The sequence below is a fragment of the Ranitomeya variabilis genome, chromosome 4 (genome assembly GCF_051348905.1).
Source record: "Ranitomeya variabilis isolate aRanVar5 chromosome 4, aRanVar5.hap1, whole genome shotgun sequence".
NCBI classification, from domain to species: Eukaryota; Metazoa; Chordata; class Amphibia; order Anura; family Dendrobatidae; genus Ranitomeya; species Ranitomeya variabilis.
The window spans coordinates 727,966,901-728,087,874 of NC_135235.1; the positions used below are offsets into that span (position 1 = coordinate 727,966,901).

The 120,974-nt window shown below is 45.6% G+C and overlaps 1 protein-coding gene across 6 annotated transcripts; it reads right to left on the minus strand.

Annotated features, from left to right (window-relative positions):
• Positions 1–6,242: 6,242 nt before the first annotated feature.
• Positions 6,243–73,692, minus strand: LOC143767960 (uncharacterized). Of its 6 annotated transcripts, none has more exons than XM_077256532.1 (8): positions 73,631–73,692; positions 51,317–51,466; positions 51,008–51,187; positions 50,802–50,925; positions 50,621–50,718; positions 50,332–50,422; positions 10,666–11,604; positions 6,243–10,584 (listed from the first exon to the last, which is right to left on the minus strand). In XM_077256532.1, coding segments are annotated over exons 1-8 (1,611 nt in total). In that variant the 5' UTR covers positions 73,658–73,692; the 3' UTR covers positions 6,243–10,582. The 6 variants fall into 6 exon arrangements, with proteins under 6 accessions (XP_077112647.1, XP_077112644.1, XP_077112642.1 ...); XM_077256529.1 differs by adding an exon at positions 51,759–52,064 and having other exon boundaries at positions 6,245–11,604; positions 73,631–73,671; XM_077256527.1 differs by adding an exon at positions 51,759–52,064 and having other exon boundaries at positions 6,245–11,607; positions 73,631–73,671.
• Positions 73,693–120,974: the final 47,282 nt, after the last annotated feature.

Sequence of the window (120,974 nt, forward strand, 5' to 3'; positions counted from 1 at the left end):
AGGACAATTCTAGACCTCATGTGGCTGGAGTGTCAGCAGTTCCTGCAGGATGAAGGCATTGAAGCTATGGACTGGCCCGCCGTTCCCCAGACCTGAATCCGATTAAACACATCTGTGACATCATATTTTGCTTCATCCACCGTCACGTTGCACCACAGACTGTCCAGGAGTTGGCGGATGCTTTAGTCCAGGTCTGGGAGGAGATCCCGCAGAAGGCCATCTGCCGCCTCATCAGGAGCATGCCCAGGCATTGTAGGGAGGTCATACAGCCACGTTGGAGGTCACACACACTACTGAGCATCATTTCCTTGTCTTGAGGCATTTCCACTGAAGTTGGATCAGCCTGCTATTTGATTTTCCACTTTGATTTTAAAGGAAAGGTGCCGCATTTTATTTTTTGTATTAAAAATGATTGTTTATATAAGCAATTATTTTTAATACAAATTTACATTTTTTAACTTTAACTTTTTTTTATTATTTTTTTTTCAGCTACTGGGCGCCGCCATTTTGCTTTGCAGGAGTGTAAGTGTAGTTGCACGACACACTCTGCAAATACGGCAGCCCTGGGCATAGAGATCTGCGGTCAGCTCCCGACCCCATACCTAGCATTATAAGCTGCTCCATGCTGTGATGTGGCCACGCCCCCTGAGCCGTCCACATCACAGCAGAGGCAGGAGATCAGCGCCATCTTCCTGGAGCTCAGTGTGCTGTGAGCTCCAGCTTCCCAGGATAATCGCAGGAGCCCTGCAGTTATAGGAGGAGACCAAGGACTGGAGGGAGAAAGGACTCAGCAGGGAGCCATTGAAGTATCAGTGGGGAGGGGGAGAGGCAATCTAATCCTATCCTTTGTGGTGCTGACTCTGAGCAGTTATCTCCTCCCATGTGTGTTACTGTGCTGACTGTGTATCTAATCCTCTCCTGTGTGATACTGTCTGCTTAGCCATGCATCTAATCCTATCCTGTGTGATACTTTGCTGAGCTGTGTATCTACTCTTCTCCTGTGTGATACAGTCTGCTGAGCCATGCATCTAATCCTGTCCTGTGTGATCCTGTCTGCTGAGCCATGTATCTAATCCTACCCTGTGTGATACTGTGCTGAGATGTGTATCTAATCCTCTCCTGTGGGATACTGTGTGCTGAGCCATGTATCTAATCCTATTCAGTGTTACTGTGCTGAGATGTGTATCTAATCCTCCCCTGTGTGATACTGACTGCTGAGCTGTCTATCTAATGCTATCCTTTGTGATACTGACTGCTGAGCCATGTATCTAATCCTATCCTGTATACTGACTGAGCTGTGTATCTAATACTGTCCTGTGTGATACTGACTGCTGAGCTGTGTATATAATCCTCTCCTATGCACTCCTCTCCCCCGTTATGTGTGATCTATATGGCGGTATTATGTGAGATCTATATGGCGTCGTTATGTGAGAAGTATATGGCGGTATTATGTGAGAACACTGGTGGTATTATGTGTGCTCTATATGGCGGTATTTTGTGTGCTCTATATGGCGGTATTATGTGTGCTCTATATATTGGTTTTATGTGAGAACACTATGGCGTCGTTATTTGCGATCTATATGATGGTATTATGTGAGAACTATAGGACAGTATTATGTGTGCTCTATATGGCGATATTATGTGTGATCTATATGACGGTATTATGTGAGATCTATATGTCGATATTATGTGAGAACACTGGCGTCGTTATTTGCAATCTATATGATGGCATTATGTGAGAAATATAGGACAGTATTATGTGTGCTCTATATGGTGGTATTGTGTGCTCTATATAGCAGTATTATGAGTGATCTATATGGCGATATTATGTGTGACCTATATGGCGGTATTATGTGAGATCTATAGGACGGTATTGTGAGAACACTGGCGTCGTTCTTTGCAATCTATATGATGGTATTATGTGAGAACTATAGGACAGTATTCTGTGTGCTCTATATGGCGGTATTATGTGTTCTATATGGCGGTATTATGTGTGCTCTATATATTGGTTTTATGTGAGAACACTATGGCGTCGTTATTTGCGATCTACACTGTGTTCCAAATTATTATGCAAATTGGATTTAAGAGTCATAAAGATTTAATTGTTTTGTTTTTTAAATAAACTCATGGATGGTATTGTGTCTCAGGGCTCAAAGGATCACTGAAATCAATCCTAAACACATGTGATAATTGGTTTTCCAGGTGATTCTAATTAAAGGAAAACTACTTAAAAATGATGTTCCACATTATTAAGCAGGTCACAGTTTTCAAGTAACTTGGGAAAGAAAAAGGATCTCTCTGCTGCTGAAAAGCATCAAATAGTGCAATGCCTTGGTGAAGGGATGAAAACATTAGAAATTTTCCAAAAACATAAGCGTGATCATCTTACGGTTAAGAGATTTGTGGCTGTATCTGAGCACAAATGTGTTTGTGCTGATAAAGGCATAATGAGGAAGATTTCTGCCAGGTAAGTTCATCGGATTAAGTGAGCAGCTGCTAAAAAGCCATTACAAAGCAGCAAACAGATATTTGAAGCTGCTGGTGCCTCTGGAGTCACTCGAACCTCAAGGTGTAGGCTCCTTCAAAGGCTTGCTGTGGTGCATAAACCTACTATTCGGCCACCCATAAACAGTGTTCAAAAGCAGAAATGGTTGTATTGGGCACACACATACATGAAGACTAATTTCCAAACAGTCTTGTTTACTGATAAGTGTTGAGCAACCCTGGATGGTCCAGATGGATGGAGTAGTGGATGGTTGGTGGATGGCCACCATGTCCCAACAAGGCTGCAACATCAGCGAGGAGGTGAAGGAGTCATGTTTTGGGCCAGAATCATGGGAAACAGCTGGTAAGACCCTTTAAGGTTCCTGAAGGTGTGAAAATGACCTCTGCAAAGTATATAGAGTTTCTAACTGACAACTTTCTTCTATGGTCTAAAAAGCAGAAACGTGCCTTCAGGAGCAAAATCATCTTCATGCAGACAATGCCCCATCTCATGCTGCAAAGAAAACCTCTGAGTCATTGGCTGCTATGGGCATAAAAGGAGATAAACTCATGGTGTGGCCACCATCTTCCCCTGACCTCAACCCTATAGAGAACCTTTACAGGATCATCAAGCAAAAGATCTATGAGGGTGGGAGGCAGATCACATCCAAACAGCAGCTCTGGGAGGCTATTCCAACTTCATGCAAAGAAATACAAGCAGAAACTCTCCAAAACCTCACAAGTTCAATGGATGCAAGAATTGTGAAGGTGATATCAAAGAAGGGTCCTATGTTAGCATGTAACTTGGCCTGCTGGGATGTTTTGGCTTTAAATAGCTTTTTTGTTCAGTGAATGTGACCTCCTAATGCTGCAAATTCCACAAATGAGCATTTTCAGTTCTTTAAAACATATCAAATGTATAAAAGTGCTACTGTGCATAATAATTTGGAACAGTGCTTTTTGAGTTTTTATTCATTTTGGAGATTATACTGTTATCATTGTGAGGTTTCTTCAATAAAATTCGATGTATAATCTAATGGGTGATGACTTTTATTAGACTGACTGTCATTTGCACTGACCATTTAGGAAAATCTGATAAAAATGTAATTTGCATAATAATTTGGAACATAGTGTATATGATGGTATTATGTGAGAACTTTAGGACAGTATTATGTGTGCTCTATATGGCGGTATTATGTGTGATCTATATGGCGGTATTATATGAGATCTATATGTCGGTATTATGTGAGAACACTGGCGTCGTTATTTGCAATCTATATGATGGTATTATGTGAAAAATATAGGACAGTATTATGTGTGCTCTATATGGCGGTATTGTGTGCTCTATATGGCGGTATTATGAGTGATCTATATGGCGATATTATGTGTAATCTATATGGCGGTATTATGTGAGATATATATGACGGTATTATGTGATCTTTATGGTGGTATTATGCTTGATCAGTATTGTGAGAATTATATGGTGGTATTGTGTGTGATCTATATGGAAGTATTATGTGAGAACACTGGCGGTATTATGTGTGATCTATATGGTGATATTATGTGAGAACTGTATGACAGTATTGTGTGATCTATTTGATAGTATTGTGTGTGATCTATATGGTGGTATTATGTGTGAGCACTATGGCAGTATTATCTTCAGAAAGCGGATCCATTTTATGGTGGTTCTGGTTGAGCACCTGCACGCGGGTCTGGGGTAATTGAGGGGGCAGCATGACCTCCAGTTAGGTGCAGTCAGGGCTGGTGATGCAGCTAAAGAGAGGGGTCTCATTTTTATTGTTACTATAGGGCTACATTTCCTTCCCAGCGTCACCCCGTACTTCGCCTGTCGTCACGCTTTCACACATCGCCAGGACAGGATGGAGAAGACAGGATCTGAGGAGGGGAATGGGGTCTGCATGCAAAGTCTGGATCAGAACAGGCCATCAATCCGCAGAAATGTTGCCTGGATTTCTGTGGAGCAGACGGTCCATCCACTTGTATAAAAGACAGCGCTCTATGTACAATCCCTGGCTGCTCTGCGCACCGAACAGGGTGCCCCCATAGACCAGCACACTGCTCTCCTGAAATACTCTGTGCTGCTGTCACCCTGCTCCCTCCACCACATATCTCCCAGAATCCTTGCTGCCTGCCATCCTCGGTGACTGTCTACTTGTCAGTATAAGGCTGCCGTCACACTAGCAGTATTTGGTCAGTATTTTACATCAGTATTTGTAAGCCAAAACCAGGAGTGGGTGATAAATGCAGAAGTGGTGCATATGTTTCTATTATACTTTTCCTCTAATTGTTCCACTCCTGGTTTTGGCTACAAATACTGATGTAAAATACTGACCAAATACTGCTAGTGTGACAGCAGCCTTACTCTCCAGTCACCAACAAAATGGCTGCTCACTGGTTTCCTGAATATCATCCTCTCTTATCCCTTAGCAGACACCCAGAAGGGGAGGAGAGGAGACATCACCCACGTCAGCAGACTCCGCCCATAATTACTGCAGTGCTGTAATGTGAGCTAGTTGTACACTAGGTTTTTCTGAAATTTCAGCAGCTGCTCCCCCTAGTGTTTAAAAGTGGAAATGCCAAAACTTTTCAAATTATTTTTCATATTTTACTAAATTATAAACAAATGATAATATTTTTTAAGAAAATGTAAACATTAATTCTTTAAATTTTTACAATTTCTGTAAAAAAAATTTTTTTGATGGCACCTTCCCTTTAAGCATCATTCCAACTCCAGACCTTCATGGGATATTAGCAGTGATTTACATTGATCATTTTTAGGCTTTACTGTTCTCAACACATTCCACTAAATAATGAATAAAGATTTACAACTGGAATATTTCATTCAGTGATATCTAGGATGTGCGATTTTAGTGTTCCCTTTTTTTTGAGCAGTGTATATATTTATTAGATTAGATATTTTATATACAGGATATATATTTATTATACGGGGCTTTCCATGTGGAGTGAGTGTGGCTATATAGAGTGGGAGTGGCTTCACACACACACATACATATATCCATGATTGATTACCACTAGTGATGAGCGAGTATACTCGTTGCTCGAGATTTCTCGAGCATGCTCGGGTGACTTCCGAGTATTTATGACTGCTCGGAGATTTAGTTTTCATCGCGGAAGCTGAATGAGTTACAGCTACTAGCCAGGCTGAGTACATGTGGGGGTTAGCTGGTTGCTAGTGAATCTCCGCATGTACTTAGGCTGGTTACCAGCTATAAATCAAGCAGCTGAGTCAACAAAAACTAAATCTCCAAGCAGTCATAAATACTTGGAGGTCACCAGAGCGTGGTCAGGAAATCTCGAGCAACGAGTACACTCGCTCATCACTAATTACCACTTCTGTCTCTGTAAAAACAATCCCCTTTAACCCCTTTCCAACATCAGGTGTAAATGTTGGCCGATGTCGGACTCCTTCCCTTTCATGTGGGCTCCAGTGCTGAGCCACATCTTTTCTGGCACATGTCAGCAAGCGTGCCGGAAATCCCGCCCATCAGTGACCCCGTCACATGATCGCGGGTCACTGATGGGTTGGCATGACAACCAGAGGTCTATAGCAGAAGTCTATGGTTGTCACTGCTGGATTGCTATGAGCACCGCCCACTAGCTGAAAATGCAGGGACCAGGGATCGTCACCCCAAACTCCTGCTCTCCTTTTAACATGGGCAAAACGCTACACAGGGAGAGGGTAAAACATTGTGGCATAGCTTTATTGAACCACAAAACAAACATAACATATAGAACAGTCCCAGCACATTACCCAAGATGGTGCACATTACAGAATCTCACCCTTCCACTGACTCACCAGGATAATAGCAGCTGTGACTACAGATCTTCCAGGGTCGCTACCTCACCTGTAGCACGCACACAGAGAGGAGGTAACAACAAGTGTAGGAAGATGACAGTCCATACAAAACCAGTTGATCCGAGGATCACAACCTGGCTTCATATTCCAGGGTCGGTTACTCCACCTGTGGCACACACACAGAGAGGAGGTAACGACAACGTAGAAAGATGCCAGTCCACACAAGGCCAGTTGATCCAAGGACCACAACCTGGCTTCATATTCCAGGGTCGGTTACTCCATCTGTGGCACACACACAGAGAGGAGGTAACAACAAGTGTAGGAAGATGACAGTTCATTGTGTCCATACAAGGCCAGTTGATCTGAGGATAACAACCTAGATTTTCCAAACAGATCTGTGGGTTAGCAATGGTCAATGGAGCAGATCTGTATTCTTCCAACCGAGGCTGAAAACCCCTAGGTTATTTCCTATAGAATGATAGATCCGTGTCCCTCGTAATGAAGCCATGATGTAAAATGGCTGCTGTCCAGTCTCTGATTCTTTTGAGATGTATGGATGTCTTGGCAGAATCTCTCTGGCTGTTTCTCTCTCTTAGTCTCTTTATACAGAGGCATGTAACCTACTTTTAGACTTAACAAGTGTCCCTCATTCAGTATTTACATAAAGGGTAAGAATGGCTACGATATCAAGTAGCATTATTTGATTATTTAAACTATTTGCATAGCTATTCCCTCTCTGGTTTAGAAGTCAACAAACTGGCTCAATAACACAATGCATAATTAGCATATCGGCAAACATCACTAGTAATCAAGGATAAGCCACAATAAAAGTCAATATTACCGGCCTACACAAACAAAAGTCTGTTTTCTTGACCAACCAGAAATCAATACTTAATTTGAAAGCCAACATACGGATAACATTCTAGTATTCTATGTTTGCTAAAAATAGTCATCTGGTTAATTAAGATACAATGCTGTAGGTCTTCACAATGCCAAAAGTTAAAAAAAAAATGTTTTAAAACATATTTAAAAATAAATATAAAAGTTCAAATCAACCCCTTTCGCCCCATTCAAAATAAAACAACAACAAAAAAAAAATATCCACATATTTGGTATCGCCGCGTTCAGAATTGCTTGATCTATCAATATAAAAAAAAAAAGAATTAACCCTATCTCGTAGTGAGAAAAAAAAAGTCAAAACGCCACAATTACTTTTTTGGTCACCGCAATATTGCATTAAAATGAGAAATAACGAGCAATCAAGAAAATCGTATCTGCACCTAAATGGTATCATTAAAAACGTCAGCTCGGCACGCAAAACATAACCTTTCACCCAACCAAAGATCATGAAAAATGGAGATGCGACGGGTATCAGAAAATGGCGCAATTCTTTTATACTTTACCTAATAAAGATGAGTTATTTTTACTGATAAATGTTTGTTTTGGGTCATTTATTTTCTGCTGGCATTTGGTTTATCCTATAAAATTCCCATATAATATTCTCACCTTGAACGCACGCATCATGTTTTTCTACAATTTGTCAATAATATATATATTCTCCACGTCTGAGTTATTTTTGAAGGGCAACAAAGAACGATTTTGCTGTAATTCACTTCTCACACTCTAGGTATAATAATGGATTTTTCCTGTGTGTGATTTTTGATGTTTAAAAAGGATTCTAAACTAGATGGACAAGCCCTTCTCATTCCTCATGTTTGGTCCCGTTAAAATAAAAATCCTCATACAAACCTCGCATGGTGGCGCTGTTGCACTGGTGTTGGCGCTTGTGTTCTCGGGGCTCTTTTGAGGATTTTACGTCATGTGAGCCCTGTGCCCAATCAGCGCTGATGTCACGGTCCCCACCTTCGGACAAATCAAGCATCATGAGGCAGTCAGAGAGCAGCCGCAGCCCTGGCTTCCTGTTCAATACGTCCGATGGAATGAACAGTGAAGCTGCCGCTGATCGGGTGCAGGGCTCGTGTGATGTAACAACCTCACATAAGCTCCGGGACAGGGAGTCTTGACATCGCTGAAGTGGAGCCGGCACGCCAGCGGAGAATGAGTGTTTTTTATTTTAATGAGGCCAAACATGAGCAATGAGTTCACTGAGAAAAAAAAAGATATATATACCGTATATTTTGGACTATAAGATGCACATAGGTTTTAGAGGAGGAAATTAGGCAAAAAAATGGAAGCAAAAACCGTGTTCAATTCTGTACTTAATATCCCCTATCTTGATACACATGGCCCCCTCACCCCATCCTGATACACATGGCTCCCTCATCCCCATCCTGGTATGCATGGCCCACTAATCCATATCCTGGCAGGAATGATCGCCCTCATCCCTATCCTAGTATGCAGGGCCCCATTTCATCCTTGTATGCAGGGCCCCATCCCTATTCTGGTATGATTGGCCCCCATCCCGTTCCTGGTATGTGTGGCCCAATCCTTTTAATTGGCCCCACTCCCATCCTGGTATGTATGGCCCCATCAGAAAACATAAAAAAAAAAACAAAAAAAAAAACACATTACACTTACCTACCCGGCGCTCCCTCGCAGCATCCTGCTCTGATGCCAGCAGCTGCTTTATGCTTGTAAGCAGCACATGGCAGGGACATCACAAGCAGAGCACAGCTGCCGGAGTACTCGCCGGGACTGTGTGCACAGAGAGCGGTGAGTATTCATTGCTCTTCAGTAGTGCGCAGTGTCAGTCACCTGCTTCCTGCTGCTGCCGGCGGTCACGTGAGCCGCTACTTAAGAGAAATGAATATTCATTGGATTCATTCATTAGGAGACTATTTAATATTGAACTATATTCAAGCGGTATTAGACAAAGAAAACCCTAAAATCATGTATCATGTTAACCAAAAGTCAGAAGTCATATTGGCAGATCCCAGACCTCAAACTATATACTTCGTATGTTTATAAGCCACTCCAGTATCAAGAATAGATAGTATGTGAAAATACAGTATATACCGCTCAGGGAACACTTAACCTTCAGAGATAATTTCCATATTCATACGAAATAATGGCACAGATCTTCCAGACATTATGATTGCACACATCCCTAGCCTTTATAACGATATTGCACTCATTCCTTGACAGACCGCAGCATGGCCATTAGTTAGAAGCTGCTATTGATCTTTGCAGCAGGTAAGTTTTCCCTGAGTGGTACATATTGGGCCGTCTGAAAACGGAGTTTAGTCTAGGACAATTTGTCTGCACTACTAATTAACAGCTGTTACAATACCAAACTAGGGCAGTCCCTATAGGAGAAAACACACAAGAATGATACTGTATTTTCACATACTATCTATTCCTGACACTGGAGTGGCTTATAAACTTACGAAGTATATAGTTTGAGGTCTGGGATCTGCCAATATGTGTCTAGTTTTCTGACTGTTTCGGATAACATGATACATTATTTTAGGTTTTTTTGTCTAGTCTCCCTTGAATATAGGTCAATATTAAAGAGTCTCCTGATGAGTTGCCTGTGGTGAGGACGATGAAACCCGTAGAAATGAGAGGCTTGGAGAGTGAGTGTGTATATGTCACCTCACCCTATATACTGAACTGTAGGGTACATGTTTTTTCTATTAGGCACCTACTGACTAACCTTCAGGGGGTGAATTATGGGAATAGTTTTACATTTGGAATTAATAAAGTTTAGTTTTATCCTTTTGTCAGCAATCATGAGGAATGACAAGAGACAACCCATTTAAGAAGATTCAATTTAGGTTCAAACTATTCCAACATTATGAACATAAAAAAAGGCTTCTCCCCTATGTGACATCTCTGATGTTTATTAACAGTTGATTTCAAAGCAAAATATTTCCAACATTAAGAAAATGAAAAAGGCTCCTCCTCTGTGTGACTGTTCTGATGTCTAACAAGAAGAGGTTTCCATTTAAAACATTTCCCACATTCTGAACAGGAAAAATGTTTCTCCCCTGTGTGATTTCTCTGGTGACTAACAAGCAGTGATTTACTTGCAAAACATTTCCCACATTCTGAACAGGAAAAAGGCTTCTCCCGTGTGTGAGTTCTCTGGTGACGAACCAAATATGATTTCTCGTTAAAACATTTACCACATTCTTAACACGAAAAAGACTTCTCTCCTGTGTGAGTTCTTTGGTGTGTAACAAGACTCCCTTTCTGCTTAAAACATTTCCCACATTCTGAACAGGAAAAAGGTTTCTCCTCTGTGTGAGTTATTTGGTGTGTAACAAGACTCCTTTTCTGGTTAAAACATTTCCCACATTCTGAACATGAAAAAGGCTGCTCCCTTGTGTGAGATATTTGATGTCTAACAAGATGCCCTTTAGAGGTAAAACATTTCCCGCATTCTGAACAGGAAAAAGGCTTCTCCCCTGTGTGAGTTCTCTGGTGACTAACAAGAAGCGCTTTCCATTTATAACATTTCCCACATTCTGAACATGAAAAAGGCTTCTCCCCTGTGTGAATTCTATGGTGATTAACCAAATCTGATTTCCATGTAAAACATTTCCCACATTCTGAACATGAAAAGGGCTTCTCCCCTGTATGAGTTCTCTGGTGACTAACAAGATGCCATTTCTGGTTAAAACATTTCTCACATTCTGAACAGGAAAAAGGTTTCTCTCCTGTGTGAGTTCTTTGGTGTATAACAAGAAACACTTTCTGTTTAAAACATTTCCCACATTCTGAACATGAAAAAGGCTTCTTTTCTGTGTGAGATATTTGGTGTGTAACAAGCTGCCATTTGGAGGTAAAACATTTCCCACATTCTGAACATGAAAAAGGCTTCTCTCCTGTGTGGGATAATTGGTGTGTAACAAGATTCCCTTTGGAGGTAAAACATTTCCCACATTCTGAACATGAAAAAGGCTTCTCTCCTGTGTGAGTTCTTTGGTGTCTAACAATATGCCATTTCTGGCTAAAACATTTCCCACATTCTGAACATGAAAAAGGCTTCTCCCCTGTGTGAATTCTATGGTGAGTAACAAAATTTGATTTCTTGTTAAAACATTTCCCACATGCTGAACATGAAAATAACTTCTTTGCTTTAGGAGCAGTTTGCTTTTTAATGCCTCTTTTGTTATTTTGATTTTCCTTAATAGTCAGTAATGAATCAGAAGATGGGACCTGTTTTATAGGATCAGATGATAGATATTTGCTGTGAATGGATGATGATATATCTGGAATATCAGCAATCACTTCAGTTGTATCTTGTAGGATATCAAGATCATCAGATTTAAAAATTAAAGATGTCTGCTGTCCCTCTGATCTCCTGGTACAGTCATCTGCTAAGACAAAAAGCAATTTTTTTTAATAAAATATCCTTGAGTTTTATATTTTTGAACATTTCTACTTAAACTGTCCATAAAAATAGCAAGCTATGTAAAAAAAACTAATAGTCTAATAGAAAACCTTGTTGGATGAACCAGTAGTGCGAGGTGTTCAGCTGTTTGTTCATTCATTCATCGAATAAAAAGAAATAGCCGGATTACTTACCGGTAATGCTCTTTTAATGAGTCTATGACAGCACCCACTGGAGAGATAGGGATCCGCCCCAAGGAACAGGAAACCTACAGAGAAATAAAAGGGTCGGTCCCCCTCTTCTCCTCAGTTTAATTTTCAGAATACCCGGAGGACCGCCAGTATTAGTTAAATATTTACAATATATTTTAAACTTATATACTCTATAGAAGTAATTCAACTGAATTTTTAATTTATTAGGGAGGGATGTGACTGGGTGCTGTCATGGACTCATTAAAAGAGCATTACCGGTAAGTAATCCGGCTATTTACCCTTCGCCATGACAGCACCCACTGGAGAGATTTCCAGAGACCAACACCTAGGGGGGACCACCGTGCTGAGGATAGTCCTGCCAAAGTGTAGGTCAGAAGTTGATGAAAGATCAAGCCTGTAGTGATTATAGAAAGTAGAAGGAGCCAACCAAGTTGCTGCCTTACATATGTCCTCAATTGGAAAGTTTCCCCTTTCGGCCCAGGAAGAAGCCAAGGCTCTGGTGGAGTGTGCTTTAATGCCCTCTGGAGGTTCTTTATTTTTCATGGAGTAGGCCAGTTGGATAGCGTCTCTAATCCAACGGGATAATGTGGCTCTTGTAACTCCATATCCCTTCTTTTTGCCCTGGAAGGATATGAACAGAGCCCTACTCTGCCTCCAACTACTAGTTCTTTCAATATATTGTAAAACTATTCTCCTGACATCTAGAGTGTGAAATTTTTGTTCTTCAGGAGTGGATGGGGGTCTTTAAAAAAAGTGGGAAGATGTATCTCTTGTGATCTATGGAATTTCCCTGCAACTTTAGGGAGATATAAGGGATCTGGTTTTAAAATTAATCTGTCCTGAAATGTTAGAAGGAAAGGTGGATCTATGGATGAGGCCTGAATGTCGCTGACTCTTCTAGCCGATGTTAACGATACTAAGAAGGCTGTTTTTAGCGAGAAGTGTTCTAGAGATACTGTATCTATAGGCTCAAATGGAGGTTGTTAAAAAGTCTAGGACTAGGTTTAGATCCCAAGGAGCTACTCTGGGTGTGTGGACAGGAGTAACCCGTTCACAGGCCGTGATGAAGCGGGACACCCATTTATTACCAGCAACATTATGGCCATAGAGGGCACCCAGAGCGGACACCTGGACTTTTTAGTGTATTAACTGACAGACCTAACTCTTTCCCTTTCTGTAGAAATTCTCTGAGGGGTTTGAACCTGTATGGAACTGAAGAAACTTCTTCCATATTTTAGTATAAATCTTTGTAGTAGATGGTTTCCTGGTAAGCAGGAGTGTATCAATTAGACCCTTTGAAAACCCTCTGGAATTTAATATCTGCCTTTCAAATTCAAGGCCATCAAGTGGAGACTGTCCACTTGGGGGTGGAAGAAAGGTCCCTGAGAGAGTAGATCTGGGATTGAGGGAAGGACCCATGGATCTGTCACCGACATTGATTGTAGGCACGAGAACCATGGTCTCTTGGGCCAGAATGGTGCTATCAATATTATCCTGGCCTGTTCTTCCCTGATTTTCCGTATAATTTGTGGAAGCAGAATTATCGGAGGGAAGGCATATGCCAGCTTGAATTGCCAGGGTATTTGAAGAGCATCTAGAATGTCAGGGTGGTCTGCACGGGACCGAGATGCAAATTTCTTCACTTGTCTGTTCTGTTTCGTAGCAAACAGGTCTATCTGGGGCCTGCCCCATAATAATGTTATTTTGTGAAAAATGTGAGGATTTAGACACCATTCTCCTTGATGTAGAGTGTGTCGACTTAGAAAGTCTGCCTGTTGATTGCTCTCTCCTTTGATGTGGACCGCGGAGAGGGATAACAGATGCTTTTCAGCGAGAATCAAGGTATTCTTTGCGGAAGACATTAGAGCGTCTGATCGAGTACCGCCTTGTTTGTTTAAATAAGCCACCATCGTAGTGTTGTCTGAACAGACTCTGACATGATTTCCTCAAAGCTGTGGGATAAATTGACGCAGTGCATAGTTTACTGCATTCAACTCTTTTAAATTAAATGATCCAGCCTAGGTTTTGTAAAGATGAGACAGTGTCAGCTAAACGTTCAGCACACTGAAGGGACGAATTTCCTACAACTAAAAAATCATCCAAATAGGGGAAGATTAAAGTATCCTTTTGGCGAAGGTAGGCCATCACCTCTAACATTACTTTGGTGAAGATTCTTGGTGCTGTGGAAAGACCAAAGGGCATGGCCGTGTACTGGAAATGATGAATCTCCCCATCGAGTTTTACTGCATCTCTGAAGTATTTTTGATATCTGTTATGGATAGGGAGATGGTAGTAGGCATCTTTCAAATCAATGCCGCCCATTTTACAATTTTGATAAAGGAGCTTAATGGTAGATCTAATAGATTCCATTTTAAACGTATAATTTTTAATAAATGTAGAGTTTTTTAACCCCTTCACCCCCAAGGGTGTTTGCACGTTAATGACCAGGCCAATTTTTACAATTCTGACCACTGTCCCTTTATGAGGTTATAACTCTGGAACGCTTCAACGGAACTTGGCGATTCTGACAATATTTTCTCGAGACATATTGTACTTCATGATAGTGGTAAAATTTCTTCGATATAACTTGCGTTTATTTGTGAAAAAAATGGAAATTTGGCAAAAATTTTGAAAATTTCGCAATTTTCCAACTTTGAATTTTTATGCCCTTAAATCACAGAGATGTGTCACACAAAATACTTAATAGGTAACATTTCCCACATGTCTACTTTACATCAGCACAATTTAGGAACCAAAATTTTTTTTTGTTAGGGAGTTATAAGGGTTAAAATTTGACCAGCAATTTCTCATTTTTACAACACCATTTTTTTTTAGGGATCACATCTCATTTGAAGTCATTTTGAGGGGTCTATATGATAGAAAATAACCAAGTGTGACACCATTCTAAAAACTGCACCCCTCAAGGTGCTCAAAACCACATTCAAGAAATTTATTAACCCTTCAGGTGTTTCACAGGAATTTTTGGAATGTTTAAATAAAAATTAACATTTACATTTTTTTTTTTTAATGTATTTATTTATTTTTTTTTTTTACACAAAATTTATTTCAGCTCCAATTTGTTTTATTTTACCAAGGGTAACAGGAGAAAATGGACCCCAAAGGTTGTTGTACAATTTGTCCTGAGTACACCGATACCCCATATGTGGGGGTAAACCACTGTTTGGACGCACCGCAGAGCTCGGAAGGGAAGGAGCGCCATTTGACTTTTCAATGCAAAATTAACTGGAATTGAGACGGAACGCCATGTTGCATTTGGAGAGCCCATGATGTGCCTAAACATTGAAACCCCCCACAAGTGACACCATTTTGGAAAGAAGACCCCTTAATCTAGATGTGTGGTGAGCACTTTGACCCAACAAGTGCTTAACAGAAGTTTATAATGCAGAGCCGTAAAAATTAAAAATCATTTTTTCACAAAAATTATCTTTTCGCCCCCAATTGTTTATTTTTTCAAGGATAAGAGAAGAAATTAGACAACAAAAGTTGTTGGGCAATATGTCTTGAGTACGCTGATACCCCATATGTGGGGGTAAACGACTGTTTGGGCGCATGGCAGAGCTCGGAAGGGAAGGAGCGCCATTTGACTTTTCAATGCAAAATTGACTGGAATTAAGATGGGACGCCATGTCGCGTTTGGAGAGCCCCTGATGTGCCTAAACATTAAACCCCCCCACAAGTGACACCATTTTGGAAAGTAGACCCCCTAAGGAACTTATCTAGATGTGTTTTGAGAGCTTTGATTCCTCAAGTGCTTCACTACAGGTTATAACGCAGAGCCGTGAAAATAATATATATATTTTTTTTTTCACAAAAATTATTTTTTAGCCCCCAGTGTTGTATTTTCACAAGGGTAACAGAATAAATTGGACCCCAAAAGTTGTTGTCCAATTTGTCCTGAGTACGCTGTTGCCCCACATGTGGGGGGGACCACTGTTTGGGCGCATGGCAGAGCTTGGGAGGGAAGGAGTGCCATTTGGAATGCAGACTTAGATGGATTGGTTTGCAGGCGTCACGTTGCATTTGCAGAGCCCCTGATGTACCCAAACAGTAGAAACCCCCCACAAGTGACCCCATATTGGAAACTAGACCTCCCTAGGAACTTATCTAGATGTGTTGTGAGAACTTTGAACCCCCAAGTGTTTCACTACAGTTTATAACGCAGATCCGTGAAAATAAACAATCTTTTTTTTTCCCACAAAAATGATTTTTAGCCCCCAAATTTATATTTTCCCAAGGGTAACAAGAGAACTTGTACCCCAAAAGTTGTTGTCCAATTTGTCCTGAGTACGCTGATGCCCCATATGTTGGGGTAAACCCCTGTTTGGGCGCATGGTAAAGCTCAGAAGGGAAGGAGCACTGTTTTACTTTTTCAATGCAGAATTGGCTGGAATTGAGATCGGAGGCCATGTCGCATTTGGAGAGCCCCTGATGTGCCTAAACAGTGGAAACTCCCCAATTCTAACTGAAACCCTAATCCAAACACACCCCTAACCCTAATCCCAACGGTAACCCTAACCACACCCCGAACCCTGACACACTCCTAACTCTAATCCCAACCCTAATCCCAACCGTAAATGTAATCCAAACCCTAACCCTAACTTTAGCCCCAACCCTATCCCTAACTTTAGCCCCAACCCTAACCCTAACTTTAGCTCCAACCCTAGCCCCAAACCTAACCGCAGCCCTAACCCTAGCCCTAACCCTAATGGGAAAATGGAAATAAATACATTTTTTTTTATTTTATTATTTTTACCTAACTAAGGGGGTGATGAAGGGGGGGTTTGATTTACTTTTATAGCATTTTTTATAGCGGATTTTTATGATTGGCAGCCATCACACACTAAAAGACGCTGTTTATAGCAAAAAAGTTTTTGCGTTACCACTTTTTGAGACCTATAATTTTTCCATATTTTGGTCCACAGAGTCATGTGAGGTCTTGTTTTTGCGGGACGAGTTGACGTTTTTATTGGTAACATTTTCGGACACATGACAGTTTTTGATCGCTTTTTATTCCGATTTTTGCGAGGCAGAATGACCAAAAACCAGCTATTCATGAATTTCTTTTGGGGGAGGCGTTTATACCGTTCCACGTTTGGTAAAACTGATAAAGCAGTTTTATTCTTCGGGTCAGTACGTTTACAGCGATACCTCATTTATATCATTTTTTTATGTTTTGGCGCTTTTATACGATAAAAACTTTTATAAAATAAATAATTATTTTGCCATCGCTTTATTCTGAGGACTATAACTTTTTTTTATTTTTTCTTTGACGCTGTATGGCAGCTCGTTTTTTTGCGGGACAAAATGACGTTTTCAGCGGTACCATGTCTTTTTGATCGCGTGTTATTCCACTTTTTGTTCGGCGGTATGATTTTTCCCCTACAGTGTTCACTGAAGGGGTTAACTAGTGATATAGTTTTATAGGTGGGGTCGTTACGGACGCGGCGATACTAAATATGTGTACTTTTATTGTTTTATTTAGATAAAGAAATTTATTTATGGGAATAATATTTTTTTTCTCTTTATTTAGGAATTTTTTTTTGTTTTATACTTATGTGGAAATTTTTTTTTTTACTTTTTTACTTTGTCCCAGGGGGGGGACATCACAGATCGGTGATCTGACAGTTTGCACAGCACTCTGTCAGATCACCGATCTGCCTCACAGCACTGCAGGCTTACCAAGCGCTTGCTCTGAGCAGGCGCTTGGTAAGTCACCTCCCTCCCTGCAGGACCCGGATGCTGCGGCCATCTTGGATCCGGGCACCTGCAGCGAGGAGGTAAGAGACCCTCGCAGCAACGCGACCGGGGGTCTCAGGGTGTGCCAGGGGTTAATGTACCGGGGGCGGTCCATGACCGCTCCTGGCACATAGTGCCGGATGTCAGCTGTGATAATCAGCTGACACCCGGCCGCGCTCCCCCCGTGAGCACCGCTATCGCGCTGGACGTACTATCCCGTCGGTGGTCATACGGGCCCACCCCACCTCGACGGGATAGTACGTCCAATGTCAGAAAGGGGTTAAGATTTATAATTGTTCGGAATGAACCATCGGGTTTAGGGATTAAAAATAATGGAGAGTAGAACCCACTACCCTCTTGTCCCTTTGGTACTTTAAAATTTTTATTTATGAGACTTTGGATCTCTAGCTCAAGGGCCCTTTGTTGTATTGGTGAGCTAAGGGCTGTTAAAACAAAAAAAATCATGGGGAATTTGTAGGAATTCTATTTTAATTCCTTCTTTAATAATACTTAGAACCCAGGAATTTGACGTAATCTTTTGCCATTGGGGAAAGAAAAATTTTAACCTACCCCCTACTGGGGTGACTGGTGTCTTAATATTTATTGTCTCTACGGAAGGGGGGGCCTTTAAACATAGAACCACTCTGTTTTCCCTCTCTTGTGGCCCACCATGACGGTCTTTCATTTTGCCTACTCTTTCCGAAAGGTCTCCTCCTAAAAGTCTTCCTATAGAAAGGAATTGAGGGGTCAGGGAAGGCTTTTTTTCCTTTCTTTTGCTTTTTTGAGGATCTCATCCAAAGCTTTTCCAAATAGAAACTCACCCTCACACGGAATAGCACAGATCTTGGCCTTTGATTGTGTATCCCCCTTCCAACTCTTCATCCACAACACACGTCTGGCATTATTTACTAGACCTGCCGATCTTGCTGTGAGGCGTAGAGAGTCAGCTGATGCATCGGCCATGAATGCTGCTGCTCCTCTAATTAATGGTATCGCATTCCTCAATCTTTGTCTAGAGACTCCCTGTTCGATCTGTTGATCTAACCAGACAAGCATGGATCTAGCAGTGCACGTACTGCAATTGTTGGTTTAAATATGCCCGTGGAAGCTTCCCATGATCTTTTTAATGACGATTCTGCTTTCCGATCCAGGGGATCAGAGAGTAGGCCTGCATCTTCAACCGGTAAAGCTGATTGTTTTGAAGTGGAGACGACCGCTGCGTCCACTTTAGGAATCTTAGTCCATGATATTAGCTCATCGTCACTAAAGGGGTACTTCCTTTTGGAGGCTGACGGGAGAAAACCTCTCTGGTCTTGTTTTTCCCATTCCCTCTTTATCAATGCCTTAATGGCAGGAATTACTGGAAAGGCTTTTCTTTTTCTCTCTGCTAACCTTGCAAACATGATATCTTGTGCAGTTTGGTCATCTTTTGTATCCTCACAACCTATTGTATTCCTGATGGATTTTACTAGGTTGTCAACCCCATCAAGGGGAAAACAAGACCGACCTTCAATGTCAGACGGTACTGAAGAAGAGGATGACCTATGTGAGGAGTCTGAGTGGATGACGCCTTCATCATCGGACTCAGAGCTGGATAGTACTTTTTCTCTACTGGATTTCTTAGGGGGTGCGCTGGCTTGTGTAATGGCCTGTAACTCTTCCCTGATTATGGCCCATATATCTGTAACAGACATAGATGGACTCTGCATGGTTTCAGTAATACATTGGTTGCAGAGTTTTTTAGGGTAGGAATCTGGGAAAGGTTCATCACACAAAGCACACTGTTTGTGTTTGGATTTCTGTTTCTTTTTGGCCTGGGTGAAGATGTTGTTCTGGAAAAGAGTGTCAGCTTTATAGGCAGAGGGTGTTTACACTCACCCAGTGAAGCTGTACGGTACCGGATCAGGTGGCCGAAGCGCCTTCCTGGATCTTGAATCCGTGGCATCGCTCCCGAGGACCTCCTGCTGGCTGGGTCACCTGCTGGGTCCACCGTCTTGCCTGGGGATGACATGTTGCATCGCCTGTGCGCTTGCAACCATCCCCCTTTTATAGGCTGACATCCGGATTTTTTTTTTCTCAGCGGTGTACTGCGCATGCGCGAAACCGCGCTTTCCCTCACCGCTGTATGAGTGACCTGGAAGTGCTACCAAACACTTCCGGGAGAGTATGGAGATTCTTACACCGCTCTGCGCATGCGCGGCCGCGATCTTACCTCGGCCCGCGCTATGGAGCGGTGTACCGGCTGCTGCTGCTGTGCCACAGATCCCGGACCTTTATATGCCGGTCCGTGTCCAGAGCCTCCTTCCGGGCCGCACACCCGCAGCATTGCTCCGTGAGATCGGGCAGCCTCTTCCGGACCCAGCCATCCCACATGCCGGACACACGAGGGGGGAGCCGTCTAATGGAGTCTTCCCCTGCTTCTGGACCGCATCCCCTGTTGTTCCCGCAGAGACCGCACAGGTGGATGCCCTGGTATGGTTCCTGTATTCGGAGAATCCAGAGATCCTGTCCCCTGGGAACAGAAAACCTAAACTGAGGAGGAGAGGGGGACCGCCCCTTTTATTTCTCTGTAGGTTTCCTGTTCCTTGGGGCGGATCCTTATCTCTCCAGTGGGTGCTGTCATGGCGAAGGGTAAACCAATCAATGTTATGTAGGCGAAAATAATACCAATTCTCATCTCACAAAAATCAAGTCCCCACTCAGGTCCATCATCTGTTAATGGAAAAACAGAGGTTCCCACACTATTAGTAGCTCAAGGGCTCTTGAAAACCAACAGAGTTTCTATAAACCAATCCAGCAAAATCTGCTCTCACTTCTGAGTCTTGCAGTGTGCTCAAATAACATTTAGGATCCCTGTATTTACCAATATTATAGTGAGAAGAATCCACTTAATTTGCGGTGTGTGTCTCCTGGAGCACAATCTGGGCACTATGTGCTGGGTAATAAAATGGCAAATGTGTAATTTTCCCTGAAGAAGGAATCAGTGATTCTGAAACGCATCGGACAAGTGTGGTTCGGTGTGCGCCCTGTAGCCAGTCACGTGACTTATCACGTGACAGTGACGTCACGCAAGGTCCTGTAGCCACGCTACACCTTGCCGGCTCAATCTTAGGACTGAGCCTTAACTGCCAGTGCACGGCAGACTTACTCTATATCCGGGAAGCACACCTGTCACCGGCCGGGACGGCGGCACCCAGATAATTGTCTTCGCCTAATATTATCATTTGTTACCTCTGGCATAAATGGAACACTCAAAAAGGATGAAAGCCACCTGAAGGACCTTTCAAGATGGAGGGGCGACTATTTATATACAGTCTACAAGCCAAAGGTACCCTATCCTTGCACCTATGTTACCACCCACGTAAGGTTAACACGGTGTTATATTTATATGTATTTATGTTTTTACTGAAATTTTAGCGCAAATATATTTTTATATTTTAATATTGTTTATTTTTTGGATGAATTGAGTGGATTTCATCCTTATATTTGCTGCAAAATATTTTCAGGCTCCAGCACCTTCCGGTCTATTGTTTAAATGTGTAATTTTCACTCTCCAACATCCACTTCGTGCTAATTTCCAGAAAGTAGCTGTGGAGTCAAAATATTCATTCCACCTACATACGTGGTTAAAATTGTTGGTACCCCTCGTTTAATTACAGAAAAACCCACAATGGTCACAGAAATTTGAATCTGACAAAAGCAATAATAAATCAAAAATCTATGAAAATGAGCAATGAAAGTCATACATTGCTTTTCAACCATGCTTCCACAGAATTTAAAAAAAAAAACCTCATGAAATAGGCCTGGACAGAAATGATGGTACCCTTAACTTAACCGCCAACAGTAACAGTAACATATTAACAGTTATTAAGGTTGAAGGGAGACTTTAAGTCTATCTAGATCAGTGTTCCCCAAGTCCGGTCCTCAAGAGCCACCAACAGGTCATGTTTTCAGGATTTCCTTAGTAATGCACAGGTCATTGAATGCTTGCCTGTCCAGGTGATGCAATTATCACCTGTGCAATACTAAGGAAATCCTGAAACCAAGACCTGTTGGTGGCTCTTGAGGACCGGACTTGGGGAACACTGATCTAGATCAACCCATAGCCTAACCTAACATGCCCTAACATGTTGATCCAGAGGAAGGCAATAAAAACCCATGTGGCAAAGAGTAAGCTCCACATTGAGGAAAAAAATTCCTTCTCCACATACGGCATACGACTAGTTCCCTGGATCAGCGCCATACCAAGGAATCTAGTGTATATAACCTGTAACATTATACTTTACAAGAAAGGCGTTTTAGTAGGGAATCACTCATTACATCATCATATGGCAGAGCGTTCCATAGTCTCGCTGCTCTTACAGTAAATAATCCGCGTCTGTGATTATGCTTAAACCTTTCCTCCAGATGTAGAGGATGCCCCATTGTCCCTGTCTCAGGTCTATGAGTAAAATGATCACTAGAAAGGTCTTTGTAATGTCGCCTCATATATTTATACATTGTAATAAGATCACCCCTTAGCCTTCGTTTTTCCAAACTAAATAGCCCCATGTGTAATAACCTATCTTGGTATTGCAGACCCCCCAGTCCTCTAATAACCTTGGTTGCTCTTCTCTGCACCCGCTCTAGTTCAGCTATGTCTTTCTTATACACCGGAGACCAGAACTGTACACGGTATTCTAAGTGTGGTCGAACTAGTGACTTGTATAGAGGTAAAATTATGTTCTCCTCATGAGCATCTATGCCTTTTTTAATGCATCCCATTATTTTATTTGCCTTTGTAGCAGCTGCCTGACACTGGCCACTGAATATGAGTTTGTCATCCACCCATACACCCAGGTCTTTTTCATTGACAGTTTTGCCCAGTTTTACAATTAAGCACATAATTATACATCTAATTTGCTCTACACAAGTGCATGACCTTACATTTATCCCCATTAAAGCTCATTTGCCATTTATCAGCCCAAGCTTCGAGTTTACACAAATCCTCCTGTAATATAAAATTGTCCTCCTCTGTATTGATTACTCTGCAGAGTTTAGTGTCAAATGCAAATATTGAAATTCTACTTTGTATGCCCCCTACAAGGTAATTAAAAAATATGCTAAAAAGAAGCGGGCCCAACACCGACCCCTGTGGTACAACCACTGCAAACCACGAAACAAAATAATAATAAAGTTCACCAAACACACCACTTTACAGTTGTGTAGGCCACATTAGCTCATATTAAAATCTAGTCCACACTTTAGAAAATTAGTGTTTCTTATACCTGTTAGGAGCTGTTCAGGAATAAGCACACTAAGCCCTTAGTACTTTTCTGCTCATCTTTATCAGTCAACCAAGATGAAGAAGGCAGGGAGTAAGGCACGTGAGCGTGGGCGTGCAGCAGGGAGAGGTTGTGGGGATTCTGTGCCTGCTGCAGGTACCGGTGACTCATCATCACCCAGTTTCAGCAGGGAACAGTCCTTCATGCGCAGCTTTGTAGGAGATCGCTGTACACCTCTGCTGCGTGAAGAACAAATTGAAGCCGTTGTCGGATGGATGGCAGCTAACGCATCGACTTCAATTAGTGCCACATCCTCTCAGGCACAGAGCAGTGGAGAGCACCCGTCTGTCTCTTCACCACCTGCCAAATTGCCCAGGCAGTCAGAGAGGCCAGGACAGGAGCCATATCTACTTCTGTTCTCTGAATCTCTTGGCTTGGAAAGAGGGGGCCAGCCAAGCAGCATTGGAGAAATGGAAGAAGAGGCAGTATGCAGTTATTCCCAACAGCTTTGTCTCTCTGACTCTGAAGAGACGGGTGGGCCAGTGCCTCCGGTCAGCACACCTCAGTATGCATCTGATGATGAGACTCAGGTGCCACTTTCAGGTGCGTACTGTGCTGCCGAGACTACCCAGGAGAAGCAGTTGGTGGAAGAGGGTAGTATAGATGATGAGGTCCTTGACCCATCATGGTGTGAGGTACAGGAAGGTGGTGGGAGCAGCTCCGAGGAAGAGATTCCCCGAACGGCCCAAAGAGGGAGAGGGAGGGCGAAGACTGCGGAGCCTGTAGCCTCCACTTCGGCACCCGTTAGGAGCATGCCTCTTCTAAAAGCCAAAACGAGCGCTCCCAAGACTTGCAGTGCCTGGTCCTTTTTTGACACAGTTGCAGATGTCATTTGCTTTGTCAAATGCAAGGTGTGTCATCACAAAGTCAAAAGAGGAAGAAATGTCAGCAACCTCAATACAACAAATATGTGGAAACATGTGCGGACCAAGCACGCGGTGGAGTTACAAAAACACACTGAAGACCTAGGCCAACCCACAGCGGTACCTACCACCTCTTCAGCTCGTGTTGTTGCCTCTACCTCCTGCTCGCACACAGCTGGTTCGGCTTCCTCACAGGATCGCCATGGAAGAACCTCTGGCACTGTTGTCCACAGACCCAGTGTAATTCCACCCACAGCACCACGTTCCCAGTCATCCTCACACTCCCAGCCCAGTCTACAGCCATCGGTAGCACAGGCATGGGAGAAAAGGCGGCCATTCTCGGCAAACCACCCCCGAGCACAGGCTCTGAATGCTGGCATTGCAAAACTACTGTCCCTTGAAATGCTGTCATTCAGGCTGGTGGAGACTGACAGCTTCCGTAACTTCATGGCATTGGCAGTCCCACAATACAATGTGCCCAGCCGCTTTTATTTCAGCAGGCAAGACGTCCCTGCCCTGCACAAGCATGTGGTGGGACACATAAAACACGCGCTACTGAACGCCGTCAGTAGCAAGGGCCACCTCACCACCGATGCGTGGACCAGTCATCATGGACAGGGGGCGATACCTTTCCCTCACTGCCCATTGGGTTAATGTTGTTAAGCCGGGTACAGATCGTGCGAGTGGCGCAGGATGTGTTCTTCCAACTGCAAGGATTGCAGGAATCCAGTCTGTACGCATTGACTCCTCCTCATACACAAGTTCCTCAGAATCATCGCTGCAGGAGCCGTCACAGTCCACCTCCACATGGACCCGTGAACGTTTACCTGTTACGACCAACATGAGAACAGCTGTGGCCAAACGTCAACAGGCCCTCTTGAAATTAATTTCTTTGGGGAATCGAAGCCACACAGCGCAGTAGATCTGGAATGCCATCAAGCAGGAGAGCGACGTGTGGTTTGTGCCAGCGAATCTCCAGCCTGGCATGGTAGTGTGTGACAATGGCCGAAATCTGGTGGCAGCTCTTGCCCTAGGCAACCTCACTCACATCCCATGTCTGGCACATGTGCTCAACTTGGTCGTGCAGAGTTTTTTGAGCGACTATCCGGATCTTGATGCACTGCTGCACAAGATTCCGCCTAGAGTGTGCTCACTTGCGGCGTTCCAGCATGGCAAGATCGCGCATTGCAGCTCTGCCGTGCCGATTCCACCTTCCGGAACATCGCATCATATGTGACCTACCCACCAGGTGGAATTCCACGTTACATATGTTGGAGCGGTTGTGTGAGCAGCAGCAAGCAGTAATGGAGTACCAGCTGAATCAGGCGCAAAGAAGTCGCAGTTTGCGCCTTTCAGACTTCACAACCACTGAGTGGGCCACTATGAAGGACGTCTGCCAGGTTTTGCGTTCCTTCGATGATTCCACATGGATGGCGAGTGCAGATGATGCAGTAGTCAGCATGACTGTCCCCCTTTTCTGCCTGCTTCAACAAACGCTGCAAGTGCTAAGGGATGATGTTATGGAAGAAGTGGAGGATGAGGAGTCACCAATTTCATCAGCTTCTGGACAGTCAGTGCTACATGGTTTCTCACAAAGGCTTAGGCAGGGGTCACTTTGTGAGGAGGATGAGGAGGAGTCAATGGGGGAGGAAGACATCGGTCCAGAGGAGGGAGTTACACAATTCTCCAATAGTCAGTGTGTAGAGCGAGGGTGGGGTGATGCAGAGCAGGCAGAGATCACGTCTCAAGCAGGGGACGTTTCTTGGCCAGTTGGCAGTCGGCAGCCCATGGTTGATTACATGCTGCAGTGCCTGAGAAATGACCGCCGCATCGCCCACATTCTCAACACGGCTGATTATTGGGTGTACACCCTTCTAGATCCTCGCTACCGGGACAACTTACAAAGCCTCATAACACCGTTGAACCGGGAGCGTAAAATGCGGGAGTACCAAGACACACTGGTGAATTCCATCATCTTCTCCAGTCCAACTGAGAGCAGTGCTGCTAGTGCTTTACAAAGCAGCTCAGTGAGTCGAGGCAGTGGAGGAAGCTCTGCACACACAGGGAGCAGAAGCAGTGCCTCAGCACAAGGCAAGACCAGTATGGCCCAACTGAGGCACAATTTTGTGTGCCCCCCACAAATGTCTACACCATCACAGGCGGCTCCAGTCAGCAGGAGGCAACGTTTCCGTCAGATAGTGACAGACTACATGTCTTGCCCTCTCATTGTACTCCCAGATGGCTCTTCTCCCTTCAAGTTTTGGGTCTCTAAGCTGGATACATGGCCAGAGCTAAGCCAGTACGCATTGGAGGTGCTGGCTTGCCCTGCTGCTAGTGTATTATCGGAACGCGTCTTTAGTGATGCAGGTGGTGTACTAACAGACCGTCACATGCGACTATCCTCCGATAACGTTGACCGGCTTACTTTTCTGAAAATGAACAAGGCCTGGATCTCGCAGGAATTTGCCACTCCTCTTCCAGATTAAATCAATGGTTGGCTACAGTATCCATGTCTCCTGTTGTGTTCCCGTAGCCTGCGCTGTTTTATGCAACCTTGGCCATGCACAGTTTGCGCTGCCCGTCTTCTGACATCATTTGGTGTCAGGCGGCCTGGGCCTGTGCGGCCGTGCTGCCCGAGATCCTGCCTCGCAGTCTCTTCTGGTTTAATCATACTGCGGGCCTGGGATCCATGGGCATGCGCAGTGCAGCATATCTTCACCTCAGGCTCTCACTCATCTCCCTCCGCCTTCTTCAGACTGTGCGCCGTCAGCTGATCCCTACTAGCATGTCACGGCCGTGATGCCGCACAGTCTGAAGAATCCAAAAGGAGATGAGTGAGAGGCGAAAATATGCACTGCACATGCCCATGGATCCCAGGCCCGCAGTGTGATTACATTAGATGACACTGCGAGGCGGGATCTCTGGCAGCGCGGCCGCACAGGCGCAGCCAAACTGACAACAAATGATGTCAGAAGACGGGCAGCGGTAACTGCAAATGGCCAAGGTTGAACATAAAAGCGCAGGCTCCGGGACAGATTCAAACAATGCTGAGGAGGCAGCGTATGGCGCCAAGGGGGTAGGAATAACGGCTGTGCTGCGTCCCATTGCGAAGGAAAGTCCCACCTCCGGGACGGTTTCACTGTATCAGGGGACATATCAGCTACGAACGCCTGGGGGGGTTAAAGGTTAACTTTCAACTTATGCCAATTAGGCCTCAGCCTACACTCTGCTCCTTCTGCTTTCCCTGGACTTCAACACCGCCAGTTTCTGCCCGGAAGTGCTGTCTCCACAGTCAACACTTGCTGCCGTGTTATTGGGGTTCAGTAACGCCAGCTGCTCCCCTGCTGTGTTGCGGCAATAACTCAAGCCTGCTCCTCCTGCTTTCCCTGGGCTTCAACACCACCAGTTGTTGCACCGAAGTGCTGTCTGCACAGTCAACAGTTGCTCCTCTGTTATTGGGGTTCAGTAATGCCAGCTGTTCCCCTGCTGTGTAGCCAGCAATGTGTCCTGCAAACGCCACGCAGACACAACAGATATTTAACTGCCTCCAGTGCAGGCTTCGGCCTACACTCTGCTCCTCCTGCTGACCCTGGGCTCTAACACCGCCAGTTGGTGCTCGGAAGTGCTGGATGCACAGAGAAAAACACTCGCCACTGTGTCAGTGGGGTTCATTAACGCCAGCTGTTCCCCTGCTGTGTAGCCAGCAATGTGTCCTACAAAAGCCATGCTGACACTACAACACAAATTAAAGGGAACCTGTCCTCCCCCAGGCATTTGTAACTAGAAGAGCCACCTTGTGCATAACTAATGCTGCATTTTTACAAGGTGGCTCATTTAATTATTCTCCTTGCACACGCAGAACTAAACACGTATAAAATGTGTCCCCTGATACCATTAAACCGTCCCTGAGGTGTGACTTTCCTTTCCTGTGCGCCTCCTCCTCTGCGTTGTTTGAATCTGTCCCGGAGCCTGCGCTGTTATGTTCAACCTTGGCCATGCGCAGTTAGCGCTGCCCATCTTCTGACATCATTTGGTGTCAGGCTGGCTGCGCCTGTGCGGCCGCCCTGCCCGAGATAACGCCCCACAGTGTCTTATTTATTCTCACTTCGGGGCTGTGATTCATGGGCATGCGCGGTGCATATATTCGCCTCTCTTTCATCTCCTTCCACCTTCTTCAGACTATGCGGCTTCACGGCCGTGGCATGTGATTAGGGATCAGCTGACGCCGCACAGTCTGAAGCAGGCATAAGGACATGAGTGAGAGGCGAACATATTTACTGCGCAAGGCCATGAATCCCAGCCCCGCAGTGTGAATAAATCACAAGACACTGCGGGGCTGGGATTCATGGGCAGCGCGACTGCACAGGCTGACATCAAATGATGTCAGAAGACTGGCAGCGCTAACAGCGCATGGCCAAGGGATAACATAACAGCGCAGACTCCGGTACACAAAAAAGCAACGCTCAGGAGGCTGGGCCTAGCGCCAAGGGGTTATTTTTATTAGCTGTGCTGCATCTCATTAAGGAAAGTCCCGTCTCCGTGACAGTTTCACGGTATGAGAGGCACAATTTTATAAGTGTTTCGTTCAGCGTGTGCAAGGAGCATAATTAAAAGAGCCACCTTTTCCTTGTGCAGCATTACTGCTGCACAAGGTGGCTCTTCTAGTTACTAACGCCTGGGGGGGTTTAAAGGTTCACTTTCAATTTGCTCCAATTAGGACTCAGCCTACACTCTGCTCCTCCTGCTGACCCTGGGCTCCAACACCGCTAGTTGCTGCCTGGAAGTGCTGTTTGCACAGAGAAAAACACTTGCTCCTGTGTTTTTGGGGTTCAGTAACGTCAGCTGCTCCACTGCTGTGTATCCGGCAATGTGTCCTGCGACCGCCACGCTGACACTCCATCAGATATTAAACTGCCTCCAGTGCAGGCTTAGGCCTACACTCTGCTCCTCCTGCTGACCCTGGGCTCCAACACCGCTAGTTGCTGCCTAGAAGTGCTGTTTACACAGTCAACAGTTGCTCCTCTGTTATTGGGTTTCAGTAATGTCAGCTGATCCCCAGCTGTGTATCCGGCAATTTGTCCTGCAACCGCCACGCTGACACTCCATCAGATATTAAACTGCCTCCAGTGCAGGCTTTGGCATACACTCTGCTCCTCCTGCTGACCCTGGGTTCCAACACCGCCAGTTGCTTCCCGGAAGTGCTGTTTGCACAGAGAAAAACACTTGCTCCTGTATTAGTGGGGTTCAGTAACGTCAGCTGCTCCCCTGCTGTGTATCCGGCAATGTGTCCTGCGACCGCCATGCTGACACTCCATCAGATATTAAACTGCCTCCAGTGCAGGCTTAGGCCTACACTCTACTCCTCCTGCTGACCCTGGGCTCCAACACCGCTAGTTGGGGCTCTAGGAAGACAAGCTTGAATAAATCCCTGTGGTTCCAGTACCATCAGCTGGTTCTGGGCAGAGCCTTTGGCTTAGGTGCCTCCTTCCGGGTATCCGAGTTCCACCAACGTCAGGTGGTCCTTGGTAGTGCTTTCTGGCATGGATACCTCCTGCTTAGTAACCGGGTTCCAGTACCGTCAGCTGGTCCTCGGTAGTTCCATTGGCTCTTGTACCTTCGGCTGCCCATCCGGGCTCCAGTACCGTCAGCTGGTTCTCGGCAGTGTCTTTTGCTCTTGTACCTCCTGATCCCCCATCCTGGTTCCAGTACCGTCAGCTGGTTCCGGGCAGAGCATTTGGCTTAGGTGCCTCCTTCTGGGTATCCGAGTTCCACCAACGTCAGGTGGTCCTTGGTAGTGCTTTCTGGCATGGGTACCTCCTGCTTAGTAACCGGGTTCCAGTACTGTCAGCTGGTCCTCGTTAGTTCCATTGGCTCTTGTACCTTCGGCTACCCATCCGGGTTCCAGTACCGTCAGCTGATTCTCGGCAGTGTCTTTGACTCTTGTACCTTCTGCTCCACATCCTGGTTCCAGTACCGTCAGCTGGTTCCGGGCAGAGCCTTTGGCTTAGGTGCCTCCTTCTGGGTATCCGAGTTCCACCAACGTCAGGTGGTCCTTGGTAGTGCTTTCTGGCACGGGTACCTCCTGCTTAGTAACCGGGTTCCAGTAATGTCAGCTGGTCCTCGGTAGTTCCATTGGCTCTTGGACCTTCGGGTAGCCATCTGGGTTCCAGTTCCATTAGCTGGTTCTCGGCATTTTCTCAGCCTTCTTGTACCTTCTGCTACATTTCCATGTTCAAGACCCTAAAGACGACGACCCTGAAGACCACCCCTAAGATGACGACGACACCAGAGACGACAACCCCTGAGACGACGACCCTGGAGACGACGACCCTGAAGACCACCCCGATGACGACGACGACCCCGGAGACGACGACCCTGGACACGACGACCCGGAAGACCGAGAAGCAGAAGAACAAGAAGCTGCAGAACAAAGAGCAATATTAATAACAATATTATCTAAATTATAAGCAGAAGACGACTAAGCAGTGTATGGGGATGAGTCCGTTCCTCCTCGTGGTGCCCCTGGAAAAAGCTTGCTGCTGCAGGCCTAACAACGCGGACAAATCCTGTTGTAACTCTTTTGTGACAGGCAGAATGGAAGGTGTAACCTTCAAACTTTTATAGATAACAACTACAGGAATGCCTGTCACAAATAAGAATATGATGAAGAAGTAGAATATGAAGAAGAATAATAGTTTAATAAAAAGAATATAAAGAATGTAACAAAAAAAAATAATAGGTAGAAGATGAAGATTAATAAGGTGAAGAAGAAGTTGATGTCAAAGATGCTGCTGCTGAGGATGATGAAGAAGAAAGTGTGGGAGAAGTAAAAAATAAGGTGAAGGGCATGGAATTAGTGAAACATCAATATCTGACGAAATAAAAAAAATCTTAACATAGTCAATATCTTTGTAACTCCGAACATCTTAAAAAAAAAATATTAAAATTCCTGCTATTCTATTTGATTTGGATAAACCTCTATGTCTTTAATGTCTCCGCCACCTCCCCCAATACATCCTACATTATTCTTAGTTGTTTTCCTTAATTTAGAATGAACCTACAAAGAAAGAAAGGGTTTATTTTAATTCCGATATTTTGGTCCCATTGACTTGCATTGGTATTGGTATCGGCGATATCCGATATTTTTGGAATAATGGAGGATCCAATCCGATACCGATACTTTCCGATATCGGAAGGTATCGCTCAACACTAGTTAGGGTTGCTGTTAGGCTAAATTTAGAGTTACTGTTAGGCTAAAGTTAGAGTTAGGGTTTATTTTAAAGTTAGGGTTAGGCTAAAGAATTAGGCTTTTCTCAATTGCCTCCCCAATAATTTGGTCACCTCAGTCACTTCACATCAGTCAGTCACTCAGGTCACTTGAAGACAAAAGAGCACAGTGAGGTCAAAAATACTCTGTTGTAAAAAAAAATACATTATACATTATTTTATACATTAGTTAGGACTGCTCTATAAGGGTATACCTTGACGATTTGGTGGAGCAGCTTAGTATACATTTTTTTGCAAAAAAACGTATCAACTAAATACCCTGTTTTCTTTACATCTTTTGACTAGCACTTGCTGATTACTGTGATTTTTTTTTATAACAGAGTATTTTTGACCTCACTGTGCTCTTTTGTCTTCAAGTTTTCTGGTGGTGTGAACAGGTTCCTATAGACTTGTTCAATGTGCAAGTGGCCCATGTGTTTCTGGTTCTCTAATTGTTCTCTTGTTTCTACAAGACTGGGGAGTCCACCACTCCTCTGTGGGTCATTTGCATTTAAGCTGTTCCATCCTGCATGTCCACATGGATAGTCCTTCTCTGAACCCTGCTTATACAGGTACTATACAGATGATCAGGTTTTAAATATATCAGATAGGGATTTTATACATTAGTTAGGACTGCTCTATAAGGGTATACCTTGACGATTTGGTGGAGCAGCTTAGTATACATTTTTTTGCAAAAAAACGTATCAACTAAATACCCTGTTTTCTTTACATCTTTTGACTAGCATTTGCTGATTACTGTGATTTTTTTTTACAACAGAGTATTTTTGACCTCACTGTGCTCTTTTGTCTTCAAGTTTTCTGGTGGTGTGAACAGGTTCCTATAGACTTGTTCAATGTGCAAGTGGCCCATGTGTTTCTGAGTCACTCAGGTCAGTCAGTCACGTCACGTCAGAGTTTTCTATTTTCTGAAAAAAAAAAAAAAAAAACGAGTAAAATGGCCCATCAGTATTATAGTGTAGAGGAGGATTATGCACTTTTATGTTCTGACAGCGAAGAAAGTGCAGTGCCAGATGGCTATGTGGATTTCGGGGGCTTTAGTAGCAGTGACAGTGAAAGCTCAGAAATGAGCAGTGATTCTGTTCCATCTTCACACACAAGGACCAGCACAACAAGAAAGACAAATAGCGCTTCTGGAGAAATGTCTCCAACTCAGGGAACAATGCCCAGTACTAGCACTGTCTCTAGTGCTCGTGAATTGGTGCACATCAATTTCCAAGGGGCTTTGCCTCTTGATGTAGCATTTCCCAGATGGGAGGTTTCGGATTTGGCTACTCCATTCATCCCTAATTTTAATGCTATTCCTGGTATAAATGTGGAGGTGGAAAATTTTGGACCAGTTAATTTTTTTAATTTGTTTCTGATAGATAGCTTGATAAAGCATATTGTCCTACAAACAAATTTATATGTGTCCCAATTCATCAGCCAGAATCCACGATCCTATTATGCTAGGTCAAATTTATGGACACCAACTAATGTCCTAGAAATGAAAAAAAAAAAAATTAAGACTTACATTCGCTATGTGGCTTGTTAACAAAAATTCGGTCCTATTGGTCCAACTGCCCTGTTCAAGCCACCTTAAAGTTTTCTGTCGTTCTTCCTAGGACCCGTTAAGAAATGCTTATGAGATTTTGGCATTTTAACGACAACAGTCGATGTCTGTGCAGAGATGCCCCAGAACATGACAGACTACTCAAAATGAGACCTATCATCGAAAACTTGACAGAAAAGTTCATAAAGCTTTACACCTCAACATTAAACATTTCCATTGATGAGTCCCTTGTAAAATTCAAAGGACGACTGCACCTCAAGCAATTTATTCCTTCTAAGAGGGCAAGGTTCGGAATAAAGCTCTATAAAATGTGTGAGAGTTCAACTGGATACACATCAACTTTTCGCATTTATGAGGGGAAAGATAGTCAACTAAACCCACCAGGATGCCATACTTATCTGGGAACATCTGGAAAAATCTTTGGGAGCTGATAACTCCATTTTTACAAAAAGGCTACAATCTGTATGTTGACAACTACTAAACCAGCATACCCCTTTTTAAAAATCTGGTTGAACATAACATGGGGGCTTGTGGGACCATTCGCAAAAACCGTCAGGGGTTTCCACAATCATTGGTCAATGAAAAGTTCCAAAAGGGGCAGTCAGGGGCTTTACGCAATGGAGAGATGCTTGCCCTTAAGTATAAGGATAAAAAAGATATTTTTGTGCTGAACTCGATCCACACAGATGCCACAAGGGCCACTGCAGACCAACAGAGATCCACTACTCCAAAACCTGTGTCTGTCATTGACTACAACAAATATATGGGGGGTGCAGACCTTGCAGATCAGGTTCTACAGCCATACCAGGTATCAAGAAAATCATATACCTGGTATAAAAAGTTAGTCATTTATTTGTTTCCGGTGGCCATTTATAATTTTTTTGTGTCATACAAAAAAAAACAGAAATCCAGATACTTTCCTTGATTATCAGGAAAAGGTAATTGAAAATCTTGTTTTTCAAAATTTTGTCCCCCGCCAATCCTTTAGAATCTAAAGATGTCAGAAGACTCACTGAGCGACATTATATTGCACTCATTCCAGCAACTGAAACAAGATAGAACCCTCAGAGAAGATGTCGTGTATGTTCCAAGAGAGGAATGAGGCATGATACCCCTATTATTGCCCACAATGCCCAACATTGCCAGCCTTATGCCTCCATGACTGATTTAAAATCTTCCACACAGAACCACGTTTTTAAACTGTTTTGACAGTCAAGCATTTGGTTTATTTAGTGACAGACACATCTGAGTAGAGCTGACTTAACAATTTCCGGGGGTAGGTGGGGGGATGTCTCCAGAGACACAAGCTGGGCACAATATATTGGGTACTACAATTACATTTTTGCAATTTTTGCTCTAAAACTTCCACTACATGTTTTTGGAAATGATCCATGTAGTGAAAATGGTCACAATATCTATAGATGAATAACCAAAGGAGTGTCATTTCCAAAATGGGGTCACTTCAGGGGGATTCTGTTGTTCTGGCACTTAGCAGCTCTCCAAAGTGCCATAACAGCAGAATCCTCCCTGAAGTGACCTCATTTTGGAAATTACACCCCTCTGCGAATTCATCTATGGGTGTAGTGACATTTACCCATCTACCTACTTTCCAATGTAAATTCTGGGGATAAAACAACATTTTAGTGGTAAAAATGTTATTTTTTCTTCACTGCCCATTGGTATAATTTTCTATGGAACAGCTGTAGTGTCAGTGTGCTCACTGCACCACTAGAAGAATTCATTCAGGGAAGTATTTTGTAAAATGCGCTCACTTTTGGGGGATAATACTGTTCTGGCACCTCAGGGGCTCTGACAATGTGACATGTCACCCACAAACAATTCCAGCAAAATCTGCTCTCCAATATGGCGTTCCTTCCCTTCCGAGCTCTGCCATGTGCCCAAACAGTGGTTCACCCCACATATGGGGTGTCAGCATACAAATTGCACAACTTTTTGGGTCCAATTTCTGCTATTACCCTTTGGAAAAAAATCAGGGTGAAAGGATCATTTTATGTGCAAAAAATATGAATTTTTATTTTCATAGCTTTACGTAATTAACTTATGTGAAGCACTTGGGGGTTCAAAGTGCCCACCACACATCTAGATAAGTTGCTTGGGGCAGTCTAGTTTCCAAAATGGGGTCACCTGTTGCAGGTTTCCACTGTTTAGACACCTCGGGGCCTCTGACAATGTGACGCCACCCAAAAACAATTCAAGCAAAATCTGCTGTCCAATATGGCGCTCCTTCCCTTCCAAGCTCTGCCATGCACCCAAATAGTAGTATTCCCCACATATGGGGTATCAGCATGCTCAGGAGAAATTGGAAAACAAAATGTATAGTCCATTGTCTCCTGTTAAACTTGCGAAAGTAAAAAAATTATTAGGTCTAAATGAAAATTTTTGTGTAAGAAAAGTAAATTTTTATTTTTTCCTTCCACATTCCATTCATTCCTGTGAAGCATCTGAAGGGTTAATAAACTTCCTGAATGAGGTTTTGAGTACCTTGAAGGGTGCAGGTTTTAGAATGGTGTCTCTTTTGGGTATTTTCTGTCATATTGACCCCCCAAACTCACTTCAAATGTGAGGTGGTCCCTAAACAAAATGGTTTTTTAAGTTCTGTTGTAAAAATGAGAAATCGCTGGTCAAATTTTAAAAGTTATAGCGTCCTAACAAAAAAAAAAAAATGTTTCCAAAATTGTGCTGATGTAAAGTAGACATGTGGGAAATGTTAGTTATTAAGTATTTTGTGTGATATGACTGTCTGATTTAAGAGCATAAAAATAAAAATTTTGAAGATTGCTACATTTTCAAATTTTTCACCAAATTTCCATTTTTTTAACAAATGAACGCAAGTTATATCAGGGAAATTTTACTACTATCATAAAGAAAAATATGTCAAAAGAAAACATTCTCAGAATCACCAGGATTCGTTGAAGCTTTAGAGTTATGACCTCATAAAGTGACACTGGTCAGAATTGAAAAAATTGGCAAAAACAGGCTATGGTGCGAAAGGGTTAATATTTTGCTGCACAACCTTTTGAGGCAATCACTGCAATCAAATGATTCCTGTAACTGTCAATGAGACTTCTGCACTTCCCGACAGGTATTTTGGCCACTCCTCAAGAGCAAACTGCTCCAGTTGTCTTGTGTTTGAAGGTTGCCTTTTCCAGACAGCATGTTTCAGCTCTTTCCAAAGATGTTCAATAGGATTTAGGTCAGGGCTCATAGAAGACCACTTCAGAATAGTCCAATGTTTTCCTCTTAGCCATTCTTGGGTGATTTTAGCTGTGTGTTTTGGGTCTCTATCCTGTTGCAAGACCCATGACCTGCGACTGAGACCAAGCTTTCTGACACCGGGCAGCACATTTCTCTCTAGAATCCCCTGATAGTCTTGAGATTTCATTGTACCCTGCACAGATTCTAGACACCCTGTGCCAAATGCAGCAAATCAGCGCCAGAACATAATAGAGCCTTCTCCATGTTTCACAGTAGGGACAGTGTTCTTTTCTTGATATGCTTGACAAGTGTCATATCTTGACATTTTTCCATCTGTGAACATAGAGCTGATGTGCCTTGCCAAAAAGTCCAATTTTTGCCTCATCTGTCCATAGGACATACTCCCAGAAGCTTTGGCAAATACAAATCTGACTTATGACTTTTTTTTTTCAACAATAGTGTCCTCCATGGTCGTTTCCCATGAAGTCCACTTTAGCTCATACAACAACGGATGGTGCGATCTGACACTGATGTTCCTTGAGCTTGAAGTTCACCTTTAATCTGTTTAGAAGTTTTTCTGGGCTCTTTTGTTACCATTCGTATTATCCGTCTCATTGATTTATCATCAATTTTCCTCCTGCAGCCACGTTTAGGAAGGATGGCTACAGTCCCATGGATCTTACATTTCTGAATATGTGCAACTGTAGTCACAGGAACATCAAGCTGCTTGGAGATGGTCTTATAACTTTCACCTTTAACATGTTTGTGTATAATTTTCTTTCTAATCTCCTGAGACAACTCTTTCCTTCTCTTCCTCTGGTCCATGTTGAGTGTGATACACAACATGTCTCCACACAGCACAGTGAGTATCTGTAGCCCTATATACAGGCCACTCACTGATTTCAAGATTGTATCACCTGTGATGCTAGTTAGTGGACATACCGCGATTTAACATGTCCCTTTTGTCACATTATTTTCAGGGGTACCATCATTTCTGTCCAGGCCTATTTCATGAGTTTTATTTTTTATTTTTTTAATACTGTGGAAGAATGGTTGAAAAGCAATGTCTGACTTCCATTTGTTCATTTTCATGGATCTTTTCTTATTACTTTTGTCAGATTCAAGTTATTTCTGTGACCATTGTGGGTTTTTCTGTTGTTAAGCGAGGAGTACCAACAATTTTGACCACATATGTATAAATTATAACCCTCAGTGAATTCATTTGTGAAATGGAATCACTTTATGGGGATTTCGACTATTCTGTTTTTTTTGTCATTTAGTCATATTAGGGTTTCTGTATATGGTGTGTCCAATCTCATCTGGGATCTGTTCCTGCTGTCCAGCTGGAGTAATCTGCTCCCTACTTCAGCCAATTGGAAAGTACCACACCATACTAAAGCTCAAAGCACATCGCCGGAATCTGTCAGAAACAGCGTTCTCCTCTGGTTCAGTCCTCTGTGTTCAGCTTGCGGCTTGTGTATTTCTTTCCTGTTGTGACCGTGGCCCGTTTACTGACTACTCTTGTGTCTTCTGATTCTGTATTCTGTCCTTCTGGTTCTGACCCAGCTACCTGACTATTCTTCTTGCCATCTACTACCACAGAATAGCAGGTAACACCATGGTCCAAGCCTAGGGGTCCCAGTGTAAGTCCAGATCCATGTAATGGTGTTAAAGGCGATGATCAAGGCAATCCTTGGGATATCGAAAGCAGAGAAGATAGTGCCAAGCATGTTCATGGTGGACATCTTTTGAGTTTCCAGTTGACCACGAACAGTGCTCCCAATACATTGTGTCTGCAAACTATTCCAGCTAGATCTGCATTCAAGCAGCTAAATGGTGCTCCTTCCCTTCTGAACACTGCCATGTGCCAAGAGAGTAGTGTACAATCTTATGTAGGGTATTGTGAGAAGTTGGAAAATAATTTCTAAGATCCATTTGTTTTCTATTATCTGTTGTGAAGAATTCCAGTTACAGCTACATAAAGTGACACACGTCAGATTGTAAAAATGGGGCCTGATCAAGAACACAGAACTGGCCGCCGGAAGAGGTTAAATCAGAGTATTTTGGACACTACTGTAATCAAAAACTGTGACTATAGACAATAACATCTACTGAAATGATCAAACTGAACAGTCTCCATCAGTAATACACTGTGTTCCAAATTTTTATGCAAATAATAGTTCCTCATATTTTCTCTAAATTACCTATCTGAATTGCAGTCATTGTTATTTTCCAGTCATCTACTATTCTAGTATAATTGCAATGTTTTGGAACAAACTGCCTATGAAAACAGTATATTTAAAAAAAAAAATAAACACTCATAATGCATGTTCCAATTTATTATGCACAGCAGAGTTTTCAACCTTTTTTTTTATTATTTTGAACAAAAAAATGGTCAATTGTGAAGTTATTAGCATTATCAGCTTATTACAAAATGAAATCAAACAGTTTTCCAGTGAAAACTTTATTCTAGGTGATGTAACATTTGCACATAGGACCCCTTGTTCGAAAGAAGCTTCTGAACTCTCTCGTCCATTGAATTTGTCAGTTTTTGGATGGTTTCTGCTTCAATTGTTTTGCATGTGGACAGAATACCCTCCCAGAGCTGTTGCTTAGATGTGAACTGCCTCCCGCCATCATAGACACTCCTTTTGATGATGCTCCAGAGGTTGTCAATGGGGTTGAGGTCAAGGGAAGATGGTGGCCACACCATAAGATTGTCCTCTTTTATGCCCATAGCAGCCAGAGATGCAGATGTGTTTTTTGCAGCATGAGACGGAGCATTATCATGCATGAAAATGATCTTGCTGCGGAAAGCACAGTTCTTCCTCTTGAACCATGGCATGAAGTGTTGTTTTAGAAACTCCACATGATTATGGAGTTCATCTTTACCCCTTCAGGGATCATAAAGGGGCCGACAATCTCTCCCCATGATTCCAGCCAAAAACAATACTCCACCTCCTCCTTGTTGGCGCCTTAGCCGTGTTTTCATGGGGTGTCCATCAACCAGCCATCCTCCACTCCATCCATCTGGACCATCGAGCATTGCACGGCACTCATCGGTGAACAAAACAGTTTGGAAGTCAGTCTTTATGTATCGTTTGGCCCACTGGAGCCATTTCTGCTTGTGTGCAGTGGATAGAGGTGGTCGACAGGATGGCTTACGCACAGCTGCAAACCTCTGAAGGACCCTGCATCTTGTTGTTCTGGGGACGTTGGAGGCACCAGCAGCTTCAAAAACTTGTCTGCTGCTATGACAAGGCATTTTTGCAGCTGTTCTTTTAAACTTACGCAATTGCCTGTTGGAAAGAGTCCTCAATTTTTCCTTATCAGCACGCACACGTGTGTGCTGGGAATCAGCCACATACTTCTTGATTGTGCGGATCACGATGAAGTGTCTTGGCAATGTTGATTGTAGTCATACCTTGACCTAAATACTCCACAATTTGTTGCTTCTCAGCAGCCGACACATCCTTTTTCTTTCCCATTTTGGCAAAAAATGTAGGCTGCTTAATTATGTGGAACAGCCTTCTTAAGTAGTCTTGCCTTTATTTGGACACACTTGCTAAACTAATTTGCACAGGTATCTGCAATTGCTTTCAGTGATATAAAGAGCCCTGACACACATCACCATCAATGAGTTTAAATGACAAACAAAAAAATTCTAACCTTATCTCTCCTAAACTCTTTGTGCATAATAATTTGGAACACAGTGTAAATGAGTAGCTAGTGGTGAAACCTCTCTGGGGTAATTAGAGCATTGGGCTCGGTGACTTCACAATCTAAACTATCGTAAGCTTCAGTATTTTCTGTCAGATGAGTTTCAAGAAGAAATATTACACATTTAAAGAGAACTGTGTATAATAGTAGAGCGGAGATGTCTTTAACCTACAAACACTGTCAGGTCGGTGCCGTTATACTGATTACAATGATACCTGGTGATGAAATCCGTCTTGTGGTTGCTGTTTAATCTGTATTTGTAGTTTTCAGTTAATAAAATTCTCGTGCTCTGGGACGGGGCTGTGGGCGGGGCTTTATGTGGTGCTCTGATTATACATGCATCTGTATTGGCTTATAACAGGTCATAAGGTCAATGGCGCCGCCCGCTCAGTAGCATCTATAAATAAGAGATAGATGATTCTTGACAGGCGCTACTGGTGTCATTTTGCTGGATGTAATTTTTTTTTCTAAGCCTCCCAATAGCCACAATATTATAAGCATTATCAACAATATCAACACTATTATATGCATTACGTAAAAATGAGGGGCAGGTCAGTGAGGGACAGTGACCTGTCATAAGTCAATACAAATAAATATGTAATCAGAGCAGCAATTAAAGCCCCGCCCACAGCTCCGCCCCACAGCACCACATAAAGCCCCGCCCACAGCACCACAAAGCCCCGACCACAGCTCCGCCCCAGAGCACCACATAAAGGCCTGCTCACAGCCCACCCAAAGCCCCACTCCAGAGCACGAGAATATCATTAACTAAAAACTACAAATATAGATTAAACAACAGTAAACCAGAGTTGCATTCATTTATGGTGGACCATTGGAGCTACTATGAATCCTGACCAGAAGATTACAGAAAATAATATTGCTCCCCATTTCAGGAGAGATTGTGCAGTAATCCGAATTTCTTAGGATCAAAAACAATGTAATTTATGAGGCGGAGTGTATCCAGGGCTCGAGCCAACACATCTCCTGCAGGCGGGAATAAATGTATATTACTGCCATCATCCACGCACAGCTTAGAGATATATCATGGCACAGGTGTAATGTCTTTTATGTAGATTATCACAATCCTCCTTGAAGTTAGTTGGTTTTAATACAAATTGAAAAGTCAGAATAAAGGGAAACTCTGATAGGCTAAGTTCACATTTGCGGTCAGCGCCGCAGCGTCGGGCGCCGCAGCGTCGCCGCATGCGTCATGCGCCCCTATATTTAACATGGGGTCGCATGGACATGCGTCGCACTTGCGTTTTGCGCCGCATGCGTCACTGCGGCGCCCGCGTCCGGGCGCAGAGGACGCAGCAAGTTGCATTTTTGCTGCGTCCAAAATCAATGAAAAAAAGGACGCATGCGGCGCAAAACGCAGCGTTGTGCATGCGTTTAGCTGCGTTTGTTTGCGTTGTGCGTTGCGGCGCCGACGCTGCGGCGCACAACGCAAATGTGAACGTAGCCTTATTGTACAGAAATTCACACTTGGCCTCACTGCACATTTAATGTTGGCGATCATAAAAGAAAAGTTTGTCCAGAAAGACTGGACCTGGTCTTGTAGGGACCATATGATCACATTCAGCAGCACAGAAGGGAGAGAAGGTAGATTCATCCGATAAGATCTCAAGGTTCTAGGAAGCCAACAGCATCATTACCCTCCGCTTTCTCTTACAGGCCCATCATAATATTTTTCTTCAAGCGATTTTCTATCTTGTCAGCACATTCTACGTACGCTGTCATTTGGCTAAACTAAATCTGAACTAATCATCTTTCCTCCATCTCGCATATCTTCCCTACCTGATCTATCTATCAAAATAAATGAATTCACACTTTCCCCTGTCCTCGAAATACGCTGCCTCGGAGTAACCCTTGACTCTGCCCTGTCCTTCAAACCGCACATCCAAGCTCTCGCCACCTCCTGTCGCCTCCAGCTCAAAAATATTTTCAGATTCCATCCTATCCTCAACCCTCACTCTACCAAAATGCTTGTGCAGCGCCCCAGAGTCCTGGTCGTTGCAGTAATGTCGCTCTGCCACTAAGGGGAGTGATGTTACGTCTGACTGCACCAAAGGAGTTCACCTGACCAGGTAACACTCACACCACACTTCACACTCCGGCCACCAGGGGGGGTGGTTCTATCTAATAGGCCACTCCTCACACTCTGGTAAAACTGGGGGTTGGACAGGAAGACAGGGAGAAGTAACTGGGAAGAGCTAGTGAGAGGACCTGTCAGGGATGGAATCCTGGCAGACTCCTAAGAATAGCACAGACCAGTGAGCAACGGGGATACAGCAAAGAGGTGATAGAACCAGAAGGAGTCGCGCTGTAAGATTGAGGCAACATCCTTCTGAGGAGCAAACAGTCGGTGGTCGGAACGCCGAGCAAGTAAGAGACTACAAGCATTACTTCAAACCACGGCCGGACAGCCAATTATAGGTTGGCTGTCTCACTAAAACACCTAAGCAGACAACGGAGGCAGCTGTGGGAGAGGGGCAACTCTAGGGTCCCGGAAGAACTCCAGGCCTACCGCGTCATACGGGTGCGTCCTAGCCATATTATCTGGGGGACGGAGAGAACGAACATCAGAGACAGACATAGCAGTTGTGAGGACTATCCCGGGGTGCTCAGCAGGGAAGGACTACAACACACAGGCACTGGAAGGTAGACACTGATCCCCACCTGGAAAGGGAATTCCTGATGTGCTTTCGGACCGGCCGGTCTCGGACAGCCCGGTTAACAGTGCCCTGGATTGGACCCCTTGAAACCTTCAGTAAAGAGGTAAAGAGACTGCAACCTGGTGTCCTCATTATTTACTGCGACCAGCACTTCATCGCACCATACCACCACATTTCATTGTACGCCCCCTCAGCAGGGTCACGGACCGGGTCTAGCCACCGTGACAACCCCAGAACAGAGACTCAGAGGCCCGGTACCGGGTACCCCTCGGCCCTGCGGCAGTGGGGCGCTACAATCTTGGCGTCACGAACAGGATCTACTTAAGCCTGAAGAATCAGGTCATGTGTGCCTTGGAACTGTGATTTACTGTGCTTGGACTGTACTTTATTGCAAGGACTGTGTATTGCCATTTACCGCCCAAATTTGCCATTGCCGCGCACGGAGGGAAAAGCCTTAGCGTCGTGGGCGGAACCGGCCAAAAGAAGCGCGGAACGGAAAGCGCGGTCAGGCGCCAATCCCGGAAGAGGAACTCCAACCTCCAGCAGGTTAGTGGGAGGAAGGGACAGCCATGTCCGAGTCGGGAGGAGAGGAGGTGGCGGCCGCAGCCGTGGACGCAGGGGCAGCTCCGGTTCCCGCAGCGGGCGAAGCCGCGGCCCTAATACCACCACTGGCGACCCCGGAGCCCGCTGCCCCCATCAGCCAGTCGGACACCACCGCTACCACAAAGGCCATAATGCCCTTCTCTATGCCATACCTGCCCGGAGCGGCCTGGCTCCCGCGATACTCCGGGGAGTCACATACCTTCACTGACTTTAAAGAAGGGCTCTGCAGCCTGCTCGAGTTCTATCCCCTGACCGAGCCTCAGAAGGTTCATATAATAACAAACCAACTCTTTGGAGCGGCTCTGAGAGAAGTGAAGTCCTGGCCCGCCGCGGATAAGGGAACAGCACAGCAGGTTTTTGCAAAGCTTAAAGCCACCTTCGATACCCGTACAGCTACAGAAATTAAATTGACTTTCTATGGATGCAAACAGAGACCGCAGGATAGCTTACGGGACTATGCCCTTAATCTCCAGGAGGCGATGCGGGCCATTAAGCAGAGTGACCCCGACAGCATGCAGGATGAGGATAAACTCCTGAAACAGCGGTTCATTGAGGGGCTCCTGTGCAGTCACCAAAGGGGCCAATTGTACTTCCTGGCCATGCACAATCCAGACTTGACTTTTGCGCAATTCAAGGATAAAGCTATCCAGGCATTGCAGGAGCGACAGCCTAGCCGTGCAGCACCTCCCAGGCGTCCCGCAATCATATACCACCAGGAGGTGGCGTCGGATGTCCCAGTCGCCGCCGAGGCCGATGCCCAGAGTCTAGAAGACGACTCCCCTGCAGGACTCCGCCTCCAGATGCAGGAGCTGACCAAGAGCGTTGCTGCCCTGGCCCGGACGGTGCAGTCCCTACAGGAGGCCCCCAAGGAGAAGATCCAGCTGGCCTCCAGACCGGATGATGTTCCTTGGATGCGACAGAGGAGGACTCCGCCGACCAGAGGCCGGGCCGACGATCGATTCCATCAGGGTGGACGACCCATCTGCCGCTGCTATCATCAGGTGGGCCACCTTGCAAGGTACTGTCCTTTAAACGAGCAACCCCTGGGGCAAAGGGCCAACCCCCGGAGTAGGACGGTCAGGCCCACAGCATTGGAGAGCCAAATACATTGGAGGGCGACCAGTTCTTCCTGTAGTGGTTGACGGCATCCCCCTGAATGCTTTGCTGGACACCGGTTCTCAGGTGACGACCATGCCTTATGTACTCTATAAACGGTATTGGGAGGACACCGATATTACTCGTGGCCCCGATGACGATTTCACCATAATAGCCAGTAATGGTCAGCCATTGCCACAAGTGGGGTATAAAGAGGCCACTATCAAAGTGGGGCGGGTGGAATTGAAAGCCCAAGGAATTGTAATTGTTGATATTGACCACCGAGAATGTAATCCCATGATGACTATCGGTACCAATGTTATAGAAAATTGTCTTGCAGAAGTTATTGTTTTGTTGCAACAGGTAGCAGAAACCGCTGGCCACAGTGAACAACGTGCCCTGCAAAAAGAAATCAGAGCTCTGATGCAGAGACAGCAGGTAGAGCTGACTGGTGGTGAGATTGGTCGTGTCACTGTGAGTGATTCAAACCCCATCGCGGTACCCCCCAGGAGCGAGATGTTAATATGGTGTCGGGCAGCCATAGGCCTCAGGGGTAAAGACTACCAGGCCTTGGTAGAACCCGTGTATTCAGACAATAGGCCTACTATCCTGACAGCTCGGGGGGTGGTCGACGTCCGCCAGGGGAGGAGGCCCGTACGTGTCCTCAACTGTGGGGAGGAAGAGGTTCACCACACCAAGTATGCCACGCTCGCCAAACTGTTCACTGTCAATAATAATGTGATACAGACACCTGAACCCTTGGTCCCGTCAAACGTGGCGGAGGACAACAGTTCTGCAGGGCACTCGAAGGACTGGTGTCAGGAATTGCATGTGGGCACTGACTCTACCCCATCCCATCAGAAGCAAGGGGCCTACAGGGTGGGTATTCAGCAAACACCCCTTAGATTTTGGACAGGTGAAAGGGATCCAACATCACATCCCCATGGGAGATCACCGACCCATAAAAGAAAGATACCGCCGTGTACCCCCAGCTCATTACCAGTGTGCCAAGGACATGTTGCGAGAAATGAAGGAGGCTGGGGTGGTGAGAGACAGTTGTAGCCCCTGGGAAGCTCCATTAGTCCTTGTTAAAAAGAAGGATGGTACAATGAGGATGTGTGTTGATTACAGGCAGTTGAATAGCATTACACATAAGGACGCATACCCACTGCCCAGGGTAGAGGAGTCTCTGGCTGCCTTAAAATCTGCTAACTACTTCTCTACCTTAGATCTCACCAGTGGGTACTGGCAGGTTCCCGTGGCGGAGGCGGACAAAGAGAAGACGGCCTTCACGACACCGATGGGTCTCTGCGAATTCAATTACATGCCCTTCGGATTGTGCAATGCCCCGGGGATGTTCCAGAGGATGATGGAGTGCTGTCTGGGGCACAAGAACTTTGAAACTGTACTGCTGTATTTGGATGATGTCATTGTCTTCTCTAAGACCTACGAAGACCATCTGAAACACCTGGCTGAAGTGTTTGAAGCCCTGTCCAACTTTGGCTTAAAAGTGAAACAGTCCAAATGTCATCTGCTGAAACCTAAAGTGCAGTACCTGGGCCATGTGGTGAGCGCTGAAGGAGTGGCCCCAGACCCCGACAAGGTCACGGTGATTCAGGACTGGCCGAAGCCCAGCAACCTCCACGAAGTCCGGCAATTCCTCGGGCTGGTAGGCTATTACCGGAGGTTCATTAAGGACTTCACCAAGAAGGCCGCGCCCTTGCAAGACCTGTTGGTGGGCCAATTAAAGAAGACCAAGGGGAAGAACACCCCATTTGATTGGAACGAGGGGCTGGAAGGATCCTTCACTTGCTTGAAGTCGGCACTGACGGGAGAAGAGGTACTGGCCTACCCCGAATACGACCAACCGTTTGTGCTGTACACGGATGCCAGCAATGTAGGATTGGGAGCCGTGCTGTCCCAGGTCCAGAAAGGCAAGGAGAGGGTAATCGCTTACGCCAGCAGGAAACTTCGTCCCACGGAAAGGAACCCTGACAACTACAGTTCCTTTAAGCTGGAATTCCTTGCCATCGTCTGGGCCGTGACAGAGAGGTTCAAACATTACCTGGCCTCAGCGAAATTCACTGTCTTCACGGATAACAATCCGTTAACACATCTGGACACCGCCAAGCTCGGGGCCTTGGAACAGCGGTGGATGGCCCGGCTGTCCAACTACAACTTCACCATCAAGTACCGGGCAGGACACAAGAATGCAAATGCTGATGCCTTGTCTCGAATGCCCAATTTGCCGGAAGCAGAGGAAGACCCGGAGGCACTTGAAGAGGTGGAGCTACCTGCATTCCATCACCCTAAAGCCACTCAGAACGCCCATCATGTGAGGAACAGGCACAAAAACCAACCGGATGCCACGCTGAACCCCCTGCCCCACCACGGGTTGGCGGAAACCCAGGATGGTGACCCCGCGGTCCGTCGGGTGAAAGAGCTCTTGATGCAGGCAGGGTTGCATCCCGGCCCAGATGATCCACAGGAGACCCAACAGCTGTGGCAGGGGAGAAGCAAACTGTTTATCCATGATGGCAAGCTGTGCCGGAGGAACATCGACCCACGTACTCATGAATTGGTGTGGCAGATAGTGGTACCGAGGCGGGATGCGCCCATGGTTCTGGGAGCCTACCACGATGGAGCCGGACACTTCGGATGGAGGAAGCTAGAGAGGCTGCTCCGAGGGAGGTTCTATTGGATTGGCATGAAGAGAGCCATTGAGAAGTGGTGTCGGGAGTGCGGTCCGTGTAGCCTACGCAGGAAGGACCGTGACAGCCAACGGGCTCCCCTGCGGCCTATCATCACCAAACGGCTGCTCGAACTGGTCGCGCTGGATCATGTGAAGCTGACACCTAGCCGGTCAGGCTATATCTACGCTCTTACCATTGTAGATCACTACTCCAGATTTTTGGTGGTTGTACCTGTCAAGGACCTAACGGCCAGGACTGCCGCCAAGGCCTTCCAGCAGTACTTTTGTAGGCCTCATGGCTACCCGGAGAAGGTACTGACCGATCAGGGACCAGCCTTCGAAGCAGAAGTGTTCCAAGAGTTCTGCCAACTGTACGGGTGTAAGAAGATCAGAACCACACCGTACCACCCTCAAACCAATGGGATGTGTGAAAAGATGAACCAAGTGGTGATCGACTTATTGAAGACCTTGCCCGTAGAGGAACGGAACCTGTGGCCGACAAAGTTGCCTGACTTGGTGGATATATACAATCACATTCCAGTAAATTCTACCAACTGCACTCCAGCTTACCTGATGCGAGGAAGGTCTAGCCAGTTACCCGTTGATCTGGACATGGGGGTCCTAGTCCCCGAAGATACCTCGCCGGATGCAGATTGGGATGTAGAAAGGCAGCAAAGGTACCGCAAAGTACAGGAGTGCGTAGAAAGAAGTCTCGCCCAGGCTAGGCAAAAACAAGAAAGGGACTACAACCAGCACGCTCCTGCGATTCCCCTGTCACCTGGTGAGCAAGTACTCAAACGAAAGAGGAGACTACACAAGCTCGATGACCAATGGGAAGCGGAACCGTATACCATCCTGCCATCTGATTTCGACAACACGAAGGTCTGTCTCATCAGCAAGGACGGAGGGGAGACCTCGACAGCGATATCAAGGGATCACCTTAAGATCTGCCCTGATAAATTGAGAGAGAGGGAAACGGCTCCAGGAATCTCCCCACCTGTGGAAGAAGAGAAGATGATCCATACTGTCCTTGGTGACTTTCCCCAGTCCTGGACTCAGATAAATCACGCCATCGTGGTACCTGTTCTAACGTTCCAACAGCCGGACCCACCAGAAACAATGGTAGTACCAGACCATCCGGCCCCACAACCTCAACAAGCCCTACCTGAAGATGCTGTGCCGACCGCTGAACTGGCAAATCCTCCCTCTGCTATCGGTGAGCCTGCCATACCCACTGTTGCTAGCAGCAGCCCTGAGAGCTCTAGCCTGCCAGTGCTACCCAGACTCACTAGAAGTGTAGCCAGAAGGCAGTGCACTACACCAGCGGTAGCAAGCATAGCGGGCCCTGTTAGGTCAATAGCGACCCCTGCGCTGCGAAGGTCCACACGCAGCACTCAGAATCAAACTCCCCTCCGCTACAAAACTTGGAGGTATTAATGAGGGCTGCTATTTAGTTGAAAATGTTTGTGTGCATATCTTCTGTTACAGGTTTTAAAAAAATGGACAGCGGAGTAATGGACAGTGAATTGGTCCAAAAACTTCTAAAAGGGGACCCCTTTGTTTACCCGGGGTCCCCGCTGTTTTAACTACTGAACTGAGAGTCATAAACTGTGCATGACCTAACTTTCGCAACGTTCAAGAAGTCCTCACCTCCCATAAAGGGAAGCACTGTTATGTTTAATTGTTTATGATACTTCAAATTGTTGTGTGTTTCCTGTTAACATGTATTGTTGTTCTTGTTTTCCCAGTCCGGGAGTACTGGATTTAACCGGGGGGGGGGGAGTGCAGCGCCCCAGAGTCCTGGTCGTTGCAGTAATGTCGCTCTGCCACTAAGGGGAGTGATGTTACGTCTGACTGCACCAAAGGAGTTCACCTGACCAGGTAACACTCACACCACACTTCACACTCCGGCCACCAGGGGGGGTGGTTCTATCTAATAGGCCACTCCTCACACTCTGGTAAAACTGGGGGTTGGACAGGAAGACAGGGAGAAGTAACTGGGAAGAGCTAGTGAGAGGACCTGTCAGGGATGGGATCCTGGCAGACTCCTAAGAATAGCACAGACCAGTGAGCAACGGGGATACAGCAAAGAGGTGATAGAACCAGAAGGAGTCGCGCTGTAAGATCGAGGCAACATCCTTCTGAGGAGCAAACAGTCGGTGGTCGGAACGCCAAGTAAGAGACTACAAGCATTACTTCAAACCACGGCCGGACAGCCAATTATAGGTTGGCTGTCTCACTAAAACACCTACGCAGACAACGGAGGCAGCTGTGGGAGAGGGGCAACTCTAGGGTCCCGGAAGAACTCCAGGCCTAACCCGTCATACGGGTGCGTCCTAGCCATATTATCTGGGGGACGGAGAGAACGAACATCAGAGACAGACATAGCAGTTGTGAGGACTATCCCGGGGTGCTCAGCAGGGAAGGACTACAACACACAGGCACTGGAAGGTAGACACTGATCCCCACCTGGAAAGGGAATTCCTGATGTGCTTTCGGACCGGCCGGTCTCGGACAGCCCGGTTAACAGTGCCCTGGATTGGACCCCTTGAAACCTTCAGTAAAGAGGTAAAGAGACTGCAACCTGGTGTCCTCATTATTTACTGCGACCAGCACTTCATCGCACCATACCACCACATTTCATTGTACGCCCCCTCAGCAGGGTCACGGACCGGGTCTAGCCACCGTGACAACCCCAGAACAGAGACTCAGAGGCCCGGTACCCCTCGGCCCTGCGGCAGTGGGGTGCTACACTTGTGCATGCCCTAATCATCTCCCGCCTCGACTATTGCAAAATCCTACTCTGTGGCCTACCATCTAACACTCTCGCATCTCTCCAGTCTGTCCTAAACTCTGCTGCCTGACTAATCTCTCTCCTCGCTACACTCCTGCTTCCCCTCTTTGCAAATCCCTTCACTGGCTCCCAATTTCCCACCGTATCCAGTTTCAACTACTAACACCAACCTACAAAGCCATCCATAACCTTTCTCCTCCAAACTAATCTCTCAATGTCTTCCCTCACGTAATCTCCGCTCCTCCCAACACCTCCTTCTCTCCTTCACACTTATTCGCTCCTCACCCAATCACCTCCAAGACTTCTCCCGAATATCCTCCATCATCTGGAATTCTGTGCCCCAACACATCCGGTTATCCACCACATTTGGATCCTTCAAAAGGAACCTGAAAACCCACCACTTCAGGAAATCTTACAACCTGTAATGACCACATGGCCACCTCAACACCATCGGAGCCACTGCAACCCTCAACCTATTGTCTCCATTCCCACCATCCTGTAGAATATAAGCCTGCAAGGGCAGGGTCCTCTCCCCTCTGAATCAGTCTGCCATTGTTAGTTTGTTTACTGTAAGTGATATCTGTATTTTGATGGAACCCCGTCTAATGTACAGCACCGTGGAATTAATGGTGCTATATAAATAAATAATAATAATAATTTGGCTTTGTAGTTTACAGATCTAGGCAGGTAACAGCGTGTCCTAAACCCAGGGGGTAGGTGGATGTACCATATTGTACGTTCTATAGAAAAGGGCTTTCAAAGAACAAAGTTATTTGAACAGTTTTGGGTGGAGGAGATTGTTGTGGTCTAGAGGCAAAATGGTGATCATGGTAATACGGCCGGACTACACCACCGATAAAGCAGTCAAAGCCGGGGACTGAGAAGAATCTGTGACTTCTCTGCATTTAGTGGTTACTACTCACCTGGGTAGTCATATGTGGGAATCTCCTCTTTACACCACTCATCACCCCTCACATATGTCTCTGTAGTATTAATATGGGTCAGATCTTCACCCTGAAACAAATATTGTAAAAGTCACAGACAGATGGAGAAGTCACATCTATGATCAGCTCTAATCCTGCCATCTCCACCGTTCTCATTACACAAGTATAAATCATATAATACTGGTGGATAAAACAACACTGAACACAAGACCTTCACTGGTGTCTACACATCATAGGGGAGATCTCCCGACACCTTCTCTCCATCTACCTGATGGTCCTGAGGAGCATCAGGATCTTCCTGCTTGCAGTCTTGTGGAAGAAGAGGACCAGGACATCTCTCTGGTGTTGTCCTCTTACTGGATAGATCTGGAGGAAACACATACAGGGAGTGAATTAATTTTTTACATACAGATAATTATAGGCCGTGTGTATTTAGTCCTGTCTATTACCTGAAGATGTGAGGGGCTGGGGAACCTCCATCATGACGTTCTTGTACAGATCTCTATGTCCTTCTAAATACTCCCACTCCTCCATGGAGAAATAGACAGCGACATCCTGACACCTTATAGGAGCCTGACACATACAATGATATCATCATCCCCCGATCCCTTCATAGCGTTACTGTATAATGTCCCAGCATTCCCAGCAGTGTCACCTCTCCAGACAGCAGTTCAATCATCTTGTAGGTGAGTTCTAGGATCTTCTGGTCATTGATGTCCTCATGGATCAGGGGGTGAGGTGGAGGCCCTGTGATTGGGCTCAGGGGTGTTTCCCATCCCTCAGACACAGGGTCCTGACTGCGATCACTAGAGGTCTTCTTCACTACAGTGTAATCCTGGTTATGGAGAGACACATTAATAAATCTCACTACAGACATTTCCAGAGTCCTCACCTCTCCAGTTCTGTCCATCTGTTATTCCCATAGATAAGAATGATGTAATGTGACGTCATCAGAATCTCTCACCTCTCCAGTAAGCTGGAAGAGGATCTCTAGGGTGAGGTGTAATATCCTCTCCACCATCTTGTCTCTGTCCATATCCATCTTTGATGGGGAAATCAGGAAAATTTTCTTTTGTGGAAGATCTTCACCGAGAAAATCCGATATTGTAGAGACCTGAATGAGAAGATGAGCCGATGTAACATCATAAGAATCCTGTGTAATAATACAATTACTGGAGATAATGAGGGAAACATATGAGGAGATTTATTATTTTACAGTATTTAGTTTCCTTCTTGACATCTACTAATAAAACCTATATATTTAGGCCACAGACAACCAATAGTTTGTTCCTCGGAGTCGGCAGCTGAATACGTTCCTCATAGACTCATCTTCCATAACGCTAATTCTCGTCTCATTTACCGGCCCTGGAATCGGCATTAGTAATACTGCAGGAGATATTCATTACACGTGACAGGAGAAATAACGACTTCATGATGAGGACGACATCTCCATCTTCTACTGCGGCTCTAGGAACAGATCTGTCCAGAGTCGGTCACTGACTCCATCCCCACCGGCCTCTATATGAAGGTTTCCCGTCTTCCCCGCACTGTAATCTTCTATCACGTTAGATATCAGGTCTGATTCACACACAGAAGTTTATGGCTGTAATACAAGCTTTTTTGTATCCACAATCAACGCGGGCAGAAATGATCTGATCCCAAAGTCTCCATGTACAGTCATTTATGGGGTTTATCTCTGGCCTTAGACTTTCCTATATTACAAGAAAAACACCAGAAAAAAAAACAGATATTAAAATGTTTCTAAAGAAAATTGGCTCCAACAGTTCTTGTAAAAAGAAAAAAAAATGAAAAAAGCAGAAGACACATTTTATAATTTTTAACATGTTAGACATTGCCATTAGACATTGCCGTTCCCACAAACCGCAGTAATAGTATGGCGGCACGATCGCGCAGCCTCACGGTGAGCGCCGCAGCGATCGTGTGCAGGTGTCAGCTGTATGAGACAGCTGACACCCCGCAGCAATGCCCACAATCGGTGCTAGCGCCGATCCCCTCTGATGCCACTGTCAGTAGTGACAGTGGCAACGAGAACAATCGCGCAGGGAGGGAGCTCCCTGCGCACTCCCACCGGAACAACGCGATGAGAGACACCGGATCCAAAATGGCCGCGGGGCTCCTTCCGAGTCCTTCACTGAGGTGGCTTGTCGGCGCCTGCTGAGAGCAGGTGCCAGCAAGCCTCCTACACCGCCTATCAGAGCGCTGATCTGGTTTAGTGCTAAGCAAAGTGTCAGATCAGCGATCTGACTTTATATAGTGATGTCCCGCCCTGGGACAATGTTATAAAGTAAAAAAAAAAAAAAAATCCTCAAATAAAGAAAAAAAATATATATTTTTCCAATAAACCCATTATTTATGTAAATAAAAGATAACAATAGAAGTACACATATTTGGCATCGCCGCGTCCGTAACGACCAGCTCTATAAAACTATCCCACTAGTTAACCCCTTCAGTGAACACCGTAAAAAAAGAATATGAGACAAAAAACAATGCTTTATCATCATACCGCCGAACAAAAAGTGCAATAAAACGCGATAAAAAAGATGGATGTAAATAATAATGGTACCGCTGAAAACGTCATCTTCTTCCACAAAAACAAGCCGCAATACAGCATCATCAGAGGAAAATTAAAAAAGTTAGAGCTCTCAGAATAAAGCGAAGCAAAAATAATTATTTTTAATTTATTGTGTAAAAGCACCAAAACTATTAAACCAAAATTATATATATGAGATATTGCTGTAATCGTATTGACCCGAAGAATAAACCTGCCTTATCAATTTTACCACACGCGGAACGGTATAAACACCCCCCCTAAAAGAAATTCAGGAATTGCTGGTTTTTGTTTATTCTGCCTCTTAAAAATCGGAATAAAAAGCGATCAAAAAATGTAATGTGCTCAAAAATGGTACCAATAAAAACTTCAACCCGTCCCGCAAAAAACTAGACCTCACATGACTCTGTGTTACAAAATATGGATAAATTATAGCTCTCAAAATGTGGTGATGCAAAAACTATTTTTTGCAATAAAAAGGGTCTTTTAGTGTGTGACAGCTGCCAACCATAAAAACTCGCTATAAATAGTAAATGAAACCCCCCCTTTATCACCCCCTTAGTTAGGGAAAAATAATAAAATAAAAAAAATGTATTTCCATATTCCCATTAGGGTTAAGGTTGGGGCTAAAGTTATGGTTAGGGTTAAAGTTGGGGTTGGGGCTAAAGTTAGGGTTAGGGTTGGGGCTAAAGCTTGGGTTAGGGCTAGAGTTGGACTTAGGGTTTGGATTATGTTTATGGTTGAGATTAGGGTTGGGATTAGGGTTATGATTAGGGTTTGGGGTGTGTTGGGGTTAGGGGTGGAGTTAGAATTGGGGGGTTTCCACTGTTTAGGCACATCAGGGGCTCTCCAAACGCGACATGGCGTCCAAGTTCAATTCCAGCCAATTCTGCATTGAAAAAGTAAAACGGTGTTCCTTCCCTTCCGAGCTCTGCCGTGCGCCCAAACAGCGGTTACCCCCACATATGGGGTATCAGGGTACTCAGGACCAATTGGACAACAACTTTTGCAGTCCAATTTCTGCTGTTACCCTTGTGAAAAAAAAAATTGGGGGCCTAAAAATTAATTTTTGAGAATTTTTTTATTTTTTTATTTTCACGGCTCTGCGTTATAAACTTTAGTGAAACACTTGGGGGTTTAAATTTCTCAACACATCTAGATAAGTTCCTTGGGGGGGTCTAGCTTCCATTACAGGGTCACGTGGTGGGTTTCTACTGTTTAGGTACAGCAGAGGCTCTGCAAACCCAACATGACTCCCACCGACCATTCCATCAAAGTCTGCATTCCAAAGCAGCTCTCCTTTTCCGAGCTCTGCCATGCGTTCAAACGGTGGTTCACCCCCACATATGGGGTATCAGCATACTCAGGACAAATTGGACAACAACTTTTGCAGTCCAATGTCTCCTGTTACCCTTGTGAAAATAAAAATTTGGGGGCTAAAAAATCATTTTTATGGAATTTTTTTTTTAATTTTCACGGCTAATTGTTATAAACTTTAGTGAAACACTTGGGGGTTTAATGTTCTCACAACACATCTAGAAATGTTACTTGGGGCGTCCAGTTTCCAATATGGGGTCAATTGTGGGGGGTTTCTACTGTTTAGGTACATCAGGGGCTCTGCAAACGCAACGTGACGCCCACAGACCATTCCATCAAACTCTGCATTCCAAAACGGTGCTCCTTCCTTCCTAGCTCTGCCATGCGCCCAAACGGTGGTTCCTCCCAACATATGGGCTTTCAGCATACTGAGGACAAATTTCACAACAACTTTTTGGGTCCAATTTCTCCTGTTACCCTAGGAAAAATAAAAAATTGGGGGCTAAAAGATCATTTTGTGGAAAAAAAAGCATTTTTTAATTTTCACGGCTCTACATTATAAACTTTAGTGAAACAATTGGGGTTTGAAAGTGCTCACCACACATCTAGATAAGTTACTTAATGGGTCTACTTTCTAAAATGGTGTCACTTGGGGGGGGGGGGTTCCACTGTTTAAGCACATCAGTGGGCTCTCCAAACGCGACATGGTGTACGATCTCAATTCCAACCAATTTTGCATTAAAAAGTAAAATAGCGCTCCTTCCCTTCCAAGCTCTGTCATGCGCCCAAACAGTGGTTTACCCCCACATATGGGGTATCAGCGTACTCAGGGCAAATTGCACAACAACTTTTTGGGTCCAATTTCTGAAAAAAGTTAAATGTTCATTTTTTTGTTCCACATTCCAAAAATTCCTGTGAAGCACCTGAAGGGTTAATAAACTTCTTGAATGTGGATTTGAGTACCTTGAGGGGTGCAGTTTTTAGAATGGTGTCACTCTTGGGCATTTTCTGTCACATAGGCCCCTCAAAGTCACTTCAAGTGGGGGGGCGTGGCGATGTAGTGGAGCAGGAAAGACGTGCCTGGCTGGAGCTCCGATTATCCTGAACCATAACCCGCAGCTATATTACCCAGAGAGATCTGGTACCGGTATCGCTGGGCTCCCCTGGGCAACTGGAGGCATCCGGCTTCTGAGGAGGTCGGTATCGCGGCCGCGGCTGGATTTAATCCGGAGATACCCGGGTGGAGAGCAGTGTCTGCACAAGGCGGCAGCCATTTTCTAACAGTGCACCTGGAAGGAGAGGGACTCGGAGCGATGGTGCTTGGCTCTGGACGGACTAGCTGGAAATCCTGGAGTAGTCATGTGTCGTTCGTGAACGAGCCGACACAAAGAGCCGGCTCCCTGCTGTGAATGATAGGAGACGGCACGCCAGTGAGAACCACTAAAATCCCTGAATGGCTCTCACTGGGCGAAAAATCCCGGACTTCGGGAGGCGTAACTCTGCCCACCTGAGCAAAACCCCGCCCACGCTTCAATTTAATTGGCTAAAAGGAAGTGGGCGGAGTTTCTGCGGTAGGTGTGTGGAGCTTCAGACGCCTGAATAGCTATTCAATAGGGATCCATTTAGGATCCAAAAAGAGCCGGTTCACGAGCCGAAAGAGCCGACTCTTTTTGGTGAGCGGAGCCATGAGAGCCGGATCACCAAAAAGAGCCGGACTGCCCATCACTATCCTGGAGGTACGAGAGGGGGAATGTGCGGTGTGTGCCCTGAGAGACGGGCCCCGTGCTCCCTCATTAACTACATAAACACTGGCCGGCTCCCAGCGTCTGCATTATTATCTGTGCTCCTCCCCTCTGCTCCCTCAGCCTGGACCGAGGATAAACCTGCTAGAGATCCAACTTATAACTCACCCTGCTGAGTTTCTGTTGTCTCTTATCGCTGGGGCTACTGTTCTCTCTCATTACGCTGCAGAGAGGAAGAGAGTGCATTGAATAGAGATATACTGCATGTTGGACTCTTTTGGTTCTTAAGGCCCCGTCTCACATAGCGAGATCGCTAGCGAGATCGCTGCTGAGTCACAAGTTTTGTGACGCAACAGCGACCTCAGTAGCGATCTCGCTATGTGTGACACGTACCAGCGACCAGGCCCCTGCTGCGAGATCGCTGGTCGTGTCGGAATGGCCTGGACCTTTTTTTGGTCGTTGAGGTCCCGCTGACATCGCTGAATCGGTGTGTGTGACACCGATCCAGCGATGTCTTCACTGGTAACCAGGGTAAACATTGGGTTACTAAGCGCAGGGCCGCGCTTAGTAACCCAATGTTTACCCTGGTTACCAGCGTAAATGTAAAAAAAAAAAAAACAGTACATACTCACCATCTGATGTCCGTCAGGTCCCTTGCCGTCTGCTTCCTGCTCTGACTGAGATCCGGCCGTACAGTGAGAGCAGAGCACAGCAGTGACGTCACCGCTGCGCTCTGCTCTCACTGTACGGCGGCACTCAGTCAGAGCAGGAAGCAGACGGCGAGGGACCTGACGGACATCAGATGGTGAGTATGTACTGTTTGTTTTTTTTGGTAACCAGGGTAAACATCGGGTTACTAAGCGCGGCCCTGCGCTTAGTAACCCGATGTTTACCCTGGTTACCCGGGTGCTGCAGGGGGACTTCGGCATCGTTGAAGACAGTTTCAACGATGCCGAAGTCGTTCCCCTGATCGTTGGTCACTGGAGAGAGCTGTCTGTGTGACAGCTCCCCAGCGACCACACAACGACTTACCAACGATCACGGCCAGGTCGTATTGCTGGTCGTGATCGTTGGTAAATCGCTATGTGAGACGGGGCCTTTAGCGTTGCTTCCCTGACCCTCCTCTCCCCTGGGGCCATAATTGCAACAATTTACTGACTTTACAGTGCACTGTTTTGCTGAGCCTGCAGGCTCCATAGCTGCATTGAGCTATACAAGTAAACTGTGGCACGCTAGGCTAATTCTGTCTGCATTCCACTAAAGTGTCACGAATCGTGGTCTTAAGACATTCACTATGCACCGCTCAAGGAATTTGAGTGCAGCTGATAAATTGAAAAAATATGCGCGAACCGACCCAGCGGACAATCAACGACCACATAAAGACAATTCATCTGGGGTCAAATCTCCAGGCCAACGGAAAAATCACACTTCAGATAGTGAGGAGGGGGAGGATCAGGAGGATTTAACTTTAAAACAGGCATCTGAGCAACTGATGCAAGCTATATCCTTAACTAGGACATCCCTGTTGGGAAGATAGAGGAAGTACACTCCGAGGTGGGACGCCTCCGACAAGATATGCAAACCATGAGTGGCCGGATTATGGAAGTTGAATCACGGGTATCTATCCTGGAGGACAAATCCATACCTATGGAGGCCAAATTGACCAAAGTATCTGGTTCTATAAATGCTTGGAAGCAGAAGGCGGATGACTTAGAGAACAGACCGCGTCGGAATAATATCCGTATTATTGGGCTACCCGAACGCTCAGAAGGTCAGCAGCCCGAGCAATTCTTGGAGAAATGGCTCAAAGATACTCTAGGAGATGAATTCTCCTCAACGTTCTCGGTGGAGAGGGCCCACAGGGTACCTACTAAGCCTCTTTCTCCGGGCGCTCGGCCGAGGCCCTTTTTGGCGCGTATCCTTAACTGTAGAGACAGGGATGCTATACTTCGCATGGCAAGGCAAAAGAGCCCCATTAAATTTAATAATGCCACTATTTCATTGTTTCCTGATTTCTCAATGGAACTCCAAAAACAACGAACTCAATTCATGGAGATAAAGAAACTACTCAGAGAAAAGAATATTCTCTATTCAATGGTTTATCCGGCTCGGCTTCGAGTTGTTTATGAGGGCTCTTTTTTTTTTTGCGTCCCCAGCGGAGGCCGAGGAATGGATGCGGTCCCGTGTGGGAGCGAGTGGGGGAGGGGGGAAAAAATTCTAAAATTGCTTGCCGCCTCTAGATATGGGTATATAAGAAATGGAACTTCCTCATTCTGGGTTTTTTTTTCTTTCACTTTTTTCTTCTCCTTTTTGGTAAAAGAAGCTCCTTCTGCTGACGTCCAAGAAAACACCTTTACCGGACTCTGTGCTCAGAGATGGTACCCTCTTTTTTAGATGATGATAGGAGTAGGAAACTTTTCTCCCTTGTGAAATGTTTTTTGTTTTTTCTTGTTGTTCAAAGTTTGTCAATTGTTGTTTTCATAGGATTTGCTGCCATGATTCTCTCCGTTAATTGCAAGAAGTGTGTTTGGTGTGACGATGCATACTATGTCTGGATGAAAGGGTATGGCATCTGATATTACATGTATGACCTGGAATGTGAGAGGTCTTGGAACACTCAGAAAGAGAGTGAAAGTATTTTCACAGATACGCCGCTGTCATCCCCATTTTATACTTCTGGTTGGAACACATCTGACCAGGGATTCGGCTCGATATGTGCAAAAGCCCTGGGTGCAGTGGTCTGTACATGCATTCCACACTAGTTACTCCAGAGGGGTTTCTTTATTAATTCACAAAGATGTTAGATGGGAGGTTGGGGAGGTTCGAAGAGATCCAGAAGGACGCTTTATATTCATACATGCGATGGTGAATTGGAAAGACTATGTTATAATTGTGTATATATAATCCCCCCCCCGGCTGGCATGTCAATTCTTAAAAAGGCGATAAGCTTTGCTTTAAGTTATCCAGACGCACATGTTATGTGCATGGGAGATTTTAATTTGGTAATGGATGTTAGCCTGGATAGGCTTAGATTGGACAACATGGTATCAGAAGAGACTTCCTCTCCTTCTAGGTTATCACTACTTATGGAGGGCACTGGTTGGGTAGATTTATGGAGAACGCACCATCCAGAAGTCAAGGAATTTACCTGCTATTCATCTGTTAGATGTACTTTGTTGTCTCGGTTAGATTATATTTTCGGATCTAGTAACTTGGCGGTATGAGTGGGTGAGGTGAGACATGGAAGTAGGGGCATTTCAGATCACAGCACGGTAATCCTTAAACTTAGATTTGGCCACACGAGGAACAATATAGTCTGGAAGTTAAATCCATTTGGCTGAAACTGATAGAGTCCAGTGACAGGACTGTAGACCAACTGAATTGTTTTATTTCATCTCACTCGGAACCATATAATACCCCTTCCCGACATGTGACGGAATAGTACGTCACATGTCGGGACCCCCGCTTTGATGTGCGCTCCGGCGGTGAGCGCACATCAAAGTCGCGACATGTCAGCTGTTTTTTACAGCTGACATGTGCGCGCAATAGCGGCGGGTGAAATCGCGATCACCCGCCGCTATTAACTAGTTAAATGCCGCTGTCAAACGCAGACAGCGGCATTTAACTACCGCATCCGGCCGTGCGGCCGGATATGAGCGCATCGCCGACCCCCGTCACATGATCGGGGGTCGGCGATGCTCCTCCATTGTAACCATAGAGGTCCTTGAGACCTCTATGGTTACTGATTGCCGGTGGCTGTGAGCGCCCCCCTGTGGTCGGCGCTCACAGCACACCTGCATTTGAGCTACATAACAGCGATCTGATGATCGCTGTTATGTAGCAGAGCCGATCGCTCTGTGCCTGCTTCTAGCCTCCCATGGAGGCTATAGAAGCATGGCAAAAGTAAAAAAAAAAAGTTTTTAAAAATGTGAAAAAAATAAAAAAAATATAAAAGTTTAAATCACCCCCCTTTCGCCCCAATCAAAATAAATCAATAAAAAAAAAACCCAACCTACACATATTTGGTATCGCCGCGTTCAGAATCGCCCGATCTATCAATAAAAAAAAAGCATTAACCTGATCGCTAAATGGCGTAATGAGAAAAAAATTCGAAACGCCAGATTTACGTTTTTTTGGTCGCCACGACATTGCATTAAAATGCAATAACGGGCGATCAAAAGAACGTATCTACACCAAAATGCTATCATTAAAAACGCCAGCTCGGCACGCAAAAAATAAGCCCTCACCTGACCCCAGATCACGAAAAATGGAGACGCTACGAGTATCGGAAAATGGCGCAATTTTGTTTTGTTTTGTTTTTTGCAAAGTTTGGAATTTTTTTTCACCACTTAGGTGAAAAATAACCTAGTCATGTTAGGTGTCTATGAACTCGTAGTGACCTGGAGAATCATAATGGCAGGTCAGTTTTAGCATTTAGTGAACCTAGCAAAATAGGCAAGCAAAAAACAAGTGTGGGATTGCACTTTTTTTGCAATTTCACTGCACTTGGAATTTTTTTCCCGTTTTCTAGTACACGACATGCTAAAACCAATGATGTCGTTCAAAAGTACAACTCGTCCCGCAAAAAATAAGCCCTCACATGGCCAAATTGACGGAAAAATAAAAAAGTTATGGCTCTGGGAAGGAGGGGAGCGAAAAACGAAAACGGAAAAAGCTCCGGGGGTGAAGGGGTTAACGTCTTTTGGGATACCCTTAAAGCATACCTGAGGAGTTGTCTATCCTCTACAATCTCATACATTAAACGTAGGACCTCACAGGAGGATAATGATATGGAGAGGCGACTGAGAGACTCGGAGGCAGCATACATAGCTATAGCTAATCAAACGAGTGCAAACAGAGCTGAATGGTTACTTTCTTATAGACTGCATGGCCAATACACTGACACTAAATCTAAGCGCAAACTGTTTTTTACTCGACAGGCGTACTTTGAACTAGGAAACCAGTCTAGTAAACTTCTAGCATTTATGGTGCGCCAGCATTGCAAATCTAATACTATACTTAGGATTCAGAAACCAGATGGTTCAATAACTACCACGACAGATGACGTACTTCATTGCTTTCATGACTTTTATAAAGAACTATACAGCTCCAGGGGGAATTTTGACACCTTAGACTGTTTAAATTATTTATCAGACATAGAATTCCCTACTCTGAGCCGTACACAACAGGCCTCCTTAGACGCAGATTTTACTCTTGAGGAGATAAATGTGGCCATAGCAGATTTAGCTTCTGGGAAGGCACCCGGTCCGGATGGATTTCCCATAGAGTTGTATAAGAAATATCAAGACACTCTAGCGCCTATTCTTTTGAAAGTATTCCAGGGCATCTGGGAAGGGGGTTCCTTGCCAGACTCCTATTATGAAGCAACTATTATAGTTTTAAAAAAAAGATGGTAAGGACCCTCTGAAATGTGGATCATATCGTCCCATTTCATTAGTTAACGTGGACTACAAAATCTTTACTAAAATCCTGGCCACTAGGTTAAAAACGGTAATATTAGACATAATACACCCAGACCAGACTGGTTTTATGCCGGGTAAGAGTACATCTATTAATATCAGGAGAGTGCAATCCATAGCTCAATATAGCTCGCTGGTATTGGAAAATAAGTGGGCCATGGCCTCGCTGAGCGCCGGCCCTAAAGTGAAAGTGAAAGCACAGCGGTGACGTCACCGCTGTGCTGTTAGGGCCGGAGCTCAGTCAGTGTCAGGAAGCAGACGCTGGGGGACGCGCAGGTGAGTATGTACTGTTTGTTTTTTTTACTTTTACGCTGGTAACCAGGGTAAACATCGGGTTACTAAGCGCGGCCCTGCGCTTAGCAACCCGATGTTTACCCTGGTTACCCAGGAACCTCGGCATCGTTGGTCGCTGGAGAGCGGTCTGTGTGACAGCTCCCCAGCGATCAAACAGCGACGCTGCAGCGATCGGCATCGTTGTCGCTATCGCTGCAGCGTCGCTTCGTGTGAAGGTACCTTAATATTTGTGTGTATGGGGGAGTCGGGAGAGATATCCATCTGCCAAATGACCATTCAGCCAACTCTTATCTCATGTGTATGGGCAGGGCTGTATTTAGAGTTTCTGCTGCCCTAGGCACTTTTAGCGCTGCCTCCCCCATTGGTGAGTATGACACCATCGGCAGTGACTTTGTCAAGAATCACTGTTGTGAAAATAGCCTTTTGCAGCAGATCGGGCAGTTTTTTCGCATCTGCTGCGTAACGGATCACTTACGGCAACACTGCGTTTGGCTTCATTCATTCCCTATGGGATTTGCGGCACTTGCTGTGATCTGGCAAATGCGGTACCATACCTCCCAACTCTTGAAGGGAAAGAGGCATAAAGTAGTGCGCCGCGTCAAATTTTAGGCCATGCCTCTGACCACACCCATTTCACAACTAGTCACACCTATGTCCAAGTCCCAACCACACCCATTTAGCACTGCTGATCACACTGTTTCATATACAATAATTATAACCCAAAAAAAAATATGGCCACACAATGCTCCATACTGTATAATGACCCCTCATGATGTTCAATACTGTATAATGGCCCCACATGATGCTCAATACTGTATAATGGCCGCACATGATGCTCAATACTGTATAATAGCCAGACACGATGCTCAATACTGTATAATGGCCAGACACGATGCTCCATACTGTATAATGGCCACACATGATGCTCCATACTGTATAATGGCCACACAGTGCTCCATACTGTATAATGACTCCACATGATGCTCAATACTGTATAATTGCCACACATGATGCTCAATGCTGTATAATGGCCACACACGATGCTCCATACTGTATAATGACCCCACATGATGTTCAATACTGTATAATGGCCGCACATGATGCTCCATACTTTATAATGGCCACACATGATGCTCCATACTGTATAATGACCCCACATGATGTTCAATACTGTATAATGGCCCCACATGATGCTCCATACTTTATAAGGGCCACATATGATGCTACATGCATACTGTATAATGGCCCACCCCCCCTCCCATCCTGTATGCGTGGCTCATCTCCCCCTCCCTCTCTGTATGCATGGGTGGCTCAGGCTCATCTCCCATCCCCCCCTGTATGCGTGGCTCATCTCCCCCTCCCTGTATGCATGGGTGGCTAAGGCTCATCATCTCCCATCCCCCCGTAGGCTGTATGCGTGGCTCATCTCCCCCTCCCTGGCTGTATCCGTGGCTCATCTCCCCCTCCCTCCCTGTATGCAAGGGTGGCTGGCTCATCTCCCATCCCCCCTATGCGTGGCTCATCCCCCCTCCCTCCCTGTATGCATGGGTGGCTGTGGCTCATCTCCCATCCCCCCCTGTATGCGTGGCTCTTCTCCCCCTCCGTGTATGCAGGGGTGGCTCAGGCTCATCTCCCATCCCCCCTATATGCGTGGCTCATCTCCCCCTCCATGTATGCAGGGGTAGCTCAGGCTCATCTCCCATCCCCCCCTGTATGCGTGGCTCATCTCCCCCTCCCTCCCTGTATGCATGGTGGCTCTGGCTCATCTCCCATCCCCCCTGTATGCGTGGCTCATCTCCCCCTCCGTGTATGCAGGGGTGGCTCAGGCTCATCTCCCATCCCCCCCTGTATGCGTGGCTCATCTCCCCCTCCCTCCCTGTATGCATGGTGGCTCTGGCTCATCTCCCATCCCCCCTGTATGCGTGGCTCATCTCCCCCTCCCTCCCTGTATGCATGGTGGCTCTGGCTCATCTCCCATCCCCCCTGTATGCGTGGCTCATCTCCCCCTCCGTGTATGCAGGGGTGGCTCAGGCTCATCTCCCATCCCCCCCTGTATGCGTGGCTCATCTCCCCCTCCCTCCCTGTATGCATGGTGGCATTGGTGACTCTGGCTCGTCATCTCCCATCCCCCCCCCCCCCATGCGTGGCTCATCGGCTGCCTGCCCCGCCGCTCCCCATCTATCTTGTGGCTGCCGCCTGCCGGGCTCCCCGATCCTCCTCCTTCATCCTCCCCGGCTCCCCCGTCCCTTGCTGTCATCATACTCACCTGGCTGTCACCTCACACCGCGCACGGCGCGCAGAAGAACGGGATCCTCCACCTCTGTGCTCTGTCCCGGCGCAGCACCCTCGTCGTCCTGTATGAGCGGTCAGGTGGTACCGCTCATTTAAGGTCATGAATATGCATGCATATTCATGACCTTAATCAGCGGTACCATGTGACTGCTCACACAGCGAGGGTGCAGTCACTGAGAGCAGAATATGCATCAATCATACTGTGTATGGGCAAGGAGGCAGCGGCGGGGGGGCGGCGGTGGTGGCGCCGGCGGCGAGGGGGGGGCTTAAGCCTTAAGGTGACCCCGGCCGGACCGGACTTTACAAAAAAAAAAAAAAAGCACACACACCTGCTCAGGTGCCGCCCCCTCCGCATGGCCCCGCCCTAGGCACGTGCCCTCAAGTGCCTAGTGGCAAATACGGCCCTGTGTATGGGGCAGTTAGTATTACACTGACAGGCAGTGATGATACACGGCACTACAGTAGTACAGGGCATCACCGGAGCCATCAGAGGCTCGTATGTTGTATGATCGCACTGATCAGAGGGGTTTAAAAAAGGTTTAAAGTGAAAAAAAATCATAGTTTCAGCAACAAGAAATATCAGTCACTATATGGAAAGCAGAGTCACTGCAAAATGTTAGTTAAGTCTCGTCCATAACTACTTTATTATACTCTATTATCCTGTGCACAGTGGAGGAGATAGAAATCACAGGTCCGACAGCAACATCTGGAATTGGGCCCTCCAACGTAAAGAAAAAAAATCTATCTAATATATATATATATATATATATATATATATATATATATATATATATATATATATATATATATATATATATATATATATATATATATATACACTCACCGGCCACTTTATTAGGTACACCATGCTAGTAACGGGTTGGACCCCCTTTTGCCTTCAGAACTGCCTCAATTCTTCGTGGCATAGATTCAACAAGGTGCTGGAAGCATTCCTCAGAGATTTTGGTCCATATTGACATGATGGCATCACACAGTTGCCGCAGATTTGTCGGCTGCACATCCCAAAGATGCTCCATACAAGGCAGGATGGATCCATGCTTTCATGTTGTTTACGCCAAATTCTGACCCTACCATCCGAATGTCGCAGCAGAAATCGAGACTCATCAGACCAAGCAACGTTTTTCCAATCTTCTACTGTCCAATTTCGATGAGCTTGTACAAATTGTAGCCTCAGTTTCCTGTTCTTAGCTGAAAGGAGTGGTACCCGGTGTGGTCTTCTGCTGCTGTAGCCCATCTGCCTCAAAGTTCGACGCACTGTGCGTTCAGAGATGCTCTTAGGCCTACCTTGGTTGTAACGGGTGGCGATTTGAGTCACTGTTGCCTTTCTATCAGCTCGAACCAGTCTGCCCATTCTCCTCTGACCTCTGGCATCAACAAGGCATTTCCGCCCACAGAACTGCCGCTCACTGGATTTTTTTTCTTTTTCGGACCATTCTCTGTAAACCCTAGAGATGGTTGTGCGTGAAAATCCCAGTAGATCAGCAGTTTCTGAAATACTCAGACCAGCCCTTCTGGCACCAACAACCATGCCACGTTCAAAGGCACTCAAATCACCTTTCTTCCCCATACTGATGCTCGGTTTGAACTGCAGGAGATTGTCTTGACCATGTCTACATGCCTAAATGCACTGAGTTGCCGCCATGTGATTGGCTGATTAGAAATTAAGTGTTAACAAGAAGTTGGACAGGTGTACCTAATAAAGTGGCCGGTGAGTGTGTATATATATATATATATATATATATATATATATATATATATATATATATATATATATATATATATATATATATATATATAGCTGCGTGTATGTATGTATGTATGTATGTATGTATGTATGTATATATGTATGTATCAAGCCACACCCATTCCACATAGCAACCAATCACTAAGCATCTTTCATTTCACCAGAACTGTTTAAAAGATGAAAGCTGAGCTGTGATTGGTTGCTATGAGCAACAGCTTTCCCACTCCACCACACCTTAGCAGACACTGACCGGGTGGGAGAAATCTAGCATCCCTGGGAACATAAGCTCCAGCCATTGTCTGCCCCCCAGAAAGGAGCAGAGAGCACATGACAGAAATGAATCACCTCCTGTAATAGGAAGGGAAATGCCCCAAAATGTACATCTTTACATAGAGATATGTTTAGTGCATGTTTTGGGTATATTTCCCCACATGTATACCACATGGAGCAAAGCCCTACCCCCTCCAGCCTGCTGTAGAACAAAGATGCCATGAGCTGGAAAAACACTGAGGAGGTGTACCTTAGTGGACAATGGACTCGTGACCTCATCCCCACACACCTGGGGCTGGACACTCCTCTTCTTGGTTGGACATAAAAGAAACAACACATGTGTTTAGGGCTCTCTCTTGTTTTGCCTGGAATCACCATGGATGGTGGATAAGTATACTCTGTATCCCCTTATCTTACTAGGCCCTGTAACCTATTATTCCTTAGGGTCAGTAAGCTATAGATTGCATGTGTAATTTGGGTAATCGGGCTGTTAGTTGTGATATTACTGGATATTGTGGATCATTTCTGTGTGATTTTGTTATATTACTGCATAAAGTAGTGATATTACTGTATTAGAGTTGTAGTATCTGTATATTGTGTGTATATACACTCACCGGCCACTTTATTAGGTACACCATGCTAGTAACGGGTTGGACCCCCTGTTGCCTTCAGAACTGCCTCAATTCTTCGTGGCATAGATTCAACAAGGTGCTGGAAGCATTCCTCAGAGATTTTGGTCCATATTGACATGATGGCATCACACAGTTGCCGCAGATTTGTCGGCTGCACATCCCAAAGATGCTCCATACAAGGCAGGATGGATCCATGCTTTCATGTGGTTTACGCCAAATTCTGACCCTACCATCCGAATGTCGCAGCAGAAATCGAGACTCATCAGACCAAGCAACGTTTTTCCAATCTTCTACTGTCCAATTTCGATGAGCTTGTACAAATTGTAGCCTCAGTTTCCTGTTCTTAGCTGAAAGGAGTGGTACCCGGTGTGGTCTTCTGCTGCTGTAGCCCATCTGCCTCAAAGTTCGACGCACTGTGCATTCAGAGATGCTCTTAGCCCTACCTTGGTTGTAACGGGTGGCGATTTGAGTCACTGTTGCCTTTCTATCAGCTCGAACCAGTCTGCCCATTCTCCTCTGACCTCTGGCATCAACAAGGCATTTCCGCCCACAGAACTGCCGCTCACTGGATTTTTTTTCTTTTTCGGACCATTCTCTGTAAACCCTAGAGATGGTTGTGCGTGAAAATCCCAGTAGATCAGCAGTTTCTGAAATACTCAGACCAGCCCTTCTGGCACCAACAACCATGCCACGTTCAAAGGCACTCAAATCACCTTTCTTCCCCATACTGATGCTCGGTTTGAACTGCAGGAGATTGTCTTGACCATGTCTACATGCCTAAATGCACTGAGTTGCCGCCATGTGATTGGCTGATTAGAAATTAAGTGTTAACAAGAAGTTGGACAGGTGTACCTAATAAAGTGGCCGGTGAGTGTATATATATATATATATTTATAGTCACCAGCTTGAGTATAAATATATATGTATGTTATATACTGCAGACTTGTGTGTGTGTAATAAATATCCTTTATTGATACACGGTTTTGTCTTAGTTAGTGTATAGTATAAGGAATAGATAACGTTGTGGTATTTTTAAGTGGATATTAATTGTTAATAGCCAAGTTCGGCGTTAATAGTTAATATCGGACCTCAATTAGAGGTGTAAGGAGGTTTCTCCCCTTTAGTAAATGGTGGAGGAAAACCCTCTCCTTTTACACCTCCTCTATTACTGACGCGCTCTATTGTTACCGGTGTAGAAAATCGTATCATCAGCGGCCGCACACAGAGCCGCACTGCCAGGTTACATAACAGCACATCTCCAGGAACTCCCTGCTCAGCGCCACCCAGCTCGGGACTATGGGATGGAGGATGTGTGATGGGTAAATGGGCACAGGACTATGGGATGGAGGATGTGTGATGGGTATATGGGCACTAGGCTATGGGATGGAGGATGTGTATGATGGGTATATGGGTATGAGACTATGGGATGGAGGATGTGTGATGGGTATATGGGCACAGGACTATGGGATGGAGGATGTGTGATGGGTATATGGGCACTAGACTATAAAATGGAGGATTTGTATGATGGGTATATGGGAACGGGACTACGAGATGGAGGATGTGTGATGGGCATATGGGCACTAGGCTATGGGATGGAGGATATGTATTATGGGTATATGGGTATGAGACTATGGGATGGAGGATATTTGATGGGTATATGGGCACTGGACTATGGAATGGAGGATATGTATGATGTGCATATGGACACTGGACTATAGGATGCAGGATGTGTGATTATCTCCAGCTTCGACTACTTCAACATCTTTTTCTGTGGCCTCCCTGCTAATACCCTTGCACCTCTCCAGTCCATCCTAAACTCTGCTGCCCGACTAATTCATCTCTCTCCTCGCTACTCCTCTGCTTCTCCCCACTGCAAATCTCTTCACTGGCTCCCATTCCCCCAGGGTATCCAGTTCAAATTGCTAATACTGACCTACAAGGCCATCTATGAAATGTCTCCTCCATACGTCTCTGAACTAATCTCCCGACATCTTCCCTCAAGTAATCTCCGGTCCTCCTTCTCTCTTCTCTCTCTTCTCTCCGGTCCTCCTTCTCTCCTCCACACTTATTTGCTCCTCACCCAACCACCTCCAAGACTTCTCCCGAGTATCCTCCATCATCTGGAATTCATTGCTACAACACGTCCGACTATCAACCACATTCAGATGCTTCAGATGGAATCTGAAAACCCACCTCTTCAGGAAAGCCTACAGCCTGCACTGACTCTACTGCCTCCTCACCACTATCGGAGCTACCGCCTCACCAACACCGGAGCTGCTGCAACCCCCGACCTACTGTCTCCTACCCCACCATCCTGCAGAATGTAAGCCCGCAAGGGCAGGGTCCTCTCCCCTCCGTATCAGTCTGTAATTTTTAGTTTGCTTACTGTAAGTGATAATTGTAATTTGTATGTAACCCCTTCTCATGTACAGCACCATGGAATCAATCTTGCTATATAAATAAATAATACTGGTCTGGTGGTGTTTCTTTGCTGAGGCTTGGCAGTCGATCTCTGGTATTGATGGCATTTAGTTTATCTAAGGTCTTCTGTTTCAGACCAGCTGCAGTGCTCCCTAGCTGCAGAGTTGGATCAGGATCTTCAGGGGGTTGCACGTGCAGCACCCCAGAGTCCTGGTCGTTGCAGTAATGTCATTCTTCCACCAGGGGGAGTGATATTACGTTTGATGGCAATAAAGGAGATCTTCCTACCAGGTATCACAAACCATACACCACACTTCACACTCCAGATCACCAGGGGAGCCTTGCTCCTATCTACTAGGGCACTCCTCACAGAAGGGTAAAACTGGTTGGCTGGATAGAAAGTTAGAGAGAAGCTGGCTGGGCTTTGCCCAGGCAACACCTGTCAGGCAGACAGGGGAAGGAGGAACATCTGAACTGCAGACAGAGGGTCCCTGACAGGGGTGGGATCCTGTCAGAGGCCTAGATAGAAGGCTACGGAGCTGCGCCTGCCCCACGTGCGGCAGCATCCTAAGAAAGGACACAAAGATAATTGTGTTGTAGAGGGTGAGAAACAAAGTCATAGCGCAAGGAGATAACACCAGAAGGAGTTCTGCCCTGTAAAAGGCTGCCTCCTTCTGAGGCGCGAAGCCGGTGGCCGGAACACAGAGGGAGCAACCGTCTCCAAGCCTTGCTCCAGAGACTGGCAGGACAGTCAATTCCAAGTTGGCTGCCCGACCTTAATACCTAGGAGACACGGTGGCAACTTGTGGGGTCGGGGCATCTCTAGGGTCCCTATAAACAAGCCTCAGGCCATCAATCATACGGGTTTGTCCTATCCATACCATCTGGGGGACAAAGAGGAAGAAATAACATCTAGAACATCTACAACAGTTGTGAGGACCTTACCGAGAAGCTCAGCAGGGAGGTACTACAACACACAGGCGCTAGAGGAAGGCTACTGATTTCCACCTGGTTAAGGGGACTCTGGATTTGCCTTCGGACCGGCTGGACTCTGCCTACCCTGCGGTCTGTACCCTGGACTGTGGATGCTGAAGTCTTCAGTAAAAGGTAAAGAGACTGCAACTCTGTGTCCTCATTCTTCACTGCGCCTTACAAGATCCACCATCACCATCTACACTTCTGGGAAGCCCTGGGGATACACTTCACCTGTGGGAAGGTATACCATCTTGCTGCCATAACATCACCCGGCGGACCCCTAAGCAGCATCGGTCACCATGACCGAATACCACAGGTGGCGTCACGAACACTACCCCTTTAAAGACCTTTCCCAAAACCATAAAAACTCTTTCTTTTATCGGACGTCCCCCGAATGGCCACGGACCGGGTTGGGCCACCGTTACATTTCCGCAGAACACTGAAGGACCTGGTGCCGAGTACCCCATTGCCCTACTACGTGGGGGCGATCCACACATGTTGTTCTTCCAGGTCTTCATGTGGGGTGAATCTGCAGTGCAGTTGATCCATCTCAAATTGTGATAATAGCTTTCTCTTTATGATATTGAAACATTGGGTGACTAGTTGTTTCTCAGTTAGTGGACATGCAGGTCTTGTATCCATCCAGAGTTTCCTCATACACTTCATATATCCTCTCCCATTTGGTCTGCTGTTATAGTATCATTTCATCAGATCCAGGTTGTCTTGCCTTGCCCATGTATAGTTTGGTCCTGTAGCCCATTTATCATCAAATTGTCCTGGTTCCTCGACATCTGACGCAGACCTTGTTAATCCAGGCGACGTCCGAGCCAGCATGACTCTCTCTGTTCGTGACACTCTCATGTTTATTGAGGCAGGCACCATAGTATTATGGACCACTACTGGTATATTATGTCCAACAGGGCAGAGACAGGATTTGAACCCCAGTCTCCCACATTGGTGGCAGTGATTTTCGCATGTTACCGATTTTTTCCGATCTTAAGAAAAATGCTCGTGTTATCGATCATGAATCCGAATGTACTATATTTGTAACGAATTTATGTTTGGCGATCATTTTCTGAACATATTCGCTCATCTCTAATTATGGCCACCACAACCTGCCACACAAAATAAAATAAAAAAACACTCAGTATGGAGGCATTTACAGTCCACCACAACCCCAGTATAATGGCCCCTACCAGCCACACATTCAGTATGAGAGTCTCAACAGCTCTTCTCTTAATATGATGCCCCTACAATTCCTGAAATTTAAAAAAAAACAAAAAAAAAAAAAAACACACACTACTCAGCCAACCCGGTTCCTGAGGAGCGCTGCTCTGGTCTGTGCTTTGTGAGTACTGAGGCTCCATACTACAGGTGTGATGTAGTGACATCATTGTGCCTGCAGTGCACGGAGGCTCAGACTCAGAAGCGAAGGCTGAATGGTGGATCAGGAGCTTTCCACTCCCTGATTCACTAATCTATTCAACGGTATTACGATCATAGGAATGTGGATATCGCTGAAATTGTTTTGATGGGAAGGAGAGGGTGACCAATACCACACCCCACTGAGCCCTGTCAATTTATGGGCACCATAGCAACCTACTGAGCTACCTTTATGGATGATACACTCCTGCCTATCCAACTATCGTATGGTAAATATCTCATAGATCCTGGGTTCATCAGTATTTGCACCAAGGATGAGGCTAAGTGAGTATTTTATTAATTGCCGGTGATCGGAGGTAGTCAGTGAGGTCGATGGTACCATATCGTGCATGTAGGGGCAATACTGTGGGAACATTAGAAAGAGGGAGGATGGCAGTACTGTGGGGACATTATACTGTGTGTGAGGGGGATGTCAGTCCTGTGGAAACATTATCCTGTGTCTGTGGGAAGCCACTATTGTGGGAACAATATATTGTGTGTGGTGGGATGATGGCACTGTGGGAACATTATACTGTATGGGGGTATAGCGGTACTATGAGAAAATTATACTGTGTGTGGGGGTATGGCGGTACTATGAGAAGATTATACTGTGTGTGGTGTGATGGAGGTACTGTAGGAACATTATACTGTGTGTGGGGGTATGGCGGTACTGTAGGAACATTATACTGTGTGTGGGGGTATGGCGGTACTGTAGGAACATTATACTGTGTGTGGGGGTATGGCGGTACTGTAGGAACATTATACTGTGTGTGGGGGTATGGCGGTACTGTAGGAACATTATACTGTGTGTGGGGGTATGGCGATACTATGAGAACATTATACTGTGTGTGGGGGCATGGCGGTACTGTAAGAACATTATACTGTGTGGGGGGTATGGCGGTACTATGAGAAGATCATACTGTGTAGGGGTATAGCGGTACTATAGGAACATTATACTGTGTGTTGGGGGGTATGGTGGTACTATGAGAAGATTATACTGTGTGTGGTGGGATGGAGGTACTGTAGGAGCAATATACTGTGTGGGGGTATGGCGGTACTATGAGAAGATTATACTGTGTGTGGTGGGATGGAGGTACTAAGAGACTATACTGTGTGTGGTGGGATGGCGGTACTGTAGGAACATTATACTGTGTGGGGTTATCGCAGCACTATGAGAAAATTATACTGTGTGTGGGGGTATGGCGGTACTATGAGAACATTATACTGTGTGTGGGGGTATGGCGGTACTGTAGGAACATTATACTGTGTGTGGGGGTATGGTGGTACTATGAGAACATTATACTGTGTGTGGGGGGGGTATGGCAGTACTATAAGGAACATTATACTGTGTGTGGGGGTATGGCGGTACTATGAGAACATTATACTGTGTGTGGGGGGGGTATGGCGGTACTATAAGGAACATTATACTGTGTGTGGGGGTATGGCGGTGCTATGAGAACATTATACTGTGTGTGGGGGGGGTATGGCGGTAGTGTGAAAATACTTTTTTTACGAGAGATGCCAGTACTGTGGAAACATTATATATATGTGTGTGTGTGTGAAAAGGAGAGTCATAGAAAAGACTCCTCAGGGCTGTGCTGCATTTGTACAGACTGCTATCTGCCGTCCAGACGGGACCATGTGACATCAATGGGAAGAGGGAGGGTGTCAGGAGGGAAGAGTCTAGATGGGTGCACCTGGTCAGGAGACCTTGATGGCGCAGTTACTGATATTATAAAGGCCAGAGCCCCAAAGGCAGAACAGATTTGGCGCCAAGCAAAGGAAAGGGGTGCGGGGAAGAATCTGAGGTACCAGCTCATGGTAAAGTGCCCGAGGCAGCTGGGTGTGGGGCAGAACCCTGCTTACAGGGCATAATGGGGGCATTACACTGTGTGGGGCCAAGAAAGGGCCCTGTACTAGGAGAACAATACGTTCCCTCACTTCCTGTCCTCCATAGTTGGGTCGTGTGTATCTATTACAGGAAACAGAACAACAACGTTATGATTCTTATAAAGTGGCAACAACAACATCAAAAGAGTCTCAGTGCAGAAGGGGTTAATCCCCCCCGCGCTCAGTAATGGGGAATCTCCACCACTTACCTCCACCTGCAGAGCCGCACTCCACATATATGGCTGCTCTGTGCGCACAGGACCTGTGATGAGGTCACAGGAGGGAGGAGTCAGGGGTCACATGATCAGGGGCCTCAGGGAATGATATTATTATTATTTATTGTTATAGCGCCATTTATTCCATGACGCTTTGCATGTGAGGAGGGGTATACATAATAAAAACAGGTACAATATTAACCCCTTAGTGACGGAGCCAAATTTTTTAAAATCTGACCAGTGTCACCATATGTGGTAATAACTCTGGAACGCTTCAACAAATCCCAGTGATTTTGAGACTGTTTTTTCATGACACATTATACTTTATGATAATGATAAATGTAGGTCAATATGTTTTATGTTTATTTATAAAAAAAATATCAGAAATTTGAGAAAAATGTTAAAAAAATTAGCAATTTTCAAACTTTGAATGATTATCCCTTTAATCCAGATAGTCATACCATAGAAAAACATAAATAAATAACATTTCCACATGTCAGCTTTACATCAGCACCATTTGTAAAATGTTATTTTACTTTGTTAGTGCTTTAGGAGGTTTAAAAATGTAGCAGCAATTTTTCATTTTTTCAAAGAAATTTACAACATTTATTTTTTACGGACTTATCCATGTTTCAAGTGACTTTAGGGGTCCTATATATTGGGAAACCCCCAAAAGTGATACCATTTTAGAAACAGCACCCCCTGACATATTGAAAACTGCAGTCAGGTAGTTTATTAACCCTTCAGGTGCTTTGCAGGAATTAATGCCAAGTGGCATGACAGAAATGAAAATGTGTATTTTTACCACCTAAATGCCTCTAACTTCTGAACAGATTACAACAGCCGGCAGACTCTAAGGCCGCTATTTGGTCATGAATTGCCACGGCAAACATCAGGACCACACAATCATGATCTGAGGGCACCGATGGGGATAAAGAGGAAACCCCCACACTCTGTTAACCATTTATAATGATGTAGTCACTATTGACAGCAGCATCTAAGGGGTTAAACAGATTTGGCCAGTGCAAACACTGATCATGGCTGATGAAGCAAGTTGTCTGCTATAGTGTACAGCCGACAGCTGCTGTATTATCACCTGTGTGGGGAGGCTATTCTCTTATATCTCAGGTCAGTTAAAAGACGTATTGGCTGTCATTAAGGGGTTAAACAATACAAGTCACATCTGGTACAGGAGGAGAGAGGACCCTGCCCGCGAAGGCTCACAATCTACAAGGGATGGGTGAGAATACAGTAGGTGAGGATAGAGCTGGTGGTGCAGTGGTTTGGTCGATCGGTGGTTACTGCAGGTTGTAGGCTTGCTGGAAGAGGTGGGTCTTCAGGCTCTTTTTGAAGGTTTCGATGGCTGAGAGTCTGATATGTTGTGGTAGAGAGTTCCAGAGTAGGGGTGATATGCGAGAGAAATCTTGTATGCGATTGTGGGAAGAGGAGATAAGAGGGGAGTATAGAAGGAGATCTTGTGAGGATCGGAGGTTGCTTGTAGGTAAGTACCAGGAGACGAGGTCACAGATGTATGGAGGAGACAGGTTGTGGATGGCTTTCTATGTCATGGTTAGGGTTTTGTAGTGGAGTCTCTGGGCAATGGGGAGCCAGTGAAGGGATTGACAGAGGGGAGAGGCCAGGGAATAGCGGGGGGACCGGTGTATTAGTCAGGCAGCAGAGTTTAGAATAGATTGGAGGGGTGCGAGAGGGTTAGAGGGGAAGCCACAGAGCAGGAGGTTACAGTAATCAAGGCAGGAGATGATGAGGCCATGGACTAGGGTTTTTGCAGATTCTTGGTTGAGGAATGTACGGATCCGTGAAATATTTTTGAGTTGAAGGCAGCAGGAAGTGGAAAGGGCTTGGATATGTGGTTTGAAGGAGAGATCAGTGTCAAGGATTACCCCGAGACAGCGAGCTTGTGGGACTGGGGAGAGTGGGCAGCCGTTTACTGTAATGGATAGGTTCATTGGGGGGGTCGCGTGAGATGGGGGAAAGACTATGAATTCTGTTTTGTACATGTTAAGTCTTAGAAATCTAGTGGAGAAGAAGGATGAAGTAGCGGATAGACATTAAGGGATTCTGGTTAGTAGGGTGGTGATATCTGGTCCAGAGATGTAGATCTGTGTGTCATCAGCATAGAGATGATACTGAAAACCGTGAGATTCTATGAGGTGTCCCAGGCCAAAAGTGTAAATGGAGAAGAGCAGGGGCCCTAGAACTGAACCTTGAGGGACTCCGACAGATAGGGGGCGAGGTGAGGAGGTGGTGTTTGAATGAGAGACGCTGAATGTTCGGTGAGTTAGGTATGACGAGATCCAGGATAGGACCTAGTCTGTGATGCCAAGGGATGAGAGAGTCTGTAGTAATAGGAATGGTCCACTGTGTCAAAGGCAGAGGACAGGTCCAGGAGGAGGAGGATAGAGTAGTGTCGCTTGCTCTTGGCAGTTAATAGGTCAATGATGACCTTAGTTAGGGCAGTTTCAGTGGAGTGGTGTGACCGGAAGCCTGATTGTAGGCAGTCGAAAACGGAGCAGGAAGATTGATGGGAGGACAGTTCAAGATGGACGTGTTGTTCCAGTAGTTTTGAGGCATAGGGGAGAAGTGATATAGGGCGATAGCTAGATACAGAGGATGGGTCAAGAGAGGGCTTTTTGAGGATAGGTGTGATTGAGGCATGTTTAAAGCTTGAGGGGAAAACACCAGTTGTTAGTAATAGGTTGAAGAGATGGGTTAGAATTGGGATGAAGACTGTGGCAAGGTTTGGGATGAAGTGGGAGGGGATCGCGTCAAGTGCACAGGTGGTGAGATGCGATCTTGAGAGTAGAGTGGAGAGTCGATCTTCTGTAATGGTGGAGAAGTCGGTTTTCAAGGTGGAGGGCTGCGTAGTTGGGAGAAAGGGCTCTGGGGGTTGTCGACTAAAACTGTCTCTGATGTTCTCAATCTTCTGCTTGAAAAATGAGGCAAAGTCTTCAGCTGAGATGAATAGGGAGGGAGGAGGTGCTGGGGACGGAGGAGAGAGTTGAAGGTGTTGAATAACTGTTTAGGGTTGTGAGACAGGGAGGATATGAGAGATGAGAAGTAGGTTTGTTTAGCTGTGGCGAGTGTGGTCTTGAAAGTAGTGAGGGACTGTTTGAATGCGGTGAAGTGCTCTCTGGAGTGGGATCTTTTCCATCTCCGCTCAGAAGCCCTGGAAGCTCGCCTCAGTTCCTTGGTCAGGCTGGTGTGCCAAGGCTGTCTGTTAATTTTGCGAGCTTTGGTATGTGTGAGAGGGGCAAGAGATTCCAAAGCTGCAGTTATTATGGTGTTATATAGAGCGGCAGCGTCATCCGCATTGTGTAGGGAACTTATGTCTGTGAGAGGGAGGAGGGATTCAGAGTGTGAATGTAGATCAAGGTGTTTAAGATTTCTGCGAGGGTGTGCAAGTTTGTGGGGTGGGGATTGTAGACAAGGAGTGGAGAGGGAAGAGAATGTGAGTAGATTGTGATCAGAAAGAGGAAGAGGTGAGTTAGAGAGGTTAGATAGGGAGCAGAGGTGGGTGAAGATGAGGTCCAATGTGTGAGCATCTTTGTGAGTGGCTGCAGAAGACCATTGAGTGAGGCCGAAGGAGGAAGTGAGAGATAGAAGTTTAGTGGCAGCTGAGAGGGAAGTGTCAATGGGGATGTTGATTCGCCTATGATGATAGTGGGGATGTCCGCAGAAAGGAAATGAAGTAGCCAGGTGGTGAAGCGGTCAAAGAAGGTGGTGGCTGGCCCTGGGGGGCGGTAAATGACAGCCAGTTGGAGGTTGGTGGGTGCATAGATGCGCACAGAGTGCACCTCAAAGGAAGGGAGGGTAACAGAGGGTGGCAGTGGGATTGGGGTGAAGGAGCAGTTATCTGACAGGAGAAAACCAACTCCTCCGCCATGCTGGCTGCTGGGGCGGGGTGTGTGAGAAAGGTGGAAGCCACCATAGAAAAGTGCAGCAGGAGAGGCTGTGTCAGAAGGGGTGAGCCAGGTTTCAGTGATGGTGAGGAAGGAAAGTTTGGTAGTAACAAAAAAAATTGTGGATGTAGGAAAGCTTGTTGCAGACAGAGCGAGCGTTCCACAGAGCTCCTGTTAGTGGGACTGGGGAAGTGGGGGCTGCGCGAATGGGTATAAGGTTGGAGAGGTTGCGGAAATTTGTGATGGAGCATGGGTGGGAGGTAGAACTGACTGGGGGATGTGGTGAGGAGGACCAGGATTTGGAGAGATATCACCAGTAGTGAGAAGGAGCAGGGAAAGTGTTAGCAGGTGGGAGCAAGAGAGGGCATGAGGTGGCTGTCTGTGCTTGGACATAGGATTGTATGTTAAGAAACAGTTCTGAGGAGGAGGTGAGATGGATGAGGAGGATTGAAGAGATGAAAAGTTCTTTACAAGGAGGAGGGATTAGGGGAGTTTGCAGAAAGTGAAGGATTATAGGGGTGAAAGTGTAAACAAACAGCAACATTGTTGACAGTGACTGGCCAGTTACCATCAGTTCCCTTCTGGTTCAATTCTGGTTTTAATTCTAAAATTAATCTTCATGCTTCTAGGACACACTTATAGGAATCACACAGCTGACTAAACAGCAGACTGATATGCTACATGGAAACTTCTCCTCAGTCAGTGACATTTCCGCCATTATTTCCCCTCACTATTGGCACAATTACCTCGCGCCGCCTTTTCTACACAATGTTATGTGTGGAATGTAACGTGTGATTTCTCTGGAGACAAATAGACCCCACACATGAGGGAATTATCACCAGTTACCGGACGTCCAGTATATGGTGGCATATGATTGTGCTATTGACTCCACATCAGGAGCTAAAATGCCGAAATCTCGCTTATTTAACCCCTTCCAGTGTCCGGCTAAGGGTCATATACGACCATGCACCTCTCCAGTCGCTGGGGGGGTTTTAGTAATAAAATCACAGCTCACCTTCCCTATTCTTTGCCCCTTATACCTGACCTGTTTAGCCAATTATCTGGAGATAAATGAGTTTACAAACTTAACGTGAGAGGGGCATATAACCTTATACGTATTCGCCATGGTGACGGATGGAAGACAGCATTCAATATACCTGAGGGGCAGATTGAAAATTTGATGCTGCCATTCGGAATAACCAATCCTTCGGCAGTCTGTGAAAATGTCATTAATTATATTTTTTTCCTCACTTATTGGTAGAGTTGTGGTAATTTTCCTGGATGATATATTGAGTTACTCACGTGCTCTGGAAGAGCACGGTGAGCATGTCAGACAGGTTCTCAAGGTTCTATGTGACAACTATTTATTTGCTAACCTAGAGAAATGGCAATTTGTGGTACAGCAGGTCCAGTTCTCAGGACATTTGGGTTCTGCATTGGGCTTTCAGATGGACCCCGATAAGGTCCAAGCAGTCCTTGATTGCTTTTAACCAAGTAACCTGAAAGCGTTACAGAGATTTCTAGTAGTCGAGATACTGAGGAACAAACAAGCAAAAAATAGGGTCTTATCTGATAACAAGATCTAATGAAAATAGAGGAGTATTAGGCCGGCATCACACTAGCGAGTTTTACGGATGTAAGAGTGCAGAAAATACGTCCGTAAAACTCGCCAAACAAACGGCACAATTATTCTCAATGGGGCTGCTCCTATCAGCCGTATATTACGGTTCAGTATTATACGGTTTTCTACGGCCGTACAAAATCGCAGCATGCTGCATTTGTCAGTGTATTGCGCAAAAAAAGCCAATGAAAGTCTATGGGGGCGAGAAAAATACGGATTCCACACGGACCAGCAGTGTGACTTGCGAGAAATACGCAGCGGTGTTAGTGAAAAGCCGGTAATTCAATTGCCGGCTTTTCATTTCTCCTTCACAAACCCGACAGGATATGAGACATGATTACATACAGTAAACCATCTCATATCCCCTTTTTTTTTGCATATTACCCCATATCCCACCGCTACACGGGAGTGGGAAGAGAGTGGCCAAGTGCCAGAATAGGCACATCTTCCAGATGTGCCTTTTCTGGGGTGGCTGGGGGCAGATGTTTGTAGCCGGGGGGGGGGGGCAATAACCATGGACCCTCTCCTGGCTATTAATATCTGCCCTCAGTCACTGGCTTTACCACTCTGGCGGAGAAAATTGCGCGGGAGCCCACGCCAATTTTTTCCGCCATTTAACCCTTTATTTTACAAGCTACAGCGCCCAAATTTTGCACATACACACTACTAACATTAGTAGTGTGGAATATGCAAAAAAAAGGGGGATATGAGATGGTTTACTGTATGTAAACCATGTCTCATAACATGTCGGGTTTGTGAAGGAGAAATGAAAAGCCGGCAATTGAATTACCGGCTTTTCACAGACATCGCGCTGAATTAAATATAAATACAGAATATATATATATGTGTCTCAATGACATATATATATATATATATATATATATATATATATATATATATATATACACTCACCGGCCACTTTATTAGGTACACCATGCTAGTAACGGGTTGGACCCCCTTTTGCCTTCAGAACTGCCTCAATTCTTCGTGGCATAGATTCAACAAGGTGCTGGAAGCATTCCTCAGAGATTTTGGTCCATATTGACATGATGGCATCACACAGTTGCCGCAGATTTGTCGGCTGCACATCCCAAAGATGCTCCATACAAGGCAGGAAGGATCCATGCTTTCATGTTGTTTACGCCAAATTCTGACCCTACCATCCGAATGTCGCAGCAGAAATCGAGACTCATCAGACCAAGCAACGTTTTTCCAATCTTCTACTGTCCAATTTCGATGAGCTTGTGCAAATTGTAGCCTCAGTTTCCTGTTCTTAGCTGAAAGGAGTGGTACCCGGTGTGGTCTTCTGCTGCTGTAGCCCATCTGCCTCAAAGTTCGACGCACTGTGCGTTCAGAGATGCTCTTAGGCCTACCTTGGTTGTAACGGGTGGCGATTTGAGTCACTGTTGCCTTTCTATCAGCTCGAACCAGTCTGCCCATTCTCCTCTGACCTCTGGCATCAACAAGGCATTTCCGCCCACAGAACTGCCGCTCACTGGATTTTTTTTCTTTTTCGGACCATTCTCTGTAAACCCTAGAGATGGTTGTGCGTGAAAATCCCAGTAGATCAGCAGTTTCTGAAATACTCAGACCAGCCCTTCTGGCACCAACAACCATGCCACGTTCAAAGGCACTCAAATCACCTTTCTTCCCCATACTGATGCTCGGTTTGAACTGCAGGAGATTGTCTTGACCATGTCTACATGCCTAAATGCACTGAGTTGCCGCCATGTGATTGGCTGATTAGAAATTAAGTGTTAACAAGAAGTTGGACAGGTGTACCTAATAAAGTGGCCAGTGAGTGTATATATATACTGTATATATGTTTTCCCAAACATTTGAGCACATAAATCCATTAGATGTCGGTTTTGCAAGCCTGCGAGAAAATATCGCAGTACGGATGCCATACGGATTACATACGGAGGATGCCATGCGCAAAATACGCTGGCACACCCTGCCTACGGATCACTATTTTGGGAACATTTCTCCATATTACGGCCGTAAAAAACGAACCGTATTGTCTTACGCTGAGTGTGACGTCGGCCTTACACTCACCTGATAGAGTGGCACCTTAGGGTACCGTCTCACAGTGGCACTTTGGTCGCTACGACGGCACGATCCATGACGTTCCAGCGATATACATACGATCTCGCTGTGTCTGACACGCTACTGCGCTGAGAATCGTACATCGTAGCAGATCGTTTGAAACTTTCTTTCGTCGCTGGATCTCCCGCTGTCATCGCTGGATCGGCGTGTGTGACGCTGATCCAGCGATGTGTTCGCTTGTAACCAGGGTAAACATCGGGTTACTAAGTGCAGGGCCGCGCTTAGTAACCCGATGTTTACCCTGGTTACCATTGTAAATGTAAAAAAAAAAACACTACATACTCACCTTCTGATGTCTGTCACGTCCCCCGCCGTCTGCTTCCCGCACTGACTGTGAGCTCTGGCCGTAAAGTAAAAGCAGAGCACAGCGGTGACGTCACCGCTGTGCTGTGCTTTACGGCCGGCACTGACGCAGTCAGTGCGGTCAGTGCGGGAAGCCGCCGGCGGGGGACGTGACAGACATCAGAAGGTGAGTATGTAGTGTTTTTTTTTTTCCATTTACAATGGTAACCAGAGTAAACATCGGGTTGCTAAGCGCGGCCCTGCGCTTAGTAACCCGATGTTTACCCTGGTTACCCGGAGACTTCGGCATGGTTGGTCGCTGGAGAGCTGTCTGTGTGACAGCTCCCCAGCGACCACACAACGACTTACCAACGATCACGGCCAGGTCGTATCACTGGTCGTGATCATTGGTAAATCGTTTAGTGTAACGGTACCCTTAGCAACATGTTCAATGCATAAATCAACTGCTGCAGGACACGGGTCCAAACACCGAGCAGAATAGATAATTCGGGTATAATGTGTCTGTACCTGCACTGCTGATGAAGACTATCAGATATTGAGATTTCCTTAAAAATGTTTATTCAATTAGCTTTTCAAAATCAACGCGTTTCAAAGTCACGCAGGACCTCTTCCTCAGGACAAAACCTGATAGCGGATGAACATGTCAAGCTTGGAACGTTTTATATGCAGTCATTTTGAAAAAAAAAAAGCCAAACAAAGCACGATATGTCAGAGTTCATGAGAAAGTCCATCAAAGATAAATTATGGTTCATGAAAAAGACAAAACATTTACATACATTAATTATATTAACAAGTACTTATGAATTAAGTGAGGTCACCTAAAAGAATGAATAAACATGTATGTGATATGAATGAGAAAGTTCTTGCCATTATATAAATCATTTATAAATGGTGTGATTTAGTTGTGTCAGTAGTTTCCTATATGAGATGTGAACTGGTGTTCTGTAAGTTTCTGAAGTCACAGGTATAGTGGTGTAAAGCTGTGCACCACTAGTGAACTTGATGGATCAGCATCGGACTGAAAAAATAGGATTATTGGAAAAGAATCCATAGAACCAGAAGACGAATATGTAACTCAATGGTTGATAAGTAATAAGAATGAATGTCAGCCTGGGGTGTTACATAGTGAGAAATGGAAGTGCTGACAAAACAAGAATGTGACTGAATCTTGTATGTGACGGCTGTCTATTCGAAGAGCGCGTGTTGGCTCCTGATCGCGACTGTTCTGATAACAGGAGACATAAACCTAGTAAGCATGTATCGGGGCCAAGCTACTATGGGGGAAGCTGATAGAAGGTGTAGTGAATGGGAGTGAGGGACAATGAGGAAGGTGTTGTAGATGAGGTGAATAATGTGATACAAGGAGCGTCGGCTGATCCCTCAGGCTACAGAATGGAGGATCCATTGGAGGAGCGCTCTGGATGCCAGAGACAATGAAAAAACTGGGGGAACGAACTACACTAGTGATGAGTGAGCATACTCGGTAATGCTCGTTACTGGCCCGAGCATCGCTGTACTTGGCGAGCACCGAGCATTTCCTGGTTTGCTCAGCGGGAATTTGTGTCCCTGCGCTGCATGTTTGGCGCTCTTTAGAGAGCCAATAAACATGCAGGGATTGTCTGCCAAGCACTGTAATGCCGTAGCCATGTCGGTTGTGGCATTTCAGTGATTGGCTGGCCGCACATCATTATTAGGTCTATACGACACCTGGCGACGCCCTGCTTGTCGCATTCAGCTCCGGATTCAGACAGTGTAGGGAGAGCTTCTGCTGAGACAGGGTCAGATGTGGGGGGTTTTCAGTTAGTGAGGGTCTACCATCATAGAATCCACAAATGCAGCTAAACCAGCAGTCCTTCTAAGGACTAAATACAGAGTATATAGATTGCAGTGCTAGTTAGGCAGGGGAGTGTATGTGGCTCTGTACATATCAGAGCAAGGCCTACAGGCACTGTATGTGGGTATATAGATATCACTGCATACATCAAGAGGGTCCACTCCATTACTGTCTGCTGCTGCCTATTACATATATACCTAGCACAAGGTATCAGTGGCCAGGAATATTTTTTTTTCCACCTTAATCCTGATTATTTTATTCCAAAGCAATCCAGAGACCCTTTTTTTTCTCCATTTGCTTGTTGACACTGCAGAATACAGCCAGATCGTTTCATAGTTCAGCATAAAAATCCAGCTATTTTACCCGGGTTTGCCCGTCCCAGTGATCACATCTGAGTGTGCAGAAAATTCTCCCATTTTTTGTGTTACTATCACATTTTTATGGAGTGTCTTATCCAATTTCTTGACACCATTTTGCTGCCCAAAAAATATTTAGCAACAGGGCAGATATTGTAAACTGAGTTTTGTACGCCACACGGATCACATATAAGTTCACTCCATATTCAGCCGTTTGTAGTGAACGTGGAAAATATTGAAAAAAAAAATGGGCAAGACGTGTGGCAAGGGATGGGGAAGCAGACGTGATGGTGATGGTGCAAGCCGTGGGCAAGCTGAAAGTGGGTCACAACAAACACCCACATCTGCTGGCTCGACCTTCCTGTCCCAATTACTAGGGCAACGCAGCAGGACAGCAGTATTGAAGCCAGAGCAGTGTGAAAAGGTTATTGGTTGGATAGTGGATAATAGAAAATAGCAAAAAATGGGAACCTAAAACATAACATTTAATAAGACTATTAACCCCTTCACCCCCAAGGGTGGTTTGCACGTTAATGACCACGCCAATTTTTACAATTCTGACCACTGTCCCTTTATGAGGTTATAACTCTGGAACGCTTCAACGGATCTTGGCAATTCTGACAATGTTTTCTCGTGACATATTGTACTTCATGATAGTGGTAAAATTTCTTCGATATAACTTGCGTTTATTTGTAAAAAAAAGATGGATATTTGGCGAAAATTTTGAAAATTTCGCAATTTTCCAACTTTGAATTTTTATGCCCTTAAATCACAGAGATATGTCACGCAAAATACTTAATAAGTAACATTTCCCACATGTCTACTTTACATCAGCACAATTTTGGAACCAAATTTTTTTTTTGTTATTGAGTTAAAAGGGTTAAAAATTGACCAGAAATTTCTCATTTTTACAACACCATTTTTTTTTCAGGGACCACATCTCATTTGAAGTCATTTTGAGGGGTCTATATGACAGAAAATACCCAAGTGTGACACCATTCTAAAAACTGCACCCCTCAAGGTGCTCAAAACCACATTCAAGAAATTTATTAACCCTTCAGGTGTTTCACAGGAATTTTTGGAATGTTTAAATAAAAATGAACATTTAACTTTTTTTCACACAAAATTTATTTCAGCTCCAATTTGTTTTATTTTACCAAGGGTAACAGGAGAAAATGGACCCCAAAAGTTGTTGTACAATTTGTCCTGAGTATGCTGATACCCCATATGTGGGGGTAAACCATTTGACTTTTCAATGCAAAATTGACTGGAATTGACATGGGACGCCATGTTGCGTTTGGAGAGCCCCTGATGTGCCTAAACATTGAAACCCCCCACAAGTAAAACCATGTTGGAAAGTAGACCCCTTAAGGAACTTATCTAGGTGTGTGTTGAGCACTTTGACCCAGCAAGTGCTTCACAGAAGTTTATAATGCAGAGCCGTAAAAATAAAAAATCATATTTTTTCACATAAATGATCATTTCACCCCCATTTTTTTATTTTCCCAAGGGTAAGAAAAGAAATTAGACCACAAAAGTTGTTGTGCCATTTGTCCTGAGTACGACGATACCCCATATGTGGGGGTAAACCACTGTTTGGGCGCATAGCAGAGCTTGGAATGGAAGGAGCGCTATTTTACTTTTCAATGCAAAATTGACTGGAATTAAGATGGGACGCCATGTTGCGTTTGGAGAGCCCCTGATGTGCCTAAACAGTAAAACTCCCCACAAGTGACACCATTTTGGAAAGTAGACCCCCTAAGGAACTTATCTAGATGTGTTTTGAGAGCTTTGAACCCCCAAGTGTTTCACTACAGTTTATAATGCAGAGCCGTGAAAATAAAAATTCCTCTTTTTTTTCACAGAAATGATTGTTTAGCCCCCAGCTTTGTATTTTTACAAGGGTAACATAATAAATTGGACCCCAAAAGTTGTTGTCCAATTTGTCCTGAGTACGCTGATACCCCATATGTGGGGGGGAACCACTGTTTGGGCGCATGACAGAGCTCGGAAGGGAAGGAGCGCCATTTGGAATGCAGACTTAAATGGATTGGTCTGCAGGCGTCACGTTGCATTTACAGAGCCCCTGATGTACCCAAACAGTAGAAACCCCCCACAAGTGACCCCAAATTGGAAACTAGACCTCCCAAGGAACTTATCTAGATGTGTTGTGAGAACTTTGAACACCCAAGTGTTTCACTACAGTTTATAACGCAGAGCCGTGAAAATAAAAATTCCTCTTTTTTTTCACAGAAATGATTTTTTAGCCCCCAGCTTTGTATTTTTACAAGGGTAACATAATAAATTGGACCCCAAAAGTTGTTGTCCAATTTGTCCTGAGTAAGCTGATACCCCATATGTGGGGGGGAACCACTGTTTGGGCGCATGACAGAGCTCGGAAGGGAAGGAGCGCCATTTGGAATGCAGACTTAAATGGATTGGTCTGCAGGCGTCACGTTGCATTTACAGAGCCCCTGATGTACCCAAACAGTAGAAACCCCCCACAAGTGACCCCAAATTGGAAACTATACCTCCCAAGGAACTTATCTAGATGTGTTGTGAGAACTTTGAACCCCCAAGTGTTTCACTACAGTTTATAACGCAGAGCTGTGAAAATAAAAATTATTATTTTTTTCACAAAAATGATTTTTTAGCCCCCAGTTTTGTATTTTCACAAGGGTAACAGGATAAATTGGACCCCAAAAGTTGTTGTCCAATTTGTCCTGTGTACGCTGATACCCCATATGTGGGGGTCAACCACTGTTTGGGCGCATGGCAGAGCTCGAAAGGGAAGGAGCGCCGTTTGGAATGCAGACTTAGATGGACTGGTCTGCAGGCGTCACGTTGCATTTGCAGAGCCCCTGATGTACCTAAACAGTAGAAATCCCTCACAAGTGACCCCATATTGGAAATTAGACCCCCCAAGGAACTTATCTAGATGTGTTGTGAAAACTTTAAACCCCCAAGTGTTTCACTACAGTTTACAACGCAGAGCCGTGAAAATAAAAAATATTTTTTTTTTCCCACAAAACTTATTTTTTAGCCCCCAGTTTTGTATTTTCCCAAGGGTAACAGGAGAAATTGGACCCCAAAAGATGTTGTCCAATTTGTCCTGAGTACGCCGATACCCCATATGTTGGGGTAAACCCCTGTTTGTGTACACGGGAGAGCTCTGAAGGGAAGGAGCACTGTTTTACTTTTTCAACGCAAAATTGTCTGGAATTGAGATCGGATGCCATGTCCCGTTTGGAGAGCCCCTGATGTGCCTAAACAGTGGAAACCCATCAATTATAACTGAAACCCTAATCCAAACACACCCCTTACCCTAATCCCAAGGGTAACCCTAACCACACCCCTAACCCTAATCCCAACCCTATTCCCAACTGTAAATGTAATCCAAACCCTAACCCTAACTTTAGCCCCAACCCTAACTGTAGCCTTAACCCTAGCCCTAACCCTAGCCCTAACCCTAGCCCTAACCCTAGCCCTAGCAATAACCCTAGCCCTAACCCTAACCCTAGCAATAACCCTAGCCCTAACCCTAGCCCTAACCCTAGCCCTAACCCTAGCAATAACCCTAGCCCTAACCCTAGCCCTAACCCTAGCAATAACCCTAACCCTAGCCCTAACCCTAATGGGAAAATGGAAATAAATACATTTTTTTTATTTTTTTATTTTTCCCTAACTAAGGGGGTGATGAAGGGGGGTTTGATTTACTTTTATAGCGGGTTATTTAGCGGATTTTTATGATTGGCAGCCGTCACACACTGAAAGACGCTTTTTATTGCAAAAAATATTTTTTGCGTTACCACATTTTGAAAGCTATAATTTTTCCATATTTGAGTCCACAGAGTCATGTGAGGTCTTGTTTTTTGCAGGACGAGTTGATGTTTTTATTGGTAACATTTTCGGGCACATGAATTTTTTTGATCGCTTTTTATTCCGATTTTTGTGAGGCAGAATGATCAAAAACCAGCTATTCATGAATTTATTTTGGGGGAGGCGTTTATATCGTTTCACGTTTGGTAAAATGGATAAAGCAGTTTTATTCTTCGGGTCAGTACGATTACAGCGATATCTCATTTATATCATTTTTTTATGTTTTGGCGCTTTTATACGATAAAATCTATTTTATAGAAAAAATAATTATTTTGGTATCGCTTTATTCTCAGGACTATAACTTTTTTATTTTTTTGCTGATGATGCTGTATAGCAGCTCGTTTTTTGCGGGACAAGATGACGTTTTCAGCGGTACCATGGTTATTTATATCTGTCTTTTTGATCGCGTGTTATTCCACTTTTTGTTCGGCAGTATGGTAATAAAGCGTTGTTTTTTTGCCTTGTTTTTTTTTTTTTCTCACGCTATTTACTGAAGGGGTTAACTAGTGGGACAGTTTTATAGGTTGGGTCGTTACGGACGCGGCGATACTAAATATGTGTACTTTTATTGTTTTTTTTTTATTTAGCTAAAGAAATGTATTTATGGGAATAATTTTTTTTTTTTCTTTATTTAGGAATTTATTTTTTATTTATTTTTTTACACATGTGGAAAATTTTGTTTTTTTACTTTTTTACTTTGTCCCAGGGGGGGACATTACAGATCGTTGATCTGACAGTGTGCACAGCACTCTGTCAGATCTGCGATCTGCTGTGCAGGGCTGCAGGCTTACCAGCATCTGCTCTGAGCAGACACTCGGTAAGCCACCTCCCTCCCTGTAGGACCCGGATGCCGCGGCCATCTTGGATCCGGGCAGGGCCGGGGTCAGCACCCGGCGTACCCGGGCAAGTGCCGGGACCCTGGCAAGACGGGGGGGCCCATTTACGGTGAGCAGCAGCAGCAGGAATGTTCACCTCCGGGAGTCGGGACCGTCACCATGGATACGCAGAGTGAGTCATATCCGGGCCAGGCCCTGGGACTAAGTTTCACGCAGCTGGAATACTCACCAGTCACCGCCGGCGCCTCCATCACCATGGATACGAGTCACTTCCGGCCGGCGCTCGCTGCAGTCGCTCGCTGAGGCCAGGATTGCTGCTCCGTGTGTTCCGTGGCTGCTGCTGGTGAGCGGCGTCTTGGCTGCTGTGCTGAGCGCGGCCTCGGTGGACGGGAACGGTGTCCTGAGCAGGAAGCTGAGGATGCAGTACACGGCGGGGCCACTGCTGAAGTTCTAGATCTGGTGAGTAGACATGACGGGTGTGCGCACAGCGCCCGCTCCCAGCACCGTCCTGCGGGGTCACCTTGTCCCCGGGGGATAGCAAGTGGTCCCGACCTGACCCAGCATGGGAGCGGCGGGGAGAGCTGCGCCGCTGAGTAATGGCTGCATGGAGAGGCCTGTGCTGCAGTGCTCTCAGTGTGCGAGGGAGGGCGCTGTGACTACGGGAGGCTGCTGAGTGGCCCGTGCTCCAGGGTCAGCACATCACAGCAGCCGCCACCATTGTCCTTACCCCAGAGTGATGTCACCTGTGGGCTCCTCGGCAAGCTCTGTGGCAGCCTGTAAGGGCATTAAGGTGCAGGTGACGAGCCGGGCCCCCCTAGTGTGGAAGAGGGGTGAATGGGGAGCCGGCCCCCCCCAGCGCATTAGAGGGGTGTGTGGGGAGCCGGGCCCCCCTAGTGTGGAAGAGGGGTTAGTGGGGAGCCGGGCCCCCCTAGTGTATTAGAGGGGTGTGTGGGGAGCCGGGCCCCCCTAGTGTATTAGAGGGGTGTGTGGGGAGCCGGGCCCCCCAGTGCATTAGAGGGGTGTGTGGGGAGCCGGGCCCCCCTGTTCTATATACTGCATCTGCGTGGGCTGTGCTATATAGTGCATCTGCATGGGCTGTGCTATATACTGCGTGGGCTGTGTTTTATACTGCGTGGGCTGTGTTATATACTGCGTGGGCTATGTTATATACTGCGTGGCTGTGTTATGTACTACGTGGCTGTGCAATATACTACGTGGCTGTGCAATATACTACGTGGCTGTGTTATATACTGCGTGGGCTGTGCTATATACTACGTGGCTGTGTTATATACTACGTGGCCTGTTATATACTACGTGGCTGTGTTATATGCTATGTGGCTGTGCTATATGCTATGTGGGCTGTGCTATATACTGCGTGGGCTGTGCTATATACTTCGTGGCCTTTGTTATATGCTACGTGGGCTGTGCAATATATTACGTGGCTGTGCAATATATTACGTGGCTGTGCTATATACTACATGGCTGTGCTATATACTACGTGGCTGTGCAATATATTATGTGGCTGTGTTATATACTACGTGGATGTGCAATATACTATGTGGCTGTGCTATATACTACGTGGGCTGTTATATATGCTACGTGGGCTGTTATATACTATGTGGCTGTGCTATATACTATGTGGCTGTGCTATATTTCTCTGCTGTATCTGTGCATCATGAATTGTGGTATGTGTTAAAGAGGGGGGCCCACTGAGACTCTTTCACCCGGGGCCCTCAAAAGCCTGGAGCCGGCCCTGGATCCGGGACCTGCGGCGAGGAAGGAGGCAGGAGACCCTCGGAGCAATGCGATCACATCGCGTTGCTGCGGGGGTCTCAGGGAAGCCCGCAGGGAGCCCCCTCCCTGCGCAATGCTTCCCTATACCGCCGGTACACCGCGATCATGTTTGATCGCGGTGTGCCGGGGGTTAATGTGCCGGGGGCGGTCCGTGACCTGTCATGTTCCCAATGGCTAGGGAATACATTAAAATAGCAGACTAGCTCTCGGGTGATGGAAACTGAGCTGACCGTGATCTAAACCTATACGCGACACTAGCAGTAGCCGGGGAGCGTTCCTACGTTTTATCCCTAGACGCCACGCGCCAGCCGGAGATCTAACTACCCCTGTGAGAGGAAGGAACAAGCCTGTCTTACCTCCAGAGAAATTCCCCAAAGGAGATAGCAGCCCCCCACAAATAATGACGGTGAGGTAAGAAAAAATGACAAACATAGAATGATGTATATAGGTCTAGCAAAGAGAGGTCCGCTTGCTAAATAGTAGAAAGATAGAATAGATTAACTTCACGGTCAACTGAAAACCCTATTCAAAAACACCATCCTGAAATAACTTTAGAACTCCAGTGACAACTCATGCCCCCTGGAGTGGCTATTTCAGTCCACGAGAGCTTCCAACTGCAGAGAGGGACAATACTGCAGCTGGACAAAAGACTTCTGATATATTCAAAGCAAAAATCTACTTAGCTGAGCAGGATACATGAGGCAGGAGCATGCAACAGAAGCTACTGATTACAACGATGACCGGCATGAAACTAACAGCCAAGCAACCTTAAATAGGAAACTCCCCTCTGGATGATGGGAAGCAGGTGGACAGAAAAGGTAACAAACAGAGAAGCTGCCAGTACCACAAGCGACCACCGGGGGAGCCAAAAACGGAATCACAACAGTACCCCCCCCCCTTAAGGAGGGGGCACCGAACCCTCACCAGAACCACCAGGGTGATCCGGATGGGCGCTATGAAATGCCTGAACCAAATCAGAGGCATGGACATCAGATGCTGTCACCCAAGAATTATCCTCCTGACCATAGCCCTTCCACTTAACCAGATACTGAAGTCTACGTCTGGAAACACGGGAGTCCAAGATCTTCTCCACCTCATACTCCAACTCACCCTCAACCAGCACAGGAGCAGGAGGCTCAGCAGAAGGAACAACCGGTACCTCATACTTCCGCAATAATGACCGATGAAAAACATTATGAATAGTAAAGGATGCAGGAAGGTCCAAGCGAAAGGACACCGGATTAAGAATTTCCAAAATCTTATACGGACCAATAAACCGAGGCTTAAACTTAGGAGAAGAGACCTTCATAGGGACAAAGCGAGAAGACAGCCACACCAAGTCCCCAACACAAAGACGAGAACCAGTACGCCGATGACGATTAGCGAACTGCTGAGTCTTCTCCTGGGACAACTTCAGATTGTCCACCACCTGTCCCCAAATCCGATGTAACTTATTAACCACAGCATCCACTCCAGGACAATCTGAAGACTCCAACTGACCGGACGAAAAACGGGGATGAAACCCTGAATTACAAAAAAAAGGCGAAGCCAGAGTGGCAGAACTGGCCCGATTGTTAAGGGCAAATTCTGCCAACGGCAAAAACTCAACCCAGTCATCCTGATCAGCGGACACAAAACATCTCAAATAAGTCTCCAAGGTCTGATTAGTGCGCTCAGTCTGGCCATTCGTCTGAGGATGAAATGCAGACGAAAAAGACAAATCAATGCCCATCCTGGCGCAGAACGCCCGCCAGAATCTAGACACAAACTGAGTACCCCTGTCAGAAACTATATTTTCAGGTATACCATGCAAACGCACCACATTCTGAAAAAACAGAGGGACCAGCTCAGATGAGGAGGGCAATTTGGGCAAAGGAACCAAATGAACCATCTTGGAAAAACGGTCACACACAACCCAGATGACAGACATCCTACGAGAAACAGGAAGATCAGAAATAAAGTCCATAGAGATGTGCGTCCAAGGCCTCTTAGGGATAGGCAAGGGCAACAACAACCCACTAGCCCGAGAACAGCAAGGCTTGGCCCGAGCACAAACATCACAAGACTGCACAAAAATACGCACATCTCGAGACAGGGAAGGCCACCAGAAGGACCTGGACACCAAATCCCTGGTGCCAAAAATTCCAGGATGACCTGCCAACGCAGAAGAATGCACCTCAGAGATAACTCTACTGGTCCAGTCATCCGGAACAAACAATCTTCCAGGCGGACAGCGATCAGGCCTATCCGCCTGAAATTCCTGCAAAGAGCGTCGCAGGTCTGGGGAGACAGCAGACAATATCACCCCATCCTTAAGGATACCAGTAGGCTCCGAATCACCAGGAGAATCAGGCTCAAAACTCCTAGAGAGGGCATCCGCCTTCACATTTTTAGAACCAGGCAAATATGAAACCACAAAATTAAACCTGGAGAAAAACAACGACCAGCGCGCCTGTCTAGGATTCAGACGCCTGGCCGACTCAAGATAAACCAGATTCTTGTGATCCGTCAAGACCACCACCTGATGTCTAGCACCCTCAAGCCAATGACGCCACTCCTCAAATGCCCACTTCATAGCCAAGAGCTTCCGATTACCCACATCATAATTTCGCTCGGCGGGCGAAAATTTTCGAGAAAATAACGCACATGGTCTCATCACTGAGCAATCAGGACTTTTCTGCGACAAAACCACCCCCGCTCCGATCTCGGAAGCATCAACCTCAACTTGAAAAGGAAGTGAAACATCGGGTTGGCACAACACTGGAGCAGAAGAAAAGCGGCGCTTAAGCTCCCGAAAGGCCTCCACAGCCGCAGAGGACCAATTAGCAACATCAGCACCCTTTTTAGTCAAATCAGTCAAAGGCTTAGCGATGCCAGAAAACCCAGCTATGAATCGACGATAAAAGTTAGCAAATCCCAGGAACTTCTGAAGGCTCTTAAGAGAAGTAGGTTGTATCCAGTCACAAATAGCCTGAACCTTAACGGGATCCATCTCCACAGATGAAGGAGAAAAAATAAATCCCAAAAAAGAAATCCTCTGAACCCCAAAAATGCACTTAGACCCCTTCACAAATAGAGAATTATCCCGCAAGATCTGAAAAACCTTCCTGACCTGTTGGACATGAGACTCCCAGTCATCCGAAAAAATCAAAATATCATCCAAATACACAATCATAAATTTATCCAGATAATCACGGAAAATATCGTGCATAAATGACTGAAAAACGGAAGGAGCATTCGAGAGACCGAAAGGCATTACCAAGTACTCAAAATGGCCCTCAGGCGTATTAAATGCGGTTTTCCACTCGTCCCCCTGTTTAATCCGCACCAAATTATACGCACCACGTAGATCGATTTTAGTGAACCACTTGGCCCCCTTTATGCGTGAAAACAAATCAGTCAGTAAAGGCAGAGGATACTGGTATTTAACTGTAATCTTGTTCAAAAGTCGATAATCAATACAAGGTCTCAATGAACCATCCTTTTTTCCCACAAAGAAAAAGCCTGCCCCTAGAGGAGATGAAGAGGGGCGAATATGACCCTTTTCCAAGGATTCTCTGATATACTCCCGCATAGCAGCATGCTCAGGTACAGACAAATTAAACAAACGACCCTTGGGAAATTTACAACCAGGAATCAAATCTATAGCGCAGTCACACTCTCTGTGAGGGGGGAGAGAATTAATTTTAGGCTCCTGAAAGACATCATGATAATCAGACAGAAATGCCGGGATCTCAGAGGGAATAGATGAAGAAATGGGAACCAAGGATACATCCTCATGAACCCCCCGACATCCCCAGCTTAACACAGACATTGTTCTCCAGTCCAAGACTGGGTTATGGATTTGCAACCATGGTAATCCAAGTACTAAAACATCATGTAGATTATACAACACAAGGAAACGGATCACCTCTTGATATTCTGGGGCAAGGTGCATAGTCACTTGTGTCCAGTATTGTGGTTTATTACTAGCCAAAGGTGTAGAATCGATACCCTTTAGGGGTATAGGTACTTCCAGAGGCTCTAAATCAAACCCACAACGCTTGGCAAAGGACCAATCCATAAGACTTAGAGCGGCGCCAGAATCCACATAGGCATCCACGATAATAGATGACAATGTACAAATCAATGTTACAGACAAAATAAATTTAGACTGCAAAGTGCCAACAGAAAAAGATTTGTCAACCTTTTTTATGCGTTTAGGGCATGCTGATATAACATGAGCTGGATCCCCACAATAAAAGCATAACCCATTTTTACGCCTGTAACTTTGTCGTTCACCTCTAGACAAAATTCTATCACATTGCATATGCTCTGGTGCCTTCTCAGAGGTCACCGCCAAATGGTGCTCAGGTCTTTGCTCAGAAAGTACCGCCACCTGGTGCACAGGTTTGCGCTCCCGTAAGCGCCGATCAATCTGAATAGCAAATTTCATGGAATCATTCAGACCTGTAGGCGCAGGAAACCCCACCATGACATCTTTAACGGCATCAGAGAGACCCTCTCTGAAATTCGCCGCCAGGGCGCTCTCATTCCACTTAGTAAGCACGGACCATTTATGAAATTTTTGGCAATATATCTCAGCTTCATCTTGCCCTTGAGAAAGGGCTATCAATGCCTTCTCAGCCACAATCTCTAAATTAGGTTCTTCATAAAGCAACCCCAAGGCCAAAAAAAATGCATCCACATTCTGCAACGCAGGGTCCCCTGGCGCCAATGCGAACGCCCAATTTTGCGGGTCACCGCCCAGCAGAGAAATAACAATTTTAACCTGTTGTGTAGGATCTCCAGCAGAACGAGATCTCAGAGACAGAAATAATCTACAACTATCTCTGAAATTCAAAAAGCGAGATCTATCACCGGTAAAAAATTCAGGCATAGGAATCTTAGGTTCAGACATTGGTGCATGCACAACAAAATCCTGCAAATTCTGAACCTTAGTAGCAAGGTTATTCAAGCCTGCAGCCAGGCTCTGAGGATCCATGTTTCAAACAGGTGAATCTAAAGCCATTCAAAGATTAAGAGGGAAAAAAAAAAAAAAAAAAAAAAGGTCTGAAGACTGCAATTTAAACAGAGAATGCAATGAGCAAGCTAAGTAGCAATCGCAGAACATAGGTGAGAGGAAAAAAAAAAAAAGTTCAAAAACCTTTAATCTTTCATCCTGCTTTAGTGCATAAATTTAACACATTACAGGCCGGTCATACTGTCATGTTCCCAATGGCTAGGGAATACATTAAAATAGCAGACTAGCTCTCGGGTGATGGAAACTGAGCTGACCGTGATCTAAACCTATACGCGACACTAGCAGTAGCCGGGGAGCGTTCCTACGTTTTATCCCTAGACGCCACGCGCCAGCCGGAGATCTAACTACCCCTGTGAGAGGAAGGAACAAGCCTGTCTTACCTCCAGAGAAATTCCCCAAAGGAGATAGCAGCCCCCCACAAATAATGACGGTGAGGTAAGAAGAAATGACAAACATAGAATGATGTATATAGGTCTAGCAAAGAGAGGTCCGCTTGCTAAATAGTAGAAAGATAGAATAGATTAACTTCACGGTCAACTGAAAACCCTATTCAAAAACACCATCCTGAAATAACTTTAGAACTCCAGTGACAACTCATGCCCCCTGGAGTGGCTATTTCAGTCCACGAGAGCTTCCAACTGCAGAGAGGGACAATACTGCAGCTGGACAAAAGACTTCTGATATATTCAAAGCAAAAATCTACTTAGCTGAGCAGGATACATGAGGCAGGAGCATGCAACAGAAGCTACTGATTACAACGATGACCGGCATGAAACTAACAGCCAAGCAACCTTAAATAGGAAACTCCCCTCTGGATGATGGGAAGCAGGTGGACAGAAAAGGTAACAAACAGAGAAGCTGCCAGTACCACAAGCGACCACCGGGGGAGCCAAAAACGGAATCACAACAGTGACCGCTCCTGGCACATAGTGCCGGATGTCAGCTGCGATATGCAGCTGACACCCGGCTGCGATCGGCCGCGCTCCCCCCGTGAACGCAGCCGATCGCGTATGACGTACTATCCCGTCGGTGGTCATACGGGCACACCCCACCTCGACGGGATAGTACGTCAGATGTCAGAAAGGGGTTAAAATGACATGACACAACATCAAAAATCAAACCTGTATTTAGCAAAAGCTAGTCAGATAGGAAGTTGATTATAAGTCTATAGACCACTAGATAATATAGGCAGGCTTCCCTGCTCCATTAATGTCATGTCGGACACTGTTCAGACCAGGTCGTCTGACAGACAGCGGTAATTCCGCTTTTGACCACTGTTTGCTCATTGGCGTCGGCTAGTTTTCGTCTGGCTGCTCCGGGGTTAATTTATCTGATCCTCAGATTGGAAGCTGGGCTATGCCATTTCCTTTAAATGGTTCTCCTGATCTTTGGGCGTCGCGGATTATAGCTTCTGTCTTTTCCGTAGTTATCTCGGTCCAGGAGTGGTGAGCTGGTTGTTGGAGAATCGTTGCTGGTGGTGTATTTACCTTTGTCTTATTTACTCCTTCCTATATTTGTATTTATTTTGCCCTGCACATTTATTGTGTATTCCTGATTGACTGCGGCGTGTTGTATATTTTCCTTTATTCTTGTTTGTTATAACTGTGGTATTGGTCTATTGCATTCACTGGGTGGTGGGCGGTGGTATTCAGTCTAGGGCTGAATCAGGAGCAGGGTAAGGGTGGAGGCCTGAACATGCACACCTTCAGTGTAAACTTCAGGTAGAGGGTCAGACAGGGTCTCCCTAGTCTGAGGGAAATTGCAGGGGCCCGGGTTATTAGCTCTTGCCCTCATTGTCTCCCCGTGACACTTAAAGGGCACCTGTCACCCCGTTTTTTGAAGATGAGCTAAAAATAGCGTTACATAGGGACAGAGCTGGGCGTTACATTAGAGTCTTTGTGTGCCTTTATAACCTACCTAAGCTGCCAAAATACCTTTGTAAAGTCGCCGTTTTCTGCTGTCACTCACGCTTGTCTGGTCATATGGGCGTGGTGACAGCGCTGTTTCTCCCCCAGAATCCTGCTCATCATTACCTTGGTGGCGTAGTGGTGTGCGCATGTCCAAAGAGAAGATCCACTGCCCAGGAGATTCAAAACAGCGCGGTCTTCGCTATTCGCCGTTTACCGGTGGGCGCGGCCATCTTTCCTGTGGCGGTGTGCTCTGCTGCCCGGGGCTTCAGGAAAATGGCCGCGGGATTCCGCGCGTGCGCAGATGGAGATCGCGGCGGCCATTTTCCTGAAGCCCCGGGCAGCAGAGCGCTCCCTCTGCGCACGCGCGGCCACAGGAAAGATGGCCGCGCCCACCGGTAAACGGCGAATAGCGAAGACCGCGCTGTTTTGAATCTCCTGGGCAGTGGATCTTCTCTTTGGACATGCGCACACCACTACGCCACCAACATAATGATGAGCAGGATTCTGGGGGAGAAACAGCGCTGTCACCACGCCCATATGACCAGACCAGCGTGAGTGACAGCAGAAAACGGCGATAAAGGCACACAAAGACTCTAATGTAACGCCCAGCTCTGCCCCTATGTAACGCTATTTTTAGCTCATCTTCAAAAAACGGGGTGACAGGTTCCCTTTAACTTGAAACAGTCACTAAACTGATAGACATTTATAATCAAGAAAAATTAGGAGGAAAAGGGAGTACTTAGGTAAAAAGAGTATTTTTTTAACCTATTTACTCCCTATCCTCCTAATTTTTCTAGATAGTATATGGAGATTGGTTTCCGCTGCTGTCCTCTTTTTTGAGACTTTGTTTTGCATAATTTTATGCAAGGTATTTAGACAATGCGGGTATCTGGTATCTGAGTCACATTTATAATCAAGCAGAGGAAAGAAGCAAGGTACATAGATCCAAAAGAATAATTCCACCACTGCCAGTAACATTTGTCAACATAACCAAATTTTTACACATTAGGAAAATCAGTACCACCGATAATCATATAGATTATGTTAACAAAGAAACCCCCGTACATGATTGGAACAATCTCACCAAACGATGGGGATGCCTCATGGAGAATGAACCCTCCTATTACAGTTCATCGGGAATCTGTAAGTTTGATGCAGGATTTCTCAAAACATTCCTATATAATACCACCACCCTACACGTTTCATCCCAGGGGGGACTCATCAGGGGATAGGGCAGTCAAGTGGTAGTCTAAATGATGGAGTGCTCCGCCATCACTGGCCTCTATATGGAGCCTCTCACAAGAAGGATTCCACATGGACAGAGATATATAGGCACAAAGAGATCAAGGACATCAAAAGGAGGTCAGGAAACCTTAATTCGAGCAAGTTGGGCACCAGCACCAACAGGAGTGAATCACACCGCCACTATGAACGGGAATGGAGAAGGAAGGGGGAGTAAAAAGCCTATGTAATACCCTAACACCTTCCTTTATACTAAATACACCTTACCTGACAGTGGAGGTAGGCACCCTAGACCTGCTCCGTGGTGCCCCCACTCGGCGGCGGCTCACCCTCACTGGAGGACCTGTCCATGTGGTTATATGTGAGGCCAGCCCAAACTCCTTTAATATACTGAATGATTGTATTATTCAGTAATTTGTCATTTTGTTACTCGTTTCCCTAATGTGCGGCAGAATGTGATTGTTTATGACACAATTTTTAAATGCCACTCATTTACGTCCATTGTTATTTAATGGTAACATACAACACCATCTAATATAATGCTTTTTTATATATATAATTTACATGGTGGGATGAAATTTAATTTGATGACATAGTTGGCGCGTTGAGATTCCTATAACATGTTGCAGTCTCACTAGTTAATTGATGCCTTACCGCTTTGCGGACCACGCATGCGCACTGAGTGAAAAGCGTACAGGAAACACGTGATCTATGCATCCTGTTATGGGTTCCACTCCTTGCGGCTCATGGACCGGATGCGTCTATACTCCCCAGGCGAGCTCTTTTTAACTGTCTTGGTGTGCGGCCATGCTGGATGACGTGCGGTTCATGGACTCAATCCTCTGAGCTACCAATGAGGTTAGTTTGACTTCTGGGCACCTGTTTGATGCGCAGATATGATTGGTTGTGGACAAACAGGAAGTTGATGTGCAAGCATTTTCTTTGATATGAGTTCTTTATTTAAGAGACGTTTTTGTGGAATCTTTCTTGTGAGAGGCTCTATATGGAGGCCAGCGATGGCGGAGCGCTCAGGGGTGGATTAAGGGTAGCCAGGGCCCCGGGCTGTTCATACACTGTGGGCCCCCCGGTCATATGATGGGGTCATGTGATGGGGGTCATGTGATGGGGTTGTGACGGGGTCATCCTATACCTGAACCAAATTATTCCTGAAAAATAGTTGCTGTGTGAAACTATAACCTGTCAAACATCCATTGATCTAGTCAATTTACCCTTCAGTTCAGTATACAGTGTATAGTGTCAGTGTATAGGTAACACTGACTCACCAGTGACGTCTCTAGGTGAAGTGCTTCATCTTTCATCCAACACAGACCGCCATCACTTCATCCAGTCAGGACTCATCTCCGCAGGAAAGAGCACAGTTATCTTGAGCTCCGCTTGTAGAACACATTACTTAATTTTTCCCAACTTCTACATTACACCACATGAAGAAAAAGAGGCAACATAGTGTCACTCTACACAGTAACAGGACCGCCCCCCCATTTAAAACAGTGTCCTCAAAAAATAAAATAAATACATCACTGCAGTAATAATCCCTTAATTAGCCCCTATGGTAATAATAATATCCTCTGTTGTGATTCTGTTTTTGGCTCCCCCGGTGGTCGCTTGTGGTACTGGCAGCTTCTCTGTTTGTTACCTTTTCTGTCCACCTGCTTCCCATCATCCAGAGGGGAGTTTCCTATTTAAGGTTGCTTGGCTGTTAGTTCCATGCCGGTCATCGTTGTAATTAGTAGCTTCTGTTGCATGCTCCTGCCTCATGTATCCTGCTCAGCTAAGTAGATTTTTGCTTTGAATATATCAGAAGTCTTTTGTCCAGCTGCAGTATTGTCCTTCTCTGCAGTTGGAAGCTCTCGTGGACTGAAATAGCCACTCCAGGGGGCATGAGTTGTCACTGGAGTTCTAAAGTTATTTCAGGATGGTGTTTTTGAATAGGGTTTTCAGTTGACCGTGAAGTTAATCTATTCTATCTTTCTACTATTTAGCAAGCGGACCTCTCTTTGCTAGACCTATATACATCATTCTATGTTTGTCATTTCTTCTTACCTCACCGTCATTATTTGTGGGGGGCTGCTATCTCCTTTGGGGAATTTCTCTGGAGGTAAGACAGGCTTGTTCCTTCCTCTCACAGGGGTAGTTAGATCTCCGGCTGGCGCGTGGCGTCTAGGGATAAAACGTAGGAACGCTCCCCGGCTACTGCTAGTGTCGCGTATAGGTTTAGATCACGGTCAGCTCAGTTTCCATCACCCGAGAGCTAGTCTGCTATATTAATGTATTCCCTAGCCATTGGGAACATGACAGTATGACCGGCCAGTAATGTGTTAAATTTATGCACTAAAGCAGGATGAAAGATTAAAGGTTTTTGAACTTTTTTTTTTCTCACCTATGTTCTGCGATTGCTACTTAGCTTGCTCATTGCATTCTCTGTTTAAATTGCAGTCTTCAGACCTTTTTTTTTTTTTTCCTCTTAATCTCTGAATGGCTTTAGATTCACCTGTTTGAAACATGGATCCTCAGAGCCTGGCTGCAGGCTTGAATAACCTTGCTACTAAGGTTCAGAATTTGCAAGATTTTGTTGTGCATGCACCAATGTCTGAACCTAAGATTCCTATGCCTGAATTTTTTACCGGTGATAGATCTCGCTTTTTGAATTTCAGAGATAGTTGTAGATTATTTCTGTCTCTGAGATCTCGTTCTGCTGGAGATCCTACACAACAGGTTAAAATTGTTATTTCTCTGCTGCGCGGCGACCCGCAAAATTGGGCGTTCGCATTGGCGCCAGGGGACCCTGCGTTGCAGAATGTGGATGCATTTTTTTTGGCCTTGGGGTTGCTTTATGAAGAACCTAATTTAGAGATTGTGGCTGAGAAGGCATTGATAGCCCTTTCTCAAGGGCAAGATGAAGCTGAGATATATTGCCAAAAATTTCGTAAATGGTCCGTGCTTACTAAGTGGAATGAGAGCGCCCTGGCGGCGAATTTCAGAGAGGGTCTCTCTGATGCCGTTAAAGATGTCATGGTGGGGTTTCCTGCGCCTACAGGTCTGAATGATTCCATGAAATTGGCTATTCAGACTGATCGGCGCTTACGGGAGCGCAAACCTGTGCACCAGGTGGCGGTACTTTCTGAGCAAAGACCTGAGCACCATTTGGCGGTGACCTCTGAGAAGGCACCAGAGCATATGCAATGTGATAAAATTTTGTCTAGAGGTGAACGACAAAGTTACAGGCGTAAAAATGGGTTATGCTTTTATTGTGGGGATCCAGCTCATGTTATATCAGCATGCCCTAAACGCATAAAAAAGGTTGACAAATCTTTTTCTGTTGGCGCTTTGCAGTCTAAATTTATTTTGTCTGTAACATTGATTTGTACATTGTCATCTATTACCGTGGATGCCTATGTGGATTCTGGCGCCGCTCTAAGTCTTATGGATTGGTCCTTTGCCAAGCGTTGCGGGTTTGATTTAGAGCCTCTGGAAGTACCTATACCCCTAAAGGGTATCGATTCTACACCTTTGGCTAGTAATAAACCACAATACTGGACACAAGTGACTATGCACCTTGCCCCAGAACATCAAGAGGTGATCCGTTTCCTTGTGTTGTATAATCTACATGATGTTTTAGTACTTGGATTACCATGGTTGCAAATCCATAACCCAGTCTTGGACTGGAGAACAATGTCTGTGTTAAGCTGGGGATGTCGGGGGGTTCATGAGGATGTATCCTTGGTTCCCATTTCTTCATCTATTCCCTCTGAGATCCCGGCATTTTTGTCTGATTATTATGATGTCTTTCAGGAGCCTAAAATTAATTCTCTCCCTCCTCACAGAGAGTGTGACTGCGCTATAGATTTGATTCCTGGTTGTAAATTTCCCAAGGGTCGTTTGTTTAATTTGTCTGTACCTGAGCATGCTGCTATGCGGGAGTATATCAGAGAATCCTTGGAAAAGGGTCATATTCGCCCCTCTTCATCTCCTCTAGGGGCAGGCTTTTTCTTTGTGGGTAAAAAGGATGGTTCATTGAGACCTTGTATTGATTATCGACTTTTGAACAAGATTACAGTTAAATACCAGTATCCTCTGCCTTTACTGACTGATTTGTTTGCACGCATAAAGGGGGCCAAGTGGTTCACTAAAATCGATCTACGTGGTGCGTATAATTTGGTGCGGATTAAACAGGGGGACGAGTGGAAAACCGCATTTAATACGCCTGAGGGCCATTTTGAGTACTTGGTAATGCCTTTCGGTCTCTCGAATGCTCCTTCCGTTTTTCAGTCATTTATGCACGATATTTTCCGTGATTATCTGGATAAATTTATGATTGTGTATTTGGATGATATTTTGATTTTTTCGGATGACTGGGAGTCTCATGTCCAACAGGTCAGGAAGGTTTTTCAGATCTTGCGGGATAATTCTCTATTTGTGAAGGGGTCTAAGTGCATTTTTGGGGTTCAGAGGATTTCTTTTTTGGGATTTATTTTTTCTCCTTCATCTATGGAGATGGATCCCGTTAAGGTTCAGGCTATTTGTGACTGGATACAACCTACTTCTCTTAAGAGCCTTCAGAAGTTCCTGGGATTTGCTAACTTTTATCGTCGATTCATAGCTGGGTTTTCTGGCATCGCTAAGCCTTTGACTGATTTGACTAAAAAGGGTGCTGATGTTGCTAATTGGTCCTCTGCGGCTGTGGAGGCCTTTCGGGAGCTTAAGCGCCGCTTTTCTTCTGCTCCAGTGTTGTGCCAACCCGATGTTTCACTTCCTTTTCAAGTTGAGGTTGATGCTTCCGAGATCGGAGCAGGGGCGGTTTTGTCGCAGAAAAGTCCTGATTGCTCAGTGATGAGACCATGTGCGTTCTTTTCTCGAAAATTTTCGCCCGCCGAGCGAAATTATGATGTGGGTAATCGGGAGCTCTTGGCTATGAAGTGGGCATTTGAGGAGTGGCGTCATTGGCTTGAGGGTGCTAGACATCAGGTGGTGGTCTTGACGGATCACAAGAATCTGGTTTATCTTGAGTCGGCCAGGCGTCTGAATCCTAGACAGGCGCGCTGGTCGTTGTTTTTCTCCAGGTTTAATTTTGTGGTTTCATATTTGCCTGGTTCTAAAAATGTGAAGGCGGATGCCCTCTCTAGGAGTTTTGAGCCTGATTCTCCTGGTGATTCGGAGCCTACTGGTATCCTTAAGGATGGGGTGATATTGTCTGCTGTCTCCCCAGACCTGCGACGCTCTTTGCAGGAATTTCAGGCGGATAGGCCTGATCGCTGTCCGCCTGGAAGATTGTTTGTTCCGGATGACTGGACCAGTAGAGTTATCTCTGAGGTGCATTCTTCTGCGTTGACAGGTCATCCTGGAATTTTTGGCACCAGGGATTTGGTGTCCAGGTCCTTCTGGTGGCCTTCCCTGTCTCGAGATGTGCGTATTTTTGTGCAGTCTTGTGATGTTTGTGCTCGGGCCAAGCCTTGCTGTTCTCGGGCTAGTGGGTTGTTGTTGCCCTTGCCTATCCCTAAGAGGCCTTGGACGCACATCTCTATGGACTTTATTTCTGATCTTCCTGTTTCTCATAGGATGTCTGTCATCTGGGTTGTGTGTGACCGTTTTTCCAAGATGGTTCATTTGGTTCCTTTGCCCAAATTACCCTCCTCGTCTGAGCTGGTCCCTCTGTTTTTTCAGAATGTGGTGCGTTTGCATGGTATACCTGAAAATATAGTTTTTGACAGGGGTACTCAGTTTGTGTCTAGATTTTGGCGGGCGTTCTGCGCCAGGATGGGCATTGATTTGTCTTTTTCGTCTGCATTTCATCCTCAGACTAATGCCCAGACTGAGCGCACTAATCAGACCTTGGAGACCTATTTGAGATGTTTTGTGTCCGCTGATCAGGATGACTGGGTTGAGTTTTTGCCGTTGGCAGAATTTGCCCTTAACAATCGGGCCAGTTCTGCCACTCTGGTTTCGCCTTTTTTTTGTAATTCAGGGTTTCATCCCCGTTTTTCGTCCGGTCAGTTGGAATCTTCAGATTGTCCTGGAGTGGATGCTGTGGTTAATAAGTTACATCGGATTTGGGGACAGGTGGTGGACAATCTGAAGTTGTCCCAGGAGAAGACTCAGCAGTTCGCTAATCGTCATCGGCGTACTGGTTCTCGTCTTTGTGTTGGGGACTTGGTGTGGCTGTCTTCTCGCTTTGTCCCTATGAAGGTCTCTTCTCCTAAGTTTAAGCCTCGGTTTATTGGTCCGTATAAGATTTTGGAAATTCTTAATCCGGTGTCCTTTCGCTTGGACCTCCCTGCATCCTTTACTATTCATAATGTTTTTCATCGGTCATTATTGCGGAAGTATGAGGTACCGGTTGTTCCTTCTGCTGAGCCTCCTGCTCCTGTGCTGGTTGAGGGTGAGTTGGAGTATGAGGTGGAGAAGATCTTGGACTCCCGTGTTTCCAGACGTAGACTTCAGTATCTGGTTAAGTGGAAGGGCTATGGTCAGGAGGATAATTCTTGGGTGACAGCATCTGATGTCCATGCCTCTGATTTGGTTCAGGCATTTCATAGCGCCCATCCGGATCGCCCTGGTGGTTCTGGTGAGGGTTCGGTGCCCCCTCCTTAAGGGGGGGGTACTGTTGTGATTCTGTTTTTGGCTCCCCCGGTGGTCGCTTGTGGTACTGGCAGCTTCTCTGTTTGTTACCTTTTCTGTCCACCTGCTTCCCATCATCCAGAGGGGAGTTTCCTATTTAAGGTTGCTTGGCTGTTAGTTCCATGCCGGTCATTGTTGTAATTAGTAGCTTCTGTTGCATGCTCCTGCCTCATGTATCCTGCTCAGCTAAGTAGATTTTTGCTTTGAATATATCAGAAGTCTTTTGTCCAGCTGCAGTATTGTCCTTCTCTGCAGTTGGAAGCTCTCGTGGACTGAAATAGCCACTCCAGGGGGCATGAGTTGTCACTGGAGTTCTAAAGTTATTTCAGGATGGTGTTTTTGAATAGGGTTTTCAGTTGACCGTGAAGTTAATCTATTCTATCTTTCTACTATTTAGCAAGTGGACCTCTCTTTGCTAGACCTATATACATCATTCTATGTTTGTCATTTCTTCTTACCTCACCGTCATTATTTGTGGGGGGCTGCTATCTCCTTTGGGGAATTTCTCTGGAGGTAAGACAGGCTTGTTCCTTCCTCTCACAGGGGTAGTTAGATCTCCGGCTGGCGCGTGGCGTCTAGGGATAAAACGTAGGAACGCTCCCCGGCTACTGCTAGTGTCGCGTATAGGTTTAGATCACGGTCAGCTCAGTTTCCATCACCCGAGAGCTAGTCTGCTATATTAATGTATTCCCTAGCCATTGGGAACATGACAATCCTCCATCCTGGCCCCGTCTCATTCCTGGCTCCAGCCAAATCTTCTCCCATCCTGCCCTCATGAGTATCCATCCTGCCCCATATGATCTCCCCATCCTGCCCCATCAGTCTCCATCGTATCCATCCTGCCCCATGATCATGCACGATCTGTCTCCAATCCTGCCCCATGTCTTTCATTCTGCCCCATGTCTCCAATCATGCCTCGTATCTACATTCTGCCCATGTCTCCAGTCCTGCCCCCAGTGTGTCCAGAATCTCTGCCCACAGTGTACAGCATCTCTGCCCCCAGTGTCCAGCATCTCTGCCCCCAATGTGTCCAGCGTCCTGCCCCCAATGTGTCCAGTGTTGTGAATTCTGTTTTTGGGCTCCCTCTGGTGGTTGCAGATGGTACTGGGTGACTTGTGTTCTCTGCGGTCTCTGGTCCACCTGTTTTCATCAGGAAATGGGAGTTCCTATTTAACCTGGCTTTTCAGTCAGTTCCTTGCCGGCTATCAATGTAATCAGTGTGTTTCTGTTACCTCTGTTACCTGCTCCTATGATCTTCAGGACAAGCTAAGTCTGGATTTTCCAGTTCATTTTTTGCTTATGCATGTTTTTAGTCCAGCTTGCAGATATGTGAATCTTTGATGCTGGTTGCTCTAGTGGGCTGAAATTGCTACTCATGTGCCATGAGTTGGTACATGAGTTCAAGTAATTTCAGGATGGTTTTTTAAAGGGTTTTCCGCTAACCGCGCAGTTCATCTTTTTGTATCCTCTGCTATCTAGCTTTAGCGGGCCTCATTTTGCTGAATCTGTTTTCATAACTACGTATGTGATTTCTTCTCATTTCACCGTCATTACATGTGGGGGGCTGCTATTTCTGTGGGGGTTTTTCTCTGGAGGCAAGAGAGGTCTGTATTTCTTCTGATAGGAGAAGTTAGTTCTCCGGCTGGCGCGAGACGTCTAGAGATCAACGCTTTTGGCCATGAAGTGGGCATTTGAGGAGTGGCGTCATTGGCTTGAGGGTGCTAGACATCGTGTGGTGGTCTTGACTGATCACAAAAATCTGATTTACCTTGAGTCTGCTAGGCGTCTGAATCCTAGACAGGCTCGTTGGTCGTTGTTTTTCTCCCGTTTCAATTTTGTGGTCTCGTACCTACCAGGTTCAAAGAATGTGAAGGCGGATGCTCTTTCTAGGAGTTTTGTGCCTGACTCTCCTGGAGACTCTGAGCCTACTGGTATCCTTAGGGATGGGGTGATATTGTCGGCTGTTTCCCCAGACTTGCGACGTGCTTTACAGGAGTTTCAGGCGGATAAACCCGATCGTTGTCCGCCTGAAAGACTGTTTGTTCCGGATGATTGGACCAGTAGAGTTATTTCCGAGGTCCATTCTTCTACGTTGGCAGGTCATCCTGGAATATTTGGTACTAGAGACTTGGTGGCCAGGTCTTTTTGGTGGCCTTCCTTGTCAAGGGATGTGCGTTCTTTTGTGCAGTCTTGTGAAGTTTTGTGCTCGGGCTAAGCCTTGCTGTTCTCGGGCCAGTGGGTTATTGTTATCTTTGCCTATCCCGAAGAGGCCTTGGACGCACATTTCCATGGACTTTATTTCAGATCTCCCTGTCTCTCAGAAAATGTCTGTCATCTGGGTTGTGTGTGACCGCTTCTCTAAAATGGTTCATCTGGTACCCTTGCATAAGTTGCCTTCCTCCTCTGAGTTGGTCCCTCTGTTTTTTCAGAATGTGGTTCATTTACATGGGATTCCGGAAAACATCGTTTCTGACAGGGGATCCCAGTTTGTGTCTAGATTTTGGCGGACGTTCTGTGCTAAGATGGGCATTGATTTATCTTTTTCGTCTGCATTCCATCCTCAGACGAATGGCCAGACGGAACGAACTAATCAAACCTTGGAAACTTATTTGAGGTGTTTTGTTTCTGCTGATCAAGACGACTGGGTTGCCTTTTTGCCGCTGGCCGAATTTGCCCTTAATAATCGGGCTAGTTCTGCTACCTTGGTTTCTCCATTCTTTTGTAATTCGGGGTTTCATCCTCGTTTTTCATCTGGTCAGGTGGAGCCTTCTGATTGTTCTGGAGTGGACGTGGTGGTAGACAGGTTGCATCAGATTTGGAATCATGTGGTGGACAATTTGAAGTTGTCCCAGGAGAAGGCTCAGCGGTTTGCTAATCGCCGTCGCCGCGTCGGTCCTCGACTTCGTGTTGGGGACTTGGTGTGGTTGTCTTCTCGTTTTGTTCCTATGAAGGTTTCTTCTCCTAAGTTCAAGCCTCGGTTCATCGGTCCTTATAAGATCTTGGAGATTCTTAACCCTGTGTCTTTTCGTTTGGATCTCCCAGCCTCGTTTGCTATTCATAATGTGTTCCATCGGTCATTATTGCGGAGGTATGAGGTACCTGTTGTTCCTTCGGTTGAGCCACCTGCTCCGGTGCTGGTGGAGGGGGAATTGGAGTACGTTGTGGAGAAGATCTTGGATTCTCGTGTTTCCAGACGAAGACTCCAATATTTGGTTAAGTGGCAGGGTTATGGTCAGGAGGATAATTCTTGGGTGGTCGCCTCTGATGTTCATGCGACCGATTTGGTTCGTGCCTTTCATAGGGCTCATCCTGATCGCCCTGGTGGTTCTCGTGAGGGTTCGGTGACCCCTCCTCAAGGGGGGGGTACTGTTGTGAATTCTGTTTTTGGGCTCCCTCTAGTGGTTGCAGATGGTACTGGGTGACTTGTGTTCTCTGCGGTCTCTGGTCCACCTGTTTTCATCAGGAAATGGGAGTTCCTATTTAACCTGGCTTTTCAGTCAGTTCCTCGCCGGCTATCAATGTAATCAGTGTGTTTCTGTTACCTCTGTTACCTGCTCCTATGACCTTCAGGACAAGCTAAGTCTGGATTTTCCTGTTCATTTTTTGCTTAAGCATGTTTTTAGTCCAGCTTGCAGATATGTGAATCTTTGCTGCTGGTTGCTCTAGTGGGCTGAAATTGCTACTCATGTGCCATGAGTTGGTACATGAGTTCAAGTAATTTCAGGATGGTTTTTTAAAGGGTTTTTCGCTAACCGCGCAGTTCATCTTTTTGTATCCTCTGCTATCTAGCTTTAGCGGGCCTCATTTTGCTGAATCTGTTTTCATAACTACGTATGTGATTTCTTCTCATTTCACCGTCATTACATGTGGGGGGCTGCTATTTCTGTGGGGGGTTTTCTCTGGAGGCAAGAGAGGTCTGTATTTCTTCTGATAGGAGAAGTTAGTTCTCCGGCTGGCGCGAGACGTCTAGAGATCATCGCAGGCACGTTCCCCGGCTACTATTAGTTGTGTGTTTAGGTTCAGGATCGCGGTTAGCTCAGGTTCCATCTCCCTAGAGCTGTCCTATTTTTGTACTTGTCCTTTTTGTGATTCCCTGCCATTGGGATCACTACAGTATAGCCAGCCCACAAGGTGTTAATTGTATTGGCTGAAGAAGGAGGAAAAGAAGTCTGAGGAAGTTTTTTTTTTTTTTCCTCTCTCTGAGTTTGCTGCCGGGCCTTAATTGCTGCTTGGCTGATTCTTACCTCCTCTTAATCCTTGAATGCCTCTGACCTCAGCTGTTTAACATGGACGTCCAGAGTTTGGCTTCCAGCCTGAATAATCTTGCAGCTAAGGTTCAAAATATACAAGATTTTGTTGTACACACTCCAATGTCTGAACCTAGAATTCCTATCCCAGAGTTTTTTTCTGGAGATAGATCTAGTTTTTTGAATTTTAGGAACAATTGCAAATTGTTTCTTTCTTTGAAATCTCGTTCCTCTGGAGACCCTGCTCAGCAGGTCAAGATTGTAATATCTTTCCTGCGCGGTGACCCTCAGAATTGGGCATTTGCATTAGCACCAGGGGATCCTGCGTTGCTCAATGTGGATGCGTTTTTTCTGGCATTGGGTTTGCTCTATGAGGAACCTAACTTAGAAATTCAGGCTGAAAAAGCTTTATTAGCTCTCTCTCAGGGGCAAGATGAAGCAGAAATACACTCACTGGCCACTTTATTAGGTACACCTGTCCAACTTCTTGTTAACACTTAATTTCTAATCAGCCAATCACATGGCGGCAACTCAGTGCATTTAGGCATGTAGACATGGTCAAGACAATCTCCTGCAGTTCAAACCGAGCATCAGTATGGGGAAGAAAGGTGATTTGAGTGCCTTTGAATGTGGCATGGTTGTTGGTGCCAGAAGGGCTGGTCTGAGTATTTCAGAAACTGCTGATCTACTGGGATTTTCACGCACAACCATCTCTAGGGTTTACAGAGAATGGTCCGAAAAAGAAAAAAAATCCAGTGAGCGGCAGTTCTGTGGGCGGAAATGCCTTGTTGATGCCAGAGGTCAGAGGAGAATGGGCAGACTGGTTCGAGCTGATAGAAAGGCAACTTTGACTCAAATCGCCACCCGTTACAACCAAGGTAGGCCTAAGAGCATCTCTGAACGCACAGTGCGTCGAACTTTGAGGCAGATGGGCTACAGCAGCAGAAGACCACACCGGGTACCACTCCTTTCAGCTAAGAACAGGAAACTGAGGCTACAATTTGCACAAGCTCATCGAAATTGGACAGTAGAAGATTGGAAAAACGTTGCTTGGTCTGATGAGTCTCGATTTCTGCTGCGACATTCGGATGGTAGGGTCAGAATTTGGCGTAAACAACATGAAATCATGGATCCATCCTGCCTTGTATGGAGCATCTTTGGGATGTGCAGCCGACAAATCTGCGGCAACTGTGTGATGCCATCATGTCAATATGGACCAAAATCTCTGAGGAATGCTTCCAGCACCTTGTTGAATCTATGCCACGAAGAATTGAGGCAGTTCTGAAGGCAAAAGGGGGTCCAACCCGTTACTAGCATGGTGTACCTAATAAAGTGGCCGGTGAGTGTATATTGTCAAAAATTTCGGAAGTGGTCGGTGCTTACTCAGTGGAATGAGTGCGCCCTGGCTGCACATTTCAGAGATGGCCTTTCTGAGGCCATTAAAGATGTTATGGTGGGGTTCCCTGCGCCTGCAGGTCTGAATGAGTCTATGACTATGGCTATTCAGATTGACCGGCGTTTGCGGGAGCGCAAACCTGTGCGCCATTTGGCTGTGTCTTCTGAGCAGGCACCTGAGACTATGCAATGTGATAGAATTCAGTCCAGAAGTGAACGGCAAAATTATAGGCGGAAAAATGGGTTGTGTTTTTATTGTGGTGATTCAGCTCATGTTATATCAGCATGCTCTAAACGCACAAAAAAGGTTGATAAGTCTTTTGCCATTAGTACTTTACAGTCTAAGTTTATTCTGTCTGTAACTCTGATTTGTTCATTATCATCCATTTCCGTCGATGCCTATGTGGATTCAGGTGCTGCCCTGAGTCTTATGGATTGGTCATTTGCCAAACGCTGTGGGTTTAGTCTGGAACCTTTGGAAGTCCCTATTCCTTTAAAGGGAATTGACTCTACACCATTGGCTAGGAATAAACCACAATACTGGACACAAGTGACTCTATGCGCATGACTCCCGTTCATCAGGAGGTGATTCGCTTCCTTGTACTGTATAATTTACATGATGTTCTAGTGCTTGGTCTGCCATGGTTACAAACTCATAACCCAGTCCTTGACTGGAAAACAATGTCTGTGTTAAGCTGGGGATGTCAGGGGGTTCATGATGACGCACCTCCGATTTCTATTGCTTCATCTACTCCTTCTGAGATTCCTGTATTTTTGTCTGATTATCGGGATGTTTTTGAGGAGTCTAAGCTCAATTCGCTTCCACCTCACAGGGATTGCGATTGTGCTATAGATTTAATTCCTGGCAGTAAATTTCCTAAGGGTCGATTGTTCAATCTTTCAGTGCCAGAGCATGCTGCTATGCGGGATTATATTAAGGAGTCCTTGGAAAAGGGACATATCCGTCCATCTTCATCCCCTTTAGGAGCAGGTTTTTTTTTCGTGGCCAAAAAAGATGGTTCCCTGAGACCTTGTATAGATTATCGTTTTTTGAATAAAATTACAGTTAAATATCAGTATCCATTGCCATTGTTGACTGATTTGTTTGCTCGCATTAAGGGAGCTAAATGGTTCACTAAGATAGATCTTCGGGGTGCGTATAATGTTGTGTGGATTAAGCAGGGCGATGAGTGGAAAACCGCATTTAATACGCCTAAGGGCCATTTTGAGTATTTGGTAATGCCTTTTGGGCTTTCTAATGCGCCTTCAGTCTTCCAGTCCTTTATGCACAATATTTTCCGTGAATATCTGGATAAATTTATGATTGTGTATTTGGATGATGTTTTGGTTTTTTCGGATGACTGGGAGTCGCATGTTCAACAGGTCAGGAAAGTGTTTCAGGTCCTTCGGGCCAATTCTTTGTTTGTAAAGGGCTCGAAGTGTCTCTTTGGAGTCCAGAAGATTTCTTTTTTGGGGTACATTTTTTCCCCTTCTACTATTGAGATGGATCCCGTCAAGGTTCAGGCTATTTGTGACTGGACGCAACCTACATCTCTTAAGAGTCTTCAGAAGTTCTTGGGCTTTGCTAATTTTTACCGTCGTTTCATAACTAATTTTTCTGGTGTTGTTAAGCCTTTGACGGATTTGACTAAGAAGGGTGCTGATGTTGCTAATTGGTCTCCTGCGGCTGTGGAGGCCTTTCGGGAACTTAAGCGCCGGTTCTCTTCTGCTCCTGTGTTATGTCAGCCTGACGTTTCACTTCCTTTTCAGGTGGAGGTTGATGCTTCCGAGATTGGAGCGGGGGCGGTTTTGTCACAGAGAAGCTCCGATGGCTCGGTGATGAGGCCATGCGCGTTCTTTTTTAGAAAATTTTCACCCGCCGAGCGGAATTATGATGTTGGTAATCGGGAGCTTTTGGCCATGAAGTGGGCATTTGAGGAGTGGCGTCATTGGCTTGAGGGTGCTAGACATCGTATGGTGGTCTTGACTGATCACAAAAATCTGATTTACCTTGAGTCTGCTAGGCGTCTGAATCCTAGACAGGCTCGTTGGTCGTTGTTTTTCTCCCGTTTCAATTTTGTGGTCTCGTACCTACCAGGATCAAAGAATGTGAAGGCGGATGCTCTTTCTAGGAGTTTTGTACCTGACTCTCCTGGAGACTCTGAGCCTACTGGTATCCTTAGGGATGGGGTGATATTGTCGGCTGTTTCCCCAGACTTGCGACGTGCTTTACTGGAGTTTCAGGCGGATAAACCTGATCGTTGTCCGCCTGAAAGACTGTTTGTCCCGGATGAGTGGACCAGTAGAGTTATTTCCGAGGTCCATTCTTCTACGTTGGCAGGTCATTCTGGAATATTTGGTACTAGAGACTTGGTGGCCAGGTCTTTTTGGTGGCCTTCCTTGTCAAGGGATGTGCGTTCTTTTGTGCAGTCTTGTGAAGTTTGTGCTCGGGCTAAGCCTTGCTGTTCTCGGGCCAGTGGGTTATTGTTATCTTTGCCTATTCCGAAGAGGCCTTGGACGCACATTTCCATGGACTTTATTTCAGATCTCCCTGTCTCTCAGAAAATGTCTGTCATCTGGGTTGTGTGTGACCGCTTCTCTAAAATGGTTCATCTGGTACCCTTGCCTAAGTTGCCTTCCTCCTCTGAGTTGGTCCCTCTGTTTTTTCAGAATGTGGTTCGTTTACATGGGATTCTGGAAAACATCGTTTCTGACAGGGGATCCCAGTTTGTGTCTAGATTTTGGCGGACGTTCTGTGCTAAGATGGGCATTGATTTATCTTTTTCGTCTGCATTCCATCCTCAGACGAATGGCCAGACGGAACGAACTAATCAGACCTTGGAAACTTATTTGAGGTGTTTTGTTTCTGCTGATCAAGACGACTGGGTTGCCTTTTTGCCGCTGGCCGAATTTGCCCTTAATAATCGGTCTAGTTCTGCTACCTTGGTTTCTCTATTCTTTTGTAATTCGGGGTTTCATCCTCGTTTTTCCTCTGGTCAGGTGGAGCCTTCTGATTGTCCTGGAGTGGACGTGGTGGTAGACAGGTTGCATCAGATTTGGAATCATGTGGTGGACAATTTGAAGTTGTCCCAGGAGAAGGCTCAGCGGTTTGCTAATCGCCGTCGCCGCGTGGGTCCTCGACTTCATGTTGGGGACTTGGTGTGGTTGTCTTCTCGTTTTGTTCCTATGAAGGTTTCTTCTCCTAAGTTCAAGCCTCGGTTCATCGGTCCTTATAAGATCTTGGAGATTCTTAACCCTGTGTCTTTTCGTTTGGATCTCCCAGCATCGTTTGCTATTCATAATGTGTTCCATCGGTCGTTGTTGCGGAGGTATGAGGTACCTGTTGTTCCTTTGGTTGAGCCTCCTGCTCCGGTGCTGGTGGAGGGAGAATTGGAGTACGTTGTGGAGAAGATCTTGGATTCTCGTGTTTCCAGATGAAGACTCCAATATTTGGTTAAGTGGCAGGGTTATGATCAGGAGGATAATTCTTGGGTGGTCGCCTCTGATGTTCATGCGACCGATTTGGTTCGTGCCTTTCATAGGGCTCATCCTGATCGCCATGGTGGTTCTCGTGAGAGTTCGGTGACCCCTCCTCAAGGGGGGGTACTGTTGTGAATTCTGTTTTGGGCTCCCTCTGGTGGTTGCAGATGGTACTGGGTGACTTGTGTTCTCTGCGGTCTCTGGTCCACCAGTTTTCATCAGGAAATGGGAGTTCCTATTTAACCTGGCTTTTCAGTCAGTTCCTCGCCGGCTATCAATGTAATCAGTGTGTTTCTGTTACCTCTGTTACCTGCTCCTATGACCTTCAGGACAAGCTAAGACAGGATTTTCCTGTTCATTTTTGCTTTAGCATATTTTTAGTCCAGCTTGCAGATATGTGAATCTTTGCTGCTGGTTGCTCTAGTGGGCTGAAATTGCTACTCATGTGCCATGAGTTGGCACATGAGTTCAAGTAATTTCAGGATGGTTTTTTAAAGGGTTTTAAGCTAACCGCGCAGTTCATCTTTTTGTATCCTCTGCTATCTAGCTTTAGCGGGCCTCATTTTGCTGAATCTGTTTTCATAACTACGTATGTGATTTCTTCTCATTTCACCGTCATTACATGTGGGGGGCTGCTATTTCTGTGGGGGTTTTTCTCTGGAGGCAAGAGAGGTCTGTATTTCTTCTGATAGGAGAAGTTAGTTCTCTGGCTGGCGCGAGACGTCTAGAGATCAACGCAGGCACGTTTCCCGGCTACTATTAGTTGTGTGTTTAGGTTCAGGATCGTGGTTAGCTCAGGTTCCATCTCCCTAGAGCTGTCCTATTTTTGTACTTGTCCTTTTTGTGATCCCCTGCCATTGGGATCACTACAGGTGGCACCTGTACTGACCGCAAACCCTGAACTTAACACTGCAACTAGAAGTAGCCGTGGGATGTACCTAACATTCCTAGACACCTCGACACAGCCGGAGGACTAAATACCCCTATAGATAGAAATGGGAATCCCATCTTGCCTCAGAGAAAAACCCCAAAGGATAGGCAGCCCCCCACAAATATTTACTGTGAGAGGAGAGGAAAAAACACACGCAGACTGAAAACAGGATTTAGCAAAGGAGGCCACTCTAGCTAAATAGAAAAGGATAGGACAGAACACTCTGCGGTCAGTATTAAAACACTAGAAAATATCCACAGCAGAAAATACAAAAACTCCACATCTAACTAAAGACATGAATGTATATCTGATCTCCAGAGAATCCAACTTGACTGAATAAATCCTTACACAGACTAAACTGGACAAGAAAAAACATTGAAAAGCACTGAACTGTAAAGCCCACAGCATGTGGGCTGCAGAAACAAAAACCAGGACTTATCTTTGCTGATTTGGGCAGCAGAGCAGGAGAAACCAGACAGAGATGTGAAACCTCCAAGAACAATGGACAACTGGCAAGGACTAATGGATCCTGCACACCTAAATACCCAGTGAGAAAGCAATAAGCAGGGACACCTGAGCAGAATTACAACCCAGGGACAACTGCATTACCACCAACAACCACCGAAGGGAACCCAAGAGCAGAATTCACAACACTGATACCTGGGGCTAGGTATATATGTAATAGGCAGCAGCAGACAGTAATGGAATGGACCCTCTTGATGTATGCAGTGATATCTATATACCCACATACAGTGCCTGCAGGCCTTGCTCTGATATGTACAGAGCCACATACACTCCCCTGCCTACCTAGCACTGCAATCTATATACTCCGTAATTAGCCCTTAGAAGGACTGCTGGTTTAGCTGGATTTGTGGATTCTATGATGGTAGACCCTCACTAACTGAAAACCCCCCACATCTGACCCTGTCTCGGCAGAAGCTCTCCCTACACTGTCTGAATCTGGAGCTGAATGCGACGAGCAGGGCGGCGCCAGGTCTCGTATAGACCTGATGATGCTGTGCAGCCAACCAATCACTGTAATGCCACAACCGACATGGCTAAGGCATTACAGTGCTTGGCAGACAATCCCTGCATGTTTATTGGCTCTCTAAAGAGCGCCAAACATGCAGCACGGGGACACAAATTCCCGCTGAGCAAACCCGGAAATGCTCGGTGCTCGCCAAGTACAGCGATGCTCGGGCAAGTAACGGGATTACAGAGTATGCTCACTCATCATTAGTGTAGTTCGGTCCCCCAGGTCTTTCGTTGTCTCTGGCATCCAGAACGCTCCTCCAATGGATCCTCCATTCTGTAGCCTGAGTGATCAGCCGACGCTCTTTGTATCGCATTATTCACCTCATCAACAACACCTCCTCATTGTCCCTCACTCCCATTCACTACACATTCTATCAGCTTCCCCCATAGTAGCTGACCCCGATACATGCTCACTAGGTTTATGTCTCCTGTTATCAGAACAGCCGCGATCAGGAACCAACACGAGCTCTTCGAATAGACAGCCGTCACATACAAGATTCAGTCACATTCTTGTTTTGTCAGCACTTCCATTTCTCACTATGTAACACCCCAGGCTGACATTCATTCTTATTACTTATCAACCATTGGGTTACATATTTGTCTTCTGGTTCTATGGATTCTTTTCCAATAATCCCATTTTTTCAGTCCGATGCTGATCCATCAAGTTCACTAGTGGTGCACAGCTTTACACCACTATACCTGTGACTTCAGAAACTTACAGAACACCAGGTCACATCTCATATAGGAAACTACTGACACAACTAAATCACACCATTTATAAATGATTTATTTAATGGCAAGAACTCTCATTTTTGTCACATACATGTTTAATCATTCTTTTGGGTGACCTCACTTAATTCATAAGTACTTTTTAACCCCTTTCTGCCAGCTGACGGAATAGTACGTCAGCTGGCAGAACCCCCGCTTTAAGGTGGGCTCCGGCGGCGAGCCCACCTTAAAGCCGCGACATGTCAGCTGTTTTGTACAGCTGACATGTGCGCGCAAAGAGCGCGAGCGGAATCGCGATCCGCCCGCGCCCATTAACTAGTTAAATGCCGCTGTCAAACGCAGACAGCGGCATTTAACTACCGCATCCGGCCGGGCGGCCGGAAATGACGTCATCGCCGACCCCCGTCACATGATCGGGGGTCGGCGATGTGTCAGGAAGGTAACCATAGAGGTCCTTGAGACCTCTATGGTTACTGATCCTCGGTAGCTGTGAGCGCCACCCTGTGGTCGGCGCTCACAGCACACCTGCAATTCTGCTGTGTAGCAGCGATCTTATGATCGCTGCTACATAGCAGAGCCGATCGGGTTGTGCCTGCTTCTAGCCTCCCATGGAGGCTATAGAAGCATGGCAAAAGTGAAAAAAAAAAGTAAAAAAAAAATGTGAAAAAAATAAAAAAAATATAAAAAGTTTAAATCACCCCCCTTTCGCCCCAATCAAAATAAATCAATAAAAAAAAAAAATCAAACCTACACATATTTGGTATCGCCGCGTTCAGAATCGCCCGATCAATAAAAAAAAGTGTTAACCTGATTGCTAAATGGCGTAATGAGAAAAAAAATCGAAACGCCAGAATTAAGTTTTTTTGGTCGCCGCGATATTGCATTAAAATGCAATAACGGGTGATCAAAAGAACGTATCTGCACCAAAATGCTATCATTAAAAACGCCAGCTTGGCACACAAAAAATAAGCCCTCACCTGACCCCAGATCACGAAAAATGGAGACGCTACGAGTATCGGAAAATGGCGCAATTTTTTTTTTTTTTTTTTGCAAAGTTTGGAATTTTTTTTCACCACTTAGGTGAAAAATAACCTAGTCATGTTGGGTGTCTATGAACTCGTAATGACCTGGAGAATCATAATGGCAGGTCAGTTTTAGCATTTAGTGAACCTAGCAAAATAGCCAAGCAAAAAACAAGTGTGGGATTGCACTTTTTTTTGCAATTTCACTGCCCTTGGAATTTTTTTCCCGTTTTCTAGTACATGACATGGTAAAATCAATGATGTCGTTCAAAAGTACAACTCGTCCTGCAAAAAATAAGCCCTCACATGGCCAAATTGACGGAAAAATAAAAAAGTTATGGCTCTGGGAAGGAGGGGAGCAAAAAACGAAAATGAAAAAACGGAAAAAGCTCCGGGGGTGAAGGGGTTAATATAATTAATGTATGTAAATATTTTTTTGTTTTTTCCATGAACCATAATTTATCTTTGTTTGGTGGACTTTCTCATGAACTTTGACATATCGTGCTTTGTTTGGCTTTTTTTTCCCAAAATGACTGCATATAAAACGTTCCAAGCTTGACATGTTCGTCCACTATCAGGGTTTGTCCTGAGGAAGAGGTCCTGCGTGACTTTGAAACGCGGTGACTTTGAAAACTTTGAATAGACGTTTATAAGGAAATCTCCATATCTGATAGTCTTCATCAGCAGTGCAGGTACAGACACATTATACCCGGATCAGCTATTCTGCTCGGTCTTTGGCCCCGTATCCTGCAGCAGCTGATTTATGCATTGAACATGTTGCTGAGGTGCCACTCTATCAGGTGAGTGTAATACTCCTCTATTTTCATTATATCTTGTTATCAGATAAGACCCTATTTTTGTTTGTTCCTCATCCTCAGTATCTGGACTACAACAAATCTCTGTAACGCTTTCAAGTAACTTGGTTAAAAGCAATCAAGGACTGCATGGACCTTAACCGGGTCTATCTGAAACCCCAATGCAGAAGCCAAATATCTGTAAAGATTATCAGGGATAACTCAGAAGACTCTTTGCATGGAACAAGACAACTACAGGACACAGGTTTATAAGTGGTGAAGTCTATATTATCACACGGTGATTCAAACAGGTGCAGAGAGAAACTCAAGTCCACAACACTTGGTGTAAATATTAAACGCAGCTTAGCAGTCTATAGAAAACTTCAGAGGAAAATGCAACCACACAGAAAGTCTATGAAGCACAATTATTCTTGAGGATACTTGACACTAATAAGTCCTTGGTAGTCCAAACACAGATAGATATGCTTATAAGGCAGTTCAAATAATATCTTAGCTCAACCAGGGAGGCCTGGGTAATAGTCTCAGGTTTAAGCAGAGCAGCAACAGCTTATGCAGCGCCCCAGAGTCCTGGTCGTTGCAGTATCGTGGCTTCGCCGCTAAGGGGAGCTGTGGTACGTCCGACGGCATCAAAGGAGTTCCTCTGACCAGGTATCACATAGACCCATACACTTCACAGCCGGGCCACTAGGGGGGAGCTAAGGGTTCTATTTAGTGGGCCACTCCTTCACACTGGTAAAACTAGGGGTCCGGGAGGAAGTTAGTTAGAAGCTGACTGGAGATTGAACAGGCAACATCCTGTGGCAGAGGGTGTTGCAGGGACGAGATTCAGAGAGGGACCTGTCGGGGGTGGGATCCTGGCAGGGACCTAGCAACGAGAAGAAAGCCAAGGGACCGCGCCTGCACCTGATTGCGGCGGTGCCCGAGAACGAGAAACAGAAGAGAGGCGTATTGTGGATAGTGAGAAACGAAGTCACCGCGTAAGGAGAATACCAGTAGGGGTCGTGCTGAGAGACCTAGCAACACCTTACTGAGGCGCATAACCGGTGGCCGGAACGCCGAGGAGGTACAGAGTTTCAAGCCATACCTCAAACCTACGGCAGGGCAGTTGGCTTTAGGCGGGCTGTCTCACGCATCACCCAGGAAGGCACAAGGGGGGCACCAACAGGAGAGGGGCGACGCTAGAGTCCCGGAAGAACTCCGAGCCTCCCCGTCATACGGGTGCGTCCTTACTATAGCATCTGGAGGGACGAGGAAGATCATTGCGAATTGAGTTGTGAGGGAACATCAGAAACAGACACAACGGTTGTGGGTACTTTCCGTAAGCACAGCAGGGGAGTACCGCAACACACAGCGCTAAGAAGGAAGGCACAGGCTTCCACCTGAGAAGGGAACTCTGGAAGTGCCGTTGGACCGGCCGGACTTGCGTAGCCTGGTGAGCCGTATTCTGGACTGGGGTTCCTGAACTCACCAGTAAAGAGGTAAAGAGACTGCACCCCTGTGTCCTCGTTATTTCTTGTTACACTGCACCGCAACTTCACCACCACTGTGTAATACATCTCATTCACTAAGCGCCCCACGGCAGGACCACGGACCGGGTCTGGCCGCCGTGACAACCCCAGCGCAGAGACACAGAGGCCCGGTACCGGGTACCCCTCGGCCCTGCGGCGGTGGGGGCGCTCCACCTACATGTCCAGCAAATGCAGATGGAAACAAACACAAGCAGCAGATGGAGGATTACTGGAAACTGGTGTATGCAGCAGAAACTCAGAGCTGAGTAGCAGGATCTCCAAACAGGTTCACAGGAGCAGGTGCAGGTGCAAAGCCAGGGAGTCATCAGGAGCTGGATGCCAGGCAGAATACTCTAGCACAGACTAAAGGCTGAGGTGGAGTTATATAACAGGAAGACACAGTGCACATGAGACCAAAGACGCCATCTTGGAAAAGGGCAGTAATGCACAAAAGGTAATCAAAATGTTCAGAGTCCTGACAATGTCCTGAGAACTGGACCTGCTCTACCATAAATTGACATTTCTCCAGGTTAGTAAATAAATAGTTGTCATGTAGAACCTGGAGAACCTGTCTGACATGCTCACCGTGCTCTTTCAGAGCATGTGAGTACTCAATATATCATCCAGGAAAATTACCACAAATCTAACAATCGGTGTGGGAAAAAATATAATTAATGACATTTTCACATGCTGCCGAAGGATTGGTTACCCCGAATGGC

What these genes read in the sequence shown, in the direction of transcription:
- LOC143767960 (XM_077256528.1), bottom strand. Translation starts at nt 73,657, where the DNA reads ATGTGGAGTGCGGCTCTGCAGGTGGAG. An exon ending in GTGCGGCTCTGCAGGTGGAG is followed by an intron (nt 51,467 to 73,630) that starts GTAAGTGGTGGA and finishes CTTCTCATTCAG; the next exon opens with GTCTCTACAATATCGGATTT. An exon ending in TCCCACATATGACTACCCAG is followed by an intron (nt 11,608 to 50,331) that starts GTGAGTAGTAAC and finishes TTTTTGTCTTAG; the next exon opens with CAGATGACTGTACCAGGAGA.